Here is a 144,179-nt window from a genome sequence, read left to right on the forward strand (position 1 = left end):
TCTGTCGGACATTTTTTGAACTTTTGTATTTTTTTGGTTCTAATAAAATCCCATGTCATTCCAAGCATGTGTGTCAATTTGTACCTCTCTATCTACATTATTCTGTGATTTATGAAGTGTTCAAATTTTACTAACTTTTTGATCACCCGGTGTTTGACAGTATGTAGTATATCGCGTGGTATAATGACTGAATGTTTTGGAAAGGGACAGCTACAGCACATGTATGTCAATCAGATGTGCTGTTCACAACATTATTCCTCGACTACAGCTATTGTTGTGGAATGATGGTGGACATATTGAGCATTTCCTGTAAAGAACAGCAACTTTGCTTTGTCTTATTTTGTTATGCTAATTATTGCTATTCTAATCAGATGACTCGCCATCTGTCGGACATTTTTTGAACTTTTGTATTTTTTTGGTTCTAATAAAATCCCATGTCATTCCAAGCATGTGTGTCAATTTGTACCTCTCTATCTACATTATTCCGTGATTTATGAAGTGTTCAAATTTTACTAACTTTTTGATCACCCGGTGTTTGACAGTATGTAGTATATCGCGTGGTATAATGACTGAATGTTTTGGAAAGGGACAGCTACAGCACATGTATGTCAATCAGATGTGCTGTTCACAACATTATTCCTCGACTACAGCTATTGTTGTGGAATGATGGTGGACATATTGAGCATTTCCTGTAAAGAACAGCAACTTTGCTTTGTCTTATTTTGTTATGCTAATTATTGCTATTCTAATCAGATGACTCGCCATCTGTCGGACATTTTTTGAACTTTTGTATTTTTTTGGTTCTAATAAAATCCCATGTCATTCCAAGCATGTGTGTCAATTTGTACCTCTCTATCTACATTATTCCGTGATTTATAAGGTGTTCAAATTTTACTAACTTTTTGATCACCCGGTGTTTGACAGTATGTAGTATATCGCGTGGTATAATGACTGAATGTTTTGGAAAGGGACAGCTACAGCACATGTATGTCAATCAGATGTGCTGTTCACAACATTATTCCTCGACTACAGCTATTGTTGTGGAATGATGGTGGACATATTGAGCATTTCCTGTAAAGAACAGCAACTTTGCTTTGTCTTATTTTGTTATGCTAATTATTGCTATTCTAATCAGATGACTCGCCATCTGTCGGACATTTTTTGAACTTTTGTATTTTTTTGGTTCTAATAAAATCCCATGTCATTCCAAGAATGTGTGTCAATTTGTACCTCTCTATCTACATTATACCGTGATTTATGAAGTGTTCAAATTTTACTAACTTTTTGATCACCCGGTGTTTGACAGTATGTAGTATATCGCGTGGTATAATGACTGAATGTTTTGGAAAGGGACAGCTACAGCACATGTATGTCAATCAGATGTGCTGTTCACAACATTATTCCTCGACTACAGCTATTGTTGTGGAATGATGGTGGACATATTGAGCATTTCCTGTAAAGAACAGCAACTTTGCTTTGTCTTATTTTGTTATGCTAATTATTGCTATTCTAATCAGATGACTCGCCATCTGTCGGACATTTTTTGAACTTTTGTATTTTTTTGGTTCTAATAAAATCCCATGTCATGCCAAGCATGTGTGTCAATTTGTACCTCTCTATCTACATTATTCCGTGATTTATGAAGTGTTCAAATTTTACTAACTTTTTGATCACCCGGTGTTTGACAGTATGTAGTATATCGCGTGGTATAATGACTGAATGTTTTGGAAAAGGACAGCTACAGCACATGTATGTCAATCAGATGTGCTGTTCACAACATTATTCCTCGACTACAGCTATTGTTGTGGAATGATGGTGGACATATTGAGCATTTCCTGTAAATAACAGCAACTTTGCTTTGTCTTATTTTGTTATGCTAATTATTGCTATTCTAATCAGATGACTCGCCATCTGTCGGACATTTTTTGAACTTTTGTATTTTTTTGGTTCTAATAAAATCCCATGTCATTCCAAGAATGTGTGTCAATTTGTACCTCTCTATCTACATTATTCCGTGATTTATGAAGTGTTCAAATTTTACTATCTTTTTGATCACCCGGTGTTTGACAGTATGTAGTATATCGCGTGGTATAATGACTGAATGTTTTGGAAAGGGACAGCTACAGCACATATATGTCAATCAGATGTGCTGTTCACAACATTATTCCTCGACTACAGCTATTGTTGTGGAATGATGGTGGACATATTGAGCATTTCCTGTAAAGAACAGCAACTTTGCTTTGTCTTATTTTGTTATGCTAATTATTCCTATTCTAATCAGATGACTCGCCATCTGTCGGACATTTTTTGAACTTTTGTATTTTTTTGGTTCTAATAAAATCCCATGTCATTCCAAGCATGTGTGTCAATTTGTACCTCTCTATCTACATTATTCTGTGATTTATGAAGTGTTCAAATTTTACTAACTTTTTGATCACCCGGTGTTTGACAGTATGTAGTATATCGCGTGGTATAATGACTGAATGTTTTGGAAAGGGACAGCTACAGCACATGTATGTCAATCAGATGTGCTGTTCACAACATTATTCCTCGACTACAGCTATTGTTGTGGAATGATGGTGGACATATTGAGCATTTCCTGTAAAGAACAGCAACTTTGCTTTGTCTTATTTTGTTATGCTAATTATTGCTATTCTAATCAGATGACTCGCCATCTGTCGGACATTTTTTGAACTTTTGTATTTTTTTGGTTCTAATAAAATCCCATGTCATTCCAAGCATGTGTGTCAATTTGTACCTCTCTATCTACATTATTCCGTGATTTATGAAGTGTTCAAATTTTACTAACTTTTTGATCACCCGGTGTTTGACAGTATGTAGTATATCGCGTGGTATAATGACTGAATGTTTTGGAAAGGGACAGCTACAGCACATGTATGTCAATCAGATGTGCTGTTCACAACATTATTCCTCGACTACAGCTATTGTTGTGGAATGATGGTGGACATATTGAGCATTTCCTGTAAAGAACAGCAACTTTGCTTTGTCTTATTTTGTTATGCTAATTATTGCTATTCTAATCAGATGACTCGCCATCTGTCGGACATTTTTTGAACTTTTGTATTTTTTTGGTTCTAATAAAATCCCATGTCATTCCAAGCATGTGTGTCAATTTGTACCTCTCTATCTACATTATTCCGTGATTTATAAGGTGTTCAAATTTTACTAACTTTTTGATCACCCGGTGTTTGACAGTATGTAGTATATCGCGTGGTATAATGACTGAATGTTTTGGAAAGGGACAGCTACAGCACATGTATGTCAATCAGATGTGCTGTTCACAACATTATTCCTCGACTACAGCTATTGTTGCGGAATGATGGTGGACATATTGAGCATTTCCTGTAAAGAACAGCAAATTTGCTTTGTCTTATTTTGTTATGCTAATTATTGCTATTCTAATCAGATGACTCGCCATCTGTCGGACATTTTTTGAACTTTTGTATTTTTTTGGTTCTAATAAAATCCCATGTCATTCCAAGCATGTGTGTCAATTTGTACCTCTCTATCTACATTATTCTGTGATTTATGAAGTGTTCAAATTTTACTAACTTTTTGATCACCCGGTGTTTGACAGTATGTAGTATATCGCGTGGTATAATGACTGAATGTTTTGGAAAGGGACAGCTACAGCACATGTATGTCAATCAGATGTGCTGTTCACAACATTATTCCTCGACTACAGCTATTGTTGTGGAATGATGGTGGACATATTGAGCATTTCCTGTAAAGAACAGCAACTTTGCTTTGTCTTATTTTGTTATGCTAATTATTGCTATTCTAATCAGATGACTCGCCATCTGTCGGACATTTTTTGAACTTTTGTATTTTTTTGGTTCTAATAAAATCCCATGTCATTCCAAGCATGTGTGTCAATTTGTACCTCACTATCTACATTATTCCGTGATTTATGAAGTGTTCAAATTTTACTAACTTTTTGATCACCCGGTGTTTGACAGTATGTAGTATATCGCGTGGTATAATGACTGAATGTTTTGGAAAGGGACAGCTACAGCACATGTATGTCAATCAGATGTGCTGTTCACAACATTATTCCTCGACTACAGCTATTGTTGTGGAATGATGGTGGACATATTGAGCATTTCCTGTAAAGAACAGCAACTTTGCTTTGTCTTATTTTGTTATGCTAATTATTGCTATTCTAATCAGATGACTCGCCATCTGTCGGACATTTTTTGAACTTTTGTATTTTTTTGGTTCTAATAAAATCCCATGTCATTCCAAGCATGTGTGTCAATTTGTACCTCTCTATCTACATTATTCCGTGATTTATGAAGTGTTCAAATTTTACTAACTTTTTGATCACCCAGTGTTTGACAGTATGTAGTATATCGCGTGGTATAATGACTGAATGTTTTGGAAAGGGACAGCTACAGCACATGTATGTCAATCAGATGTGCTGTTCACAACATTATTCCTCGACTACAGCTATTGTTGCGGAATGATGGTGGACATATTGAGCATTTCCTGTAAAGAACAGCAACTTTGCTTTGTCTTATTTTGTTATGCTAATTATTGCTATTTTAATCAGATGACTCGCCATCTGTCGGACATTTTTCGAACTTTTGTATTTTTTTGGTTCTAATAAAATCCCATGTCATTCCAAGCATGTGTGTCAATTTGTACCTCTCTATCTACATTATTCTGTGATTTATGAAGTGTTCAAATTTTACTAACTTTTTGATCACCCGGTGTTTGACAGTATGTAGTATATCGCGTGGTATAATGACTGAATGTTTTGGAAAGGGACAGCTACAGCACATGTATGTCAATCAGATGTGCTGTTCACAACATTATTCCTCGACTACAGCTATTGTTGTGGAATGATGGTGGACATATTGAGCATTTCCTGTAAAGAACAGCAACTTTGCTTTGTCTTATTTTGTTATGCTAATTATTGCTATTCTAATCAGATGACTCGCCATCTGTCGGACATTTTTTGAACTTTTGTATTTTTTTGGTTCTAATAAAATCCCATGTCATTCCAAGAATGTGTGTCAATTTGTACCTCTCTATCTACATTATACCGTGATTTATGAAGTGTTCAAATTTTACTAACTTTTTGATCACCCGGTGTTTGACAGTATGTAGTATATCGCGTGGTATAATGACTGAATGTTTTGGAAAGGGACAGCTACAGCACATGTATGTCAATCAGATGTGCTGTTCACAACATTATTCCTCGACTACAGCTATTGTTGTGGAATGATGGTGGACATATTGAGCATTTCCTGTAAAGAACAGCAACTTTGCTTTGTCTTATTTTGTTATGCTAATTATTGCTATTCTAATCAGATGACTCGCCATCTGTCGGACATTTTTTGAACTTTTGTATTTTTTTGGTTCTAATAAAATCCCATGTCATTCCAAGCATGTGTGTCAATTTGTACCTCTCTATCTACATTATTCCGTGATTTATGAAGTGTTCAAATTTTACTAACTTTTTGATCACCCGGTGTTTGACAGTATGTAGTATATCGCGTGGTATAATGACTGAATGTTTTGGAAAAGGACAGCTACAGCACATGTATGTCAATCAGATGTGCTGTTCACAACATTATTCCTCGACTACAGCTATTGTTGTGGAATGATGGTGGACATATTGAGCATTTCCTGTAAAGAACAGCAACTTTGCTTTGTCTTATTTTGTTATGCTAATTATTGCTATTCTAATCAGATGACTCGCCATCTGTCGGACATTTTTTGAACTTTTGTATTTTTTTGGTTCTAATAAAATCCCATGTCATTCCAAGAATGTGTGTCAATTTGTACCTCTCTATCTACATTATACCGTGATTTATGAAGTGTTCAAATTTTACTAACTTTTTGATCACCCGGTGTTTGACAGTATGTAGTATATCGCGTGGTATAATGACTGAATGTTTTGGAAAGGGACAGCTACAACACATGTATGTCAATCAGATGTGCTGTTCACAACATTATTCCTCGACTACAGCTATTGTTGTGGAATGATGGTGGACATATTGAGCATTTCCTGTAAAGAACAGCAACTTTGCTTTGTCTTATTTTGTTATGCTAATTATTGCTATTCTAATCAGATGACTCGCCATCTGTCGGACATTTTTTGAACTTTTGTATTTTTTTGGTTCTAATAAAATCCCATGTCATGCCAAGCATGTGTGTCAATTTGTACCTCTCTATCTACATTATTCCGTGATTTATGAAGTGTTCAAATTTTACTAACTTTTTGATCACCCGGTGTTTGACAGTATGTAGTATATCGCGTGGTATAATGACTGAATGTTTTGGAAAAGGACAGCTACAGCACATGTATGTCAATCAGATGTGCTGTTCACAACATTATTCCTCGACTACAGCTATTGTTGTGGAATGATGGTGGACATATTGAGCATTTCCTGTAAATAACAGCAACTTTGCTTTGTCTTATTTTGTTATGCTAATTATTGCTATTCTAATCAGATGACTCGCCATCTGTCGGACATTTTTTGAACTTTTGTATTTTTTTGGTTCTAATAAAATCCCATGTCATTCCAAGAATGTGTGTCAATTTGTACCTCTCTATCTACATTATTCCGTGATTTATGAAGTGTTCAAATTTTACTATCTTTTTGATCACCCGGTGTTTGACAGTATGTAGTATATCGCGTGGTATAATGACTGAATGTTTTGGAAAGGGACAGCTACAGCACATATATGTCAATCAGATGTGCTGTTCACAACATTATTCCTCGACTACAGCTATTGTTGTGGAATGATGGTGGACATATTGAGCATTTCCTGTAAAGAACAGCAACTTTGCTTTGTCTTATTTTGTTATGCTAATTATTCCTATTCTAATCAGATGACTCGCCATCTGTCGGACATTTTTTGAACTTTTGTATTTTTTTGGTTCTAATAAAATCCCATGTCATTCCAAGCATGTGTGTCAATTTGTACCTCTCTATCTACATTATTCTGTGATTTATGAAGTGTTCAAATTTTACTAACTTTTTGATCACCCGGTGTTTGACAGTATGTAGTATATCGCGTGGTATAATGACTGAATGTTTTGGAAAGGGACAGCTACAGCACATGTATGTCAATCAGATGTGCTGTTCACAACATTATTCCTCGACTACAGCTATTGTTGTGGAATGATGGTGGACATATTGAGCATTTCCTGTAAAGAACAGCAACTTTGCTTTGTCTTATTTTGTTATGCTAATTATTGCTATTCTAATCAGATGACTCGCCATCTGTCGGACATTTTTTGAACTTTTGTATTTTTTTGGTTCTAATAAAATCCCATGTCATTCCAAGCATGTGTGTCAATTTGTACCTCTCTATCTACATTATTCCGTGATTTATGAAGTGTTCAAATTTTACTAACTTTTTGATCACCCGGTGTTTGACAGTATGTAGTATATCGCGTGGTATAATGACTGAATGTTTTGGAAAGGGACAGCTACAGCACATGTATGTCAATCAGATGTGCTGTTCACAACATTATTCCTCGACTACAGCTATTGTTGTGGAATGATGGTGGACATATTGAGCATTTCCTGTAAAGAACAGCAACTTTGCTTTGTCTTATTTTGTTATGCTAATTATTGCTATTCTAATCAGATGACTCGCCATCTGTCGGACATTTTTTGAACTTTTGTATTTTTTTGGTTCTAATAAAATCCCATGTCATTCCAAGCATGTGTGTCAATTTGTACCTCTCTATCTACATTATTCCGTGATTTATAAGGTGTTCAAATTTTACTAACTTTTTGATCACCCGGTGTTTGACAGTATGTAGTATATCGCGTGGTATAATGACTGAATGTTTTGGAAAGGGACAGCTACAGCACATGTATGTCAATCAGATGTGCTGTTCACAACATTATTCCTCGACTACAGCTATTGTTGCGGAATGATGGTGGACATATTGAGCATTTCCTGTAAAGAACAGCAAATTTGCTTTGTCTTATTTTGTTATGCTAATTATTGCTATTCTAATCAGATGACTCGCCATCTGTCGGACATTTTTTGAACTTTTGTATTTTTTTGGTTCTAATAAAATCCCATGTCATTCCAAGCATGTGTGTCAATTTGTACCTCTCTATCTACATTATTCTGTGATTTATGAAGTGTTCAAATTTTACTAACTTTTTGATCACCCGGTGTTTGACAGTATGTAGTATATCGCGTGGTATAATGACTGAATGTTTTGGAAAGGGACAGCTACAGCACATGTATGTCAATCAGATGTGCTGTTCACAACATTATTCCTCGACTACAGCTATTGTTGTGGAATGATGGTGGACATATTGAGCATTTCCTGTAAAGAACAGCAACTTTGCTTTGTCTTATTTTGTTATGCTAATTATTGCTATTCTAATCAGATGACTCGCCATCTGTCGGACATTTTTTGAACTTTTGTATTTTTTTGGTTCTAATAAAATCCCATGTCATTCCAAGCATGTGTGTCAATTTGTACCTCACTATCTACATTATTCCGTGATTTATGAAGTGTTCAAATTTTACTAACTTTTTGATCACCCGGTGTTTGACAGTATGTAGTATATCGCGTGGTATAATGACTGAATGTTTTGGAAAGGGACAGCTACAGCACATGTATGTCAATCAGATGTGCTGTTCACAACATTATTCCTCGACTACAGCTATTGTTGTGGAATGATGGTGGACATATTGAGCATTTCCTGTAAAGAACAGCAACTTTGCTTTGTCTTATTTTGTTATGCTAATTATTGCTATTCTAATCAGATGACTCGCCATCTGTCGGACATTTTTTGAACTTTTGTATTTTTTTGGTTCTAATAAAATCCCATGTCATTCCAAGCATGTGTGTCAATTTGTACCTCTCTATCTACATTATTCCGTGATTTATGAAGTGTTCAAATTTTACTAACTTTTTGATCACCCAGTGTTTGACAGTATGTAGTATATCGCGTGGTATAATGACTGAATGTTTTGGAAAGGGACAGCTACAGCACATGTATGTCAATCAGATGTGCTGTTCACAACATTATTCCTCGACTACAGCTATTGTTGCGGAATGATGGTGGACATATTGAGCATTTCCTGTAAAGAACAGCAACTTTGCTTTGTCTTATTTTGTTATGCTAATTATTGCTATTTTAATCAGATGACTCGCCATCTGTCGGACATTTTTCGAACTTTTGTATTTTTTTGGTTCTAATAAAATCCCATGTCATTCCAAGCATGTGTGTCAATTTGTACCTCTCTATCTACATTATTCTGTGATTTATGAAGTGTTCAAATTTTACTAACTTTTTGATCACCCGGTGTTTGACAGTATGTAGTATATCGCGTGGTATAATGACTGAATGTTTTGGAAAGGGACAGCTACAGCACATGTATGTCAATCAGATGTGCTGTTCACAACATTATTCCTCGACTACAGCTATTGTTGTGGAATGATGGTGGACATATTGAGCATTTCCTGTAAAGAACAGCAACTTTGCTTTGTCTTATTTTGTTATGCTAATTATTGCTATTCTAATCAGATGACTCGCCATCTGTCGGACATTTTTTGAACTTTTGTATTTTTTTGGTTCTAATAAAATCCCATGTCATTCCAAGAATGTGTGTCAATTTGTACCTCTCTATCTACATTATACCGTGATTTATGAAGTGTTCAAATTTTACTAACTTTTTGATCACCCGGTGTTTGACAGTATGTAGTATATCGCGTGGTATAATGACTGAATGTTTTGGAAAGGGACAGCTACAGCACATGTATGTCAATCAGATGTGCTGTTCACAACATTATTCCTCGACTACAGCTATTGTTGTGGAATGATGGTGGACATATTGAGCATTTCCTGTAAAGAACAGCAACTTTGCTTTGTCTTATTTTGTTATGCTAATTATTGCTATTCTAATCAGATGACTCGCCATCTGTCGGACATTTTTTGAACTTTTGTATTTTTTTGGTTCTAATAAAATCCCATGTCATTCCAAGCATGTGTGTCAATTTGTACCTCTCTATCTACATTATTCCGTGATTTATGAAGTGTTCAAATTTTACTAACTTTTTGATCACCCGGTGTTTGACAGTATGTAGTATATCGCGTGGTATAATGACTGAATGTTTTGGAAAAGGACAGCTACAGCACATGTATGTCAATCAGATGTGCTGTTCACAACATTATTCCTCGACTACAGCTATTGTTGTGGAATGATGGTGGACATATTGAGCATTTCCTGTAAATAACAGCAACTTTGCTTTGTCTTATTTTGTTATGCTAATTATTGCTATTCTAATCAGATGACTCGCCATCTGTCGGACATTTTTTGAACTTTTGTATTTTTTTGGTTCTAATAAAATCCCATGTCATTCCAAGAATGTGTGTCAATTTGTACCTCTCTATCTACATTATTCCGTGATTTATGAAGTGTTCAAATTTTACTATCTTTTTGATCACCCGGTGTTTGACAGTATGTAGTATATCGCGTGGTATAATGACTGAATGTTTTGGAAAGGGACAGCTACAGCACATATATGTCAATCAGATGTGCTGTTCACAACATTATTCCTCGACTACAGCTATTGTTGTGGAATGATGGTGGACATATTGAGCATTTCCTGTAAAGAACAGCAACTTTGCTTTGTCTTATTTTGTTATGCTAATTATTGCTATTCTAATCAGATGACTCGCCATCTGTCGGACATTTTTTGAACTTTTGTATTTTTTTGGTTCTAATAAAATCCCATGTCATTCCAAGCATGTGTGTCAATTTGTACCTCTCTATCTACATTATTCTGTGATTTATGAAGTGTTCAAATTTTACTAACTTTTTGATCACCCGGTGTTTGACAGTATGTAGTATATCGCGTGGTATAATGACTGAATGTTTTGGAAAGGGACAGCTACAGCACATGTATGTCAATCAGATGTGCTGTTCACAACATTATTCCTCGACTACAGCTATTGTTGTGGAATGATGGTGGACATATTGAGCATTTCCTGTAAAGAACAGCAACTTTGCTTTGTCTTATTTTGTTATGCTAATTATTGCTATTCTAATCAGATGACTCGCCATCTGTCGGACATTTTTTGAACTTTTGTATTTTTTTGGTTCTAATAAAATCCCATGTCATTCCAAGCATGTGTGTCAATTTGTACCTCTCTATCTACATTATTCCGTGATTTATGAAGTGTTCAAATTTTACTAACTTTTTGATCACCCGGTGTTTGACAGTATGTAGTATATCGCGTGGTATAATGACTGAATGTTTTGGAAAGGGACAGCTACAGCACATGTATGTCAATCAGATGTGCTGTTCACAACATTATTCCTCGACTACAGCTATTGTTGTGGAATGATGGTGGACATATTGAGCATTTCCTGTAAAGAACAGCAACTTTGCTTTGTCTTATTTTGTTATGCTAATTATTGCTATTCTAATCAGATGACTCGCCATCTGTCGGACATTTTTTGAACTTTTGTATTTTTTTGGTTCTAATAAAATCCCATGTCATTCCAAGCATGTGTGTCAATTTGTACCTCTCTATCTACATTATTCCGTGATTTATGAAGTGTTCAAATTTTACTAACTTTTTGATCACCCGGTGTTTGACAGTATGTAGTATATCGCGTGGTATAATGACTGAATGTTTTGGAAAAGGACAGCTACAGCACATGTATGTCAATCAGATGTGCTGTTCACAACATTATTCCTCGACTACAGCTATTGTTGTGGAATGATGGTGGACATATTGAGCATTTCCTGTAAATAACAGCAACTTTGCTTTGTCTTATTTTGTTATGCTAATTATTGCTATTCTAATCAGATGACTCGCCATCTGTCGGACATTTTTTGAACTTTTGTATTTTTTTGGTTCTAATAAAATCCCATGTCATTCCAAGAATGTGTGTCAATTTGTACCTCTCTATCTACATTATTCCGTGATTTATGAAGTGTTCAAATTTTACTATCTTTTTGATCACCCGGTGTTTGACAGTATGTAGTATATCGCGTGGTATAATGACTGAATGTTTTGGAAAGGGACAGCTACAGCACATATATGTCAATCAGATGTGCTGTTCACAACATTATTCCTCGACTACAGCTATTGTTGTGGAATGATGGTGGACATATTGAGCATTTCCTGTAAAGAACAGCAACTTTGCTTTGTCTTATTTTGTTATGCTAATTATTGCTATTCTAATCAGATGACTCGCCATCTGTCGGACATTTTTTGAACTTTTGTATTTTTTTGGTTCTAATAAAATCCCATGTCATTCCAAGCATGTGTGTCAATTTGTACCTCTCTATCTACATTATTCTGTGATTTATGAAGTGTTCAAATTTTACTAACTTTTTGATCACCCGGTGTTTGACAGTATGTAGTATATCGCGTGGTATAATGACTGAATGTCTTGGAAAGGGACAGCTACAGCACATGTATGTCAATCAGATGTGCTGTTCACAACATTATTCCTCGACTACAGCTATTGTTGTGGAATGATGGTGGACATATTGAGCATTTCCTGTAAAGAACAGCAACTTTGCTTTGTCTTATTTTGTTATGCTAATTATTGCTATTCTAATCAGATGACTCGCCATCTGTCGGACATTTTTTGAACTTTTGTATTTTTTTGGTTCTAATAAAATCCCATGTCATTCCAAGCATGTGTGTCAATTTGTACCTCTCTATCTACATTATTCCGTGATTTATGAAGTGTTCAAATTTTACTAACTTTTTGATCACCCGGTGTTTGACAGTATGTAGTATATCGCGTGGTATAATGACTGAATGTTTTGGAAAGGGACAGCTACAGCACATGTATGTCAATCAGATGTGCTGTTCACAACATTATTCCTCGACTACAGCTATTGTTGTGGAATGATGGTGGACATATTGAGCATTTCCTGTAAAGAACAGCAACTTTGCTTTGTCTTATTTTGTTATGCTAATTATTGCTATTCTAATCAGATGACTCGCCATCTGTCGGACATTTTTTGAACTTTTGTATTTTTTTGGTTCTAATAAAATCCCATGTCATTCCAAGCATGTGTGTCAATTTGTACCTCTCTATCTACATTATTCCGTGATTTATAAGGTGTTCAAATTTTACTAACTTTTTGATCACCCGGTGTTTGACAGTATGTAGTATATCGCGTGGTATAATGACTGAATGTTTTGGAAAGGGACAGCTACAGCACATGTATGTCAATCAGATGTGCTGTTCACAACATTATTCCTCGACTACAGCTATTGTTGCGGAATGATGGTGGACATATTGAGCATTTCCTGTAAAGAACAGCAACTTTGCTTTGTCTTATTTTGTTATGCTAATTATTGCTATTCTAATCAGATGACTCGCCATCTGTCGGACATTTTTTGAACTTTTGTATTTTTTTGGTTCTAATAAAATCCCATGTCATTCCAAGCATGTGTGTCAATTTGTACCTCTCTATCTACATTATTCTGTGATTTATGAAGTGTTCAAATTTTACTAACTTTTTGATCACCCGGTGTTTGACAGTATGTAGTATATCGCGTGGTATAATGACTGAATGTTTTGGAAAGGGACAGCTACAGCACATGTATGTCAATCAGATGTGCTGTTCACAACATTATTCCTCGACTACAGCTATTGTTGTGGAATGATGGTGGACATATTGAGCATTTCCTGTAAAGAACAGCAACTTTGCTTTGTCTTATTTTGTTATGCTAATTATTGCTATTCTAATCAGATGACTCGCCATCTGTCGGACATTTTTTGAACTTTTGTATTTTTTTGGTTCTAATAAAATCCCACGTCATTCCAAGAATGTGTGTCAATTTGTACCTCTCTATCTACATTATTCCGTGATTTATGAAGTGTTCAAATTTTACTAACTTTTTGATCACCCGGTGTTTGACAGTATGTAGTATATCGCGTGGTATAATGACTGAATGTTTTGGAAAGGGACAGCTACAGCACATGTATGTCAATCAGATGTGCTGTTCACAACATTATTCCTCGACTACAGCTATTGTTGTGGAATGATGGTGGACATATTGAGCATTTCCTGTAAAGAACAGCAACTTTGCTTTGTCTTATTTTGTTATGCTAATTATTGCTATTCTAATCAGATGACTCGCCATCTGTCGGACATTTTTTGAACTTTTGTATTTTTTTGGTTCTAATAAAATCCCATGTCATTCCAAGCATGTGTGTCAATTTGTACCTCTCTATCTACATTATTCCGTGATTTATGAAGTGTTCAAATTTTACTAACTTTTTGATCACCCAGTGTTTGACAGTATGTAGTATATCGCGAGGTATAATGACAGAATGTTTTGGAAAGGGACAGCTACAGCACATGTATGTCAATCAGATGTGCTGTTCACAACATTATTCCTCGACTACAGCTATTGTTGTGGAATGATGGTGGACATATTGAGCATTTCCTGTAAAGAACAGCAACTTTGCTTTGTCTTATTTTGTTATGCTAATTATTGCTATTCTAATCAGATGACTCGCCATCTGTCGGACATTTTTTGAACTTTTGTATTTTTTTGGTTCTAATAAAATCCCATGTCATTCCAAGAATGTGTGTCAATTTGTACCTCTCTATCTACATTATTCCGTGATTTATGAAGTGTTCAAATTTTACTAACTTTTTGATCACCCGGTGTTTGACAGTATGTAGTATATCGCGTGGTATAATGACTGAATGTTTTGGAAAGGGACAGCTACAGCACATGTATGTCAATCAGATGTGCTGTTCACAACATTATTCCTCGACTACAGCTATTGTTGTGGAATGATGGTGGACATATTGAGCATTTCCTGTAAAGAACAGCAACTTTGCTTTGTCTTATTTTGTTATGCTAATTATTGCTATTCTAATCAGATGACTCGCCATCTGTCGGACATTTTTTGAACTTTTGTATTTTTTTGGTTCTAATAAAATCCCATGTCATTCCAAGCATGTGTGTCAATTTGTACCTCTCTATCTACATTATTCCGTGATTTATGAAGTGTTCAAATTTTACTAACTTTTTGATCACCCGGTGTTTGACAGTATGTAGTATATCGCGTGGTATAATGACTGAATGTTTTGGAAAAGGACAGCTACAGCACATGTATGTCAATCAGATGTGCTGTTCACAACATTATTCCTCGACTACAGCTATTGTTGTGGAATGATGGTGGACATATTGAGCATTTCCTGTAAATAACAGCAACTTTGCTTTGTCTTATTTTGTTATGCTAATTATTGCTATTCTAATCAGATGACTCGCCATCTGTCGGACATTTTTTGAACTTTTGTATTTTTTTGGTTCTAATAAAATCCCATGTCATTCCAAGAATGTGTGTCAATTTGTACCTCTCTATCTACATTATTCCGTGATTTATGAAGTGTTCAAATTTTACTATCTTTTTGATCACCCGGTGTTTGACAGTATGTAGTATATCGCGTGGTATAATGACTGAATGTTTTGGAAAGGGACAGCTACAGCACATATATGTCAATCAGATGTGCTGTTCACAACATTATTCCTCGACTACAGCTATTGTTGTGGAATGATGGTGGACATATTGAGCATTTCCTGTAAAGAACAGCAACTTTGCTTTGTCTTATTTTGTTATGCTAATTATTGCTATTCTAATCAGATGACTCGCCATCTGTCGGACATTTTTTGAACTTTTGTATTTTTTTGGTTCTAATAAAATCCCATGTCATTCCAAGCATGTGTGTCAATTTGTACCTCTCTATCTACATTATTCTGTGATTTATGAAGTGTTCAAATTTTACTAACTTTTTGATCACCCGGTGTTTGACAGTATGTAGTATATCGCGTGGTATAATGACTGAATGTTTTGGAAAGGGACAGCTACAGCACATGTATGTCAATCAGATGTGCTGTTCACAACATTATTCCTCGACTACAGCTATTGTTGTGGAATGATGGTGGACATATTGAGCATTTCCTGTAAAGAACAGCAACTTTGCTTTGTCTTATTTTGTTATGCTAATTATTGCTATTCTAATCAGATGACTCGCCATCTGTCGGACATTTTTTGAACTTTTGTATTTTTTTGGTTCTAATAAAATCCCATGTCATTCCAAGCATGTGTGTCAATTTGTACCTCTCTATCTACATTATTCCGTGATTTATGAAGTGTTCAAATTTTACTAACTTTTTGATCACCCGGTGTTTGACAGTATGTAGTATATCGCGTGGTATAATGACTGAATGTTTTGGAAAGGGACAGCTACAGCACATGTATGTCAATCAGATGTGCTGTTCACAACATTATTCCTCGACTACAGCTATTGTTGTGGAATGATGGTGGACATATTGAGCATTTCCTGTAAAGAACAGCAACTTTGCTTTGTCTTATTTTGTTATGCTAATTATTGCTATTCTAATCAGATGACTCGCCATCTGTCGGACATTTTTTGAACTTTTGTATTTTTTTGGTTCTAATAAAATCCCATGTCATTCCAAGCATGTGTGTCAATTTGTACCTCTCTATCTACATTATTCCGTGATTTATAAGGTGTTCAAATTTTACTAACTTTTTGATCACCCGGTGTTTGACAGTATGTAGTATATCGCGTGGTATAATGACTGAATGTTTTGGAAAGGGACAGCTACAGCACATGTATGTCAATCAGATGTGCTGTTCACAACATTATTCCTCGACTACAGCTATTGTTGCGGAATGATGGTGGACATATTGAGCATTTCCTGTAAAGAACAGCAACTTTGCTTTGTCTTATTTTGTTATGCTAATTATTGCTATTCTAATCAGATGACTCGCCATCTGTCGGACATTTTTTGAACTTTTGTATTTTTTTGGTTCTAATAAAATCCCATGTCATTCCAAGCATGTGTGTCAATTTGTACCTCTCTATCTACATTATTCTGTGATTTATGAAGTGTTCAAATTTTACTAACTTTTTGATCACCCGGTGTTTGACAGTATGTAGTATATCGCGTGGTATAATGACTGAATGTTTTGGAAAGGGACAGCTACAGCACATGTATGTCAATCAGATGTGCTGTTCACAACATTATTCCTCGACTACAGCTATTGTTGTGGAATGATGGTGGACATATTGAGCATTTCCTGTAAAGAACAGCAACTTTGCTTTGTCTTATTTTGTTATGCTAATTATTGCTATTCTAATCAGATGACTCGCCATCTGTCGGACATTTTTTGAACTTTTGTATTTTTTTGGTTCTAATAAAATCCCATGTCATTCCAAGCATGTGTGTCAATTTGTACCTCTCTATCTACATTATTCCGTGATTTATGAAGTGTTCAAATTTTACTAACTTTTTGATCACCCGGTGTTTGACAGTATGTAGTATATCGCGTGGTATAATGACTGAATGTTTTGGAAAGGGACAGCTACAGCACATGTATGTCAATCAGATGTGCTGTTCACAACATTATTCCTCGACTACAGCTATTGTTGCGGAATGATGGTGGACATATTGAGCATTTCCTGTAAAGAACAGCAACTTTGCTTTGTCTTATTTTGTTATGCTAATTATTGCTATTCTAATCAGATGACTCGCCATCTGTCGGACATTTTTTGAACTTTTGTATTTTTTGGGTTCTAATAAAATCCCATGTCATTCCAAGCATGTGTGTCAATTTGTACCTCTCTATCTACATTATTCTGTGATTTATGAAGTGTTCAAATTTTACTAACTTTTTGATCACCCGGTGTTTGACAGTATGTAGTATATCGCGTGGTATAATGACTGAATGTTTTGGAAAGGGACAGCTACAGCACATGTATGTCAATCAGATGTGCTGTTCACAACATTATTCCTCGACTACAGCTATTGTTGTGGATTGATGGTGGACATATTGAGCATTTCCTGTAAAGAACAGCAACTTTGCTTTGTCTTATTTTGTTATGCTAATTATTGCTATTCTAATCAGATGACTCGCCATCTGTCGGACATTTTTTGAACTTTTGTATTTTTTTGGTTCTAATAAAATCCCATGTCATTCCAAGCATGTGTGTTAATTTGTACCTCACTATCTACATTATTCCGTGATTTATGAAGTGTTCAAATTTTACTAACTTTTTGATCACCCGGTGTTTGACAGTATGTAGTATATCGCGTGGTATAATGACTGAATGTTTTGGAAAGGGACAGCTACAGCACATGTATGTCAATCAGATGTGCTGTTCACAACATTATTCCTCGACTACAGCTATTGTTGTGGAATGATGGTGGACATATTGAGCATTTCCTGTAAAGAACAGCAACTTTGCTTTGTCTTATTTTGTTATGCTAATTATTGCTATTCTAATCAGATGACTCGCCATCTGTCGGACATTTTTTGAACTTTTGTATTTTTTTGGTTCTAATAAAATCCCATGTCATTCCAAGCATGTGTGTCAATTTGTACCTCTCTATCTACATTATTTCGTGATTTATGAAGTGTTCAAATTTTACTAACTTTTTGATCACCCGGTGTTTGACAGTATGTAGTATATCGCGTGGTATAATGACTGAATGTTTTGGAAAGGGACAGCTACAGCACATGTATGTCAATCAGATGTGCTGTTCACAACATTATTCCTCGACTACAGCTATTGTTGCGGAATGATGGTGGACATATTGAGCATTTCCTGTAAAGAACAGCAACTTTGCTTTGTCTTATTTTATTATTAATTAATTAAAAGTTTACCACTTTTCAGTATAACATACATTGCTTCTTTCAGCTCAATAATCCACTATGTATTTTTTCCAGGAGAAGCTTTTCATGACATAATAATGATTTCTGAAATATGTCGTTATGTTATATGCTACAAGCACTTAGTTATTAAACTTGTTCTAGTACTTCCATTTCTTTTACCCAATTGTCTCTATCATTCATGAAAGTGATCACATATACTCTACTTGTTTGATAACCTTGCTACAGCTGACTCATGACGAATGACGTTAATAATCCTTATTTCGAGCAATAAGTCAAAAGCAAATATTTTCATTCCCCAGCAACTGACTATTGATCCCAACGCAATGCATTGCTGTACCAGTATGCAACTAACTAATGCTACCACTTTAGGATACATTGTTAGCCTTAAATATAATGCAAATTTTTCTGATGTGTTGATTCCATTGTGTCTATGTATTATTCGACTAAACACCTTGAGTACTAGTTCCATTGTCTTACATTTTAAATATGTCTTATGTCACTTGCATGATATCAAATATACTCATGAGCAGCAATGGTGTCCTGGAGTTCGGATAATGCAGTCCAGTAGTGATGTTTTATAGCTCGAGAAGAGCAGTAGAGTAATGGAATTACCAAGGCCGGTCGTGGAGAACGATAGCGGTGCCTGAGCGATGTAGTATAAGGTAAAACAAAATATTATTGTTCTTTATTGCCGCGGGCATATGTTAATTGCTACAACTGATTTTTGCACTATTGTTGTATCAAAAGTCCTATGTAAATATTTCCAAAAAAATCTTTCAATAATAATGTTTCTTATAAAGATAACCTTTGACATTCATTCATCTGAATTTAATGTTTTTTACTAATTTCTCCCAACCATAGTCATGCCGATTACCGTAAGGAAAATCAGCTGTTTTTCATACATAACACAATGTAGTGGGCAACATTGCACTGGGCTGTGCCAGAAAAATTTCTTATAGGAACAGATATACACGCGTTATCCGGCGACATCATTGTGGTAAGAATTTTCAGTCTATTCAACATGATTTTTCAGGTCCATGACGCAGTACTGCTTACGTCCAGATTTACCAGTTTAGATTCACAGTCAGTTAATTATTTAAAGGTTACATTACGAGATTTCTGTTGAGAGGTTATATATGAGCCACGTTTTTATTGGGAGGTTAGTCACTTTCTTATTGCGAGGTTACGGAATTTAAAGTGTTGGGAGGTTACAAGATGTACATCATCTCTGAAGCTTGATTTTCTTCAGTGACATACGAGTTCACGTGATCTTGCAATTTTGTGCAATTATCAAGCACAACACATTCGCTTACCTGTCGGCAATTTTATTACCGTCATCTGTCGCGGCTATGTACGAGTTTCTCGCTTCGATGTCAGTCGTTAGGGAAGCCTGCGCCCTGCACAAGCCATACCGCATAAATCTTACAAATATCACCGATGCAGGGAGCAGTATCACAATGCTCACAGATAGTGTGGTTGTGCCCATCTTTGTTGGAGATTGTGTCACTAGATCTAATTACCATTTACTTGTTGTGAGGTCCTAATTAGAACCACAGAGCTGCCCACTTTTAATGCTTCTTCATAGGTCGCTGTTAATTTCTCTACAACGTTGCTGTCAGGGATGTCTGCTGTAATACAGAGTTGTTCCACCGGAGTCTGATCGCTTGCAGTGATGCACCTGAATGGGTAGTATCGTAACTATTACAACTAGCGTAAGACCGTTAGGGAATGTCGGAAATAGCGTTTCTCAGCCAGGAAAGCCGCATCCGACACCTTTATTACATAAACATTCGCCTCGCGGTGGAACTGCGCGGTCTGGGGCACCTTGCCGAGGATCGCGCGGCACCCCTCGTCGGAGGTTAGAGTCATACCTCGGGCATGGGTGTGTGTGTTGTCGTTAGCGTAACTTAAGTTAGATTAAGTAGCGTGCAAACCTAGGGACTGATGACCTCAGCAGTTTGGTCCCATAGGAACTTACCACCACCATATAAACATTTAGTAAGTCTAATCCATTACATTTCCAGGGCAGATGTGGACTCTGATCACAATCTGTTGGTTATGAACTGCAGATTAAAATTGAAGAAACTGCAAAAAGGTGGGAATTTAACGAGATGGAACGTGGATAAACTGACTAAACCAGTGGTTGTACAGAGTTTCAGGGAGAACATAAGGGAACAATTGACAAGAATGGGGGAAAGAAATACAGTAGAAGAAGAATGGGTAGCATTGAGGGATGAAGTAGTGAAGGCAGCAGAGGATCAAGTAGGTAAAAAGACGAGGGCTAGTAGAAATCCTTGGGTGACAGAAGAAATATTGAATTTAATTGATGAAAGGAAAAATACAAATATGCAGTAAATGAAGCAGGCAAAAAGGAATACAAACGTCTCAAAAATGAGATCGATAGGAAGTGCAAAATGGCTAAGCAGGGATGGCTAGAGGACAAATGTAAGGAGGTAGAGGCTTATCTCATGAGGGGTAAGACAGATACTGCATACAGGAGAGTTAAAGAGACCTTCGGAGAAAAGAGAACCACTTGTATGAATATCAAGTGCTCAGATGGAAACCCAGTTCTAATCAAAGAAGGGAAAGCAGAAAGGTGGAAGGAGTATATAGAGTGCGATGTACTTGAGGGCAATGTTATAGAAATGGAAGAGGATGTAGATGAGGATGAAATGGGAGATATCATACTGCGTGAAGAGTTTGATAGAGCACTGAAAGACCTAAGTCGAAACAAGGCCCCAGGAGTAGACAACATTCCATTAGAACTACTGACAGCGTCAAGAGAGCCAGTCCTGACAAACCTCTAGCACGTGGTGAGCAAGATGTATGAGACAGGCGAAATACCCTCAGACTTCAAGAAGAATATAATAATTCGAATCCCAAAGAAAGCAGGCGATGACAGATGTGAAACTTACCGAACTATCAATTTAATAAGTCACGGCTGCAAAATACTAACGAGAATTCTATACATACGAATGGAAAAACTGGTAGAAGCCGACCTCAGGGAAGATCAGTTTGGATTCCGTAGAAATATGGGAGCACGTGAGGCAGTACTGACCCTATGACTTATTTTAGAAGCTAGATTAAGAAAAGGCAAACCTACGTTTCTAGCATTTGTAGACTTAGAGAAAGCTTTTGACAATGTTGACTGGAATACTCTCTTTCAAATTCTGAAGGTGGCAGGGGTAAAATACAGGGAGGGAAAGGCTATTTACAATTTGTACAGAAACCAGATGGCAGTTATAAGAGTCGAGGGACATGAAAGGGAAGCAGTGGTAGGGAAGGGAGTGAGACAGGGTTGTGGCCTCTCCCCGATGTAAAAGAAACAAAAGAAAAATTCGGAGTAGGAATTAAAATCCATGGAGAAGAAAGAAAAATTTTGAGTATTGTCGATGACACTGTAATTCTGTCACAGACAGCAAAGGACCTGCTTGAGTAGTTGAACGGTATGGACAGTGTCTTGAAAGGAGGGTATAAGATGAAGATCAACAAAAGCAAAACGAAGATAATGGAATGTAGTCGAGTTAACTCGGGTGATGCTGAGGGAATTGGATTAGGAAATGAGACAAAGTAGTAAAGGTGTTTTGCTATTTGGGGAGCAAAATAACTGATGATGGTCGAAGTAGAGAGGATATAAAATGTAGACTGGCAATGGGAAGGAAAGCGTTTCTGAAGAAGAGAAATTTGTTAACATTAAGTATAGATTTAAGTGTCAGGAAGTCGTTTCTGAAAGTATATATATGGAGTGTAGCCATGTATGGAAGTGAAACATGGACGATAAATAGTTTGGACAAGAAGAGAGTAGAAGCTTTCGAAATGTGGTGCTACAGGAGAATGCTGAAGATTAAATGGATAGATCACATAACTAATGAAGAGGTACTGAATAGAATTGGGGAGAAGAGGAGTTTGTGGCACAACTTCACAACTTGACAAAAAGAAGGCACCGGTTAGTGGGACATCTTCTGAGGCATCAAGGGATCACCAATTTAGTATTGGAGGGCAGAGTGGAGGGTAAAAATTGTAGAGGGAGACCAAGAGATGAATTCACTAAGCAGATTCAGAAGGATGTAGGCTGCAGTACGTACTGGGAGATGAAGAAGCTTGCACAGGATAGAGTAGCATGGAGAGCTGCATCAAACCAGTCTCATGACTGAAGACCACAACAACAACAACAATCCATTACTTGCCATTGGAAAGCTTATTACTTCATACTGACACCACGGTGACGCAGAAAATATGGTGTGCTGTCAGGTTTGGAATGAGGTAATAAAAATAGCTAGGGAAAGTAGTTCAGTAGCAGGTTTCGAAAAAGAAAATGCAAGCGGAACATCATAACTACTGTGAAGTAAATACAGCATTCAAAATATTTTAACTCTTATTCTAATATGGTTCGTAACAGCACAAAAGCTGGAAAACTAATGAAAGGCAAAAACAGAAAATTCAGTCTTTTAATAAAAAAAATTAATTACGAAAATAGAAGTCTCCAAGAAAATAGTGGCAGATGTGGCAAGGTGAAAGTGTAATGAAACGATACACGTGTATCAGCAACTACCTGAAACCGTTAAAACCGAAATGAACAGATGACAGTTGGTTGGCGGAGGGGTCAAAGAGATCGGGAAATTGCTGTTCCATAACTGAAATACGCAATACCAGTGAGGCAATGGCGGTGGAGGCAGAAAAGGAGTGAGTAGATAATGACCGTTAGAGATTAACAGCGCTGTCTTCGGACCAGAGAATGGTGTGGGATGTAACTGACGTACTACAATGTAACCAACGCCATTCTCTTTTTCATGTTATTGATTATGTAAGAAATACTACGGAGGTCCATTTAAGAAAATCATAACTTAATGTTAAAACTAATATTTGCTTACATTATAGAATGTCTCACGGTATTTATTTTCATGAGTTTAAGTCTTAAATACATACAAGAGAAGGTCGTTATTCAATACATTTTTTTGTTCCAGAGTAGTTCATGCTGAAACGTGTAGGAAAGCCAACCTGTATGTATACACTACTGGCCATTAAAACTGCTACACCACGAAGATGATGTGCTACAGACACGAAATTTAACCGACAGGAAGAAGATGCTGTGATATGCAAATGATTAGCTTTTAAGAGCGTTCACACAAGGTTGGCGCCGGTGGCGACACCTACAACGTGCTGACATGAGGAAAGTTTCCAACCGATTTCTCATACACAAAAAGTAGTTGACCTGCGTTGCCTGGTGAAACGTTGTTGTGATGTCTCGTGTAAGGAGAAGAAATGGGTACCGTCACGTATCCGACTTTGGTAAAGGTCGGATTGTAGCCTATCGCGATTCGGTTTATCGTATCGCGACATTGCTGCTCGCGTTGGTCGAGATCCAATGACTGTGAGCAGAATATGGAATCGGTGGGCCCAGAAGGGTAATAGGGAACGCCGTGCTGGATCCCAACGGCCTCGAATCACTAACAGTCGAAATGACAGGCATCTTAACCGCACGGCTGCAACGGATCGTGCAGCCACGTCTCGATCCCTGAGTCAACAGATGTGGACCATCTGTACGAACAGTTCGACGACGTTTGCAGCAGCATGGACTATCAACTCGGAGACCGTGGCTGCGGTTACCCGTGACGCTGCACCACACACAGGAGGGCCTGCGATGGGGTACTCAACGACGAACCTGGGTGCACGAATGGCAAAACGTCATTTTTTCGGATGAATCCAGGTTCTGTTTACAGCATCATGATGATCGCATCCGTGTTTGCCGACATCGCGGTGAACGCACATTGGAAGCGTGTATTCGTCATCGCCATACTGGCGTATCATCGGTGATGGTATGGGGTGCCACTGGTTACACGTCTCGGTCACCTCTCGTTCGCATTGACGGCACTTTCAACAGTGGACGTTACATTTCAGATGTGTTACGACCCGTAGCTCTACCTTTTATTCAATCCCTTAGAAACCCTACATTTCAGCAGGATAATGCCCGACCGCATATTGCAGGTCCCCTACGGGCCTTTCTGCATACAGAAAATGTTCGACTGCTGCCCTGGCCAGCACATTATCCAGATATCTCGCCAATTGAAAACGTCTGGTCAATGGTGGCCGAGCAACTGGTTCATCACAATACGCCAGTCACTACTCTTGATGAACTGTGGTATCGTGTTGAAGCTGCATGGGCTGCTGTACCTGTACACGCCATCCAAGCTCTGTTTGACTCAATGCCCAGGGGTATCAAGACCGCTATTACGGCCAGAGGTGGTTGTTCTCGGTACTGATTTCTCAGGGTCTAGGCACCCTAATTGCGAGAAAATGTAATCCCATGTCAGTTCTAGTATAATATATTTGTCCAATGAATACCTGTTCATCATCTGCATTTACTCTTGGCGTAGCAATTTTAATGGCCAGTAGTGTAGATGGGAGGCCACTGTGAAAGCATGCTGGACGATGGTGAGGGCGAGAGCCACAATGTGGATCATAAAACCCAGGGCGTCAGCCTCCCCAGAGCTATTCATAGACCTGCTGATCACCACCTCGTGTGGAGGGAAACGTGAGGCACGTGAAATAAGCAACATTGGTGTTTTATTTAGTGAGAGTACTAATCTACAGCAATCAGGATACGACCTCCGAGAATATAGATGTTTTCTTCAGATAGGCGTTAACTGTGGAATATCATTCTAGAATCCGTACCCAATTTTGCCAAGGCATTAGCTCATCGACTTCAGTTATTGTTAAAATAGTTTCTTGTGAATTTTGATTACCTGTGTATAGGAAACTGAGTTCAGTGTGATCATGGATTTAATAGTCATATCCATTCCTTAATTATCGTTTTTGGTAAATGGTAATTTACTTGGCTCTAATATGGTGAGGCCAAATTAAAGAAACCCATCCACTTAAAAAAGGGCAGCCACAGAAGTTGGATAGGAAAACATCAGTACAAAGAAGGCAACTGTGAAGGAATCAGGGGTTAGAGAAGAAATACTTCAGTTGATCGATGAAAGCAGGTAGTATAGTAATGTTCAGGGAAATTCATGGATACAGAAATACAAGTAACTTAGGAATGGAATAAGTAGGCAATCCAGGAAAGTTAAGGCGATGTGGCTACACGAAAAATGTGAAGAAATGGAAAATGAATGAAGGGATAGATAACAAATATTTCATTAGAATTTCTCAAATGATGGGGGGGAAGTGACAGCAAATCGGCTATTCACGTTGGTGGATAGAATGTATGAGTGTGGCGATATACCATCTGACTTTCGGAAAAATATTATCTACACAATTCCGAAGATTACAATAGTAGACAAGTTGAGGATTATCGCCCAGTAAGCTCACGTGTCCAAGTTACTTACAAGAATAATGTACAGGAGAATGGAAAACAAAATTGGGTGTGATAGATGAGGACCAGGTTGGCTTTATAAAACGTAAAAGCACGACAGAGGTATTTCTGACGTTGAAGCTTATAATGGTTGCAAGACTAAAGAAAAATCAAGATGCGTTAGTCAAGCCGGAGAAATCGATTTTGATACAGAGTGAGAGAAAGCGTGAATTCTGCAACTAACGTAGAATGATGTGTCAGATTCTGAAAAAAATAAGGGTTAGGTAGGGGGAGAGACGGGTAATACATAACATGTACAAGAGCCAAGAAGGAATAATAAGAGTGGATGGCCAAGAACGAAGCGCTCGGATTAAAAAGGGCATAACACAGGGATGTAGTCTTTCGCCCATTCTGTTCAATCTGTATAACGAAGAAGCAATGATGGAAATAAAAGAAAGGTACAGGAGTGAAGTTAAAATTCAAGGTCAAAGAATATCAATGATACGATTCTCTGATGACATTGCTATCCTGAGTGAAAGTGAAAAAGAATTAAATAATTTGTTGAATGGAAATAACAATACAGAGAGGTCCAAAAAAAATCTATTCACTGTTTAAAAGTCCATAACTGGCAAATTAATTGACGGAGTTATCTCATTTTTGGTGAAAGTGTAGCTTAAAGTCCAACTTAAAGATATCACTGTAGGTCCCCATTAACATCCTCACACAAACGACGCCGCCGAACTGCAGCACGAGCTACCGACTGCAATATGTTCAATTGGATATTAGCACATGAATGTACGATGGATTCTCGAAGTTCATCCAATGTGCGTGGCTTTTTTTGATAAACGACGTCCTTTAGTGTACCCCACAGGTAAAAGTCCAGAGGAGTTAGGTCTGAGGAATATGGTGGATACTCCACAGCACCTCTACAGCCTATCCATCTTCATGGTAGATTTTCGTCGAGATACGCCCTAACACGATTTTGGTAGTGGGCTGGGGCACCATCTCGTTCAAAGTAAACTCTTCCGTCTCCATACAAGTCCCGGATGGCATGTAAAATGGATGTCTGAAGCTTCTGAAGGTACACCTCGCCGGTAACTGTGCCGTCAAAGAAGAATGGCGCAATAAAGCCCTGGTAAGACAACCCACACCATACATTTACTCCTGGAAAATTGACGGCTTTGTCTACATGGACGTTCGGAATCTCGGAGGCCCAGTAGATGCAATTGTGGTGATTTACTGTACCATTGAGTTTGAACTGTGTCTCATCAGACCACACGATCATCCCTGCAAACTCGTCATCGTTGCGCACCAGGTTAGTAAACCACTCGCACTACTCCATTCTACGATCCGGATCGTCCTCATTCATTGTGTGTAGCAATTGTGGGATGTAGCACTTCCACTTTTCTGTCTTCAAAATTCGCCGACCACTTGAGTGACTCACTCCGGTTTCACGGGCACACTGTTTCACAGACTTCTGTGGTGAGCGAGCGAATAATTGTAACACACGACGGGAGTTAACTGGACTTGGTACTGTTACAGGTAGTCCAGATCGTTGTTTGTGTACATCTTTAACACAACCTTCGGCTTCAAATTTGCGTCGAATGCGACGAATCGAAAAACGTGTCGGTGGCTCTGTTTGATACTCATTTCACCATTGCCGTTGAACCTCATTAATGTTCTCGTACTTAAAATACCACTTCAGAACTGACTTCCTTTCATCGAATGTAAGCCTTGCGCCAGCCATGTTCACTCGAGTAACTAGGTGCAAGTAAGAACAAAACACTGACTATCTGGCGACTGTCATCTGACAAAACAACGCAATGCAACGCTTGTGTGGCGATTGCTGGAACTACAAACTATTACACTACCAAACATGAGACAACTCCGTTCATTAGTTTGCCAGTTATGGACTATTAAACAGAGGATACATTTTTTGGACCCCTCTGTATAATGAGTACAGGATATGGACCGAGAGTAAATCTAAGTAAGACGGATGTAATGACAAGTAGCAGAAATGAGATCAGACTGAAACTTAACATCAGGATTACTAGACACAAAGTAGGTGACGTTATGGAATTCTGCTACCTAGGCAGCAAATTAACCAACGGCAGACGGACCAAGGAGGACATAAAAACAGACTAGCACTGGCAAAAAGGGCAATCCTGCCCAAGAGAAGTCTACTAGTATCAAACAAAGGCCTAAATTTGAGGAAGAAGTTTATGAGAATGTGTGTCTGGAGTACAGCATTGTATGGTTGTGAAACATGGACTGTGGGAAAACCGGAGAGAGGAGAATCGAAGCATTTGAGATGTGATGCTATAGAGAAATGTTGAAAACTGGATGGACTGATAAGGTAAGGAATGAGGAGGTTCTGCGCAGAAACGGAGAGGAAAGAAGCATGTGGAAAACACTGACAAGGAGAAATGGCTCTGAGCACTATGGGCCTTAACTTCTGAGGTCATCAGTCCCCTAGAACTTAGAACTACTTAAACATAACTAACCTAAGGACATCACACACATCCATGCCCGAGGCAGGATTCGAACCTGCGGCAGTAGCGGTCGCGCGGTTCCAGACTGTAGCGCCTAGAACCGCTCGGCCACTCCACTGACAAGGAGAAGACACAGGATGATAGGACATCTGTTAAGACATGAGGGAATGACTTTCATGGTACTAGAGGGAGCTGTAGAGGGCAAAAACTGGAATACATCCAGCAAATAATTGAGTATGCAGGTTGCAAGTGCTGCTCTGAGGTGAAGAGGTTGACACAGGACAGGAATTGGTGGCGGCCCGCATGAAACCAGTCAGAAGACTGATGACCAAAAAAAAAGATATTCTCTCTAGTCAACACCGCCTGTTGTAATGATTTGCTGCACTCATCGGCTGTGTAATATTTGGCCCATTTCAAAAGACAAATCCGAAAATTGAAGACTAAGCAGAACCACATAAACGTTGGAAATGACTAGTTGTTGTAATCATCTCCTTCACTGTTATCCCCCAATCACATTTTTTTAGCGAATTAAATTAGCTCAGTAGTTTGTATAACAGTAAAGAATAGGTACCAGGAAAAAATGAAATAATTAAATAAACAGTCACGAATCACACTGAGTTCCGACAAATGAATGGAAGCACACTGGCTTATACCTCATTAGGTACTCCCCAGGATTGTTACTGTCTTCTTCCACCTTGCAGTTCCCCATCTGCTCGCTGACGGATTGCGCATCGTGCGCCCAGAGGCTTAATTTCGCGTGGAGCATGTCTCTCAGACGTTTCATGTTCTTAATCCACTCGTGGAGTCGCTGACCAGTCGGGTGGACAGCCTGAAAAAACACAGAAAATGGTGCAAATTACTCACATAATATTCATATTCACAAGCAGAAGGCTATCTTAACTCACATATATAGGTTCCGCTATTATATAAGATTTGAATTACCGGCGGCGCATAACCACACACTTAGTTTTATACAGCCATTACATCATTAATGCAGAAAAAGTGTCTAGCGATGTCTTATCAAACACACACAGTTTGCAGCCTATAAAAACGGATAATAGAGCTGTAGATATTTAGAGGTCGTTAGAGCACAAACGCTGGAATGGATGAACGCACATTGTCGCGACCATATGTCCGAATACTCTATTCTTGCGCTGCTGGAGGCGGTGTGCCCTACATGTACAGCCGCCTGACATGGCTGAAAGAGTTTCGAAAAGAAAACTGTGAGATCATTGACTATTGCGTCCGAATCTTACTGTTTAGGAAAGCTGTGAGAAACACGTGCACGTGTTGCGACAGTTTACGTACGTAATGATGGGCAACAACTGCTCCAAATCAAAGTATGTGAAGTAGTTATGCACGTTGTAATATCCTGCCCAGTCGTCTAATTTAGGGTGCCTAGGAAGCTGTCTTCCCGGATCGCCAGACCACAATTTTTATTGTGATTTCATTCCCCTGCCCCATATGGACAGGGGAGGGCTGTTAGCGGCACAATCCGCCGCTCTTCAGCCGAGTGGCGTGACAACTAACACAAGAATAAAATGTTACATATAAGGCGATAAAAATTGGGACATAAAACAGTGTAAGGGGAGATAATGGGGATAAAATACACTGACATGGAGACGTTCATGGAGGGGCAATTAAAAAGTCGACATAAAGTTAAAAAACACGGCAATTCTTAAAACACAAAAAAACTGGAGGCACGCACACAGGTTAAAAGTTGGCCACAGTATTAAAAACACTCCAGAACAACACACTTAAAACCCACTTGGAGCACACACGATGAAGAATAAAATTGCCTGGTGGGACGTGCCAAGGGAGGGGCCGGAAACGATGGTAAAGGAGGGGAGAGCAAGGGGCAGCAGAGGAGGTGGTGGGATGAAAAGTGTAGGAGCATCAGTGAGTACACTAAGAGGCAGGAGAAACGTGGGACAGGAGAGGAAGAAGGAAGGCAGGGCAGGAGAGAGTGCAGAGACACTGAAAGGGAGCACAAGAGAGGGAGGGGAAGTAGAAGGGGAAGGCCAGAGAAGGGATGGGGAGGCAAGGGAGACCTGAGGAGGAGGCAGGAGGAAGGTTGGGATAGAGTTGGCAGGAAGGGTAGATGCCAGGGCGAAGCTCATCATCCGGGAGGGGTAGATGGTGGAAGTTACGTTGGGAAAGGAGGCGGAGGGTGTGGAGTTGGAGAGAGGGTGGGATACAACAGTAAAGGTGCGACAATTGGCTGGGGGTGGAGAGGAAGGGAGACACCAGGGGGTGAGGGCGATCAATGTGGCGGACAATATACGATACTGGCCATTAAATTGCTACACCACGAAGATGGCGTTCTACAGACGCGAAATTTAACCGACAGGAAGAAGATGCTGTGACTTGCAAATGATTAGCTTTTAAGAGCTTTCACATGAGATTAGTGCCCGTGGCGACACCTAAAACGTCCTGACATGATGAAAGTTTTCAACCGATTTCTGATACACAAACAGCAGTTTACCAGCGTTGCCAGGTGAGACGTTGCTGTGATGCCTCGTGTAAGGAGGAGAAACGCATACCATCACGTTTCCGACTTTGATAAAGGTTCGGATTGTAGCCTATCGCGAGTGCGGTTTATCGTATCGCGACATTGCTGCTCGCGTTGGTCGACATCCAATGACTGTTAGCAGAATATGGAATCGGTGGGTAATAAGGAACGCCGTGCTGGATCCCAATGGCCTCGTATCACTAGCAGTCGAGATGACAGCATCTTATCTGCACGGCTGTGACGGATCGTGCAGCCACGTCTCGATCCCTGAGTCAACAGATGGGGACGTTTGCAAGACAACAACCATCTGTACGAACATTTCGACGACGTTTGCAGCAGCATGGACTATCAGTTCGGATACCATGGCTGCGGTTACCCTTGACGCTGCATCACACACAGGAGCGCCTGCGATGGTGTACTCAACGGCAAACCTGGGTGCACGAATAGCAAAACTTCATTTTTTCGGATGAATCCATGTTGTGTTTACAGCATCATGATGGTCGCATCAGTGTTTGGCGACATCGTGGTGAATGCACATTGGAAGCATGTATTCGTCACCGCCATACTGGTGTATCACCCAGTGTGATGGTATGGGGTGCCACTGGTTACACTTCTCAGTCACCTGTTGTTCGCATTGATGGCACTTTGAGCAGTGGACGTTACATATCAGATGAGTTATGACCCGTGGCTCTACTCTTCATTCGATCCCTGCAAAACCCTACATTTCAGCAGGATAATGCGCGACCGCATGTTGCAAGTCCCCTATGGGCCTTTTTGGATACAGAAAATGTTCGACTGCTGCCCTGGGCAGCACATTCTCCAGATCTCTCACCAACTGAAAACGTCTGATCAATGGTGGCCGAGCAACTGGCTCATCACAATACACCAGTCACTACTCTTGATGAACTGTGGCATCGTGTTGAAGCTGCATAGGCAGCTGTACCTGTACAAGCCATCCAAGCTCTGTTTGACTCAATGCCCAGGCATATCAAGGCTGTTATTAAGGCTAGAGGTGGTTGTTCTGGGTACTGATTTCTCAGGATGTATGCACCCATATTTCGTGCAAATGTAATCACATGTCACTTCTGGTATAATATATTTGTCCAATGAATACCCGTTTATCATCTGCATTTCTTCTTGATGTAACAATTTTAATGGCCACTAGTGTATAGTGTGCAGATGTGTTCAAGGAAAAGGAGAAGGTGAGGGAAGGGGATGAGGTACATGAGGTTGTGCGTGGGGGACCAAAGACGGATGCGGAAGGCGAAACAGAGCACACGGCGTTCGAGGATTTGGAGGAATTTATAGAACCTGCGAGGGGCGGAAATCCATGCCACACTGGCATAACAGAGGATGGGACGGATCAAGGATTTGTAGGTGTGAAGGATGGTGGAAGGATGCAGACGCCTTGTCCAGCCAGACAGGAGTTTCAGGAGGCTGAATCTGTTGTGAGCTTTGTGTTTGATGGTAAGGAGATGGGGAGTCCAAGTGTGGTGGCGGTCGAGGTTAAGGCCAAGGTATTTGAGGGTAGGTGGATAGGATGGCCATAAATGGTGAGGTAAAAATCATGGAGACGGAAGGAGCCGGTGGTGCGGCCTATGATGATCGCCTGGGTCTTGGAGGGGTTGATACGGAGGAACCACTGGTTCCACCAAGCGGTAAATTGGTCAAGGTGGGTTTGGAGGGTACGTTGGGACCGTTGAAGGGTAGGATAAAGGGATAGGAAGGCAGTGTCATCAGCTAACTGGAGGAGATGAACAGGCAGGGGAGTTTTGGGCATATCAGCAGTGTACAGGAGATAGAGGAGAGGGGAAAGAACGGAGCCTTGGGGTAAGCCAGCAGAGGGATGGAAAGTACGGGAGTTGGAATTGTGGATAGTCACATAGGGGGGGGGGGGCGATGGGACTAGAAGGAAGCAACGAGACGGCCGAAGTTGATGGGGAGAGCAGCATAGGTCTGGGGTTTGAAGAGGAGCCAGACCACAATTGAAACAAATCATATTAATGGAGTTTACCACAGTAAGTTAAACTGACAATACTTAACTTTGTGTGTTCACAAAGGTGAGTTGCAAGCAAATGGCGACATGCAAATAATCGATGTCCTTCGGGATATACAATTTCAATGCAGACAAAACAGTTCCATCCATAAGCCACTGCTGTAGCGTTTGTATGACGGCTCGTCTTCTACGCCCGCGGCTAGGCGACGTGGCACTTACATTCTCTTCATGTACTAGAGATGTCGGTCGATCACGATACACTTTCGAGTTCAGGTAACCCCAAAGCCAATAATCACACGGACTGAGGTCTGGGGAGCTGGGAGGTCAAGCATGACGAAAGTGGCGGCTGAGCGCATGATCATCACCAAACGACGCGCGCAGGAGGTCTTTCACGCGTCTAGCAATATGGGGTGGAGTGCCATCCTGCATAAACATCGTACGTTCCAGCAGGTGTTTATCAGCCAGGCTGGAGATGATGCGATTCTGTAACATATCGCGTACCTCTCATCCGTCACGGTAGCAGTTACAAAACAAGAATCATGCATTTTCTCGAAGAAAAAAGGCCCGATAACGGTAGATGTGGTAAATCCAACCCATACCGTGACTTTCTCGTCGTGCAATGGAGTTTCCACGACAGTTCTAGGATTTTCGGTAGCCCAAATTCTGCAGTTGTGGGCGTTGACAGACCCTAGGAGCGTGAAATGAGCTTCGTCGGTCCACAATACGTTGCTAAACCAATCGTCATCTTCCGCCATCTTTTGAGACGCCCACACCGCAAATGCCCTCCGCTTCACTAAATCGCCAGGTAACAGTTCATGATGCCGATGGATTTTGTACGGATAGCATCGGAGGGTACGCCTCAGTGCCAACCAAACTGTAGTGTAAGGAATGTCAGTCCGACGTGCGACTGCACGAGCGCTGACTTCCCCGTGCACAGTCGAACCCGCTACAGTCTCCATTTCTTCCTGAACTGTCTCGGCAGCATTACTCCTTGTGCTCGGTTCACCACTACGGGGTCTATCGTTTAAACAACCCGTGACTTCGAAATCATTCTCCCCACAGCTGCATTTGTCACCGGACCTTTACCCATTCGAGTCCCCTTCCTACGGCGATAGGATCCTAACGCTGAACTAGCACATTTTCCATTCTGATAATACAGCTTCACTGAAAGCGCCTTTTCAGGTAACGTCAACATGCTACGACTGCTGGCGCATCTGATTCTCTCTCTCATTACAGCTCCTTTTATACACGATTGTCATGCGCAGTCACTGACGTTTTGCTGTCCAGCGCCATCTGTCGGACATTTTGTGAACTTTGTTTTTTTTTTTTTGTTCTAATAAAACCCCATGTCATTCCAAGCACGTGTGTCAATTTTTATCTCTCTATCTACATTATTCCGTGGTTTATTAAGTTTTCAAATTTATACTGGCTTTTTGATCACCTGGTACATTGTCCTGGATGGTGAGTGTTCACAAGAGACAAGGGAAACGTCAGGACTGCCCCAGGAAAGTGTGCCAGGAACGCTCTTCTCCTCAATCTGCACTAACGAATGTGACGGATTGTGTTTGATAATGAAGCTGTGGTGTAGGGCAGGTCTTAGGTCAGGGGCCTGTAGGAGGATACAGTACGATTTAAACTTGGTGCGGTGTAAATGCTCTAAATGTGGATATTGATCAGTAGAGAAAAAATTCTGCTTTGATGGAATACAGCATCAGTAGTATGCTGCTTCGCTCAACTACGGCTGCCAAATACAGGGGCGTAACGTGGCAAAGTGGTATGAAATTGAACCAGAACATAACGACGATAACAGGCAGGTAGAATGGCCGACTTTACTTATTGGGAGAATTCTAGGAAAGTATAGTTCCTCTGTGCCAACGGCCTTGCCGCAGTGGTAACACGGGTTCCCGTCAGATCACCGAAGTTAATGAAGTCGGGCTGGGCTAGCACTTGGATGGGTAACCGTCCGGTCTGCCGAGCGCTGTTGGCAAGCGGGGTGCACTTAGCCCTTGTGAGGCAAACTGAAGAGCTTCTTGATTGAGAAGTAGCGGCTCCGATCTCGGAAACTGACATACAGCCGGAAGAATGGTGTGCTGACCACATGCCCCGCCGGATCCGCATCCAGTGATGACTGTGGGCTGAGGATTACATGGCGGCCGGTTGATACCGCTGGTCCCTCGTGGCCTGTTCGGGAAGAATTTAGTTTTAGTTCCTCTGTAGAGGTGAGACACATTCTTGTGTAGTGATGGAGTGTTTGCGATTATCGAATTATATGAGGAACCATGGACCTTGCCGTTGGTGGGGAGGCTTGCGTGCCTCAGCGATACAGATAGCCGTACCGTAGGTGCAACCACAACGGAGGGGTATCTGTTGAGAGGCCAGACAAACGTGTGGTTCCTGAAGAGGGGCAGCAGCCTTTTCAGTAGTTGCAAGGGCAACAGTCTTGATGATTGACTGATCTGGCCTTGTAACAATAACCAAAACGGCCTTGCTGTGCTGGTACTGCGAACGGCTGAAAGCAAGGGGAAACTACAGCCGTAATTTTTCCCGAGGGCATGCAGCTTTACTGTATGATTACATGATGATGGCGTCCTCTTGGGTAAAATATTCCGGAGGTAAAATAGTCCCCCCTTCGGATCTCTGGGCGGGGACTACTCAAGAGGATGTCGTTATCAGGAGAAAGAAAACTGGCGTTCTACGGATCGGAGCGTGGAATGTCGGATCCCTTAATCGGGCAGGTAGGTTAGAAAATTTAAAGAGGGAAATGGATAGGTTGAAGTTAGATATAGTGGGAATTAGTGAAGTTCGGTGGCAGGAGGAACAAGACTTCTGGTCAGGTGACTACAGGGTTATAAACACAAAATCAAATAGGGGTAATGCAGGAGTAGGTTTAATAATGAATAGGAAAATAGGAATGCGGGTAAGCTACTACAAACAGCATAGTGAACGCATTATTGTGGCCAAGATAGATACGAAGCCCACACCTACTACAGTAGTACAAGTTTATATGCCAACTAGCTCTGCAGATGACGAAGAAATTGAAGAAATGTATGATGAAATAAAAGAAATTATTCAGATTGTGAAGGGAGACGAAAATTTAATAGTCATGGGTGACTGGAATTCGAGTGTAGGAAAAGGGAGAGAAGGAAACATAGTAGGTGAATATGGATTGGGGGACAGAAATGAAAGAGGAAGCCGCCTGGTAGAATTTTGCACAGAGCACAACATAATCATAACTAACACTTGGTTTAAGAATCATGAAAGAAGGTTGTATACATGGAAGAACCCTGGAGATACTAAAAGGTATCAGATAGATTATATAATGGTAAGACAGAGATTTAGGAACCAGGTTTTAAATTGTAAGACATTTCCAGGGGCAGATGTGGACTCTGACCACAATGTATTGGTTATGACCCGTAGATTAAAACTGAAGAAACTGCAAAAAGGTGGGAATTTAAGGAGATTGGACCTGGATAAACTAAAAGAACCAGAGGTTGTACAGAGATTCAGGGAGAGCATAAGGGAGCAATTGACAGGAAAGAGGGAAATAAATACAGTAGAAGAAGAATGGGTAGCTTTGAGGGATGAAGTAGTGAAGGCAGCAGAGGATCAAGTAGGTAAAAAGACGAGGGCTAGTAGAAATCCTTGGGTAACAGAAGAAATATTGAATTTAATTGATGAAAGGAGAAAATATAAAAATGCAGTAAGTGAAACAGGCAAAAAGGAATACAAACGTCTCAAAAATGAGATCGACAGGAAGTGCAAAATGGCTAAGCAGGGATGGCTAGAGGACAAATGTAAGGATGTAGAGGCCTATCTCACTAGGGGTAAGATAGATACCGCCTACAGGAAAATTAAAGAGACCTTTGGAGATAAGAGAACGACTTGTATGAATATCAAGAGCTCAGATGGAAACCCAGTTCTAAGCAAAGAAGTGAAAGCAGAAAGGTGGAAGGAGTATATAGAGGGTCTATACGAGGGAAATATTATGGAAATGGAAGACGATGTAGATGAAGATGAAATGGGAGATAAGATACTACATGAAGCGTTTGACAGAGCACTGAGAGACCTGAGTCGAAACAAGGCCCCCGGAGTAGACAATATTCCATTGGAACTACTTACGGCCGTGGGAGAGCCAGTCCTGACAAAACTCTACCATCTGGTGAGCAAGATGTATGAAACAGGCGAAATACCCTCAGACTTCAAGAAGAATATAATAATTCCAATCCCAAAGAAAGCAGGTGTTGACAGATGTGAAAATTACCGAACTATCAGCTTAATAAGTCACAGCTGCAAAATACTAACACGAATTCTTTACAGACGAATGGAAAAACTAGTAGAAGCCAACCTCGGGGAAGATCAGTTTGGATTCCGTAGAAACACTGGAACACGTGAGGCAATACTGACCTTACGACTTATCTTAGAAGAAAGATTACGGAAAGGCAAACCTACGTTTCTAGCATTTGTAGATTTAGAGAAAGCTTTTGACAATGTTGACGGGAATACTCTCTTTCAAATTCTAAAGGTGGCAGGGGTAAAATACAGGGAGCGAAAGGCTATTTACAATTTGTACAGAAACCAGATGGCAGTTATAAGAGTCGAGGGACATGTAAGGGAAGCAGTGGTTGGGAAGGGAGTAAGACAGGGTTGTAGCCTCTCCCCGATGTTGTTCAATCTGTATATTGAGCAAGCAGTAAAGGAAACAAAAGAAAAATTCGGAGTAGGTATTAAAATTCATGGAGAAGAAATAAAAACTTTGAGGTTCGCCGATGACATTGTAATTCTGTCAGAGACAGTTAAGGGCTTGGAAGAGCAGTTGAATGGAATGGACAGTGTCTTGAAAGGAGGATATAACATGAACATCAACAAAAGCAAAACGAGGATAATGGAATGTAGTCGAATTAAGTCCGGTGATGCTGAGGGAATTAGATTAGGAAATGAGACACTTAAAGTAGTAAAGGAGAATTGCTATTTGGGGAGCATAATAAATGATGGTCGAAGTAGAGAGGATATAAAATGTAGACTGGCAATGGCAAGGAAAGCGTTTCTGAAGAAGAGAAATTTGTTAGCATCGAGTATAGATTTAAATGTCAGGAAGTCGTTTCTGCAAGTATTTGTATGGAGTGTAGCCATGTATGGAAGTGAAACGTGGACGATAAATAGTTTAGACAAGAAGAGAATAGAAGCTCTCGAAATGTGGTGCTACAGAAGAATGCTGAAGATTAGGTGGGTAGATCACATAAGTAATGAGGAAGTATTGAATAGGATTGGGGAGAAGAGAAGTTTGTGGCACAACTTGACCAGAAGAAGGGATCGGTTGGTAGGACATGTTCTGAGGCATCAAGGGATCACCAATTTAGTATTGGAGGGCAGCGTGGAGGGTAAAAATCGTAGAGGGAGACCAAGAGATGAATACACTAAGCAGATTCAGAAGGATGTAGGTTGCAGTAGGTACTGGGAGATGAAAAAGCTTGCACAGGATAGAGTAGCATGGAGAGCTGCATCAAACCAGTCTCAGGACTGAAGACCACAACAACAACATGAGGATATCGAAGGAATTCAGAGATATGCTGCTGGATTTGTTATTGGTATGGTGTGTTAATCGAATTTAGTAGACACAGTTCTTGCGTTTTCGCCAATGTCTACAGTAGAGTTCCTTACCGCGAGTCGACAGTCGTTTGCTCGTTTTGTTTGAAAGGTAGTGACCGTTCATTGGCATTAGTCAGGCAGGAACAACAGGTAAGTAGCCAATTTTGTGACATCTTATGAGTTCCTAACCAGGGACTAATTATGTAGTTTCATCTGTGTGCTTTGATAGTTTAGCTTCTTGAAATTCTACATGTTAATTTAATATTTAATAGACACAGTTTTCGCGTTTTCGTTTGTGCCGGAAACTAAACCGATTTTGTGACATACTACAAGATCTTATTTAGGAGTGAACTATTTAGTCTCACCTGAGTAGCTTGGTAGTTCAGTTTCTCAATCTCTGGGCGTCAACCTAATTTAGTACACACAGTTCTTATGTTTTCGTCAGTGTCTGCAGTTGAGTTACTACTTCTCTACATAGTCGCCACTCCGATTTAAATATTTGTCATAGCATTCTACCAACTTTTCAGTACTCTCGTAATAGAAGACAGCCACCTGTGTTTCCTACCAATTCTCTACGCTGGTCTACAGCTCGCTGCCTGTGCCAAAACATTGTCTTCATAGCCAGCGGTTCATGGGAGCAGAGATGAAACTCAAGGAGAGTCAATTAGGGGCTCTATTGTGAGTGATCAAACACTTCCCATCGAAAAACTTGCAGGAGTATCTTCATTGCCCCTTCAGAGTGCAGCCGAGAATTCTCATGCAGAAGGAAACGTATGACAGTTATGTTATGTGAGCTGCCTTACATCAGGCACAATCTCAGACCAGGCCCTCATACTTGGTGTGAGACACTATGTTCTAAGCATCTTTATGTGCTCACTGTGAGCTGAAAAGAGCAACATGACGCGATCAAGGGGAATACTAGAGACACCACCCAACATATCTGTGCAAAGCTTCATCGGATTTTCACTGTGGTTTCCATTTCTCACCCCATCAGACTTTGATTTCCCTCTTAAGTGTAGACTATTTTTCCACAGTCTTTGATACGGATAGGGACTGTGATTGCCATGTGTGGATGTGAGCTGTTAGTGACACTTTGCTCTCAGCTCCAGGCTGTGATGGCTTTGGTTAAACAGTTTGAGGCTGCAATGGATGCGTGGGACGAGCTGGCCGTCCCCAAAAAACCCCTGTCCGGACCCCCACAGTGATGCCCATTGGCAACAGCCTCAAGCTGTGTGACCGAAGGCAACACTGCCTGAAGCTGGGAGCGAAGGGACGCCAACTCAGCCCATATCCGAACACAGCAGTCGCAGTCCCTATCCATGCTAAATACTGTTGTGCAAAGAACGTCTGAGCTAATCTACAGAGAGCACAAACAATTGGACACAAAATTTAAATGGTTATTAAAATACAAGATTGCCCATTAAGTGCAGTAATGCTGCTACTTGCGCCCTGCTGATACACTGCTCGGCGGCAGAAGGAGACTACGCGATTTTACACTACTCAGGTACTAAAACGCGATGCTACAACTCTCAAATACTATAATACGCCCGAAATTTGTGAATTAAACATTGCAAGTACCCAAAAACACGCAAACAAATTAAGAATTAAACTATTAACAAACAAGCGAGCTAAGAGTATACGACTTGCTGCTGGCAGCTGCTTATCCAACGGTGGCAGGGAGCATACTCTTGTGCTACTTTGGATAACAAGTCCAACTGACTACTAACTGGAATTTGGGATGTGACTTCTGAGGTTCTTTCCTTTTGCTTATTTGTCGCTACCTTTTCCCAGTACTTATTCTCGCTTTCCTCTTCAGCATATCTAAATCAGAATATGCCATTTCTAATTCTGCCTGAAAGGTACAGACGATTCTTCCCTGCCCCATTATTCTTTTGTCTCGACAGTATAATCTACAAGTGCATAGAAGGACCTCTTCTGATGCTCTACTGGCTTCCTTGCCCATTCAAACAATAAACCAACCCACAATACTGACACATTTCTCCCATACTAATTAATATACGGCAACATCCACATTTATCTCACATATCGCTACTTTCATAGTTGACTAAGAAGCACCAACACACACTCAAGCTCGAATAAAGTAAGAGTTAGTGTAAACTTATCTTCGAATGATTTGAGTAGCTAACACCTAGACTGCTGGTAGACGTAAACACGAGTATAGAAACATCACATCAGTGATCGCTAAACAGGATTTCTAGATCACATAAGATACTAAACGTATGAAAACTAAAATAGCACCGTATCTGTAGCAGCATTTTTAAACAGACGCTATGCAGAAATAACGAAAACGCTTAGTACTGTATTCAAGACAACACGCAGCGTTTAACACTGCTGGTGCTGATGTCAGGGCGCTTAGACCATACAACCAGCTGCCACGACTGCTAACAACCAAGAAAAATGATAGACATGTCTAGGCATTTCAGCTTCGTGTCTATACTTTATGCAGCAAATCGTCTGCAACACATGCAAAACTTATATCGGAAATTTTAGACTTAGATTATAACTTCAAAAAATTATGTGTTCAAGTGAGAAAGGCTGCTATGTAAATTTTGATGCTTAAATATACTGTAGTGGACGATTCTTGGGTTGCGATAGATGAGAATTAGCTGTCTGCAAGTTATTATTACTGACTGCTGGTGTTTTTATGCTATTAGAGTGGTGATTCTAAGAGGTGGTTTGCAAATTTGATGTATGTGTTTCCACTTTTCAGAGCATTAGGCGTTCACAGTATCTTATTCAAAAAAGTTATGTTTGTCTTTAACACACTTTCTGAATGACACTCGTGGAAGATTAATTGAGACATGTCTATTTTGATGAAGTACATGAGGTTGTGTTGAGTGTCTGTAATCTTATTTTCAATGTCAGCCCGAGTCATCTGGTGTATCTACTAAAAAGCTTTTCTATTCATGTCATATTATCGTAAAAGTTGGCTAGTTATTATATTAATTAAGGGAAGATGTATAACATTCGCCTCTATTTTTTTTTTTTTTTTGAGACAGATATTGCTAATACTTTTTATGATGATCTTCCTAAATTGTGAATGGATCTGTCCTTGCACGACAGTGCATGGTACCTTTATGTTACAGAAAACCTCGCGTGAAAATGCGATTGTCGGATTCCTTTGGTCACAGGGACAAGGGGTCAAGTGTTTCCTGTAACCCTACAATTTGTATACCAAACGATAGAACGGGCACGCTGTAGCTATCAGACAGTAAAGGGCGTAAATTGGTGCATTACACAACTCCTCCAGCCCAGAAAAGGGGAGCAAATCGGTTGGTTCTTTTGCATTAGGTGGGGTCCAGACTGAACGTCTGCCGGATTGTAAGGGCAAAGGGCATAGTTTGTTCATGGGTGGTTCCTGAGAAAACCCCGAAAACCACAATTTTTGGATAAGAAAACTACCAACTGGGAGGAACACCAGTTTTACAATTACTATTCACGGCAAATAATCGAAAATCATTCCGTACATTCTTAAGATGATATTGTCCTGGAATTTGTACACTGTTTTTGATATCACTTTGCGTTACTGTGATCCACAGGTTCAAATTTCCCCACCTTGTGCAGAAGACAGCAAAAACTGGTTATTAGACTTTTTTGCACAGTGGACTGCAATAATACAAATACCTAATCATAGCAACTCGCTCAAATTTTAACTATATTATTTTTAGAAATCTGTTTACAAACTCCATCCATGTTCCTGGTTTCGAAAATCAACATTCGTTATCAAGATAAACCATTATTTTTAGGGAATAAAAGTAAAAGTACCACGTGTGTCGATGGACACTTCTGTGATGTCAGTTTATGGAAAACCATGGAAATTTAACGTGAAGTTCTCGCGGAACCTTTTCACTATCGTTATCTCTTATAGAGATTCAGGGGTTCAAATTTACAATACTTATGCGCATAAAATATGCATGTAATATCCGGTTTGAGGCGTAAATGTACCTTCAACTGACATAGTGATCACATGGCAAGGGCCATCAGGCTTCTGATGGTCATCAAATATCTCCAATGAAGCTTGATGGGTATCTCTCACCTATACCCCCACAGTGATACTGCAGTGACTAAAACAGGGTGAAATGGTGTCAAAGTGCCTGAAAAGAACTTAAAATGGCTGCCAAAATCTATAAGAAACTAGAAAGACTGCAAATTGACTACAATAGTCATAACAGCATTTTTACTCTTTTAAAACACAGACCATGTCGAGCGTCTTCAATGAATAGCGATCGATGAACAAGTACGCAGGAAAAATGTAAAGCAAACGATGTTATGTTAACAGTATATTATGCTCATTTATTTGTTGTTTATATGTGACGAAGTTTATAAATTTGTGAAAGTATACAAATGAACTGTCATAACTTTACTGACACAGAATTCGTTTTTATGTAATCAGAACACCCTGCTGTAACAGGGAGAAGAAGGGAACCAGTGAAAATATGCTCCCGTCAGCGCACAAAAAGAGCGAACATATTTCTTTTTAAAACACGGTGAGTGAAAGGTGGGAACACTCGTTCCCCCATCCTTACCAAAAATGTTGTCCGCCCCTGATAGCTGAGTGGTCAGCGCGACGGCATGTCATACCTAACGGCCCGGGTTCGATTCCCGGCTGCCTCGGAGATTTCCTCTGCTCAGGGACTGGGTGTTGTGTTGTCCTTATCATCAACATTTCATCCCCATCGACACGCAAATCATCGAAGTGGCGTCAACTCGAAAGACTTGAACCAGGCGAACGGTCTACCCAACGGGAGGCCCTAGCCACACAGCATTTCCATTTACCAAAAATATTGGCATGTCAACACATTCGCGCTTTTTGACCTGAAATACCGTAGAAGAGAGAGGCTACAGTGCCAGCGGAAAGGTAAGAGAGAGGAGGCAGTGATGGTGGGAGAGGAAAAGCGGCAGTGAAAGAAAGGTGGGTTAAGACAGTAGCAATGGAAATCAAGGAGAGAGTAATTATTGACAATCAGTGAGAGTGGCAGTAGAAGAGAAAGAGAGATGGATAGAGATAGATGCAGTGGAAACAAAAGAGACATGATACAGTGGAAATGAAAAATAAAGATGACAGGAGACGACATATAAACTTTGGGGTGGGGGGGTGGGGAGGGGTTCTGTATCCTTCCAGACCATCAAACTTTAACACGTATGTATTAGGAGGGTGAATTTCGGATCACAGTTTTAGACCCATGGGTACAGGGGAAATAATAATTTGGATCCTTCGGAATTTCTAAGCTGCCGAAATATGGCAGAGGCAGCAGCAGTGGGAAAGAAAGACAAAAGAAGACGGTGTAAATGTGAGAGAAGGCAGTGGCAATGGAACATACTGGTAATCAATGGGAATAAAAGAAGATTGTGGGACAGAGACGTATATAGACAGTGCAAGTGAGAGGGAGATTTTGAGGTTGAATGCTTAACCACAGATAGGCACTGGGTAAAAGGTCTTAGAATATTGTATGTTAAAAGAGCGAGAATACGTTCCCATACCAAAATTGTTGGTGACGTAGTAGGAATGGTTCCCCTTTTCACTGTCAGTGTGTCACAGATGAACGTATTGGTCTTATATATATATATATATATATGTGTGTGTGTGTGTGTGTGTGTGTGTGTGTGTGTGATCTGACAGGAGCACTTTTCCTCTGGATGTTTCTATCGTGTCCCATAGTAGGTATCAAATAGCAGAACTCTTTAAACAATACTTACAAATCATTTCTGTCAAATTCTTCCATTGTGTTACAGTGACGAGGGAGATTCAGGGTTTAGATCGGTAGGCGCGAACTAGGAATCTTGGGCCTTTGTTCTGAAAGTACTTTCTGAAAACTATCTCAGAAGGCACGAAAGACAACCAACTGCAGAGGATAATATGTTGCATCTAATGTCAACAAGTAGCCGATTTAGTGATCATACAGATAGAAGTTGAAAGAAAGTAAACGTAGAGAAATATTTATGTCTAACAAGAACGACTAGAAAACGATTACAAAACACCCCAGCAGTCAGCAAGAAACATTCAGCATTCCGGAGGAGAATGGGGATGCTAGAGAGGCACAGCACTGTGCATTGCAGATGCACAGAAAAAATGACCGATGCTGAGAACCAAAACCGATACCAAGCCAAGCCAACCATGACAGCTATGTTGGGCGCGTTATTTGAATTTCAGACCGAGAACGTACGTACGGAATTGTGAAAAAACTCAATAAGTTTTGGTCGTAGCCTGCTTGTAATTAGTAAGCGTTACGAAGTCGTTTGTCCAGTTGAACATGATGTAACGTAAACGTAAGATGCTGAGTCGAAGGATCAAATACTAATTTCCATCGTTAGAAATTACTTCACTGAACAAATACTCACTTTCTGCCAACGCAGTCATAAACAACATGCCTACTAACAAACGGGCTCTGATATGAAAATCAGCTCAAGTCGTCCAGTTGAGGAGAGACTATTCGATGTGACAGAGTGCGCGCTAAATTCTGTACGTCGCACGTCGAAGAACTGGACGCTGTTGTCGCAACAAACTATCGTAGGCCGGTGCAACAACGATGTGTGCCATGGAACTAGGAGAAGGATCAGGCGATCCCAGTCTATAAGTAGGACAGGGCTGACATGCGGATACGCACATCTGAAGTCTACCACGGCTATCTCAAACAGTAAGCTGCATTTTAAAAAGCAGTATGTGTTCTCAAATCGAAATCAATACTTTTCCTTCTAAGCACAGCACTCCGTCTTCAGGCCACAAGTGGCCCATCGGGACTATCCAACCGCCATGTCATCCTCAGTTGAGGATGCGGATAGGAGGGGCGTGTGGTCAGCACACCGCTATCCCGGTCGTTAGGACGATTTTCTTTGACTGGAGCCGCTACTATTCGGTCGAGTAGCTCCTCAATTGGCATCACGAGGCTGAGTGCACCCCGAAAAATGGCAACAGCGCATGGGGGCTGGATGGTAACCCATCCAAGTGCCGGCCACGCACGACAGCGCTTAACTTCGGTGATCTGACGGGAACCGGTGTATTCACTGCGGCAAGGCCGTTACCTCTTTCCTGCTAAGGATGACTCTTTATAACGCCATTTTTCTAAAATAGTCCCAGCGTGCAAGCAATAAAGCGTGACCTGCAACTTAAAGGTATTGAATACGTCATCTTCTAAAATATTATCACTAGCTGCGTGGTTCACTGTCTACAAGACGTAGGTCACATAACAGGAAATTCCATTTTCTGAAAAGGAATCAGTGGATGATGGTAGCCAAATCGATGAAGCTGCAATGACATTACATGATATCAGAAGAAAAAAACGTTTGAACTGATGAATCTACAAGGTAATGAATATATACGATAGGAGGTGTTCATTGCTGTCGAAAGAATTACCGTGTCTATTGAGATCGAAATTGAGTCTGACTGTGAAGTTATTTAGAACGAGAATCAGACCTAGGTGAACTGAGGTTAATTATAGGACGTGTTTATCGCCTATCTGATTTCACCATAACAGTTGTAGAATCACTCGAAAAAGTTCTACGTTCACAAGTGCGGGAAGAGCCAAATTATGCAGTACCAGTCAATAAAATTCTTCTGGGTTTCGGACCGCATTGCCAACAATAAAATTCCCACATTTCGGCGACTATAGCAAGGGGCTTCCTCTGGGTGTATTGCTAACTGCTGGATGGGCTCTAGTTTGGTTACTTACTTACTATGGGGGAGTGCTGTCATTGGATATGGGGGTGAGGAGGAAGGGCATTAGGTATTCTTTTATTGGTCTTTGCATTGCCTGTTGTCATTGGCGGAAATAGGCGTTTTCCATTGGAGTTTCCTTTATTGCTTGCCATTGGTGTAAATCGGCGAATACGAAACTGACCGGCAACTGCTGCGTAGCGCTGTCTACTAGCTGCCTGGTATCGGCTAGCACTCTGCGTACCCTCCGCTACTGTGGTCGACGGCACGCCTGTTGCTCTGCGACAGCTGTCCTCCTGCAAAGCTGTCACTGCTGGCAGCCAAGACGCAGGGAGTAGGTACCCGTCTTCCGTATTCGTGTCAGAGAACCAGCAACCATCATTCTTTCATATCACCCAATAAATACTCGTTGCGCCCTGCTGCGGCTCGCGTTGGTGCTGACTGTAGGTTTCCGCCTTCTGTTGTAGGTCAGACGGTATCCTTTAGTTGGCATGGTTGCGGTTGTTTGTCTTCTTCTCGTGTTGACTGTGGCCATTCGGTTTCGCAAGTGTTGCCTGTCCGCTAGTGAGCCGGCCGATGTGGCCGAGCGGTTCTAGGCGCTTCAGTCTGGAACCGCGCGACCACTACGGTCGCAGGTTCGAATCTTGCCTCGGGCATGGATGTGTGCGATGTCCTTCGGTTAGTTAGGTTTAAGTAGTTCTAAGTTCTAGGGAACTGATGACCTCAGATGTTAAGTCCCATAGTGCTCAGAGCCATTCGAACCATTTGTCCGCTAGTGGCAGCAGCGGCGGTTATCGATATGTAGTAACTGTTGCCCTATCTTTGGGGCGACATGGTTGTTTTTCCGGGTCGCGTGAGTGGGCCAGTTCAGTTGGGGACTCAGGAGGAGCGAGGTCCACACAGTGCCTGAACACGCTGGGACCGCTGGCTGCCGGATGGAAGGGCTGTGGTCACGATTGTGCACAACCTCGTCGTAAACCACATCCGGCAAGCTTTAAGATCAGTGCATTTCCGTCCCAGTAGAGAAACCTCCACCACTGTGATATCTCGCGATTCTCCAGTGACCTGGGTCCGTGCCGCTGTTCGAAGTGTCGCCGAGGCGAAGAGCGGCGAGTGGAGTGCTTGGGGAAGGTGGATCTGATTAGCCTTCCTCGACTTCTTATTACTATTTACTACGTACAACTTGTTACAATTTTTTAAGTTCAAGCAGCGATAATTTTTCTTGCCTGGTGGCCGCTAACGCCCTAATTACCTGCCCTGGGGGTCATTCTTCTACTCTGGTGATAGTGATTCCTTTCTCGTTCTGGGCACTCTAAGCACAGTATTCGGGGGACGCAGTGCAGACCGCCGATTCCGGCTTTGGCGTGTTGTTCCTATCGTATATATTAATTACTTTGCAGGTTCATCATTTCGAAAGTTTTTTTCTTCTGATATCATGTAATGTCACTGCAGCTTCACCGATTTGGCTACCGTCATCCTCTGATTCCTTTTCAGGAAATGGAATTTCCTGTTATGTGACCTACGCCTTGTAGACAGTGCACCTCGCAGCTAGCGACAATATTTTAGAAGATGACGTATTCAATACCTTTAAGCTGCACATTACACTTTATTGCTTCCGCGCTGGGACAGTTTTAGAAAAATGGCGTTATAAAGAGTCATCCTTAACAGGAAAGAGGCAACAGCCTTGCCGCAGTGGATACACCGGTTCCCGTCAGATCACCGAAGTGGCCGGCACTTGGATGGGTGTCCATCCAGCCCCATGCGCTGTTGCTATTTTTCGGGGTGCACTTTGCATTTTATTTATCGGACGTCAGGTAGCTTCAGCAAGATTATCATTGGTCATTCGTTGGACTGCCACGAGTCTGAGTTACCATCTTGCGGAGTGAATGCAACTGTTGGGTGCCCATCTCGTCGCTCGCGAAAGTGTTTGTTGCCGGACCTTCTCAGAGGTCGATTCCTGGAGCACCGTCTGTGGCCGCTTGGTTCTTGTCAGACGTGTGTTCTAAAAGAAGGTCTGACGGTCAGTAGTTCAGTGTAACGCTCCTTCAGCCCACGCCTTCCGCGAGTATAATCTGCCTCAGTACCCTTTAAGGAACTTATGCACTGGTCCTTGTGTTTTATTATTGTATTATTTAACACAATACCTTGTAATGCCTACATTAATGGTTGTATATGTCTAGTTAATGGTTCTGATCGCCTTCTGGAGTAAATCTAGCAGTGTAGTGTTGTGTGGATGTTAAGGGTTGTGTTACAAAGTTTACCATCATCTTATTTCACCTGTTTGGTGATCAGTTGCTTGTTTTTTTTTAATTAACCTTGCTATTGTATTTTGTGTTTTACAGCAGGTTTCTAAATTTTTTATATTATTGCCGTTCCTGGTGTGTAAGGCCTTCAGCCATGATTGTGGTCACTTGGCTTAAAATTCTAATTTGGTATTTGTATTTGCGCAGTGAGCCTTTAAAACCTTATTTACTGTCATTCCTGGCGTTGATGCTTTCTGCTAAATTTGTGGCGACTTGCGTTTAACATTTCAAACCTGTAATTCGTAACTTGCAGCGAGTCTTAAACAATTCTTATCTTATTGCCATTACTGGCGTGTAAGGCCTTCTGCCCAGATCACAGTGGCTGGCTTTTACAACATTGTCTGCTGCACCTGTATTTAATGGTGATTTTTTTTAAATTGTATCTCACTGAAAATAGTATTATCTACACAGTTGTTTATTCCTTCGTTAATAACGTGTGATATTTTTATTTTTTGTTTCTGGACGGCTGTGCTGTTTTTCTTTGTCGCTGGTTTAAAATAGTGTGTAACTGTAAGAGGCAACAAACAGTAACTTATTACGGCCCCGTCCACAATCCTAACCGTATCCTGCCTTCATTTTACTGCCAGGTTTCAATTATAATTATGCAACAAGAATTCTTCTCCCCACATTCTTAGCAATTCATTGCATCAGGAACCTAGTAAATGTCTTCACAAAAGAGACGAGACGACATTCACACGACACTTTAAGGACTACACACTTTTACAGACGACAGAAGACGTTACAGTACACAGATCATACTGCATCTGTTTCTTTTCATGTGTATTACCGTCAGAGGTGAGATGGACATTGCACCAGGTGGAGCTACTACTGCGTTAAGATCACATAGCCTTCGTTCGGCGTTTGCGCGAAAACCTCTAGCGGTGGTGTTCGTAAATCATACCTGTAGGCCAGACCATGAAGGTTTGCATTAGCAGTGCAGGCCTCCACATAACGCCCAGTGGTTAACTTCAGTTCTCGCGGAAAGCAGGAACTCCGGGTTCAAGTGCGTCTCGCCCAGAGTATAGATTGCTTGGTGTCTGTAAGAGAACAGTGTCTGTAACACGGGTACTTTTTGACGTAGCGTACGTGGGTCTTACCTTCAACTTTTCCTTACAGTTACGAGTCTTTTGCGGTGGACGGGGCATTGTTGTGTCACTTACGGTAGTGAGAACACTCACACAGCACTGGTAGTCGGTACGAGTCTCAAGCTGAAGTCGGCGGCGTCAACACCTTGTCATGGAGAGGCGAGAAATGGGCAATTGAAAATTGAGACGGGCAGTGGTCAAGCAGTTGCAGTGACATGACCAAAAGTCATGGCAAAAGGATATGCACATGTACAGATGGCGATGATATCGTGTGCAGGAGGTATAAAAGGGGTGTGCGTTTGCGGTTCTGTCACTTAGCTGATTGATATGCAAATATTTTCGACGTGGCTAATGGCCGCACGACTTGAATTAACAGACTCTGAACATGGTATGGTTGTTAGAGCTAGATACAGGGTGTTTCAAAAATGACCGGTATATTTGAAACGGCAATAAAAACTAAACGAGCACCGATAGAAATACACCGTTTGTTGCAATATGCTTGGGACAACAGTACATTTTCAGGCAGACAAACTTTCGAAATTACAGTAGTTACAATTTTCAACAACAGATGGCGCTGCGGTCTGGGAAACTCTATAGTACGATATTTTCCACATATCCACCATGCGTAGCAATAATATGGCGTAGTCTCTGAATGAAATTACCCGAAACCTTTGACAACGTGTCTGGCGGAATGGCTTCACATGAAGATGAGATGTACTGGTTCAGCTGTTCAATTGTTTCTGGATTCTGGCGGTACACCTGGTCTTTCAAGTGTCCCCACAGAAAGAAGTCACAGGGGTTCATGTCTGGCGAATAGGGAGGCCAATCCACGCCGCATCCTGTATGTTTCGGATAGCCCAAAGCAATCACACGATCATCGAAATATTCATTCAGGAAATTAAAAACGTCGGCCGTGCGATGTGGCCGGGCACCATCTTGCATAAACCACGAGGTGTTCGCAGTGTCGTCTAAGGCAGTTTCTACCGCCACAAATTCACGAAGAATGTCCAGATAGCGTGATGCAGTAATCGTTTCGGATCTGAAAAATGGGCCAATGATTCCTTTGGAAGAAATGGCGGCCCAGACCAGTACCTTTTGAGGATGCAGGGACGATGGGACTGCAACATGGGGCTTTTCGGTTCCCCATATGCGCCAGTTCTGTTTATTGACGAAGCCGTCCAGGTAAAAATAAGCTTCGTCAGTAAACCAAATGCTGCCCACATGCATATCGCCGTCATCAATCCCGTGCACTATATCGTTAGCGAATGTCTCTCGTGCAGCAATGGTAGCGGCGCTGAGGGGTTGCCGCGTTTGAATTTTGTATGGATAGAGGTGTAAACTTTGGCGCATGAGACGATACGTGGACGTTGGCGTCATTTGGACCGCAGCTGCAACATGGCGAACGGAAACCCGAGGCCGCTGTCGGATCACCTGCTGCAGTAGCTGCGCGTTGCCCTCTGTGGTTGCCGTATGCGGTCGCCCTACCTTTCCAGCACGTTCATCCGTCACGTTCCCAGTCTGTTGAAATTTTTCAAACAGATCCTTTATTGTATCGATTTTCGGTCCTTAGGTTACATTAAACCTCCGTTGAGAACTTCGTCTTGTTGCAACAACACTGTGTTCTAGGCGGTGGAATTCCAACACCAGAAAAATCCTCTGTTTTAAGGAATAAACCATGTTGTCTACAGCACACTTGCACGTTGTGAACAGCACACGCTTACAGCAGAAAGACGACGTACAGAATGGCGCACCCACAGACTGCGTTGTCTTCTATATCTTTCACATCACTTGCAGCGCCATCTGTTGTTGAAAATTGTATCTACTGTAATTTCGAAAGTTTGTCCGCCTGAAAATGTACTGTTGTCCCAAGCATATTGCAACAAACGGTGTATTTCTATCGCTGCTCGTTTAGTTTAGTTTTTATTGCCGTTTCAAATATACCGGTCATTTTTGAAACACCCTGTATATGGGACATTCCATTTCGGAAATCATCATGGAAGTCACTACTCCGAGATCCATAGTGTCAAGAGTGTGCGAAGAATACTAAAGCTGAGGCATTACCTCTCGCCACAGACAACACAGTGCCAAACCAGCCTTCACTTGACGACCGATACCAGCGGAATCTGCGTAGACTTGCCAGTGCTAACAGCTGTGGCAGCAGACGAACGAATCGAGTGGCTTTGCTAACAGCAAGAAATCACCTGCAGCGACTCTCCTGGGCTCGTGAACATGCCTGTTGGACCCTAGACGACTGTAGAAACGTTACCTGGTCAGATGATCCCAGATTGCGGTTGGTAGGAGCTGGTGGTACGGTTCGGGTGTGGCACAGACACCAGACACCAAGTGGTCAACAAGGTGTTCTGTAAGCTGACGGTTGGTCCATAATGGTGTGGGGTGTGTTGATGTAGAATGGATGGGGCCCTCTGGTCAAACTGAACCGACCACTGACAGCAAATGTTTACGTTCGGCTACTTGGAGGTCATTTTACAGCCATTCATGGACTTCATGTTTCCAAACAACGATGGAATATTTATGAATGACAAAAAAATGGTTCAAATGACTCTGAGCACTATGGGACTTAGCTTCTGAGGTCATCAGTCCCCTAGAACTTAGAACTACTTAAACCAAACTAACCTAAGGACATCACACACATCCATGCCCGAGGCAGGATTCGAACCTGAAATCGTAGCGGTCTCGCGGTTCCAGACTGTAGCGCCTAGAACCGCTCGGTCACCCCGACGGGCTCTGAATGACACTGCGCAATATTATTAGGCCAGAGTTGTTCGTGACTGGTTTGAAGAACATTCCGGACAGGTCGAGCGAATGATTTGGCCACCCAAATCGCCCAGCACAAGTCCCATCGAATACTTATGGGACGTAATCCAGAGGTCAGTTCGTACACAACATCCTGCTCTGACAGCACTTTCCCAATTATGGACGACTATGGAGGCAGCGTGGCTCAATATTTCTGCATTAGACTTCAACAATTTGTTGACTCCATGCAATGGCTAATTGCTACACTACGCAGGGCAAAAAAAAAAAAAAAAGAAAAAAAATGCTCTGAGCACTATGGGACTTAACTTCTGAGGTCATCAGTCCCCTAGAACTTAGAACTACTTAAACCTAACTAACCTAAGGACATCACACACATCCATGCCCAAGGCAGGATTCGAACCTACGACCGTAGCGGTAGCTCGGTTCCAGACTGTAGGGCCTAGAACTGCTCGGCCACTTCGGCCTGCACTACGCAGGGCAAAATGAGGTCCCACAATATTAGACGTTATAGAATGACTTTTGTCAGAAATTTATCTCTGGCACGCCTCCCGCGAAAGAACAGATACCATCTTAGTGTATATATAGTTAAGGCTCACCAGCCACTTGACCATCTTCTTCTTCCGTGCGAATGCACAAACAGTGGCCGAACTCTTCCGGGAATCGGCAACGCGCGGCGAGTAATTGAGTATGATGGGCGGGGGCACAACGAATGTAGTGCGGGACAATACGCTGAGAATGTGGGTTTGGCGGGATGCGTGCCAGAGATAAATCCCTGCAGTCATGCTATTCTCTGTGTCCTCGGTGGCTCAGATGGATAGAGCGTCTGCCATGTAAGCAGGAGATCCCGGGTTCGAGTCCCGGTCGGGGCACACATTTTCATCTGTCTCCGTTGACGTATGTCAACGCCTGTAAGCAGCTAAGCGTTTTCATTTCTTTGTAATTTCATTCTAACGAGCTGCATGGTCACCGATATATATAGATTGCATAAGTCTTATGAATCTCAGTTGTTAGTGTGGATAAAGGTACGGAGAATAACTTTCAGCCGTTACTACGGCACCTATAACTATATTTTTACTGAACCAACGTAAAGCACTGAGGCTCCTCTGGAATAAAAGATCTCTGATTTGTGAATTAAATCAATCTGAATGAAGGAGACATAGTTAGGAGCGTGCTATTGTTTGAAAATTAATACATTGTGACTTCATAACAAGGGAATTACAATGGAAGCAACTACATTCGTGTGGTTAAGGTCTCTGGATTTCGTTCGCAGTAGTGTGCTTTGGAAGTGAAGCTGCTGCAGTCCGTTACACGTTCAGAATTTTAAAGAAAGTTAATAACGTGCTCTGAAAACAAGTGCTATTTATTCTCAAGAAATACGTAGAAAATGCGTTACACAGAGCTGTTTAGAAACTTTTGTACTTATTCCGATCGGGTATTCAACCATCATCCAGCGATAAAGAAAAACAGTACAGCCCTCACGTGTCGTACATAATCGAATGTAGGATATGTTTGATTTTGTCTTTTGCTACTGAGTGGACCACGTTATCCTCTACTGAAGCTTTGGTATTACGCTTCACACAATAATTGTGACTGTAAAATGGATGATACTTTTATGTAAGATCCTGTATGACATGTTAGAGTTTTCTTTTTTCTGTTTCCCTGTATGATAATTTAAAACAAGAACCAGTCAGAATAAATTAGGAAGTTAGGAAACTGCACTGTCTGATATATTTTCTACGATTTATTTCCGCTCTTCGCTACCGCCTAAAAATATACAAAAATCCTTTATCAATTATTTACTCAGCAGTTTGTTAAATACACAAATAATGTTGGCTATCTAATCTCTGACGCCTTCACAGCCACCCTTGGGAGTAAGAGATCCCGGATAACCAAATTCGCAGGACATGAGAGGAAACACGAGACAGTGGGATCTAGACCGCTGCCTAACAAATATGCAGTCCAAGAAGCTTAGGCTTGTAAAGGCGAATCTGATACGAAGTTTCCTAAATCTATTGCCAGCCGCTGTGGCCGAGCGGATCTAGGCGCTTCTGTTCGGAATCGCGCTGCTGCTACTGTCGCAGGTTCGAATCCTGCATTGGGCACGCATGTGTGTGATGTCCTAAGGTTAGTTAGGTTTAAGTAGTTCTAAGTTCTAGGGGACTGATGACCTCAGATGTCAAGTCCCATAGCGCTTAGAACCATTTGAACCTAAATCTATTTATGAAATTCTTTGAAAGTAGCAAAAAAAAATATACGGACTAGTCTGTTCCCTGTTCTTATCCCTTGGGGCTTTCGCTTTTTGTCCAATAACCCCACAAGCATCACAGCCGTAGGCGTGGGTCAGAACTCTTGAAGACAGTGACATTACAGTGGGAGAGGCAATGATAGTGACAGTGTGTGCCATATAAATCAGGAAAAGGACTCCGAGAACCGATCACTTACGCCAGACAATGGGTGTGTGTGTGTGTGTGTGTGTGTGTGTGTGTGAGAGCGCGCCCGCGCGTGCCGTTTTCCTATTCCTCTACATATAAGACAGCTCAAAAGACGAAGGAAAGAAAACCACTTACCATGTGTTGGTATGCGAGCGGCACGAACAGCTGTGAGATACGCCCTACGCCAAGTGTGAGCAGCTGCGCGACGTCACGCCAGTAGCTGGAGCGTTGTTCCAGGTACACCTCGGGCTGGAACCCTGGACAAGAAACCAGGCGACATACTAGTGAGCAACCCATGAATCAGATTTCCGTAGAAACACAATTTTCACTTTCTGTCTACATTATTGTCCTTACATACCTACATTTATTAATGTAATTTTTCGTTATTATTAGCCCGCATCTCGTGGTCGTGCGGTAGCGTTCTCGCTTCCCACGCCCGGGTTCCCGGGTTCGATTCCCGGCGGGGTCAGGGATATTCTCTGCCTCGTGATGGCTGGGTGTTGTCTGCTGTCCTTAGGTTAGTTAGGTTTAAGTAGTTCTAAGTTCTAGGGGACTGATGACCATAGATGTTAAGTCCCATAGTGCTCAGAGCCATTTGAACCATTTCGTTATTATTATTATGTGAAAATTGAAAATTCAAGTTTAATGATCATCTCACAGAATCCCAAGTCAGATATAAGAGGTGGCCACAAAATCATCATCTTTGTAGACAAATGTAAGTCGACACTTGACAAAAAATAGCCACTCTTAGGAGCTATCGTGCAAGCACCGTGCAACAACGCCTCTAGCATTTATTAATATAATTTTTGTTATTATTATTATTATTATTATTATATGGAAATTGAAAGTTCAAGATTAATGATCATCTCTCAGAATTACAAGTTAGATTTCAGAGGTGGCCAGGAAACCCTCATCTTTGGAGACAAATGCAACTGTACTCGGCAAAAAGTTAGCCACTTAGGAGCCGTCTTGCAAACATCGTGTAACACCGTCTCTAACCTGTACTCGTAATGACCTCACCATGGAGAGGAGGAGGCTCCGTAACATTCTTCTGGTATGCCATATTCCACATAATCCACTCATTCATGATGCCCACAGAACCAAAATAATCATGAGGGATGGCGACCGAAGATTTCCTGATAAAAACAGTCACATTCGTTCTGGCAATGGCCTTGTTAAATGGGATGCAGCAGTGCACATAATTTGGGAGCCCACTCTATGCCTTGACATAACTATCTGTGCGTAAAAGGCAATTACCGTTGCCATGAGTACGCGGAAGGAAATGAAAATCACAGCATTAGAGATTGTGCTCTGTAATGGAAAAACTGGGGTTAGTTCGTCGGTCATATCCTCAGTAGGGAATTGCCGTGGGAAAAAAATGGCTCTGCGCACTATGGGACTTAACATCTGAGGTCATCAGTCCCCTCGAACGTAGAACTACTTAAACCTAACTAACCTAAGGACATCACACACATCGGTCGCGCGGTTCCAGACTGAAGCACCTAGAACCGCTCAGCCACACCGGCCGGCCGCCGTGGGAAAGACGGCCACAAGAAAATGATTCATTAACCATCGAAACGAGTCAGAGAGAACGTGGTAGGGAAGTTTTAAAATCTAAAAACGGGAATGCAAAGGCTAAGCCTAGATATAGTGTGGGACAGTAAGAAAATAATGGGGTCTCAGCACAAGAATTTAGGGTAATCCCAATACCAGTAGAAAATAGTTTCGCAGATTTAAGATTCATGATGAATAGCGAGGTGAGACAGAGAGTGAGTTCCTATGAACGTTTCAGTTTCAGTTACAGAGTTATTCTCATCATATTCGACAACAAATCAGGTACAACAAAAATAATGTATATATGAAAACTGAAGTGGCAAATGAAAATTTTTATCAAAGCCAGGATATGAACGTGGCTCTCCAGCTCACTACAGAAATGCAATAACAACCGTGTCATCCTGACGCAGTGGCTTTGTATGACTGCATGGACCACCCTAGTACGTCTCTCTCCTCAGTACAAGTTTTCATTCACTCCGTATCCCACTTGCTACAATAACAACAGTAATTCAGTTATACACACTGACATCACAAACGGAGGACGGAGAGTGAGAGAAAGTATTTCAGGATATTGAACGTGGAAGTCAGTATGTATATAGAGATGATATTTTCATCATAATGAAGCACTGCAAAACGCTACAAGAGAAAAGGAGACGGAGTTAAAGGAGAATATGGGCTTAGTACTATGAATCGCAAAGGTGTAAGTCTGAGTAGTGCTATGAATTTCAGCTATTAATAATAAATACATGATACATGAGCCGTAACAGGAAGAGCTGCACATGGAAAAAATTTGGAATCATGGGAGTATTCCAGCAGGATCTCATCATGGTCAGAGTGATAAATCAGATACTGGATTGTAAGGCACACCCAGAAGCAGATATTGACGCAAATAACAATTTAATAATGATGAAGAGTAGGCTGATGTTCAACAGAATTGTAGGGAGGAATCTATGTGGAAACAAGTGCGATACTGAAGTACGGAGGAATGAGGAGCTGCATTTGAAGTTCTCTGATGCTAAACATGCTGCGATAATGAGTTTCACAATTGGCAGTCAAGTTGAAAAGACGTAGATATACATAAGCCAATTATAAAAACTGGTGTTGCAGGAGCGGATACAAAGAAGGCAACAGAAAAGAAACTTTGTGTAACAGAAGAAATACTTTAAGTGATCGACGAAAGAAGAAAATATTTAAACCTTCAGGAACAGAGATGAATGCTGCAATATATGTCTCTTAGGAACAAAATTAAAAGAAAGTAAATGGAAGTAGATGTGAAAAGTTTACAGTAAAAAGTGAACAAACCGGAAAAAAATCGTCGTCAGAAGGGGTGATTAGCATATAAACAAGGGAAAACACAATCGATGAAACTAAAGACAATGGTGCCAACACTGAGACTGATATGGGAATTCCACTGTTGAACACACAGATGAGAGTAGATAGATGACAAGAGAGGAAGGAAGCCCTAGGGAATACAGCAGTAAAGTCAAAAAGAACTCTGAAAAACTTGCGACCAATTTTAGGCGGAAGACATAGAGAGCATTTCTTCGCAATTTCGGAAATCGTCGGAGGAAGTGAAAATGAAACTACTGTTCAAGATGATTTGTAAAGCCAGTGATTCTGGAGATACACTATCAGATTTTCTCGATAATATCATCCACATTTTCCCCAAAGACAGCTAGGGCATATAGGTGAGGGTCCTTTCCCACAATCAGCTTAACAGTTCATGGATACAAGTTTCTGACAAGACTAATATACACAAGAAGGAAAATAAAATGGAGGAGGTGCTGAATGACGATGTTTGCCTTTGGTCCCTCATTGTTCTTATAAATCTTGTATACTACCCGTGTTTCCCTGTTCTTACTCCTAATTTTCTTAGATATTTTTAACAACCTGCTCCAGTTTTTCCCCCATGAACCATGGACCTTGCCGTTGGTGGAGAGGCTTGCGTGCCTCAACGATACAGATAGCCGTACCGTAGGTGCAACGACAATGGAGGGGTGTCTGTTGAGAGGCCAGACCAACCTGTGGTTCCTGAAGAGGGGCAGCAGCCTTTTCAGTAGTTGCAGGGGTAACAGTCTAGATGATTGACTGACCTGGCCTTGTAACACTAACCAAAACGGCCTTGCTGTGCTGGTACTGCAAACGGCTTAAAGCAAAGGGAAACTACAGCCGTAATTTTTCCCGACGGCATGCAGCTTTACTCATGGAGAGCTGCATCAAACCAGTCTCAGGACTGAAGACCACAACAACAACAGCTCCAGTTTTGATTATTATTATTGTTGTTGTTGTGGTCTTCAGTCCTGAGACTGGTTTGATGCAGCTCTCCATGCTACTCTATCCTGTGCAAGCTTCTTCATCTCCCAGTACCTACTGCAACCTATATCCTTCTAAATCTGCTTAGTGTATTCATCTCTTGGTCTCCCTCTACGATTTTAACCCTCCACACTGCCCTCCAATGATAAATTGGTGATCCCTTGATGCCTCAGAACATGTCCTACCAACCGGTCCCTTCTTCTGGTCAAGTTGTGCCACAAACTCCTCTTCTCCCCAATTCTATTCAATACCTCCTCATTAGTTATGTGACCTACCCATCTAATCTTCAGGAGTCTTCTGTACCACCACATTTCGAAAGCTTCTATTCTCTTCTTGTCTAAACTATTTTTCGTCCATGTTTCACTTCCATACATGGCTACACTCCATACAAATACTTTCAGAAACGACTTCCTGACACTTAAATCTATACTCGATGTTAACAAACTTCTCTTCTTTAGAACCGCTTTCCTTGCCATTGCCAGTCTACATTTTATATCCTCTCTACTTCGACCATCATCAGTTATTTTTGCTTCCCAAATAGCAAAACTCCTTTACTACTTTAAGTGTCTCATTTCCTAATCTCAGTTTTCATTATCGATCGCTTTCTCTAGACTCATAAAGCCTTTGAAAGTGTGTTTATTTTCTTACATCTTGTTTCCATTATCACGCGTAACCTCAGAACTGCACTTCTAATGCCTTTACCTTTTTTAAAGCGAAAGTGATCATCACCTAACAGATACTTAATTTTCTTTTCCATTCTTCTGTATATTAATCTTGTCAGTAACTTGTACACTTGAGGAGTTAAGCTGATTGTGTCATAGTTGTCACACTTATTTGCCCTTTGTATCTTCGCAAATATGTGAATAATATTTCCCCAAAAGTGTGATAGTATTTCTCTAGTCTCATTGATCCTTGAATAGTCAGTCGATTTCCAACTTCCCCAATAATTTTAGACGTTCCACTGGAATATTATTTAGCCCTTCACCTTTATTTGAGCACAGATCTTCTAACGCTCTGTTAAACTCTCTCGTACCATATCCCATTTGACTTCCGTTGCGACTCCCATTTCTCCTGTCACCTCATTAGAGAAGCCCCAGCTCTTGTACAGGCCTTCAATCCATTTACCCATCTATCACCACTCTGTTCTTTATTTAACAGTCAAATTCTCATGGTACTCTGAATACTGACGCTATGCTTTTAATTTAACCAAATGTCTGGTTGACTTTTCCTATACCGAATGAGTCTTAGAAACGACTATTTCTTATTCTACTTCTTCACATTTTTTCAGCAGCTGTTTGATCTCGGTCTCCCTACACTTCCTATTTATTTCATTCCTTCATTGTTTACATTAATGGAATACTAACCTCCCACCTGTTACTTCACCCGCAGGCGTACATGACACATATATTGCACTCACATATATCTGACTATCTGCTGTTTTTCCTTAGGAGAGTTCGTTATATTTATCTGAGGTATTCAAGTGTGGACCATGACTTTTGGTCCCTAAATAGGTTATCAAATATATTTGTTCGCCTTAATGCTCTTTCTCGCGACCTCACTGGCACACTGAACGCCTCAAATAAGACACATAATGCACTGCATAGATTTAACGAGTTCCAAGCCAAATGCATACACAAAAGGAACACATAAAGAGAGTTTAACGACATTTTTACACATCACCAATTTCACATTCCCATCACCATCCCTAAAAGTAGTAGGGGTATTTTACTCTCATAGTAGTTTTATAGAAAAGAACGAGTCACGTATACTGTAATGGGTCAAAAGATTTGGTAACATTTGGCTTCAGCGAAAGTTTATCACCTTAACTTGTTGGCTCAGCACCTGGGTGTATGTTATCATTGAAAATGGTTTTTTCCATGTCTAATTATAAATGTTTGCCTGTATGTTGTTGTTCAAAGATATGTTGTAGATCGAACTGAACGCTCGTTGATGCTAAATCACATATCGATTGCCTACAGCGCAACAGCATCTTGAGCGGCAGAAATGTTACCGCATGTTAAGTGCCATAGTGCTCAGAGCCATTTGAACCATTTTTTTTGTTACCGCATGCAGTAGCTGGTTACTTGAAGATGAACCGACGACTATCCTTAGTAATACAATAACTGCCAAAAGTGGTGCTAGCACTGTGCATCTGTTTGATTTAACAGTTCCGAAAATGATTGACGTGGGTTTTATGCACATTTGCTGATGAGCTTTGGGTGCTCACAGGTTCAGAGGAGATACTGACCGCACATGGGAGTCCAGAAACACAGAGGCGATCCTGAAGATATAGTACGTCACCTACAGAGGGGGTGATTACCTGAAAATGTTGTAGCTCCTCGCGTTTTATACCGGTAAAGTAGGTTGCGATTGTCATTAGCAGAATTGGTTTTAAATGTATTGTAGCACTGCTGGTACAGAGAGATCTGGTAAAATATCAGTACAAAGATCAAGCATATTTGCAACCGGCACACTAACGGACACAAGGCAGAAAATTCCGCTGGTGCATTTGAATCGTAGTCGACCAGTATAGTTAATTCCACCGCATGGCGGCTAAATTTCAGCAATACAAACCCTCTGTGTTGCTAACAGGAAAACCTCCCCAACAGCGAACCACAGAAACGAACCGCACAACATGAATGGACGTTTCTTGGGTACTTTAGACACCACTCAATCTTGACGTCCTGGGTCGGTGAGCCACGAAGCTCGTAGCGATCGGACAGCTCCACACACCCTCCGACACTGCACAGGGACCGCCATAGGACCCAGCCTACCACGCTGCACGGAGATGTCCTCCCTGGTCCGCACCAACCGATAGAATCCTCTCAGAATGCCGACCATCTAAAATAGTGCAAATAACGCCAACTACACATACAACCTTACAAACACTTGCACAAAGACTTGAACGATACCCAACAGTAACTAAACACTCACGAAGACAAATCGGGAGTCGACGCACACACACACACACACACACACACACACACAGCCGACTCATGAACGATCGGCGAGCCTAAACGCGTCGTCCGGTAGGACGACCGACGGACGATCGACCCAGACCGTGGCCCGGCTCAAGTGATGCGTGGCGGCAGTGATCGGGCGAGCCATGTCGATTCAGACCTCACTGCTGCTCCAACCCGACTGTACTAGTGCCGCATTGCAACTCCCGACTGGCAGGTCCGGACTGCGCTCCAGACGCGTTCCAACTGACTGGCAGCCCGAACTCGCGACCCAAACTGCCTACGACAGACAACGCCTGGGAAGTAATAGCGGTCGAGCAAAGATAGTATGAGACGGAATATATTGATATGCGCTGCTAGCGCCGCTCACGGTCAGTCAAAGCAGCAACTCAATGACACCAGTAATTTAAATTAATGTAGTGAGGTGGAAGTACGTTAAAAAACAGGGTGTAAAATACATGATGGCGGGAACATGAGCCACGTGCGGCTCAGTTCGTGTAACGAGGAAGCCGCCTACTTTACACTTCTGCATTGTCGCTACTATTAAAACAACAGTAGACGAGAGTCTTAAAACTCCAAGTGTCAGAGCTTTGTGTAGTATTGTGTACGTGCAGCCTAGACTATGTCACACTCCGTAGTAATTTTTTATCTCTGGATTTGTTCCATATCTTCATGCTGAGTATGCAGTGGAGACTGCCGTCCTCCAAGACAACAGTCGTGTTGAGAGAGCTGCGTGGACACGAGCCTGACTTCATAACCGCTGCCGGCCGCTGTGACCGAGCGGCTCTAGGCTCTGGGCTCCGGAACCGTGTTGCTGCCACGGTCGCAGGTTCTAATCCTGCCTCAGGTATGGCTGTGTGTGACGTCCTTAGGTTAGTTAGGTTTAAGTAGTTCTTAAGTCTAGGGGACTGATGAGTACAGATGTTAAGTCCCATAGTGCTCAGAGCCATTTGAACCATTTTTTCATAAACGCTAAGACATCGTATCGCACCTCGGCTGACCCACTAAATCACGCAATCTAATCTCATAGAAAACGTCTGGGACCAGCGTGTGGAACGTAGCAGTCAACATCCCCACCTTTTGGTAACTGCGTTGGATCTCATGAGTGTCTCAAGTGGATGTGACAGACCTGGAGAAACCTGCGGACTCTCTTCCTCGCCAATCTCAGACCGTTATCAAGAGTGGAGAAGGTGTGCTGTACTGCAGTATCTCCCCATGGTCTCTGCTGGGGGAGGGAGGAGTGGTTACCTTCTGTCTGATGTCGTTGCTTGACATCAACTGAAACATAAGCTACATGGTGTTTCAAAAATGACCGGAATATTTGAAACGGCAATAAAAACTAAACGAGCAGCGATAGAAATACACCGTTTGTTGCAATATGCTTGGGACAACAGTACATTTTCAGGCAGACAAACTTTCGAAATTACAGTAGTTACAATTTTCAACAACAGATGGCGCTGCGGTCTGGGAAAGTCTACAGTACGATATTTTCCACATATCCACCATGCGTAGCAATAATATGGCGTAGTCTCTGAATGAAATTACCCGAAACCTTTGACAACGTGTCTGGCGGAATGGCTTCACATGCAGATGAGATGTACTGCTTCAGCTGTTCAATTGTTTCTGGATTCTGGTGGTACACCTGGTCTTTCAAGTGTCCCCACAGAAAGAAGTCAAAGGGGGTTCATGTCTGGCGAATAGGGAGGCCAATCCACGCCGCCTCCTGTATGTTTCGGATAGCCCAAAGCAATCACACGATCATCGAAATATTCATTCAGGAAATTAAAGACGTCGGCCGTGCGATGTGGCCGGGCACCATCGTGCATAAACCACGAGGTGTTCGCAGTGTCGTCTAAGGCAGTTTGTACCGCCACAAATTCAAGAAGAATGTCCAGATAGCGTGATGCAGTAATCGTTTCGGATCTGAAAAATGGGCCAATGATTCCTCTGGAAGAAATGGCGGCCCAGACCAGTACCTTTTGAGGATGCAGGGACGATGGGACTGCAACATGGGGCTTTTCGGTTCCCCATATGCGCCAGTTCTGTTTATTGACGAAGCCGTCCAGGTAAAAATAAGCTTCGTCAGTAAACCAAATGCTGCCCACATGCATATCGCCGTCATCAATCCTGTGCACTATATCGTTAGCGAATGTCTCTCGTGCAGCAATGGTAACGGCGCTGAGGGGTTGCAGCGTTTGAATTTTGTATGGATAGAGGTGTAAACTCTGGCGCATGAGACGATATATGGACGTTGGCGTCATTTGGACTGCAGCTGCAACACGGCGAACGGAAACCCGAGGCCGCTGTTGGATCACCTGCTGCACGAGCTGCGCGTTGCCCTCTGTGGTTGCCATACGCGGTCGCCTTACCTTTCCAGCACGTTCATCCGTCATGTTCCCAGTACGTTGAAATTTTTCAAACAGATCCTTTATTGTATCGCTTTTCGGTCCTTTGGTTACATTAAACCTCCGTTGAAAACTTCGTCTTGTTGCAACAACACTGTGTTCTAGGCGGTGGAATTCCAACACCAGAAAAATCCTCTGCTCTAAGGAATAAACCATGTTGTCTACAGCACACTTGCACGTCGTGAACAGCACACGCTTACAGCAGAAAGACGACGTACAGAATGGCGCACCCACAGACTGCGTTGTCTTCTATATCTTTCACATCACTTGCAGCGCCATCTGTTGTTGAAAATTGTAACTACTGTAATTTCGAAAGTTTGTCCGCCTGAAAATGTACTGTTGTCCCAAGCATATTGCAACAAACGGTGTATTTCTATCGCTGCTCGTTTAGTTTTTATTGCCGTTTCAAATATACCGGTCATTTTTGAAACACCCAGTAAATGTTCATGTTGAATACCAAGCCTAGTAGATATGGTAGCTGCTATCTGATTATCAGCATATTGTTTCTCTCTTTCAGTGTGCTTATTATTTATTTCTAAATTCGTTGTTTTCTGTGTACTTTGATTAGGACAGTTGTCTCCTCCGATGCAACGCCATTATACAAGTGCTCACTATCTTACAAGAGATTTTCTCGATAGCATATCTAAACGAGCACATTACACTTTAATTAATACCCAAGGTACTCACCAGTTTCGTTCAACCTCCACGACCGAAGGACATCGTCTTCTTCTTTCTGGGAACAGTCAAACCGGTAGAGTATGGCTCTTGAGATGCGTCGAATAGCATCCAGCAACTGGGACACGGCAGACTGCCTCAGATGGTCGTTCTCCAGCGTTTCCACATCCCATTCCGTGTCGTTCAACCTTCCAAAATGAAACAGAGTCAGTTGATGTAAACAATTATATTCTGAAACATGACTGTACTTCCCATAACACAACGGTGAAGTCTCAATTCAATTTGTCCCTCGTCCAGTATTTAAGTTTGTTTTGATAGAGGTGGACGGACCATTTGGGACGAAACGAGACTGGACTGAGTTATTCTGGCGTAAATTATGTGTCATCTGCGAGACTACTGACAAATTTGGTGAAGTGAGCCTTCTCCAATGAAATACATTTAGCTAGAACAATGGCAAAACGAGCACTTGCTTCTGTACAGGAGGGTCACTATAACTGTATGGCTTTTCAGAACATACACATACACATGGACATGCACAATGTATCTATACAATACTGTGTAAATTAGATAACCAGACTGTGGGACCGAGCGAGGTGGCATAGTGGTTACCACAGTGGACTCGCATTCGGGAGGACGGCAGTTCAATCCGACGTCCGGCCATCCTAATTTAGGTTTTCCGTAATTTCGCTAAATCGCTCAAGGCAAATGCTGGGATGGTTTCTTTGAAAGGGCACGACTGACTTCCTTCCCTAATCCGATGAGACCGATGACCTCGCTGATTGGTCTCTTCCCCCAAACAACCCAACCCAGACTGTGGAGCTCCATGTCACTTCACAAGTGTTTCAGACCACCTTTAAAAACACAGAGACGACAGTTCTGCACACGATGTGTCATTGTCTGTTCCACTGCACTGGTATCACACGGAGCGCTTTCATTACATCTTCACCTCTTTGAAGTGTGACCACATGTCCAGTGTGCCATTCTGATGTGGTCGAGTCTTGAGCATTCGTGATGAGGAAAATCAAACCTAGCAGCCAGTTGGGGCATTCTGGAATGTGGTATTTATAAGTGAGTCCTTATGAGACTGTCTGAAGAATTCGACAATTGGGAGTTTTTATTGTAAGGTTAGCATGAGAAAAGTTGGAAAGACAGGCAACCCTCGATTAGGAGTTGTGCTGACATTAGCAGTAACAGATCTTGGGCTCGTTCTGCCTTAGTTGCAAGTGCGTTGCTTCGCCATACAGAAGCAGAATATTGAGCATCTGGGTACACAAGTGAAATTGCAGCTATGTGTAACCGTATCTGAGTTTGCTCCCCGCCAATATGGTGCTGTAGACTTACTACTGAGCGAAGCTTCTCTGACACATTCGTGCAATGCCAAATAAATGACAGTGAGAGATAGATAGAGCGAGACATCCAGATGTTCTGTTACCCAGCTAGTACAGGACTTGTATGGCGGCTGGTAATCCTCGCAGAGTCCGCCTGCTTAGCTGGTGTTAACGTCCCGTGCAACAGGGGTTGGGTTAGATTCCTGGCCAGGTCAGAGATTTTCTCTGCTTAGGGACTGGGTGTTGTGTTCTCCTCATCATCATCATTTCATCCACATCACTGGAGCCCAAGTCGTCCTGTGTTGCGTCGACTGACGTACTTGGTGGCCGAACTTCCCCAGATGGGACCTTCCGGCCAACGATGCCATACGCTCATTTCATTTCATTTCCATCCTCGCAAAAGAGTGATGGTCACGTCAACCAGGTACCAGTGCAGGTCTCAGCCGTGCAGTCACATGGGGTCAGTCAGATCTAAGCTGGTATGATGTACGGATATCTGGTGTGCTTCATCGGTATAGATGGCAAATTCAATGCTGTGCAGTATCCTTAAAACTCTTATCGAGCCATACAGGCCGCATCTCTAAGAAGGATTCGTCGTTCGAGGCGACATTGCATAAGAAAATTGTAGCAAACGTTTTAAATATATTTCTGCAGGAGGAAGGAATCAAACAAATGGAATAGCTATAATTTGTATTAATATGGAAAACATTGTGTGTCTTGGAACTTGCTGATACTTTGAGAGGAACCAGCATTACACACTGGATGACCACACAGAGGCGACCGTCGCAGACTGAATGAGAGAAGCTTGAGCAGCAACGACGACTCCACCATCTTGTGGCCAGCGTGAAGCGGAGGAGAGTCCTAGCACGCTACAGAGCAGGAGTGGAGAAATGCGGCAATGAATGTTTTTTGGTCACTGTTTCGCTTTTATTTCACAGTAAGACTGAACGTCTAGTTTCATATTGCTGAATCTATAATTCCCTGCTCACCATGACTCTCAGCCCACTCATGCTCACAGATGCGATGGGGGGTGCAAAACCTTCAAATGAGCAGGTTAGGTGCTAGCAGAAATTTCTTACCCCAAGCAACACACATACTACCTATGAGATGGTTCAAAAGTTATACGTGTCGAAGAACCTCTGTTGGCTGCTGAGGGACATCACAATGTATTTTAGACTTTTAGACAACAATCAGTGGCATTCAAATCCTCAGCCATCACTACCCAGTTTATGGATTTACTGTCTTTACCTGACAGCAATTCAGAAAGCTCTGTTGCCATACAGAGGCAGCACGAACAGCTGGAGGAGTCGGTACCTCACCTCCTTGCCTCTAGCAGTTTACTTGATCGATTATCTTCGAAGAGGTGCAACTTCCTGTACCCAGTCAATACGGGGCTCCCACAGGCTGATGACCAGTTACCATCAAAATGGCTTATTTTCACGTGTCTTGGTTTTTTGTGGGCAGCCAGACTATAGTTCCAAGATTTACCATTAACTTTTACCTACAATAATTAAGTAGTATAAGAAGTAGTATAATAAACTATGTCGAAGCAAGGACCTGGGAGTAGACAACATTCCATTAGAACTACTGACAGCCTTTGGAGACCCAGTCCTGACAATACTCTACCGTCTGGTGAGCAAGATGTATGAGACAGACGAAATACTCTCAAACTTCAAGAGGAATATAATAATTCCAATCCCAAAGAAAGCAGGTGCTGACAGATGTGAAAATTGCCGGACAATCAGTTTAATAAGTCACGGATCCAAAATACTAATGCGAATTCTTTACAGACGAATGGAAAAACTGGTAGAAGCCGCCCTCGGGGAAGATCAGTTTGGATTCCGTAGAAATGTTGGAACACGTGAGGAAATACTGACCCTACGACTTACCTTAGAAGATAGATTAAGGAAAGACAAACCTACGTTTCTAGCATTTGTAGTATTAGAGAAGGCTTTTGACAATGTTGACTGGAATACTCTCTTTCAAATTCTGAAGGTGGCAGGGGAAAAATACAGGGAACGAAATGCTATTTACAATTTGTACAGAAACCAGATGGCAGTTACAAGAGTCGAGGGGCATGAAAGGGAAGCAGTGGTAGGGAAGGGAGTGAGACAGGGTTGTAGCCTCTCCTCAATGTCATTCAATCCATATATTGAGCAAGCAGTAAAGGAAACAAAAGAAAAAATCGAAGTAGGAATTAAAATCCATGGAGAAGAAATAAAAACTTTGAGCTTCACCGATGACATTGTAATTCTGTCAGAGACAGCAAAGGACTTGGAACAGCAGTTGAACGGAATGGACAGTGTCTTGAAATGAGGATATAAGATGAACATCAACAAAAGCAAAACGAGGACAATGGAATGTAGGCGAATTAAGTCGGGTGATGCTGAGGGAATTAGATTAGGAAATGAGACACTTGAAGTAGTAGATGAGTTATGCTATTTGGAGAGCAAAATAACTGATGATAGTTGAAGTAGAAAGGATGTAAAATGTAGACTGTCAATGGCAAGGAAAGCATTTCTGAAGAAGAGAAATTTGTTAACATCGAGTATAGATTTAAGTGTCAGGATGTCGTTTCTGAAAGTATTTGTATGGAGTGTAGCCAAGTATGGAAGTGAAACATGGATAAATAAATAGTTTGGACAAGAAGAGAATAGAAGCTTTCGAAATGTGGTGCTACAGAAGAATGCTGAAGATTAGATGGGTAGATCACATAACTAATGAGGAGGTACTTCATAGAATTGGGGAGAAGAGCAGTTTGTGGCACAATTTGACTAGAAGAAGGGATCGGTTGGTAGGACATGTTCCGAGGCATCAAGAGATCACCAATTTAGTATTGGAGGGGAGCGTGGAGGGTAAAAACCGTAGAGGGAGACCAAGAGATGAATACAATAAGCAGATTCAGAAGGATGTAGGTTGCAGTAGGTACTGGGAGATGAAGAAGCTTGCACAGGATAGAGTAGCATGGAGAGCTGCATCAAACCAGTCTCAGGACTGAAAACCACAACAGCAACAACAATAAACTAGTATAATAATTAGGAGATAGTACACATAGAAACAAGAAGTACATCTTCATTATTGCGACTTCAGTGGTGTCGACGGATAGCTCATTGGAGGGCAGGGTGGAGGTCTGTCGCTTTCTCTGATGAAAGCTGGTTCTGACTCGGTCCTAGTGATGGCCAGGTATTTGTTATAAGGGGCCAGCAGAGGGCCTGGTGCCAATCTGTCTGCGTGGTAGACACACTGAACTTACAGCTGGAGCTATGATCTGAGGTACAGTTTCGTATGATAGCAGCTACACTCTCGTGGTTATCCGATGAAGACTGACTGCGAATTTGTACGTCAGTTTGGCGACTCGACCGGTTGTGCTGCCATTCATAAACAGCATTCCATTATGTCTTTCCGAACAGGATAACGCTTGCACACACACCAATTTTGTAACCCCTCATGTTCCACTAAGTGTCGACATTTTGTCTTGCCCTGCTCGATCACCATATTTCTCTAAAATCGAGCGCATGTGGGACATAATCAGACGACAGCTCCAGCGTCATCTACAAATACCATTAACCGTCCCTGTACTGGCAGACCAGGTGGCACAGGCATGGAATTCCCTCCCCCGAACTGACATCTGACACCTGTAAAACACAATTGAAGCACATCTGCATGCTTACAAAAATTTAAATGGCTCCTAGCAGTATCGGATTTAACATCTGAGGTCATCAGTGCCCTATACTTAGAACTACTTAAACCTAACTAACCTGATGACATCACACACATCCATGCCCGAGGCAGGATTCGAACCTGATACCGTAGCAGTCGCGCGGTTCCGGACTGAAGCGCCTAGACCCGCTCGGCCACAGCGGCTGGTTAACTCGAGTTCGAGCTTGTTTCTGTTTATTTATGGCTGAAATAATGTAAGCTGCCGCCGAGAATACAAGACAGTGCAGAAATCTTTAGTACTGTACAGAGTGAAACAGTAACTTCTCGTTAGAATGTTAACACTAGAACAGTGTAATTGGTCAAAATGAGCCCTGCTGAGCTTTTTTCCTTCATTGTCATATCAAATTTAATTACTCCATTGACGAAGTCATACGAGATTTCCTAACTTTTGCTGCTCTTTATGATGATGTATTACGACTTACAAAATGTTTATATTTCGTTCGAAGTTTCACTCGATGTACCTAGAACTGCAGAAGCGGTCAATTTGACCTCACTGTAATTTCTCTTCTCAGTATATGTAAATTATCCAACAATGAAATGGCAACGGTCATGCAGATCAGTTGCTGTTCATTGTTGCAACTGGGCACGTGTAAATTCTAAACTACCACACTTTATATCGCGTCATTCCCGTAATAGTCTTTGTCTGTGAAACGAGTTTTCGAACAGGTGTCGTCAGTGTGGACTTTGGGATAAAGACGTGTTACATGTCTTAGAGACTTCCCAAGTTGTCGGTAGTGAACGTTCTTAGAGAAAGAGAAAGGAGTTCCCACTGCTTACGCTTGCCAGTAACTAGACGACTCTGTCACCAGTGCCTTCCATCATATTTTGTCTTGTGAAGAAATACACAGAAGCAAATGGTCGAAAAGTACAAAAAAACAATGACTGGTGTATGTCACTTGAGGAACTGAAGGAACTCATAGCCATCATGTATAGTCGAGGTGACTTTTGTCACAATATATGTCCTTGGATTATCTTTGGTCGCAATCTTGGGGGCCTATTTTATTAACAACATTACGCCTAATGACAGATTTCAGGAGATTCTCAGATTTCTCTGTTATGATGAAAAACCAACCCGAATTGAAAGCCATCAAATTCGCTCTTGTATCTGAAATTTGGGAAAGTTAATTGAAAACAGTATTCGTTCTTACCACTGGGGAGGAAATGTAACCATTGACGAACAAAGTCAAAGAAAAGAAAACTTCATTAGTGGTACAAAGAACAAGATCCGTCATAAAATTCCCGATCAAGAAAGGAAGCCCAGTGCTGAAATAGATTCCATCACCATCCAGCACCATAGTATCAACACACACTACACCGTGACTGTATCCCAAGGAAAGAAAAATAAAAATGTCATTCTTTTGAGTACACTGCATGCCGAAGTAGCAATAAGCGAGACAGGGAAAAACAAACCTACAAACATAACATTGTAGAATGCTACGAAGTATGGCATGGACATGGTTGATCAAACGACCCATAAATATACTACGAAAGTTGCATTTGTGACATGGCCAATGCATGTCTTATACAACATCTTGGACGTGGCGGTAATAAACACATGGATCACCTACGACATAGTAAGGAACAAGAAAATGGAAAGCCAGGAGTTCATACTTCAACTGGCAAACGAACTGAACAAAAGAGCAACAACATCAGACAGAGGAAGAGTATACAGGACTGAAATCACCTAGAAGGCGGAGAAAGTGTGAAATTAGCCTCCGCAAAGGTCAAAACAGCAGTGAACACTGTAAAGTGCCGCAAAGCCATTTTAGGCTACTGTCTGTGTAAAACAGAAATCATCTGTGCTATTTATGTCTGGCAGATTCGAATGATTTGAGTTAAAAGTATTGCAAAGCTGTATGTAGAACACATGGGAGATAATACAGATCAAAAATAGAAAATGTATCTAGAATGTTATACATATAGTTAATAAATTAAAACCTACTGATTACGAAACTTGTTAGTGTTAGCAACAATAAATTTGTAAGATATTCTTTTATTGAAATAAATTAGCAATTATTAATTACTGTGTTAAATAATTACTGTGACTATCGGAAAAAAGGCATGGATTAACAAACACTGAAACAAAGTACTTGTTTAAGTCAGATATGAAAATATTTTATGTGGGATGAAAATGAACTGTTTCCGCCATTTTAGGAATGTCAGAAACTCCGTCGTTCTGGTGTTAAACGAAGCCAGACAGGAGGGCAGAAAGTACTGCATGCCGCGACACATCACATTAAGACGACATACTGACAACCTGTCTCCCAGCGGCTGTGGAGATTAGCAACCGATCATTTCTCGGAAGCGAAAGGAAAACTTGAAGATATGTTACATGCAGTCAGATTAGATTAGATTAGATTAGTATTTGTTCCATTGATCATGAATACGACACTTCGTAATGATGTGGAACGTGTCAGGTTAGTAAAAGATGTCTATTCAAGATATTGCATTACAATAAATAATATATGACACAATATTTTTAATTTTTTTTGTGGGGTTTTGGGAAATTACCTACTTACTATATACATAAATTCATCTAATGAGTAGAAGGAGTCGCCATTAAGAAATTCTTTTAATTTCCTTTTAAATGCTATATGGCTATCTGTCAAAGTTTTGATGCTGTTAGGTAAGTGACCAAAGACTTTTGTGGCAGCATAATTTACCCCCTTCTGAGCCAAAGTTAGATTTAACCTTGAGTAGTGAAGATCATCCTTTCTCCTAGTGTTGTAGCCATGTATTCTGCTATTACTTTTGAATTGTTAATAACAAATTTCGTAAGTGAATATATATATATATATATATATATATATATATATATATATATATTTTAATTATGAATTTGGCCAACTATGGACCGCATACAAATTAAGACTTATGGTGTTTCTTTTTCTTCCTTTCTTCCCAGTACTTCTTCATTTTCTCGCCAACTGCTCGTCTCTGCTCATCTGTCCACACTCTCTTGGGTCGAGGTTTTGGTGTATCTTCTTCATAGTTTGTGTTTTCTATAAGTAGCCTAAAGTTATTCCTGTCACGTATTATTTCTTCTGTAGCACCTATTTTCTTGGCGTCTTTCTTTACTGCTTCTATCCATCCTACGGTGTTTTTCAGCTTACTAACGTAATTAAAAATTTTCTTTGTAATTCGTGTTTCTTCCATTCTTTTTAAATGTCCATAAAATTTTAGCCGTCTCTTCCTCATTGTATCTGTGATCTTTTCTGTATTTTTGTATAGGTCTTCATTTCTCCTTTTAATCCACCTGTTTTCCTTGTTTTTCTCAGGACCTAGAATTTTTCTTAATATTTTTCTCTCACTTTTTTCTAGTTCTCTTAATTCGCCTTTCTTATTCAATGTTAGGCACTCTGATCCATATGTTGCTTGTGTCCTAATAACTGAATTATAATGTTTAATCTTTGCTTGTATGGATATTGATTTCTTATTGTAGTAGTTTTGTGTTAATTTATATGCAAATTCCAATTTTTTATTCTTTCTTTATTTGTTGTGTTATCCAGTCCATTGGCTTGGATCCACTCCCCCAGGTATTTGAATCTATCAACTCTTTTAATTTTTCCATACTTTGTTCTCATAAACTTTTCTGTATTATGTTTGTGTTCTATATACTCAGTTTTTTCGTAGGATATTTCGTAGGATATATATATATATATATATATATATATATATATATATATATTGTGAGGCTACTACAGTGAAGATCTCTAGCTCTTTAAATAAGTATCTGCAGGATGATCTTGGATGAGCTCCAGCAATTATTCTGATTTCACGTTTTTGTGCAATGAACACTATTTTACTCAATCATGAGTTACCCCAGAATATGATGCCGTAGGAAAGCAGAGAATGAAAATAAGCGTGGTAAGCTAATTTACTGAGATGTATATCGCCAAAATTTGCAGTGACCCTAATAGCATAAGTAGCTGAACTCGAACGTTTCAGAAGATCCTCAGTGTGTTTTTTCCAGTTCAACGCCTCATCAATGCATACACCTAGAAATTTTTAATATTCTACCTTAGCTACTGATTTCTGATCGAAGTCTATATTTATCAATGGTGTCATTCCATTTACTGTGTGGAACTGTATATACTGTGTTTTGTCAAAGTTTAATGAGAGCCCGTTTGCAGAGAACCACTTAATGATTTTCTGAAAAACATCATTCACAATTTCACCAGTTAATTCTTGTCTGTTGGGTGTGATAGCTATACTTGTATCATCGGCAAAAAGTACCAGCTTTGCATCTTCGTGAATATAGAATGGCAAGTCATTAATATATATTAAGAACAGCAGAGGACCCAAGACCAAACCTTGCAGCACCCCATTTTGAGAAATCATCAGTTTTTTGCATATTATGTGAACAGCTTATTTCAACTTTCTGCACTGTTTCAGTAAGGTATGATTTATACCATTTGAGCACTGTCCCATTCATACCACAGTACTTGAGATTATCTAGAAGTATTCCATGATTTACACAATCAAAAGCCTTTGATAGATCACAAAAAATCCCAACGGGTAGCTTCTGGTTACTCAGAGCATTTAATATTTCGTTAGTGGAAATATATATAGCATCTTCCGTTGAAAAACCCTTCTGGAAACCAAACTGACATTTTTAAAACTTTATTTTTACAAAGATGTGAAGCTACTCTAAAGTACATTACTTTTTCAAGAAATTTGGATAAGGCAGTCAGAAGAGAGATTGGGCAGTGGTTGTTGACATCAGACGTATCCCCTTTTTTATGCAGTGGTTCAACAGTGGCATAGTTCAGTCTATCTGGGAAAATACCCTGCTTCAGAGAGCTGTTACATATGTGGCTAAGAATCCCACTTATTTCTTGGGAACAAGCTTTTATTATCCTGCTGCAAATGCCATCAATTCAATGTGAGCTTTTATTCTTGAGAGAGTTTATTATCTTCCTAATTTCAGAAGGAGAGGTGGGTGGAATTTCAGTTGTATCTAATGGTGTGGGTAAGGCCTCTTCCATTAACTGCCTTGCTTCTTCTAATGAACATTTAGATCCTATTTTCTCTACAACATTTAAAAAATGATATAAAGGTCCGGCAGCTCATTGGCACCATGTTGCACATAGAATAAAATATATTGCATGAAGGCCCTTCAGAATTACCAAACTCTAAACGCAGGTACTTAACCTACAATCTTCAGCGTGGTGAACTGCACGAAGACTTACAATCAGTTTATGGTTGCAGAGGAAGCCAACCCTAAGATTGCTGTGACATTGCCATTTGGTCTCATAAATACCTATGTATGCCATTCGTTTTAAGGCACGCAGCTCAGTCATGGCTGAAGTTTGTGGTTGATGATATTTTGGAATTTTCAGAACTAACTGAAGTACCTGAGGAAGCGTCCAACAGGATGCATAAATATGGTCTGGTGATAAATGAGACAAAATGTGTCCTGTGTCAAAAGTGGGTGATATTTCTTTGTAATACAGTCCAAGCGGCGCATATTTATCGTCTCAAAGAAAACAGAAGCAATTAGGAACATTTATTGGCCAACGGATTTCCATCAATTACGAAGAATCCTCGAGATCGTCAACTTTTACTGACGTCACTTTTACAGGCACTGTTGATAGATGCACCGGCATGTAACAACGCATCCCATGCCAAAGGCTCCTACAATTCAGCACGCGTTTGAAAATGCAATGGTTAGTTTCCAAAATACAATCCTCTTATCCCACCCTGTCCATAACACACCATTAGCGACAGTGTTGAATGGCAGCTAACAGGCTATCAGGACAGCCCCTAGTAGTGTGTAGAGGGTAATTGGACATCTTTGGCGTTTCTACCCCACATGCTGCTGGAGGCCCAGAATAATTGGAGTGAATACGACTGATAGCTGCTGCTCATTTATGAAGGTGTATGATGTGTCCACCCTTGTATTGAAGCCAGACCATCTACACGATGCCTGACTAGACGGTGCTCCGGAGGTGCTCCCGTCTAGCCCTCCAAGCGCAGCTGCGAGAGGGTCTGCAAGCTGAAGCTGGACACTCGGCTTGTCAGACGCAACCAGTTGCCGACACTATTGCCTGCGTTACACTGGATTTACGCTCCGCATTAGGAGTACTATAGCGTCTATGCACTTGTCAAAAAAAGAAAGAATGGAGAAGCCACTCCTTCAGTGCCAAATGGGAATTGCCTTAATATTCATATCGCTCAAAGGTCAAGCAAAGAACTTAACATGATTTCGCACTACAATGCGCTGGACATTCATTTACTGGATCGTCATTACAACAAAAGCAAAAAAGACAGTGCGATACACTCGTTTTGTGATGAACTACAGAGAATGTTTACTGAACTGAAAGTGGTCATTAGGGACTAAAGCTCAGTTAAGTAGAAACAGCGTGGCGACAAAATCTTTTATTGGTAACATCATAAATTATTTGAATTCTTTAAGTCTCTTAATGCATGGGAAGAATCATTTGCTAACAGGTGTGCGGACAAGACATGCTATCAAACCTAAAGTAATGGTTCAAGTGGCTCTGAGCACGATGGGATTTAACATATGAGGTCATAAGTCCCCTAGAACTTAGAACTACATAACCTAACTAACCTAAGGGCATCACACACATCCATGAACGAGGCAAGATTCGAACCTGCGACCGTAGCAGTGACGCGGTTCCGGTCAGAAGCGCCTAGAACAGCTCGTCCACAGCGGCCAGCCATAAATTGATCCTTGTGGAAAAATGACCTTCAGCTTCACGACATGAAACAGTTCCCACAATTCAAGGCAATCATTTGTGGACGAGACATGACTTCAGCACGATTTTTCGAAGAAATTGTAAGACACTAGACAACTAAAGATGGATTTCGATTTATTTCATCAAATTACTATCCGTTACTGAAGTAGAATGCGCTCCACGACTGTGATATAACTTTCAAAATGGTAAAGAGTAGCAGTCAGTCGTCGTTTCCGTTCTACCTTTCTTAGATAAAATCCAGACTCCGGCTAGTAAGTAGCCAATATCAATGCTAAAATACAAGAAGTACATAGTCAGAGCATAATATACAAAACTTACAACCCATAACATAACCTAAATCGGTTGTACAGAAAATAACATACCACTATTTCGGAGTTGTTATACATGCTCTAGTACGTTTACAACTATTTGCTGGTAACTCATCGACTGGATGTGTGGCGCGGTCTATACGGACTACATGATATATAACCATCATGGTAGCTAATAAAATTTGGAAGTGGCATAGGAATAAAATAAAACAAAATGCAAGTAAGGTTATTGCCGTTGCTGAACTTACTTACTGCCACATTTAACAGTTAACGTTAGAAGACATAAAAATTCCATGTTACCGCATTGTGAGCGAATTATTTTGTTAACCTTTGAAAGTATAGATAAAATCAGTTGAATAAAATATACAGAGAGCTAGGAGGTACACGATATGTGCTATGTGATCATAATATTTTTTTCCTTTATATTTTAATCGTCATGACGACGTATGCGACTCATATTACTGATTCAAGAGGTCGTAGACGGCGTCAAATATCAGCAATATAGATCACTGGTGTGATTTGCCAATCCATAATGGATGTAGAGAATATTGTCACTTCGTAGAGATACGTAATTATAAGTACAACAAAAATAAGATACTGAATTGCTGTTATTAAGAATGTACATGCACCTAAACCAATGTAACATGGGGAAAGTTACGTATGTTCAGTATTATAAACATAGTACTCATACAGTAGTGCTCAATGGCTGGCAAGGACTGAGGACCTATTTCGTACCCTGTGAGTCGTATTTTACACTGTTTCCAAGCAAGCAGTTTTCAAATAATTTCCAAAAATGGGCATTTCACATAACGGTCTGATCATTAATCAGATTGCAGCTAACATTTTTCTAATGGCAAAAGATCTCCAGCTCTTCTAAGAGGTCGATGAAGTGGCCTTTCTCCCCTTATGCAGCCACCTCACATGAGATGTCAAAGTCGGCAACTTACGTTTTGTTGTGAGTAAATGAGCAGCCACACTCATCTCTCTGTGGCACCCTTTCTTTCCAATGCAATGTGTTCCCCAAACCTATCTACCAATTTCCTTCCCAATTGACCGACGTAACAGGCCCCAGTTTGGGCAATGAATTTTATCAGCTCCAGACTGATGAAATAAATTCTTTGTGTCTACAGTATGTTGCAACATACATCATATATTATTTGTGGTTCCAAAAGATACTCTCGTACTATGCTCCTAAAGACGGATGGAATCCTTTTACTCATTTTTCCATAGTAAGGTATACTAACAAACTTAGTATTTTCTGTTCAAACAATACTGCTGTCGGAAACCAACTTATTTTTGTAGTTATTCGCTCTCTTCTTATACAAGGAGTTCATTTTAACAGAAGACATTGAAATATCACGAAAACTACACATCGGATCAAAGAAAGTCATAGTTCCAAAATGTTTGTCTCGTAAGGGAACATCCAATGATACCACTCTCGATCCCTCCACCCCCACCACGTGCGTTGGTGGCAGTAGCAATTTCGAAATCATCAGTGGGAATTTCCATTTTTATTGCACATAACGTTTCGCCTAAAGCATTTTATTCGTTTCGCCACAGATGGTGCTGTTATCGAAGGAATAGAAATGAGTACACATTCGTAATTTACGAGAAGCTACTCCATGGCCCTTGGATGTCCAATGACACGTGGGACCCCAACTCCACGCTGCGAGGGTAGAACAGACCAGTATTCCATATCTTCTAATTGGAAACCATAGTCGCAAAGTTCTATCTCTCTGATATATCGAACTGGAAACAATTAGACGAGCCCCTGTGGCCATAGATCGAAGCGAATGCTGCTCTACTTTTCCAGTTAGAAGAGGTGTTCAAATGTACAGTACAGTTAGTAATCCGCTTTTCAAATGACTTTACATGGGACAAATGTATCTGAGGGGACTGTCAGCACAGGCGTTTCTGCTGCGAACGACCGTGTCTTCATGGCCTGTTGGCACTTGGTAGTACACCTTTTCTCTTAAATATCGCCACAAAAAGAAATCCGGCGATGTCCAATCCGGTAACCCAGTTGTTAATTACTAGTGTCACCTCTGCCGATCCACAAAGCAGTGTAAACACAGTAATACACCCCATGCTCAACTTCCATAATGCGCTGGGCAACTGTCATGCTGTAACCACATACCAGATCTGTCTAAAAAGTGTCAGACCTTTGCAGAATGAGATTTTTACTCTGCAGCGGAGTGTGCGGTGATATGAAACTTCCTGGTAGATTAAAACTGTGAGCCGGAGCGAGAGTCGAACTCGGGACCAGAAGGGCTTCTGTAAATGTTGGAAGGTAGGAGACGAGGTACTGGTAGAAGTAAGGCTGTGAGGACGTGGCGTGAGTCATGCTTGGGTAGCTCAGATGGTAGAGCACGTGGCCGCGAAAGGCAAAGGTCCCGAGTTCGAGTCTCAGTCCAACACACAGTTTTAATCTGCCAAGAAGTTTCATATCAGCGCACACTCCGCTGCAGAGTGGAAATCTCATTCTGGAAACATCCCCCGGCTGTGGCTAAGCCATGTCTCCGCAATATCCTTTCTTCCAGGAGTGGTGGTTCTGGAAGGTTCGCAAAAGAGCTTCTGTGAATTTTTGGAAGGTAGGAGACGAGGTACTGGCAGAAGTATGGCTGTGAGGACGTGGCGTGAGTCATGCTTGGGTAGCTCAGATGGTAGAGCACATGGCCGCAAAAGGCAAAGGTCCCGAGTTCGAGTCTCGGTCCAACACACAGTTTTAATCTGCCAAGAAGTTTCACATCAGCGCACACTCCGCTGCAGAGTGAAAATCTCATTCTGGAAACATCCCCCAGGCTGTGGCTAAGCCATGTCTCCGCAATATCCTGTGTTTCAGGAGTGCTAGTTCTGCAAGGTTCGCAGGAGAGCTTCTGTAAAGTTTGAAGGTAGGAGGCGAGGTACTGGCGGAAGTAAAGCAGTGAGGACGGGGCGTGAGTCGTGCTTGGGTAGCTCAGTTGGTAGAGCACTTGCCCGCGAGAGGCAAAGGTCCCGAGCTCGAGTCTCGGTCCGGCACACAGTTTTAATCTGCCAGGAAGTTTCATATCCGATCTTTGGTTTTCCAGCACAAAACAACGACGATAGCGCAGTGCCACTGTACATAGTAAAGGAAGAGACCTTTGTGCGCATGCGTGAATTTTGTCCCCGCCTTCCAGAGCGCCAGTCACTGCCTGTAGGTCGCTGAGTCAGGTGCTACACAACGTGTTCGTCGGATTACCGATTCTCTCAAGGTGACTGGACGTGTTGAGCAAAGACACTGCATCAAATACTGTCAAAAGCTTGGTGATTCTCAAAGCGAAAAATTCAGCAGGTGTTTGGAGAACATGTGATTGGAGAAACACAAATTAAGGAGTGGTTCAACCGATTCAAAAATGGCCGCACATTGCTGAGAGTGACCAGCGTTCTGGCAGGTCCGAGAATGCAGCTGTTGTTGAGAGCGTGCAAATATGGTGATGGCAGATCGTCGTTTGACCATGTGGGAGATTGCCGAAGAGACTGGAGTGAGTGAAGATTCTGCACATGCAATTTTGTGTGATGATTTGAACATACACCGAGTGACTGTGAAATTCGTTTCCAAGTTGTTGTCGCCAGAAGAAAAAGACCTCCGTTTTGACGTTGCACAGGACACTGTGGACACCACCAACAGTGATCCTGGGCTTTTCAACACCGTGATAAATGGAGATGAGTCACGGGTGTACAGGTGCGGCCCAGAAACAAAAAGACAGTCGTCACAATGGAAGCATCCCGAGTCTCCAAGACCAAAGAAAGTGTGGCAGGTGCGAAGCAAAATCAAGATGATGCTGACTGTCTTCTTTGATGTCCGTGGAATTGTGCATCACGAATATGCACCAGAAGGACTCACAAAGGAGTACTATCAAGATGTTCTCCAGCGACTCCGTGAGACAGTTTGGCGCAAAAGATAAGATATGTGGACGGCGAAAAACTGGAAACTGCAGCACGACAACGCCCTCGAACATTCATCCCAATTGATCCAATGTTTATTGGCCAAACATGAAATTACTTTCCAAACATTGCTTCTAACGATTTCTGGTTGTTTCCAAAATTGAAGACGCCGCTGAAAGGATCCCGTTTTGAAAGTATAGAAGAGATAATGCGGAATACGATGACGGAGCTGAACGCCGTCCAAAAGAACACCTCCAGAGGTGTTTCCAGCAGTGGAAGAAGGATCGGCGGACTAAGTGTGTGCAAGCGCAAGAGAATTACTTTGAAGGTATTCGAAATATTTTTTCTGGCCAAACGTCGGATGCTTTTCAGACTGGCCTCGTACATTGTCGAATATCCAGGGCAATATCTTCCAGTAGCATCAATAGTTTGTTTTCCAAAAACGTTCAGTACTGGCGTTCCTTCTACGTGGCGTCGATAAAACATGGCCCAATGAGTTTGTTCCCCACGCCACATCATGCATTCACCGACCAAGAACGTTGGTCAGCTTGCCATAACCAGTGGGAACTGTTTACACTCCAGTAATCGGTGTTATGCCGGTTAACGTAACCGTCGTTTCTCAATGTAGACTCATAAGAAAATAGTACCTCAGCAAAGGACGTGGCGGTCGTTTGCATTTGTTGACGTGCCCATACACAAAACACCATCCAGTTATGACGCCATGAAGTTCTTGATACAGTGACACGTGATGTGGACGATACTTACGATGGTGTAGTATTCTGCCATACTTCTTATGGACATATGGGAATCACTGTGTTAATTGCTGGGTGCTTATCCGTGGGTTGTGGTGCACTGCCATTAGTACAGCTGCTTCATTATCTTCTCCTGTAAAACGTTTGCTTCGTTTCGTTACGGCGAGCTGTAAGCTGCCGTCAGACACTTAAAGTCGTTCATAACCTTGTAAAAGAACTAACGAGAGCGAACTTTCTCTGAAAAACGCTCGGCATACAAGGCAATAGTAGCCTTAACATTTATCCTATATTCTCCATAAATCAGGATAGCGGCTCTAAACAGTACACTACTTGTAGTGTTTATTGCCTGCACACCTATCTATGATTTGGAGAACAGACAAGCATGTGGACGATGAATGTTGGAACCAGAGAAGAAAAAATTAATTTTCTTCTCTGGTTCCAACCTTCATCGTCCACTTGCTTGTCTGTTCTCCAAATCATAGATAGGTGTGCAGGTAATAAACACTACAAGTAGCGTACTGTTTAGAGCCGCTATCTGTTCCACGTATGCACGGTACATGAGCTGCTGTTTCAGTGTACCACCTGTTATGGTAAGTCGTAGTCTGCAACGTGGCCACGATGGCACGTTGAGTGGTCCCCTGTTCGATGTGTTGGAGGGATAGAACGTTTGGAATGGGGTACCCAATTACAAGTTATGAAATACTGGCCTGCCCTGCCATCTCAGCATGGAGGTGGGGTCCCATGTGCCATTGGACATTCATTCGCTATTGAGCAGTATGTCGTAAATTACTGTTGTATACCTATTTTTATTCCTCCTATTACAGTTCTATCTATGTTGAGGCAAAGAAAATACTTCAGAATGAGCGTATGTGGACGTTGTCGTAGCATCTTAGGCCTAATCTGCAATTACAAATGTAGATTCTCCTTCAAGGTTTCAGAGTTGCCCCACGCCACCCACGCTCAGCGTGGGATTGTGGGTCGTGTGTGGTATCGTTGGATGTCCCCATCTGAGACAAAAAAGAATTGGAATCATAACTTTTTTTTAATCCCATGTGTAGTTTTCGAGATATTTCTTTGTCTGCAGTTATTATGAACACCTTCATTACGTGGATAGTTATTCACTTGTTGCAATTTGTCTTATTATTGCCATTTAGTTATCATTTTTGTCTTTTGATAAAGGAATTTTGAGCTAAAAAATGCCTTCCTATGTTGACTTGGATGGTTTGATGTAAAATCTACAATACTGTCGATACAAATTTTTTGCTAAAGATACTGAATTAGTGCTATTTCTGTTCCAAATTCATATATCTTAAAACTTTAATGGATATACTTGTTTCATTTTACATGTAAATTTAATTGTTTGATCCATGTTATTAAAATTGGATACTATAGTGTTAATGAAATATTTATTACCATTTATTGATAGCAACATATCATCTATGTATTTAAAAAATATACCATTCTAACTGCCCATAATGGTTTCTCAGAAAGGAATGTGTCTTCTAGACATTTGATAAATACACCAGCAAACAATACACTTCAAGGATAATGCATCAAGAAAAATATAATCAACATTATTGACTGCCTAATGTAACATTTGCTATTGAACTATGTGTGGTCGCATGTTTAGTTCTCAGCAACACGTTTTTCAACACCTAATCACAACAATCCATAGTAAAAATGGAGCATTTTGAAGAGATCTTGAAAGTGTTTCATTACTTAAATATTGTACTTCCATAACACATTAGTGCAACTCCAAACTGTCCCAATTCTAATAACTAATACAACACAATAAAATATAATTACAGTAAAATTCCAACAAAATAAAACTGACTATATTATTTATCAAGACACATAAACATATTGGGTGCAAAACTCCTGTGGATCACTTTTTATAATACACAAGTGTAACTACTGGTCTCTAATCCTGAATTAAAATTCGATCTTTCCGTATTATTCACAAAAATGTAAATTTATCGACTACCAGACACACGTGGCACTACTTTTGTAATTGGCTCTTGTTGTTCTACTAGAAATTCACACTAAAAAAATTTATACATGTATCTTACATAATGGCACTATTGATTTATTTATTTATTTTATTTTGCATGTCTAGTTCCGTAGAACCAAATTGAGGATCAAATCTCCAAGGTCATGGAACGTGTCAGTACTTGAAATTACAAAATAAAAGTATTACTAGATAAAATAAAATGTTTATGAGCCTAAAAAACAAAGACAAGCTATGAATTTATGAAAAAGCAGTGAGCAATATAACACAGGAATCAGCTAGATTTTTCAAGGAACCCATCGACAAAATAGGAGTGACCCATGAGGAAACTCTTCAGTTTCGATCTGAAAGCGCATGGGTTACTGCTAAGATTTTTGAATTCTTGTGGTAGCTTATTGAAAATGGATGCAGTAGTATACTGCACACCTTTCTGCACAGGAATCAAGGAAGTGTCATACAAATGCACATTGGATTTCTACCTAATATTAACTGAGTGAAAGCTGTGAATTCTTGGGAATGAGCTGATATTGTTCACAGTAAAGAATATATATATTGAGAGACCAATGACAGAATACCCAAACTAATGATTGGGGGTCGTCAAAAGCTTCACGAACTTACGTCACTCATTGTCCGAACGTTTACGAGCCAAAAATGTCCTTTAAAAAATATAATATATCATAAGGTAATGAGTACAAGAAAAGTATACCACTTTTCGTGTCGAACTATCACCTACTTCAGATAATGTTCGAATAGTAAAAACAGCATCATTAAGTCCTTGAACAGTATCCAAAATGTGGGCTTTCCATAACAGTTAACTATCCATCTGCACACCTAGAAATTTGAACTATTCAGTTGCGCTAATCATATGCCCATTATGTGAAATTAAAACGTCGGTGTTTGTTAAATTAGAAACAGTAAAAACTGAGTCTTACTGTGATTTAGTCTTATTTTATTCTCAACAAGTCATGAACTGATGTCATGAAATGCAGTATTTAAAACTGAACCAATGTTGCACACAAAATCCTTTGCTACCAAGCTAGTGTCGTTAGTAAACAGAAATATTTTAGAATTACCTGTAATACTATATAAATAAGGGACATGAGTGGTCCGGGAATCCCTGGGGCATCCACGTTTGACTGTGCCCCATTCAGATCCCACGTCTTAACCATTCTCAACATTGTGAATAACGACTTTTTGTTGTCTGTTGTTAAAGTTTCATAGGTCTCTATAACTGTTATTACCAATTAACAAAGGACTTTGCTGAAGTTGCTGGACCATTTAACCGTTTGTCACGGAAAGGAGCAAAATTTAAATGGTATGCCAAATATCATACGAAATTTGATAGCTTAAAGTGAGCTCTGACATTGGATTTAGCTTTGATATTCCTCGCTTTTCAATAACAATTTATTCTATTTTGTTAGGTGGTCCTAGGACGGAATACACGTGGTAAATAGCATACCGTAGCACATGCATCCCAACAGTTGAGCAAAGCTGAGCAAATGTATTCCACGACTGACAAGGAGGTGCTATCAGTAATCTATGGAATTATATGTCACTGCCTTTATTTGTATGGCCAGACGTTTAAGCTAGTGACAGGTCATGCTGCTCCCAAATGGTTGTTGGGACTGTGGGTCCCATGCAGCATGGTAACAAGGAGGGTACTTCATTTGAGTGAATCTGATTACAAGTTAGTACACAAGCCAGAGAAAAGGCATGCTAACATTGAGAGTTTCAGTGCGAAACATGCAGTTCTACAGACACTGGACAAGAATGTTGCAGAATGGCGAAAGTCTCAAGCTACTGACGCTGACTGTCAACAATTCAAGCCGCAACCTCAGTTCATGCACAGTGGCTTGCTGTGCAGAACAACAGATTGCAAATTACGAGTGGTAGCACCTTCAGTTTTTGGGAACGAAGTCTTGCCATAAGCACATGACCGTATGTTGTCAGGTTGTGGTGGGCAAAGAGTGACTCATAAACGAAATGCCTAAAAATTTTGGTAGAGGACTATGAAACGAGATATCGAGCAAAATGTCAGTATATATATATATATATATATATATATATGTCGAGCAAAATGTCAGTAACTGCATGCATTGTAGTTACTGACATATATATATATATATATATGGTCAATTTGAGTCAAACTATATATATATATATAGTTTGACTCAAATTGACCACTTCTCACGTTATATTGTAATGGTTTGCAGTTCCTGACCAAACAGCGAGTACAGCTGCTCGAGCGTTAGAAAATAATTGGTTGCTCACGTTTGGCATTCCAGAAACATTATTTACAGATCAAGATACCAATTTCAAGTCTGGTTTTATGGGGTAATTCTGCCGATTGCTCCGCATGCACAGACTGTGAACAAGCCCCTCCCACCCTCAGGTCAATGGCAGAAAGAGAGTTCGTTGCATGATTTCGAAGGAGCTGAGCTATTAAGTTAGCACTAATCATGGAAACTGGAATGTGTATTTAAATTTTGCAACTGATATATATTGGATTCTAACGTCTATACGGCTACGAGTCTTTCGCTATACGAGATAATATGTGGGAAAAAGTGTCTTCACTTTTTGAAGTGATGTAGCCAAAGCTTAGATCCGACGTCGAATCTGTAGAAAAGTTTGCGAAGAAATTACGAGATATTTGACAACAAGTAAATCTCGAAAATGCCAAAGCTGTAGAACAACAATAACAACATGTAGGGAATTACAACAACACAAGGTTGTATTAGTAACGAATCCATATACACCAAAAGGCAAAACAAAGAAATTCCTGACCAGTACCAATGACGTCACCTGCAGTGTTAAAATATATATTGCAACAAAGACTTTGATCATTCATGTGAGATGTAAGAAAGACATTTAAGGGAGCTGTTGATGCATTGCTATAGACACCAGCAGCATCTGCAGTAAAGAATGTGAAGCCTCATGGAACAAAGAAGAATCAAACGACTTCTGACCAGAGTATGTCTAAAGTGCCTTACGCCTTTAGGCCTGTTTTACACTTCGTTTCTTCTAGCGTAAATTATAAGAATGTTATCCAGTTTTATTTCTATTTATAGTATGTTTTAAAGTGACGTTTTTTCATTATACGGGATCGATCGATGTTGTTTATGTACATGGGGTACGGATTTCTCTGGATAATCTCGCCTTCTGAAGGGAGGGAGAGATAGTGAATTCTCGTTTCTCTCACGTCACACACCGAAATGGGTACAGGTACAGATCAAAGATGTATTAACAGCTACAGAGCCAAGAGATTACTACGCTCTAAAGTCGTTGGAAGCCCTACAGAGATGCCAAAGGGAAAGTCTTACGATCTGGCCAAGTAGGACGATACAGAATGGTGTATGGGCACACGAGGTGCAGTTCTTCCTAGAAAAATCCAAAGCAAGTGAATGCCAAAGGAAAGTGTTAATGCAGTGTCCACATTTCCAGAGAGTAGGCACCTACTGGGTCTACTAACCACAAATAGTCAAAGTAAACAGTTAAGAACAAAGGCAAGCAGCAGGTAAGAACGGAGTGGAATTACAGGACAGCTGAATGATAATAAACGGTACGACTTGCGATCTATCAGACGCGACATTTCGTTTACCAGCTACAATCACTGGTACGGCCATACTTAAGTAGGAACAACCTATGTTGTACTGGCCCGAGAAGCTGATAGAGGTGCTGCCTAACCAAAACTTAACCTTCCTAAAAAAGATGCCCTGGACCTATGCTCACTCAGTGAACTGGTAGCAATACAAAAAGTGAGAATTACAGCCGAACAAATGTTCCAGCACATACAGGTATACTGCAGTGGACAATATCATAGCATCACGACCATTAGCGTGACAGCTACCATGGGTGTTGAGGTTCTAATTGCGATTTGTGTAATCTACTTCTGTTTTAGACGAAAGTCGGTGCACCGCTCATATTTAGCAGTACATCAAATACCCATTGTTTGGTTTGTAAATAAAGCTTAGACGTAATAAAAGAATTAAGTGTAAATCAACAGATGAACCTATAGGTATATGAATAATTGTGTTAGTATGTAACAAGAGTTAAGTGTAAACCAACATATGAGCCTATAACTATACGAATAATTGTGTTAGTATGTAACAAATGACTTCTGAAAAGACCTTCACTATGGGCTCAATGTGTCAGGCGTAGAAAATCAACTAAATTGGCTGTTTCTAAAGTTGTACAGCGTGTGATTACACGTGCAAAACGTCTAGAATGAGATTAGTATGGGTACTCCAAACTCAAAAAGTCCAGACGAATTTTCTGAAGGAAGGGGGAGACAATGCGCTCCAGGCTAGTATTCCCAGCGGGCACTAAAAATTCGTCCAAGTTCCGCCTTGGCAGCTTCCAGAAGCTGAACAACCTTTGTGAATTGGCACTAGACACCAAGCTAGGGCGAAATGCCGAGAGAGTTGCGGCAAACTTGGATGCTATTGCAAGACGGGGTAACCACTGAGTGCCCATGCCTGCAAGTGAAGCATAACGACATCATGGAAACCGAGAGACAACGTCTTACTAGTGACAAAGCAGAGTGTTTTAAGGACGGCTAGGTACAATGCAACAGTAATTACTAGGTGCTAAACCAACGGAAAAAAGCCTCTGAAAGGCGAAGCTGCAAAAGTCTTAAGTCACTAGGAGAGCTGGCAACGAGGGAGAACCAAAACTCTTAATGTTATAACAAACCGCACCACCACAGAGCACATTGGAGGTTCCAACATAAATGTTCCACGCTTCTTGAGACGTGACTAATTGCTGAGCGCTGATTGCCTGTTGCTCAGTGCACAGTCTCAGCCCTTGTGTCAGTTGCAGCTATCCAGTCAGAGGGGAGGCTATAGAGATCAGCCCTTGGCATGCCTAGCTGTCTTCAGTCATCTATGGAACCATGAGCCTGGCTAAGGATGCTGCTGCTGACAGCTACACTGCCGACTTCTGAGGCAACGCTGATGGGGCGCAGAGTCCGCTACCACGCTGCAGGTGTGCTAGAGGCTTGACATGCGTGACCAGGGCGTTATTAGTCACTCGCCATCGAAATGGAAGGCCACTGCCGCTGTTCATCCTGTTCCCCTTGTGGACACCGATTCTGCCAGCTCCTATATCCTAAATGGGTGCTGGGAGCTGACCCCACGAGGCAACGAGTACCTCACGTGGACCTTGGGGCATGATTCCTGAGTGCAAATCTTCAAAGCCAGCCAGAGAACTTTGGAGATCAATACATGCAGCTGGAGGCTCCTGGCATCCACAGTTCAACGACCGCTCCATGAAGTAAAGCTGCCACTCGACACACTGCTGATCTGGCAAAGCTACAAGACACAGCTGCCGATGAGGCCACGACTCTGCTGCTCCGGCTGTGCCTTCGTGCTTTGGAGACTATCGTGTATTACTCCCTACTAAGTGCAGTCAATGATGTTTTCTTGGTGATTCAGAGCATAGCTAGGTCCTCATCACTACATCCCAACTTGTTTCTCCTGACATCTGTAGGAGTCTGGGACCAGACATATACTTCCAGAATGAGATTTTCACTCTGCAGCGGAGTGTGCGCTGATATGAAACTTCCTGGCAGATTAAAACTGTGTGCCCGACCGAGACTCGAACTCGGGACCTTTGCCTTTCGCGGGCAAGTGCTCTACCAACTGAGCTACCGAAGCGCGACTCACGGCCGGTACTCACAGCTTTACTTCTGCCAGTACCTCATCTCCTACCTTCCAAACTTTACAGAAGCTCCGCTGCAGATTGAAAATCTCATTCTGGAAACATCCCCCAGGCTGTGGCTAAGCCATGTCTCCGCAATATCCTTTCTTTCAGGAGTGCTAGTTCTGCAAGGTTCGCAGGAGAGCTTCTGTAAAGTTTGGAAGGTAGGAGACGAGGTACTGGCAGAAGTAAAGCTGTGAGTACCGGCCGTGAGTCGTGCTTCGGTAGCTCAGTTGGTAGAGCACTTGCCCGCGAAAGGCAAAGGTCCCGAGTTCGAGTCTCGGTCGGGCACACAGTTTTAATCTGCCAGGAAGTTTCAGACATATACTATTCAGACTTTGTAAATATTAAATGAACAAATACAAAGCTTAACATGTAGTTAAGGAAGTCCGATCTCAACCAAGTCCCAACGTGTACTCTTTTACACAATGGTCCGCCACCCTACTTATAACTTTTAGGACTTTTTCTTCTGTCGAACAAGCCACAATTTCTCTATTAAAACTAAAATTGTGGTGTCCTACATTGGTTCCTCTATTGAAAACTCTTCCAGTACACTAGCAGAAATAATTCTCCATTCATTGTTACTCTTGTATAATGTTGTTTTGGAGTGGTCCGTTTTACTTTCGCTAGCTGTACAGGTCCTGGACACATCCACCTGCTTGGCGGCAAAGAGTGTATGCCACGAAAATTGGGTCTAACGCTCAGTTTCTTCCCTTTGTATTCTTACAATAGCTTCCCAAAAAGTTTCTGTGGCCACCATCTGATCACACCATGATGACTCATTGTACATGGGTGCTCGGTCGCCTTACCTCACCACAATGATTGTCATTTGCTCCTGCACACTGCCACGAATTCTGATGTCTGTCTTTGATTGAAACTTACTCTTGTGTATCTTGTGATCCCTAAGTCTCATCAACACAGGATACATCGAATGATCTTAAATAAATGACCACATTCATTATAACAAGACGAGTTATATTGACCTATTAGTTGAGTTGGTTGAGCACCATGTTTGAATATCACATGCATGGGTAGTATGGGATGGGTTCTCATGTGTCCCCACTCAACAGTTGTGTGGGGGCTGCCCATCGTTCTGCAGCTGACTTCCGTTGAGTGCACTGCATGTGTGGGACTTTTCATGGGTCTGTGACGTCAGCAGCCAGTGGGCATTGAAAAGTTTCAATTGATTTGTAATTACCTGTGCACGTGTACTGCAAATCATACTAGGTAAAGAGGTACAAGACGTGACATATGAGAGACGGTTTAATTACACATATAACGATGGATATCATCTGAATGTTTTCTACAAAAGAGGTTCCAGAGACAAATAAATTCATTTATAACATACGCACTTTACAATTTATAGCTTTTAGTATAATCATGTCACCAAAGGCATGGGGCATTCAGATTGTTGATTTTGAAGAGACATGTTGACTGAGATAATTATATGATCCCTGACTCATAATTAAGATAAGAGAATCAATTTAATTGGAAATTAATTAAACTAAACTTGCATAGGAAGACAGATCCACTGACAACATTGCAATATGAGCTGGCTGCGGATAATAAGAAATAGACACATTATTCAGATTGTAAGATTATTATTTTTCTTGTTGAAAGTTAAGGTTACCTAGTTTTATACTTGTGTCCCTTGGGGTCTGGATGTTGTCTACGTGGTGTCCTCAGAATATCGAGTGCTGGGTTCGGAGCCGAACTCAGCTGTAAAGTCGTGTCCCGGTTAATGAGATTCTCCGCAACCTCAATCTCAATAGATTCTTTGCTGACGCTGTCCCAGTATCTCGATATTTGTGTTAAAATATTGGCACCATTATACTTCATAGAATGATTGAGTACCAAACTATGCTCGGCAATCGCTGACTTGGTTGCCTGTCTCAGTCTGGTATGCCTTTGGTGCTCCTTGCACCTGATGCCAACGGTCCTGGACCTCTGGCCGATGTATGCCATACCTCATTTACAGGGTACGCGGTAAACGCCCGGTTTCTGTAGACGCAGGTCATCATCCTTCATCACTCAAATGACGACAATCGGAAGATAAAACGTCTAGCGCAGCTGGGGCGCCATTCATAACTTAGTTCAGCTATACTGACAACGGGTAATAATCACAAAGTGCGCGCTCAGCGTTCGGAACAGCCGCGGCTAGAATGAAACGCCACAGCCGTTGCTATTGGTCGGCGCACGCCACGGACAGAGTGCCAGACGCGTAGCGGACCCCAGAGGGAACGCCTAGCACAACGTAGGCATAAATACCAGCCTCGTTCCACACTGGAATCAGTATCAGACTGAAGAAGACTGAGAGTCACGCAGTAGGAATATTGTGCAGGAAAGCCGCGAAGAACCGGCAGAAACCCGATTTATCAACATGACAACTTACGGGAATTCAGCCAGGTAATATTTTCAGCGACCGTCCATATTTCGGAGGGAGATCACCCCGCAAATTTCAAGGCATAAACTGGGCAGCATGTGCCTTGAAAATGGCGGGGGTGTACTCCCGCCGAAATACCGGCGGTCGCTGAAAATATTACCTGGCTGAATTCCCGTAAGTTTTTTGATAATTGTATACGCCAGGAGAAACTCAGGTCTCAAGGGATGAAAATAGCCGCAGTCAAAGCGCTGCATCCATGTGATCCTTGTTCGACAGTGAGGCACCTCGCATTGCCCAGTAGATCAGCCACAGTGCGTGATAAAATCGGCTTAGTCTGTATGTGATACAGCAGAGGAAAATGTGAATTTTGTTCCAGGAGAAATGGAGGCCACTGCTGAGGCTCGATGCGGTGTCGTAAGGAGTTAGCATCTTGTCTCTTAGGCTACGACAAATGTGTTGCCCAGTCTTCTTACTAATGGACATTAGTCTCGGAAGATAGAAAAAATAAGTGACAGCACGCAGAACAGTTTTAAGAAGAGGCGAACATGTTTAGATGTACACTACTGGCAAGTAAAACTGCTACAACACGAAGATGGCGTGCTACAGACGCGAAATTTAAGATATGCAAATGATAAGCTTTACAGAGCATTCACACAAGGTTGGCGCCGGTGGCGACACCTACAACGTGATGACATGAGGAAAGTTTCCCACCGATTTCTCATACACGAACAGCAGTTGACCGGCGTTGCCTGGTGGAACGTTGTTGTGATGAATCGTGTAAGGAGAAGAAATGCGTACCATCACGTTTCCGACTTTGACAAAGGTCGGATTGTAGCCTATCGCGATTGCGGTTTATCGTATCGTGACATTGCTGCTCGTGTCGGTCGAGATCCAATCACTGTTAGCAGAATATGGATTCGGTGGGTTGAGGAAGGTAATACGGAACGCCGTGTTGAATCCCAACGGCCTCGTGTGACTAGCAGTCGGATGACAGGCGTCTTATGCGCATGGGTGTAACGGATCGTGCAGCCACGTCTCGATCCCTGAGTCAACAGATGGGGACGTTTGCAAGACAACAACCATCTGCATGAACAGTTCGGCGACGTTTCCAGCAGCACGGACTATCAGCTCGGAGACCGTGGCTGCGGTTACCCTTGACGCTGCATCACAGACAGGAGCGCCTATGATGGTGTACTCGATGACGAACCTGGATGCACGAATGGTAAAACGTCATTTTTTCAGATGAATCCAGGTTCTGTTTACAGCATCATGACGGTCGCATCCGTGTTTGGCGACATCGCACATTAGAAGCGTGTATTCGTCATCGGCATACTGGGGTGTATCACCCGGCGTGATGGTATGGGGTGCCACTGGTTACACGTCTCGGTCACCTCTTGCTCTCATTAACGGCACTTTGAAGAGTGGACGTGACATTTCAGATGTGTTACGAGCCGTGGCTCTACCCGTCATTCGATCCCTCCGAAACCCTACATTTCAGCAGCATAATGCACGACCGCATGTTGCAAGTCCTGTACGGGCCTTTCTGGATACAGAAAATGTTCGACTGCTGCCCTGGCCAGCACATTCTCACGAATTGGAAACGCCTGGTCAATGATGGCCGAGCAACTGGCTCGTCACAATACGCCAGTCACTACTCATGATGAACTGTGGTATCGTGTTGAAGCCGCATGGGCAGCTGTACCTGTACACGCCATCCAAGCTCTGTTTGACTCAATGTCCAGGCGTATCAAGGCCGTTATTACGGCCAGAGGCGGTTGCTGTGGGTACTGATTTCCCAGGATCTATGCACCCTGAAACGTCCCCTTTGAAAAATTGTACAAGACTGTGCTTAAACCTGACACACAATATTTTTAGCGCAACGCAATCTGACTTTCAGAAATCCCTACAAAAGAATGGCCCTGACTAACATTAACCTATACGTTTCACAAATCACTTACCTCACAAAAATCTTCGTTACTCTAGCTACAGCAATAAAGCGAGCGCCACTACTGCCAGGTAAATAAAAGATTCAAACTACTGAAGGCACTAACTACTGATAGGCATAGTTAGCAAATGAAAGATTTTAATAGAGAACAAACAATGTATTTACCTTAATAGTCATAATATATATAGCAGTTCATGACAAATTTCAAAACTCCGCCATCTCTCTCCCCACGTCCACCACTGCTGGCGGCTCACATCCAACTGCACAACGCTACGCGCTATTCACATCCAGCTGCCGCTGCCCAACACTACAATGGCAGACAACAATGCAAACTAGACACAGACTGCATACAGCACAGCCAGTGATTTTTATACAGAGGTGGCGTTACCAATAAAAAAACCTAAACAGCCTAATTACAACCCAAATTGCGTGAAAATGTAACCACGTGTCAGTTCTAGTATACTGTATTTGTGCAATGAATACCCGTTTATCATCTGCATTTCTTCTTGGTGTAGCAATTTTACTGGCCAGTAGTGTAGGTTCAGCGGTGCTGGCCGCAACTGGTGTACGTACCCCTGTGCAGAGCAGGAGTCGATGCAGTCTGCTGCGATGTGGCACGGGAGGTCCCCGAGGAGTCGCCACAGCTCGTCCTCCGTCATGCCGCGGATCCCCTCCAGGGCGGCGCCGCACTCCACCCCTCCCTCTGCATCCTGCGGGGGTTCGCCTCTCGGGCTGGTCTCTACCAGGTGTGCGATAGCTGGCAGCGCGATGGACGGGGGCTCGAACATCTCGCACGTTTCGAAAAGCGTGTAATTACCTGCAGAACGAATTTCAGTCATACTGAGAACTTGCGCTGATCATTATACTAGAACTGACATGTGATTACATTTTCACGAAATATGGGTGCATAGATCCTAAGAAATCAGTACCCAGAGCAACCGCCTCTGGCCGTAATAATGGCCTTGATACGCCTGGGCATTGAGTCTGTCAGAGCTCGGATGGCGTGTACAGGTACAGCTGCCGATACAGCTTCAACAAGATAGCACAGTTCATCAAGAGTAGTGACTGGCGTATTGTGACGAGCCAGTTGCTCGGCCACCATTGACCAGACGTTTTCAGTTCGTGAGAGATCTGGAGAATGTGCTGGCCAAGGAAGCCGTCGCACGTTTTCTGTATCCAGAAAGGCCCATAGGGGACTTGCAACATGCTGTCGTGCATTATCCTGCTGAAATGTAGGGTTTCGCAGAGATCGAATGAGGGGTAGAGCCATGGGTCGTAACACATCTGAAATGTAACGTCCACTGTTTAAAGTGGCGTCAGTGCGAACAAGAGGTGACCGAGACGTATAAACAATGGCACCCCATACCATCATGCTAGGTAATACGCCAGTATGACGATGACGAATACACGCTTCGAATGTGCGTTCACCGCGATGTCGCCAAACACGGATGCGACCATCATCCGAAAAAATGACGTTTTGCCATTCGTGCGCCCAGGTTCGTCGTTGAGTACACCACCGCAGGTGCTCCTATCTGTGATGCAGCGTCAAGGGTAACCGCAGCCACGGTCTCCGACTGATACTCCGTGCTGCTGCAAATGTCGTCGAACTGTTCGTGCAGATGGTTGTTGTCTTGCAAACGTCCCCATCTGTTGACTCAGGAATCGAGTCGTGGCTGCACGATCCGTTACAGACATGCGGATAAGATGCCTGTCACCTCGACTGCTAGTGATACGAGGCCGTCGGGATCCAGCACGGCGTTCCGTATTACCCTCCTGAACCCACCGATTCCATATTCTGCTAACACTCATTGGATCTCGACCAACGCGAGCAGCAACGTCGCAATACGATGAACTGCAATTGCGATAGGCTACAATGCGACCTTTATCAAAGTCGAAAACGTGATGGTACGCATTTCTCCTCCTTATACGAGCCATCACAACAACGTTTCACCAGGGAACGCCGGTCAAATGCTGTTTGTGTATGAGAATCGGTTGGAAACTTTCCTCATGTCAGCACGTTGTAGGTGTCGCCACCGGCGCCAACCTTGTGTGAATGCTCTGAAAAGCTAATCATTTGCATATCACAGCATCTTCTTCCTGTCGGTTAAATTTCGCGTCTGTAGCACGTCATCTTCGTGGTGTAGCAATTTTAATGGCCTGTAGTGTACTTCCATCTACACCAACACTCGTTACCTCTGTAACTGAGACGCCATGAAAGCGCAAAACGACAAACATCAACATGGCACTAAGGTATACTGCATTCTTTCACAGGCAGAAGGCCACCACTTCACCTGAATGTCGGCATAGGGACCACTGCCGCTGCTTCTCTTGATGAGGGAGCAAAAAGAGGCAGGCTCGCAGTGGTGTGTCCTACTACGGCTCGGGATACAGGAGTGCCACCACATCATCTTTTCAGTAACTCAGTATTCTTGCTATGGCACCACGATTGCTGTTCAAATGGTTCAAATGGCTCTAAGTACTATGGCACTTGACATCTGAGGTCATCAGTCCCCTAGGCATAGAACTACTTCAACCTAACTAACGGGAGGACACCACACACATCCATGTCCGAGGCAGGATTCGAACCTGCGACTTAGCAGCAGCGCGGTTCCAGACTGAGCGTCTAGAACCGCTCGACCACAGCGGCCGGTGCGATGGCTGTATCCCCCTGTGGAGGGTCGAAGGAGAGCGGAGGTTGCCATGCTGCATTCGTCTTTCTTATACGTGTCCAGCACCCGCTAGATTTCCGACTTGTCTAGAACGGCTCCTATTCACAGTCGTCGACATATGTCAGAAGTTATCTTTCGACAAAATTAGTCAATGGCGAATATTGCCACAGCTGTACTGACGGAAACACGCAGAATTTGCAATATGTACAAGAAACAAGAGGAAACAATGGCAAAGGCAGACCTAGACCAAAGTGCTGGGGTCAACCATAGCAGTACCAATGCATATTCCGTTATGCGCTTTACCAAGTTGGGGAGGGAATACTTTGTCACCACCCTAAAAAAGATAAAAAAGAAAATTCTTTAAATGTTGTGGAGGTATTAAGAACATATTTTTTAAATGGGTATTTATGTGTAAGTATGGCCCAGAATTTCAAATTATTAGCAGTATCAGTGTGTTCTCAAATATGTGTACGAATGTGTGCTGGGGTATTTTATGGCGGCTACAAATAATTTAAAAATGCAAATTTCGGTTCTATTTGTTGACTTTTAGTCACGACGTACCCTTTCAACAGATAGTGATGTGTAAATAGGGTCCTGAACCTGAAAATATAGAATTTGTCATTCATTGTGGAATGTGTGATCTGGCATTAAGACTTTATTCCTTTGGATTAAGTTTAACTGAAAAATTTACAACATTTGTAGAATATGCTAGAAGAGTTAGTTAAAAAATAAATAACTTTTTCAGAATTTTAAAATCTTAAGTAACAAACTACTTTGCAGTATTTTCAAAAGGTGGGGATAAAGCACCCCACCAACCTCTCTGGCATTGTGTTATTTAAAAAAAGTGTAAGACAGGGATGTAGTCTTTCGCCCCTAATTTACAATCTATGCATCGATGAAACAGCGGCGGAAATAAAAGAAAGGTTCAACAGTGGGATTAAAATTCAAAGTGAAAAGATATCAGTGACAAGATTCGCTCATCGCATGCTACAGTAAAGTACAAAGAATTACAGAAGCTGATGGATGGAATGAAGAGTCTAATGAGTGCAGAGTATGAATTCAGAGCAAACAGCAGAAAGTCGAATATAACGAGAAGACGCAGAAATAAGAACAGCGCGAAAGTTGACAACAAAACATCAGAATTCCGCTACCTAGGCAGCAAAATAAGCCTTAACGGAGGCCATGAAAAGCAGAGTAGCACTGGGAAAAACGTGTACTACCAACCAAATATACCAGCATCAAACATAGACCTTATTTTGAGGAATAAATTTATGATAATGTACATTTGGAGCGCAGCGCAATATGGTAGTGAAACAAGGACTGTGGGAAAACCAGAGCAGAAGAGAATCGGAGTATTTGAGATGTGGTGCCACGGAAGACTGTCGAAAATTAGGTGGACTGGTAACGTAAAAAATGGGGAGGTTCTCTGCAGAATCGGCGACGTTCAACTGTACTTCCACAGCGAAGGGAGCTCTGTTAGCTGCAAGGTGTTGGCACACCTGCATGTCGCAATTTATAGACTAAAGCCTCTTATCGTGAACCCAAAATCCAGCCATAGTAAACATGACGTGATGGCATGTGTCATGGCAGGCGAAATGACATCATTTTACTTGACACTAAGCTATAAAGGTAGTTCCTTTCTTTTACATCCCTACTCTGCTTAGGATATATTCGCTCTGTTGTGCTATGATACGTTCATTTTTCATCCTGGTAGGTCATGGATCAAATTATTGAGGAACGGAAAGACTGGTAGAAGCTGACTCCAGGGAAAATTAGTAAGGCTTCCAGAGAGAAGAAGGTAAACGTGAAAGAGTGTTAACATCACTATTTATATCCATCTTTTTGATTTGTAGCTCCTTGTATTGGCAGTGTTCACAGTAAAAATTTTTGGATGTGAAGTCCACCAGTTATGCAAAACACCATTTTCCTCAGTACCTAAACATGTTTCACCACCACTGTGCCATCAACAGGGGTTTTCGTTTTTATTTATTCTTAACATTTGGTGAGCATGAATTTTCTGGATCACTTTTGTATTAATTATAACAGGAAGCTTGTCATGTTTTCGTGTGGCAACCACTTCCATTCTCGCAATCATGCTGAGATGTTGTGATGCATACGTAACTATAACAAGTATTTTCCACAAATAACGCAGTATAACGCTTTTCACTACACCAGAACACAGTGTGATTGTGGTTTGTTATGTGGGACACATACGTAACTATAACAAGTATTTTCCACAAATAACGCAGTATAACGCTTTTCACTACACCAGAACACAGTGCGATTGTGGAAAATACTTGTTATAGTTACGTATGTGTCCCACATAACAAACCACAACCACACTGTGTTCTGGTGTAGTGAAAAGCGTTATACTACGTTATTTGTGGAAAATACGTGTTATAGTTACGTATGCATCACAACATCTCAGCATGATGCGGAGAATGGAAGTGCTTGTCACACGAAAACAGGACAAGCTACCTGTAATAATTAACACAAAAGTGATCCACAAAATTCATGCTCATCGAATGTAAAGAATAAATAAAAACGAAAACCCACTGATGATGGCACAGTGGTGCCGAAACGTGTTTAGGTACTGAGAAAAACGATGTTTTGCATAACTGGTGGACCTCACATCCAAAAATTGTTACTATTTATCTTAGTAGACTGTTTCAAGGAAGCATTTATAAATTTACCAAAAACTTTCGGGAATATTTTTCCTGGAACACACTCTTTGAAACTGTAAGAGTATCAGCGATTAATATACAGAGCGAAAAGTTATCTACACACAGGATGTCCTTCGTATAGGGTCCGCCATCTTCGCTTATAAATTGGAACATCCAACCTACGCATCACTGTGTATGCAGATGCTTCAGCTTCATTGCGCTTGCCCAACGATCAATGTTTTGAACTTGCTTTTACACTCGCTCAAACTTTACTAACGTGTCATTATGCATGAAAATAGCTGCGGCCGTTTGTAATTGCTGTATTCTACGTCTACATCTACATGTACGTGATTACTGTGCTATTCAAAATAAAGTGCCTGGCAGAGCGTTCAATGAACCACCTTCATGCTGTCACTCTACCGTTCCACTCTCGAACGGTACGCATGAAAACGAGCACTTAAATTTTTCTGTGCGAGCCCTGATTTCTCTTATTTTATCGTGATGATCATTTCTCCCTATGTAGGTGGGTGCCAACAGAATGTTTCCGCAATCGGAGGAGAAAACTGGTGATTGAAATTTCATGAGAAGAATCCATCGCAACGGGAAACGCCTTTGTTTTAATGATTGCCACTCCAATTCACGTATCCTGTCAATGACGCTGGCTCCCCTATTTCGAGATAATACAAAACGAGCTGCCCTTTTTTGTACTTTTTCGATGTCATCCATCAACCCCAACTGATGCGGATCCCACACTGCACAGCAATACCCTAGAATAGGGCGGACAACCGTAGTGTAAGCAGTCTCTTTGGTACACCTGTTGCACATTCTAAGAGTTCTGCCAATGAATAGCAGTCTTTGGTTTGCTCTACCCACAATATTATCTATGTGATCGTTCCAATTTAGGTTATTTGTAATTGTAATCCCTAAGTATTTAGTTGAATTTACAGCCCTCAGATTTGTGTGACTTATCGCGTAATGGAAATTTAGCTGATTTCTTTTAGTACTCATGTGAATAGCTTCGCACTTTTCTTTACTCAGGGTCAATAGCCACTTTTCGCACCATACAGAGATCTTATATAAATCATATTGCAAGTCGTTTTGATCATCTGATGAGTTTACAGGACGGTAAATGACAGCATCATCTGCAGACAATCTAAAACGGCTACTCAGATTGTCTACTATGTCGTTTATGTAGATCAGGAACAATAGAGGGCCTAAACACTTCCGTGGGCAACGCTGGATATTACTTCTGTTTCACTCATTGACTTTCCGTCTGTTACTACCAACTGTGACCTTTCTGACAGGAAATCACGAATTCAGTCGCACAACTGAGGCGATACTTCGTAGGCATGCAGTTTGGTTAGAAGACGCTTGTGAGGAACGGTGTCGAAAGCCTTCCGGAAATCTAAAAACGAGGAATCAATTTGACATCCTCTGTCGATAGCACTTATTACTTCATGAGTATAAAGAGCTAGTTGTGTTTCACAAGAACGATATTTTTTGAATCCGTGCTGACTATGTGTCAATAAATCGCTTTCTACGAGGTACTTCATAACGTTCAAATACAGTGTATGTTCCAAAACCCTACTGCAAATCGACGTCAGTGATACAGGCCTGTAATTCAGCGGATTACTCCTACTTCCCTTTTTGGGTATTGGTGTGACTTTAGCAATTTTCCAGTCTTTAGGTGCGGATCTTTCTGTGAGCGAGTGGTTGTACATAACTGCTAAATATGGAGCTATTTTATCAGCATACTCTGAGAGGAACCTGACTGGTGTACCGTCTGGACCGGAGGGCTTGCATTTATTAAGTGATTTAAGCTGCTTTGTTACAGCGAGGATATTTACTTCTATGTCTCTCATCTTGGCAGTTGTTCTTGATTGGAATTCAGGAATATTTACTTCGTCTTCTTTGGTGAAGGAGTTTCGGAAAACCGTGTTTAAGAACTCTGCTTTCGTTGTTATCGCGCAGTGAAGGTATTGATTGCGTCTTGCCATTGGTGTGCTTTACGTATGACCAGAGTCTCTTTGGGTTTTCTGCCAGATTTCGAGACAGGATTTCGTTGTGGAAATTATTAAAAGCATCTCGCACTGAGGTATTCTTTTTCGATTGGCCTGTATTACAATTTCTGTGTCTCTATAACGATGTGCCAGATGTATAATTACAGAAAATACAAAAAGGGTGTAATTGCTACGTCAGGGTACGTGAGAATCTCTGCTGTTGGTAGTGTAGGCGCTGCTGAGAGGTTGGTGCCGCATCCTATCCGTGACAGTCCGCAACCGCTGACATCCACCTATTCTCACACATCTGCGAAGAGCTTAGTGTTCATTGAGGAGATGTAGAGTGTTCGTTGAGGAGATGTAGATGGATCACTTACATGCTCTCCATATCGTGCGTCATGATATCTTCTTACTCGTAAAAAGCTTGACGTAGTTCCTTGACTTAAACCATGTGCAGTTTCGTGAAGTAAAGACACTCACTGCCTGGCTGAGAATGTTTTACCTTGCTTCAAACCAGGGTGTGCAAGCCAAGTCACCTCTCAGTAGAAGATAAAAAAAGCACTCCGTCTTCAGGTCACGAGTGGCCTACCGAGACCACCCGACCGCCGTGCCATCCTCAGTGGAGGATACAGATAGAAGGGGCGTGTGGTCAGCACACCGCTCTCTCGGTCATTAGTTGATGGTATTCTTGACCGGAGCCGCTACTATTCGGTCGAGTAGCTCCTCAATTGGCATCATGAGGCTGAGTGCACCCCGAAAATTGGCAACAGCGCATGGCGGCCCGGATGGTCACCCATCCAAGTGCCGACCATGCCCGACAGCGCTTACATCTACATCTACATCTACATCAATACTCTGCAAGCCACGTGACGGTGTGTGGCGGAGGGTACCTTGAGTACCTACATCGGTTCTCCCTTCTATTCCAGTCTCGTATTGTTCGTGGAAAGAAGGATTCTCGGTATGCCTCAGTGTGGGCTCTAATCTCTCTGATTTTATCCTCATGGTCTCTTCGTGAGATATACGTAGGAGGGAGCAATATACAGCTTGACTCCTCGGTGAAGGTATGTTCTCGAAACTTCGACAAAAGCCCGTACCGAGCTACTGAGCGTCTCTCCTGCAGAGTCTTCCACTGTAGTTTATCTATCATCTCCGTAACGCTTTCGCGATTACTAAATGATCCTGTAATGAAGCGCGCTGCTCTCCGTTGGATCTTCTCAATCTCTTCTATCAACCTATCTGGTACGGATCCCACACTGCTGAGCAGTATTCAAGCAGTGGGCGAACAAGTGTACTGTAACCTACTTCCTTTGTTTTCGCATTGATTTCCTTAGGATTCTTCCAATGAATCTCAGTCTGGCATCTGCTTTACCGACGATCAACTTTATATGATCATTCCATTTTAAATCACCCCTAATGCCTACTCCCAGATAATTTATGGAATTAACTGCTTCCAGTTGCTGACCTGCTATATTGTAGCTAAATGATAAAGGATCTTTTTTTATATGTTTTCGCGGCACATTACACTTGTCTACATTGAGATTCAATTGCCATTCCCTGCACCACGCGTCAATTTGCTGCAGATCCTCCTGCATTTCAGTATAATTTTCCATTGTTACAACCTCTCGATATATCACAGCATCATCCGCAAAAAGCCTCAGCGAACTTCCGATGTCATCCACAAGGTCATTTATGTATATTGTGAATAGCAATGGTCCTACGACACTCCCCTCCGGCACATCTGAAATCACTCTTACTTCGGAAGACATCTCTCCATTGAGAATGACATGCTGCGTTCTGTTATATAGGAACTCTTCAATGGAATCACACAATTGGTCTGATAGTGCATATGCTCTTACTTTGTTCATTAACCGACTGTGGGCAACTGTATCGAACGCCTTGCGGAAGTCAAGAAACACGGCATCTACCTGGGAACTCGTGTCTATGGCCCTCTGAGTCTCGTGGACGAATAGCGCGAGCTGGGTTTCACACGGACGTCTTTTTAGAAACCCGTGCTGATTCCTACAGAGTAGATTTGTAGTCTCCAGAAAAGTCATTATACTCTAACACAATACGTGTTCCAAAATCCTACAACTGATAGACGTTAGAGATATAGGTCTATAGTTCTGCACATCTGTTCGACGTCCCTTCTTGAAAACGGGGATGACCTGTGCCCTTTTCCAATCCTTTGGAACGCTACGCTCTTCTAGAGACCCACGGTACACCGCTGCAGGAAGGGGGCAAGTTCCTTCGCATACTCTGTGTAAGCTCGAACTGGTATCCCATCAGGTCCAGTGGCCTTTCCTCTTTTTGAACGATTTTAATTGTTTATCACTCTGTCGTCTATTTCGATATCTACCACTTTGTCATCTGTGCGACAATCTAGAGAAGGAACTACAGTGCAGTTTTCCTCTGTGAAACAGCTTTGGAAAAAGACATTTAGTGTTTCGGCCTTTAGTCTGTTATCCTCTGTTTCAGTACCATTTTGGTCACAGAGTGTCTGGACATTTTGTTTTGATCCACCTACCGCTTTGACATAAGACCAAAATTTCTTAGGATTTTCTGCCAGGTCAGTACATAGAACTTTACTTTCGAATTCACTGAAAGCCTCTCGCATAGCCCTCCTCACACTACGCTTCGCGTAATTTTTGCTTGTCTGCAAGACTTTGGCTATGTTTGCTGTGAAGTTCCCTTTGCTTCCGCAGCAGTTTTCTAACTCGGTTGTTGTACCACGGTGGCTCTTTTCCATCTCTTACGATATTGCTTGGTACGTACTCATCTAACGCATATTGTACAATGGTTTGGCCCTCAGTAGAACATAAGCGTATTTTTTTACAATACTGAGTGAATCGATACAACACGGAAAGGTACTCACCGACACCTTCGCAGAAGTTGTTCCACACCACTAGTTCACCGTCGCTGCCGAAGCTGGTGCCGTCGTCGGTGAGGTTGGCGATTCGGCTGCAGACACAGTGGAGCACCGAGGTGCCGTTTGCTGCCAGCAAAGCCAGCAGCGACGCTGCCACGCCCGCTGCGTGCATTGTCAGCCGCTGACACTGAGGTGGGGACGAACACTCGCAGTGCGCGCTGCACGCGGAACAGACTGCCAAGGTGACGCCGAGCGTGGGGGGGGGGGGGGGGGGTCCTTCCGCAGGATGGCCAAACCGCAGCAAGTCCGGCGTCCCTCGCACGCATCACAGCCGTATCTCCTTTCTGCTGCGGGAGGGATCTGCTGACTACACAGAGCCGCGACAAAAACGTATTCGTTCGTTCGATTTGTATGCAGGTCTGTCACATGTTTCTAGGACGACAGTGAGTTCCACTAAGAGACTTACAGATGTTCAGAACATGGATGAGCAACAGGACTTTTTTGTTTTTGTTTGAGGGCGATCTTATCACAACTGCTCTCTCAGTTGAGTGAACAAGATCTTTTTCATATTTTGGTACGAAAGAAAGCAGATGGAACCTTGGGACACGGTGTATACCGCAAGGCAACGCATACAGATCTACATTTGCAGGCCACAAGCTGCCATCATCCAGCACAATGCGGCAGTGCATTACGTACACTAGTTCATAGAGCGCGTGTGGTATTTGAAAGCCTGCCGAGTGAGATGCAACATTTGAAGAGAGTCTTCCGTCAAAACGGTTATTCTGAGAGACAGATACGTAATGCATTCAAGCCCATGCGAGTTCAATCTATGGAGCAGAATGAAGATACAAAGACACCCACCACCTTGCCGTACTTTGGTGCCATGTCGTCAAGAATCGAAAGAGTCCTCGAAAGATATGGCATCTAGTGTGTTTTCCGACCATCTGCAAAACTGAGGAACCTGCTACGTTCGGTTAAGGATGATTTCGGTCTGAGGAAACGTGATGTGTACAAGATTCCTTGTCAGTGTGGGGCGGCATATACAGGTCAGACATGTCGCACAGTACAAGAACGTTGCGATGAACGCCAGCGTCATACACGCCTACGCCAACCGGAGAAGTCGGCAATTGCAGAACACTGTCTGAACACAGGACATCACATGATTTATGAAAAGACGGAAGTTTTATACCCAGGAACCTCTTTCTGGGATTCCGTCATTAAGGAAGCATTACATATCCGTACATTTGATAACCTTATCAACAGGGATGCGGGATTTCAATTGAGTGCAGCCTGGAACCCTGCATTGGCTGCTGTTAAATCACGACGAGAAAGCAAAGAGCTTTCGATAATAGACCCGTCATAACTTTGGCAGCATGTTAGTAAACACAGCGTCAGCGCACGCGCAGAACGGCCGCTCTGCGTTTGCCGGCAGAGGGCGTGGTACCAGCGCCTGCGCAATCTTCACGCGCGTGCTCTATATACAGCGTCGTCGACATGCGGATCTTGTCAGTCGTACCTAGCCACCAGCGAGGTTCAACCACCTGATGATGTCGGACAGTTGCTCCGAGGAAGTATTATGGGATTTGCTCAACGTCATCCACACCCGTGAAGACTATTTACATCTTTTTCATCACTCACCACTCACCGTTCAGTCACAAAAATAAACAGAAGACAGAGTACCTTTTTTATTCCGTTTACCATACCTATATTTTTACGAGGCGTGTTTTTTTAAGTAAGTACCATTTTGAAATAAAAAAAACACGTGCTAATATTTCTCAATAATTTTATTTTTACATGAAAGCCTGTACCTTAATCTATTTTTCTACATAATTTCCGTCAATATTGAGGCATCTGTCATAGCGTTGTACCAGTTTTCTAATACCCTCCTCATAGAAGTCTGCCGCCTGACTTGCTAACCACTGCTTCACCACTGTTTTCACTTCGTCATCGTCTTGAAGACGCTGACCACCCAGGTGTTTCTTCAACAGCAGGAACAGGTGCTAGTTTTTTGGACAACATGTTTGTGGAGAGAAGCAGCGATTAGTATGATTAATCAATAATTCAAGAACAGTCTTAATCTCATTTTGTATTGTTATAATACCGCCAACCGGTTTCAACCCGACGTAGGGGTCATCTTCTATTGGTCGACTGCTGGTGGTGTCACTCCTGTCTACATAACGGCAGGAAACTTCCAACAGGATAACTGTCCATGTATCAAAGCATTTATTATTGTTATAATACCGCCAACAGGTTTCAACCCGACATAGGGGTCATCTTCTATTGGTCGACTGCTGGTAGTGTCACTCCTGTCTACATAACGGCAGGAAACTTTCAACAGAATAACTGTCCATGTCTCAAAGCCAGAACCGTGTTACAGTCGTTTGAGGAGCGTGATAGTTTCCTGCCGTTATGTAGACAGGAGTGACACCACCAGCAGCCGACCAATAGAAGATGACCCCTATGTCGGGTTGAAACCGGTTGGCGGTATTATAACAATAATAAATTCGATTAAGACTGTTCTTGAATTATTGACAGATGGTAGTCACTGAGCTGTACGGAGGATGATCTAGAGTTTCCCATCGAAAAGACGTGATGAGATCTTCGGTCTGATGCGGACGGGCATTATCTTGCAGCAAAACGATGCCTTTTCTCAACTTCCATGGACTGTTGCTTTGATTCTGGTGTGACGTAGGCCACTCATGTTTCATCGCCCGTAACACTTTGGCTTGAGAAATCGCCACCGTCGTTGTGGTACCGCTCAAGGAAAGTCAATGCACTGTCTAAACGTTTGGTTTTGTGCACATGCTTCTACATTTTCGGTACCCAAGGTGCGCATAATTTTCGGTAATTCAAGTGCTCGGTCACAATGCATACAAAACACTACGAGAAACATTAGGAAAGTCATCCCGCAAGGAGGAAATCGTAAAGCGTCTGTTTTCTCTCACCTTATTGTCCACTTCCCGCACCAAACTTTCATTAACTACCGAAGGACGTCCACTCCGTTGTTCTTTATGCACATTTGTGCGGCCGTCTTTAAATGCTCTCACCCGCTTTCTTACCATTCCATCACTCATAATGTTTTCTCCGTAAACTGCACAGATCTCACGATCAATATCGATCGCTTTTAGCCCTTTATCACTAAGAAATCTTATAACAGCCCATACTTCACAGTCGCCGGGACTCACGATTATCGGAGGCATCTTAAACACTCAGTACACAACGTAAACAAGGAACAATCAGACTGTAATGGCGTCAGTGCTAGATTAAGGTACAGGCTTTCATGTAAAAATAAAATTATTAAGATATCTTAGCATGTCTCTTTTTAGTTTCAAAACGGTACTTACTTAAAAAAACACAACTCATATTTGATTTGTTCCCATTTTGAAAAAAAAAACATACAAAGCGGCGTAATAATTTTAGGTTATGTCCCTAGAATCTTTGAGATTTAAAAGTTTTCAATTTCTTACGCCATACAAATCAAACATATGACAATAAAAATCGAAATAATTTTTATCAAGTGGTACATTTAACAAAATGAAGATTCATCCTTCTTATATTTTCGTACATTTACTGGAAAAGGAAGCAGAATGGGAATTACAGAAAATTGTAATTAAAGTACCTGCAGTCGTTATTTACAATCAGAATGACTATATGTACAGAATAACGAAAAATTAATCAGTATTATTATTAATAAATAAAATTTGACCTACGTTATTCAAAGTAAGTCGGTATCTTTCCTCGGTGCCTATTTGTCCTGCTTTAGAAAAGATTCGCTCATGGGGCAGTGACGTGACTGGGATAGATAACATTTTCAAAACCAGCTGGTATAGCCTTGGGTATAGCAACCATCTTGTTTTCAACCAGTTTAAGGGATCGTTCATGCTAGGCAAATAAGCATGGGATAAAAGTTTGTCCAATTCGACAATTTCCGCACTTACTGGATCACGAATTCCTTGGAGATGACTGGTACGTCCTTCGAACTTCTCCCAGACTGAACAAGTCTCACGCGTTACGGTGGTAACTGGCTGAGAAAGTCGTTGTGATCCATCTTCTTGAACAACCAACGCTTTCAGTTCTGCAGTAACATTCTTGCAGCAGTCCTGGAATGTTTTTCCGTCTACAAATCGCTGCCTTTTGAAGCTTGGGTCCAGTAAAATTGCCTTACTAATCAGTTCGTAGCTGGAGACAACTCCAAACCACTCTGATAACCCTTTAAAAAGTAGTAACCAATTAATTCATTTCATGAGAACATGCTGTATCTTTGTCTTTCAAGATTTTTGTTGCCATTCCATTAATCTTGGCAACATTTTCATTTTTGACTGCGAAAAAAATGTTTACTTTGAGGACACCTCTTTAGTTACCTTATAGAAAAATTTCACAATTTCTGTAGCCTGTTGCAGTATCTCCAGGTCTGTGCCAATTAACTCACCGACTTTCTATATGAAATATCGTGGCAACAAATTATGGGATATTGTAAGTAGGCTGTTTAGGTTTTTATGTTGGTAACGCCACGTAGCGCTCTGTATGAAAATCACTGGCTGTGCTGTGTGCAGTCTGTGGCTAGTTTGCATTGTTGTCTGCCATTGTAGTGTTGGGCAGCTAGATGTTAACAGCGCGTAGCGTTGCGCAGTTGGGGGTGAGCCGCCAGCAGTGGTGGATGTGGGGAGAGAGATGACGGAATTTTGAGAGCGGATGATCTGGACAGAGACAGTAAATTTGTAAGACTGCATGTCATGAACGGATATATATGACTTTTGAACACTATTAATGTAAATACATTGTTTGTTCTTTATCAAAATCTTTCATTTGCTAACTATGCCTATCAGTAGTTAGTGCCTTCAGTAGTTTGAATCTTTTATTTAGCTGGCAGTAGTAGCGCTCGCTGTATTGCAGTAGTTCGAGTAACGAAGATTTTTGTGAGGTAAGTGATTTGTGAAAGGTATAGTTTAATGTTAGTCAGGGCCATTCTTTTGTAGGGATTATTGAAAGTCAGATTGCGTTGCGCTAAAAATATTGTGTGTCATTTACGTAGAGGCTTACCAGCACAGTAATTCACTAATTTTACTAAGGGGACATTTCAATATTTATTTAAAATAAACCTTTGCAATATCTTATAAGTAAGTTTCCATCTGGTTGGAACATCTCGTTTGAGTTTCCGGAGACCTTTTATCACAAATTTTCTTACATTTCAGAAAGTCTGCTTCAAGGAAAGAGACTCTTTGTCAAAAATACAAGTGCTCCTTGTTCCTCGACAAAAGTTTTCTGTGTGGACGTTTAAAATGTGTGTAGTACAGTAAGGTTTAAAGAATGCGCAAAGCGTGTGATACGCGGAAGTTTCATAAGAAGGCAGGTAATTTCATATCTGATGCATTGCCTTTTATAAAGGCAGTGATTTTAACATTGCAGTGATTATGTTTGGCGATAAAAGACTTTACCCAGTTTGAGATGTTTTATGCAATGTCTCTATCATCGAATCTAAAGCGCTCAAAAAAGTGCAATTTAATTGATCCTTTACATCTATGAAATGTGCAGCACGCGCATAGAAAGTAATGTTACTTACACTCGCCCACCCATCAGGCGTAAGGCAAACTGCCTTTCCGATAGACCATTCTTAACCTTACAGAATAACTGCTGATACAACCTGGACATCAGAGAGGTTGATCTTTTCTACTCGTCAAATTATAATCTGGGCAAGGCACAGAAACGGTGCATGTTCAACTGTAGAGAAAGGATGGTATTCATCTACATACGTACTCCGCAATCCACCATACAGTGCTTGACGGAGGGTACCTCGCACGACAACCAGCATCTTCTCTCCCTGTTGCACTCCCAAACAGAACGAAGGAAAAATGACTGGCTGTATGCCTCTGTACGAGCCCTAATCTCTCTTATCTTATCTTTGTGGTCTTTCCGCGAAATGTAAGTTGGCGGCAGTAAAATTGTACTGCAGTCAGCCTCAAATGCTGGTTCTCTAAATTTCCTCAGTAGCGATTCACGAAAAGAACGCCTCCTTCCCTCTAGAGACTCCCACTCGAGTTCCTGAAGCATTTCCGTAACACTCGCGTGATGATCAAACCTACCACTAACAAATCTAGCAACCCGCCTTTGAATTGCTTCTATGTCCTCCCTCAATCGGACCTGATTGGGATCCCAAACGCTCGAGCAGTACTCAAGAATAGGTCGTATTACTGTTTTATAAGCGGTCTCCTTTACAGATGAACCACATCTTCCCAAAATTCTACCAATGAACCGAAGACGTCTATCCGCCTTCCCCACAACTGCCATTACATGGTTGTCCCACTTCATATCGCTCTGCAATGTTACGCCCAAATATTTAATCGACTAATGGAATATTCAAACATTACGGGATTCTTTTTCCTATTCATCTGCATTAATTTACATTTATCTATATTTAGAGTTATCTGCCATTCTTTACACCAATCACAAATCCTGTCCAAGTCATCTTGTATCCTCCTACAGTCACTCAACGATAACACCTTCCCGTACACCACGGCATCATCAGCAAACAGCCGCACATTGCTATCCACCCTATCCAAAAGATCATTTATGTAGATAGAAAACAACACCGGACCTATCACACTTCCCTGGGGCACTCCAGGTGATACCCTCACCTCCGATGAACACTTACCATCGAGGACAATGTACTGGGTTCTATTACTTAAGAAGTCTTCTAGCCACTGACATACTTCCCTAGGAATCTAATCTTTTTGTTGAATGTGGTCACCGTTTGGGAGTGAGGGTGTCACAAAGGAAAATAAATCGGGTCGTGGTCCGGAACCAGACAGTATTGACGGACCTGATACAGCTTGACACTAAGTTGGCTTTCCAGGGTGGGTATCTTCTGCTGAGGTGGAAGCAGAAATCAGTGCGAATGGTTTACGAGAAACCGTTTCTCGAATTTGTGCCTCGGTTCGTAGCGGTCTCGGTCGGCTCCCTGACCCACAGCATTCCAGAGGTGTTGTATGATGGTTCGATTTCAGATATCTCTTCAGGCTCGACGAAGAGCAAAAAGTCAAGGAATTTAGTTGCCGACAGTAACGCCATTTCCCTGTTTCTCGATTTTGGAAAAACGGTACCATACATTGCTTGCAGTTCATCTAGGCGAAGGCGCTGTGGCTGACATATTATTATGCTGTAGTGAAAGAACATTGGAAAAAAAATGAAATATTTACTGTTAAGTTAGACTTTCTAACAGTAAAATCTCAAAGGGAGAACAAACGTACACGCAGTCCATAAGAAACTGTAGAGTGGAATGTAGAGCTTTGTGATCCATGAAGCCTGTATGAGGCTTGGATCATATAAGTAAAGGTCTGAAACGTTCATAGTCATGAAGAAACTCGAGAAGACAGATCTGAGAATATGCGAGGATTTCACTCCTGAAACATTAAAAATTTAGAACAGTATGATATTCGCATTTAGGTTACAATACGTGACGGCAGGATAAAGGTGCAGGGAAAGACCGAAAAAGATGAGTTAGCAATACAGACGAATTCGAAAGCCTGTGCTTTAGAAGTTAAGAACTTGCCAATTCATGCAGCCACCAGTTCCAACAGTGTGTCTGTATTCTTCCTCTACAAAAATGGCTCTGAGCACTATGGGACTTAACATCTGAGGTCATCAGTCCCCTATAACTTAGAAGTACTTAAACGTAACTAACGTAAGGACATCACACACATCCATGTCCGAGGTAGGATTCGAACCTGCGACCGTAGCAGTCGCGCGGTTCCGGACTGAAATGCCTATAACCGCTCGGCCACCGCGGCCGTCGTTCTTCTACAAATAGTTAGATGTAATTTACTCATCTACTTAATGACTTACTATCTCTTATTACTATTTTGATTTAGGTTAACGATTACTGTGTTAATTTAGTCTTACTTCCGTTTATTGTTTATCAGTCCTTCATTATACCACTGATGTTACTAGTCTTTAGCATTACAAATATTAACGGTGTTCCTGTAACCATTCTTTTTCATCTGCTTATACTACTGTTACATGCAGATTATTATTGCTCTTGGGGAGACTCCTTTTCCTGCCTTCACTTTGTCTCACGACTGCTGCAAAACCAGCTGACCTCGTTCGCACTACCTACGGCCCGTGCCTTCTGCCTGCTCCAGTTCGTGCTACTCGCACCCTCCTCACCCTACCAGCGCATTCCTCGTGCTTTGTTTACCAAGTGGGTGGACCACCCGCACCCAGATGTCATATCTGCCAGTTACAAGCAGAATACTCAGTGTCCTTCACTGTAAATGCTCAATCACTTTCAGTTCATCCTGATGAACACCGTACATTCAAAAATATCGACATCCATGTAATAATTCTATCGAACGTGGACACCTGGATCAAGCCAGAAATGCTCTGTAGCTCCGTAACAGGATACTCCACTGTCCTAGGACATCACAAAAGTAGCAGACAAACTAGAGGACGAGGTGCATACGTCTGCTTTGGTTTATAATTGACCATGCTACCCAGATAGATTATATAATGGTAAGACAGAGGTTTAGGAACCAGGTTTTAAATTGTAAGGCATTTCCAGGGGCAGATGTGGACTCTGACCACAATCTATTGGTTATTAACTGTAGATTAAAACTGAAGAAACTGCATAAAGGTGGGAATTTGAGGAGATGGGACCTGGATAAACTGAAAGAACCAGAGGTTGTAGAGAGTTTCAGGAAGAGCATAAAGGAACAATTGACAAGAATGGGGGAAAGAAATACAGTAGAAGAAGAATGGACAACTTTGAGGGATGAAGTGGTGAAGGCAGCAGAGGATCAAGTAGGTAAAAACACGAGGACTAGTAGAAATCCTTGGGTGACAGAAGAAATACTGAATTTAATTGATGAAAGGAGAAAATATAAAAATGTGGTAAATGAAGCAGGCAAAAACCAATACAAACGTCTCAAAAATGAGATCGACAGGAAGTGCAAAATGGCCAAGCAGGCATGGCTAGAGGACAACTGTAAGGATGTAGAGGCTTACCTCACTAGGGGTAAGATAGATATTGCCTACAGGAAAATTAAAGAGACCTTTGGAGAAAAGAGAACCACTTGTATGAATATCAAGGGCTCAGATGGAAACCCAGTTCTAAACAAAGAAGGGAAAGCAGAAAGGTGGAAGGAGTATATAGAGGGACTATACAAGGGCGATGTTCTTGAGGATAATATTATGGAAATGGAAGAGGATGTAGATGAAGATGAAATGGAAGATATGATACTGCGTGAAGAATTTGATAGAGCACTGAAAGACCTAAGTAGAAACAAGGCCCCGGGAGTAGACAACATTCCTTTAGAACTACTGGCAGCCTTGGGAGAGCCAGTCCTGACAAAACTCTACCATCTGGTGAGCAAAATGTATGAGACAGGCGAAATATCCTCAGTCTTCAAGAAGAATATAATAATTCCAATCCCAAAGAAAGCAGGCGTTGACAGATGTGAAAATTACCGAACTATCAGTTTAACAAGTCACGGATGCAAAATACTAAAGCGAATTCTGTACAGACGAATGGAAAAACTGGTAGAAGCCGACCTCGGGGAAGATCAGTTTGCATTCTGTAGAAATATGGGAACACGTGAGACAATAGTGACCCTACGACTTGTCTTAGAAACTAGATTAAGGAAAGGCAAACCTACGTTTCTAGCATTTGTAGACTTGGAGAATGCTTTTGACAATGTTGACTGGAATAATCTCTTTCAAATTCTGAAGGTGGCAGGGGTAAAATACAGGGAGAGAAAGGCTATTTACAATTTATACAGAAACCAGATGGCAGTTATAAGAGTCGCGGGACATGAAAGGGAAGCAGTGGTTGGGAAGGGAGTGAGACAGGGTTGTAGCCTCTGCCCGATGTTATTCAATCTGTATATTGAGCAAGCAGTAAAGGAAACAAAAGAAAAATTTGGGGTAGGTATTAAAATCCATGGAGAAGAAATAAAAAATTTGAGGTTTGCCGATGACATTGTAATTCTGTCAGAGACAGCAAAGGACTTGGAAGAGCAGTTCAAAGGAATGGACAGTGTCTTGAAGGGAGGATATAAGATGAACATCAACAAAAGCAAAACGAGGATAATGGAATGTAGTCGAATTAAGTCGGGTGATGCTGAGGGAATTAGATTAGGAAATGAGACACTTAAAGTAGTAAAGGAGTTTTGCTGTTTGGGGAGCAAAGTAACTGATGATGGTCGAAGTAGAGAGGATATAAAATGTAGACTGGCAATAGCAAGGAAAGCGTTTCTAAAGAAGAAAAATTTGTTAACATCGAGTATAGATTGAAAAGTCAGGATGTAGTTTCTGAAAGTATTTGTATGGAGTGTAGCCCTGTATGGAAGTGAAAAATGGATGTTTAATAGTTTGGACAAGAAGAGAATAGAAGCCTTTGAAATGTGGTGCTACAGAAGAATGCTGAAGATTAGATGGGTAGATCAGGTAACTAATGAGGTAGTATTGAACAGGATTGGGGAGAAGAGGAGTTTGTGGCACAACTTGACTAGAAGAAGGAATCGGTTGGTAGGACATGTTCTGAGGCATCAAGGGATCACCAATTTAGTATTGGAGGGCAGCGTGGAGGGTAAAAATCGTAGAGGGAGACCAAGAGATGAATACACTAAGCAGATTCAGAAGGATGTAGGTTGCAGTAGGTATTGGGAGATGAAAAAGCTTGCACAGGATAGAGTAGCATGGAGAGCTGCATCAAACCAGTCTCAGGACTGAAGACCACAACAACAACAACCCAGATCCTATACTGATGAAGACAAACAAGTCGAATATATGTTCGTAAATATCAGATCCTGCCACGAAAAGAGCCCAATCTGTGTCCTTTTCGGACCTCCGATGAAAGGTGCAATACCCTGTTTCGAAACTGTCCCGTCAAGATTGTAATCGACAAAGGATCATACAAATAATTCCAATAACACTGTCCCTCCATTGTGAAATTCAAGGTCATGGTCAGTTATTCAAACGTGACCCAACTTCGGATCGCATCTACCCATAATGCAGCCAACAGTCGCGCTCCCATAGATATACTTGCAACGAATTCCTCAAACAGTGTAATTCGTACCTAGAATATCTGCTCACATCGTATTCATGATGTATTGTCTATAAAATTCAAAAAATAGACCCCAACTGAATTCATGCAGAGATTTTAAGTACATCAGTGAACCTGAAATGGCAGACACGAGAGATAATTTGCGAGGAGTACTCCATTCCATTGAAATGAAAGACAAACTCAGCGGATGCACAAACTAAATGGCTTGACAATAAGTATTTTCCCCCGAAGACCAAAAACCTACACCTTGGCTTATAAAGGAGCTGAAATAGCTCACACACATAATACTGCAAGATGTCTTCGCTAGGGGCCGCGGTTTTGTAGGTTTTCAATGTTTTCTCCTGATGTAATAGACTGCACAAAGAGTGTGGGACAAGTGTGGGACAATAATTAAAATATCGTTCAACACACATGTGCCTAGAGTGGAGACAGGCGAGTCACTTTGCGATCAGGTCCAATGTGAGCCGCATGACAGGTAGTGACTCACGTTCTGCTTTGCAGTCTGAACCATGATAGTGGCGTGGAGTGGAGGGATGGTGAGCCGGCCTGCGATCTGATCTGTTAAGGTGCTGGGGAGTGGTGGGTGAGCTGTTGCAACGATTCAGTCTGTGTGCGCCATAGGTAGGAGAGTGATTCCTGGCTTGCTTTGCAATTCGCTCTGCGCATGCAGTGACGTGTGACTCACAGTGTTGATGAAAAGACATTCTGAGGGTGATGCTATATCAGAGGACAAGAAGTAAAATCTCTCTCAAAAGTACGAAAATGTTTGTCACACTTCTAAAATTTGGGATTTTCTTCTCAGATCAAGAGCAGAAATACAATGCTGTGAAATGTTTTCTGTGTTAATGCAGTGTTCTAAAGCACTGATCTCTTTGCATTTCCTATTTCTTTTTGGCAGCAGAGAAAAACTGCACAAATTAGTAAGGTATGTAAATCCGTGTGCATGTGGCCTATAGCGTATTTTTTGTAGCTATGGAAATGTTTTCTTAAGCATGTGGTGTGGGTTGCTGTTGCAGCAGAATGCTGCCAAATCTTGATCGCATTTTATACCTTCCCCAGAGAGACATTTCAGATCAGATGAACTACTACTCCTTTTCTCCTGACTCACCCATTTCTCACTCCTTAGAAGGATCTGGCTCTTTCAATTAGTTCAAGAGTGGACCGACCATCCATACTACTGAAGTTCTGGTTTACCAGTCAGGCACAAAAATAGTTGATTCTAGTCTTCGTTAGTATTGAACTGTGAAGTGAGGGTGGAGGTACTTGCAGTAGCAGTATAAATAAATCAGAGAAAAAATTCGAATATGTTCCTGTTTATTCAGAAGACTCTGACTGGCAAGTGGGCTACCAAATGCTTCGTTCTGTCTTCCTCAGCTCCTTCAAAATTCCTTCGAAAAATATTTGCATGCAAACATATTCGCACTTTTTTAACATGTAGCTCATGTCAAATTCACAGAGTTTCTCTGACTGTAATTTTGTCAAATAAAGTCATGTTTGTAGAGTGTGGTTGTCACAAGAAATAAAGTGTTCTGGGTCTACAGCGATAGTCGCAAATTATTTCTAGATTTCTTTATTCAAAAAATACCGTTACTGGGTTAGAATTTTCCACAATTTATCGTCGGAAGCTTTTATACTTCCACGTTCTTTATAAACTCTGTATATGTTTTCGTATGTTGATAATCAAAATATGTAATGCACGTTGAAAATTCGTTTTTCGACCATATGAAAGTTTTTTTCACAATACAAACCAAAGTATAGTGTTGTAAAAATACGAGAATGTTTGAGAATGTATTTCATTGGAACAAAAGTGCAAAAACAAATGCTGCAGATTGACATTTCATGGCAACTCACAGGAAACCAATGTGCTCACTCCAAAAGAAATGCACACTATTTTTATAAAAATCCATCTTTTATTCGACATGTTTGAAAATTGTACAGTGTGTAGGTACATCCTGTAGGAACAATATTCTCATTTCTCCACATAATTTCCATCCGTCTCAACTGCCTTACGCCATCTTGGCAAATGGTTCAAATGGCTCTGAGCACTATGGGACTTAACATCTGTGGTCATCAGTCCCCTAGAACTTAGAACTACTTAAACCTAACTAACCTAAGGACATCACACACATCCATGCCCGAGGCAGGATTCGAACCTGCGACCGTAGCAGTCGCGCGGTTCCGGACTGAGCGCCTAGAACCGCTAGACCACCGTGGCCGGCACGCCATCTTGGAACCAGCGCCTGTATACATGCACGGTAAAATTCTGGACCAACCTGTTGGAACCACTGTTTGTCAGAGTGCACAAGGGAGTCATCATCTTCAAATCTTGTTCCACGAAGAGAGTCTTTCAGTTCCCCAAAGAGATGATAGTCACATGGAGCCAGGTCAGGACTGCAAGGCGGGTGTTTCAGTGTTGTCTATCCCAGTTTTGTGATCGCTTCCATGTGTACAGGATGGGCGTATGGGCAGGCGGTGGGCATTATGGAATGAATAGGGTAATTTTTAGATAAAGGCCATTTATTGGCGAAAGCATGTTGAAAGGGGCTACATAAGCCTAGGGAGGTGAGGGTGAGCCAGAGCGTAGAGTTCAGAGAGACATAGTTCGCGACGCTAACGAAAGTTGTTGTGTGCCGAAACTAAGTCCACAGCGCCGCAGCACCGGCAGAAGCGGGGGATGTTCAACGCTACAGGGCGCGCATCCGACTCGCGAGCGAGCGAGAATACAAGAGAGCGAGCCCGGCGACGGGCGGCCGGGTATGTTCGACGCACCACGCGGCTTCCTCCACCCTGACTGGTCAGGACCGAGCAAGCCGCGAGGGCGGCATGGAACTCTCCAGAGCGTCGCCTGCTAAGCGACGGCTGGGGCGGCGTTACCTCGTCAGCACACGAGAGAGGCGCGTGGCCGAGGTGCCCTTCCTCAGTGCTCACTTCCTGTTACTAGACCGTGGGAGGAAAAATTTTGCAGGCAGCTAACACTGCCGGTCGTGGCTTGGCCACAATAGAAAAATGAAGTTACCGTTTGGAGGCTCATATAATAAAGTAAAATCCCCTATTGTCTGGCTCATCCTTTACAGGTGGGCGGCTGGCACGACGGCGTCCTGTCCCCGTGGCTGGCTGCCTTAAGGTACGTTGTCCAAGACGCGACGCACACTAGCGACTGCGACGGGTCGCTTCGTGACGTCAGAAGTTGCCTGCTGGCGCATGCGCAGATCGAGTTTGGGATGCGACGCGCGACTGTTGCGGCAGCTGCCGCAGCACTGCACCAGTGAGCAGTGTTGCGACGGAAGTCGCACGGCACGAAGACGTACGGCTGCCAGAAAGATGTCGAGCCAGTCAAGGAAAACTGAAATGAGCCACTCACAGGATGTGATGCTCTGTGAGCTGGTCTCGCAACATCCTTGCTTTACGATTTGAAGAACCCTAAATATAGAGACACTTGAAACGTCCCCTTTGAACAATTGTACATGACTGTGCTTAACCTGACACACAATATTTTGTTAGCGCAACGCAATCTGACTTTCAAAATTCCCTACAAAAGAATGGCCCTGACTAACATTAAACTATACCTTTCACAAATCACTTACCTCACAAAAATCTTCGCTGCTCAAGCTACTGCAATACAGCGAGCGCCACTACTGCCAGCTAAATAAAAGACTCAAACTATGGAAGGCACTAACTACTGATAGGGATAGTTAGCAAATGAAAGATATTAGTAGAGAACAAACAATGTATTTACCTTGATATCATCATATATAAATATAGCAGTTCATGACAAATTACAAATCTCAGCCATCTCTCTCCCCACATCCACCACTGCTGGCGGCTCACCTCCAACTGCGCAACGCTACGCGCTGTTCACAGCCAGCTGCCTAACACTACAATGGCGAGTATTACAACAATGCAAAGCAGCCACAGACTGCACACAGCACAGCCAGTGATTTTCATACAGAGGTGGCGTTACCAATAAGAAGTCCTAAACAGCCTACTTGCATAAGAACCTAAACAGCCTACTTACATAAAGAAAACATAAACAGCCTACTTACATAGCCCCCATGCTCCCCACAAAAAATTTTTACAAATTTTTTCGGCATTGGCCAATACATATTTGTTAAAATTTTTTATAATTACAATAACAAAGAAATCAAATGCACACACTTATTGATACAATGTTGGTCAAAAGCTAAAATTGTCTCAAAGTCCATAAAGACAGTCCTAATCGTACATAACAGGAGAATAGCAGTGTTTTTCTCAAAGTCTGAGCTGTAAAAGAAAATGCACACGGAAGTAGTGGATTTCCATGCAGTCTTGAAGAAGTAGTGTTGACCTTCCAATGGAAAGACAGTGCTGACTCTCGACATGCACACAGGTAATGGGCCACAACAGAGCAAACCTACAGCAGAGTCAGTCGAAATTTTGAAGAGTATTGGTAGTTAGGTCATCACAGAGCAGACCCACTGTAGTCCTGGTAGAGATTGTGGTATTGGTGGGCCACCAGAGGTGCAGACCCACTGCAGTCCTTGTAGAAATAATGGCATGGTGGGTCATCAAAGATGCAGACCCACTGTAGTCCTTGTAGAGATAATGGTACTGGTGAGTCATCAAAGATGCAGACCCACTGTAGTCCTTGTAGAGATAGCCAGCAGCCATCTGTTGCGATTGTGCAGGTGCACATTCACCATCGAGGAGTCTTGCGGAGAATATAGCAAGTCCATAAACCACCACTTGTGCACTCACAAAGTTTTTGAAATTGTCCTTAGAACCAGCAATGCTGTTATCCAGTCCCTTGCTGAATTATTAACACACGTGCAAACACTAACAGTCCCTACTTCTCACATATTGTCCATATACTATGACCAACAGAAACGTGTGCAGTGAAATGTAACTTAATTTGAAGAACTGGTGTCTATTACAATATTATAACATGAGAATACAATTACAAAGGTACAAAATACATCATTAAAGAACATAACAATACAGATAACATTTGTACTAAAGCAGGCGTTACAAAAGAATAGAAATAGACATATACGTCAGTGTTACAGGAATTATGACATAAGTAAATACATAAAGATCACAAGAACTTTTGAAACATCACCTTCACATGTGAGCAACAAACCAGAATAAATAATGTCTAAGCATATTTACAAGGTAAATAACATATTATTAATGCAAATTATATTTGAGGATAACAGTATTCCTCATCATAGTGAATGTAGCTTAATATTAAAACAAGAAAAAATTCTATGAAACTACACAGAGACAGGAAGAAAACAAATACACAAGGGTACACAAACATATAGTGGGATAACACCAATAGGAAAGGACAGGGTTCATTGTCAGTGTAACATTTGGTACTGCAGTCCAACCCAAAACTTCATATATCTTTCCTCTTATTTCATCCTTTGTTTCCACCAAAAAAAATTCTAACTAAGCATGCTTTCTGTGTTTATATGTTCACACATTTCTTACCTCATTTTTATTTTCCATTATCTTACCTCATCATTTATTTCCAAGAAAATCCTACCTAAAACACTTTATCTTTTTTTTTTTTTTTTTTTTTTGCCAAACCATTTTCTTATAGCGTCTAAATGCATTTCTTCCAATTCATCATAGTTAGTTTCTTATATAGTCTACCCCTCTTAAGCTTACTTAAATCTACTGAGCTCAGATACTAAACTAAGGGACGAGGCAATGCAGCAGCACAAAATAAGTAACACAAACAGCAATGATAAAAAATACAAAAGGCAAAGCAAGCAGCATAAATTACAACTGATATAATGCAATGAGCAGCAAAAATAAAAATAAATCAATAGTAAAACTAGCTTAACAGAGTAATACAAAGTGAAATTTAGTAGCATTATGCCTGGCAAATAGCAGCAGAAATAACTTATATCTAAACATGACATAGCTCAAGCAGAAAAGATATTACAGTAAAAACAACAATGCAGATAAGGGAAGTGTATATTCACATCTTAATGTCTATGTAATTAAAGTGGTGCACCACAAGAAGTTATTCTACCAAAAAGTTACCAATTACTTGAAAAGAAAATTATGAATGCAGTTCCTGTGAAGGTAAATGTCATTTTGTGCTCCCTCATTTTTTTTTAAAACAATTATTATTTACTCGATCTGTAGACAGAAAATATTTATATTAGTACATCTATAAAATTTTATTTTAACCAATGCTGCAGTGCAGCTAGAAACTAGATATCAAATGAAATAAGCAACTACGAAAAGCAAAGTATAAAAATATCATTCAGTAGTCATGTGACATTTCATAAGTTAGTAGAAACTCTCTCAACTCTCGTAGAAAGACGCTTGTCATAATCGGGTGTGCAGATGTAAAAATATTTCTCGTCATTTCATTAGGCATTTCAGTAAATATCGTAAATTAAGAGCTAGTGTAATCATATGTTTTCAATTTCGACCGTGTCGTTTTTGCGATGCTTTCTACAAAGGAATGTCAGAAGCGAGGTTAATGGCGTCCCCTTTTTTTTTCTACCTGTGCCGCTGAAAAGCGCTCGCAATAATGGCTTTTCCTCCAGGCAACTGGCACACCTGGCCGCTCGCAACGCATTACGTCACGGTCACTTACCTTTCTTACCGACATATTTACAACAGCAGTTTCCACTACAGTGACAGTCTCATATAAACATTTCACAGGTCGAAAATTTGCGTAACAAATGTGTAGAAACAAAATCTTGTAAATATAACAGCGTCGAAAAAAAAAAATTCGTCAGCATTGTGATACAGTCACACATTTACACACACATTTCATAACTCTTAAAGTACGTTTCTTGGTTTCCAACATCCTTTTCATAAATCAGAGTCCCTAAACACTACTCATTATTCCTTACCTCATTATACATATACATATTCGTCGACACTTCTTCAATATTTCATCATGAGAAATACGTAGCATAATAAACATTCCTCAACAACATGATACACATCGTCGTCATAATAATAACATCATAACACTTCAGTCAAATCTCAAAATCGTCGTAACTTCCTCCAATAATTTCTAAGCCTAAAAAAATTCTCTGCTCATGTCAAAAGTGTCAGCTGCCTCAAACGTACTTTAAAAATCATGATCTCATACCAAATACATCATTCAAAGCTCTCATAGTATCACAATGATTCCGAAAAAATATGAACAGTTTACAAAGTACAGACAAAATACAGTTTCATAAGTGTGAAGTTATCCAACTGTGTAATTGCGTAAACATGTGTCACTGATGTAGTAAAATAAATGTTTGTCTCTCAGTTAAATGATCAGATAGCTGTGTAATTTGTGTGTTAGAGAAATAAGGTACCGATGTGTAAAGTTGTATAAGCAAATACCATATTAGCTAGGGTTCCTTGTGCTTGCCAAACACATGGTACACAAAGTAGGTGTGTACCCCCCTGAGGATTAATGTAATTATACCCTCAGGTGTTACAGATTACAGCAATGGAATGAAATGTATCACGGAAAATTTTCTTTGTAATTCAAAAATCTTTAAAAATAAATGTTTTAAGTACAAAATTAATCACTCAAATACGTGTACTGTAGCGCTAAATGTGCATCTTGTTGTAAGATAATCTCTGTGGAAGTGTCGTAGTTATTTTCCTCCGAAAGCTAAGTTCTGCAGAAGCCAATGTACTTACCTCATGATAAACAAAAGTGAAATGCTTTGCATACAGATATCATAGTTATAATGCTTATTGGCGTGATGAAGAAAGTACTGTACAGTAACGTAATGTTGTGCCACGAAAAAGGCTGTCTCATTGTTGCTATACCACAAAAGTTACTACTAAAACATGTTTTTCTTTCCAGAAGAATTCAGAAAACTGTGCAGATATAAAACAGATACACCGCAAAAGCAACAATGTAAATTGTCAATCATTAGTAGTGTCGTGATAAAAATCGTGTAGCTGTCACATAAACTAACATCTGTGTCATCTGGTATCTCTCAGAAAGCACTTTAAATTCAGAATGTATTTTCAAATAAACCAAAATATTGCATTAAAATCTCATTAGCAGTACTGGTAAATGTTCTAAGTATGTGAGCCTTATAGTCGTTACGTAATCGTGCAACAAACAAGCAAGAATGTACATACACAATAACACTGTGACGTCTGTTCACTATAACAATGCATTCGTCATTTCTGTTTAAATAAGTTCTCTTGGTTCTTGATTGGATATTTCACTTCAAACATTGTTGAATGTTAACAGTTTCTTAAGTCTGACACAGCATACTAGTAATGTAAAGTGAAAAGTTATATGGCAAAGACAAAGTTAAAAAGCAGATTATCTTTCAATAAACGGTTTTACATGTGAAATGTGGTGTAAACCTTTACTCTTCCTAGTGCACAGAGTTTCAACTTCAAAGAATTATCATGTTGTATACATCGGTAAAGAATGCTAAAATTTTTCTCAAGGCTAGCGTCTTATGTTATTTTTCTCGGAGCCAGCGGGCGCACGCGGCTGCCTGCTGTGTGAGTCATTGTCTGTCTCTGTGTTGGCGCGCGCCGTTATTGGGATTTGGAGACCTAACTTCTACAAATTCACCGTGACGAGAGGGCCCAGCTCTGTTTGAATCCCGCCAGTTCTGATGCAATTCAGGTCTGTCGTTACGATCACATCGTCTGTCGTCATGTCGGTAGTTCCTGTAGTTTCTTTCTTGTCGGTTAAGTGGTGGAGAATTTCTCCCTGAATCGTAACTGCGCGCTGGACCGTTGCGTCTGGAGTTATTCTGTCTCCCTTGATAATAATTGTTTTGGTTCCCATATTGTCTGTTTCTCTGATTGTCTCTGTGATAGTCATTACCACGGAGAGGTGATCTTTCCCTGTAATTATTACTACTCTGCCAATGGTTGTCATACGGGTGGTGTCTGTTTTGGTCACGATTTGTGTTGTGAGAATAGCCTTGTCGTGTCCAGTTATTATTTCTTTCATCGCGGAATTGCGACGGATGTGACCTGTAGTTGTTGTGTTCCTGTTTTCGCATTACGCAATTGTCAGTGTCAATTTCCAATTCTTGTAACAGACCCTGAAATGCTTCAATGTCGTCTTTGCAACGTCCTGCCAAAATAATATGTCGTAAATGTTCAGGCAGTTTGATTAAGCAAATGCGGATGAGTTCTGAGGGGCTGTATGGGTTTGAAAGATACTGATTCTTATGCAACATGTCTTCAAAATATTTCATAAGACTGGAAAATTCAGATCGTTCGAAACGTTTCATCATTATGATGCTATGTTTTACTCGTTCTTGTGTAGTTTGAGACCAATATGCAGAGAGGAAGGCATGGTAAAACTCTCCTTCACTGTGGCAATCGTGAATTACCGATCGCATTCTTACAGCTGGTTCATTCTCCAAGTAGCCACACATAAATTCTAATATGTGTTCTAACGACCAGTTGGGAGGAAAACAATGAGAGAATTGATGGAGCCATGCTTGTGGATGAATGTCGTTGCCAGAATTTTTAAATGTTTTGAATTTACGTGTAGTCATGAACAGCTTATAGTCAAAATCATCATGTCGGCGAGTCGCATGTCGGTCATTGTTACATCGTGTCGATTGTTCAATCTCAAAATTCGGTGCACATTGCCAATTTCTTTCATAATTTCCGAAATGCGCTGTGTTATTATTTTGTGGCTGTTCCGTATTTCTATGTCCCTCTTCCCGTGTTGGAGCGCGAGTGTCCTCTGAAATACGTAATTCTTGTATTACCTGTGTCAGCTGATCTTGTACTTCCCGGATTTCTCTTTGGTGTTGTGTATTAATTTGATTCAGATTTTGTTTCAGTTTCCTAATTTGTTCGCTCTCTTCTGTGTTATTAAAGACTACCGGTTTTGTGTCATTCAGATTATCATCTACATTCGTAGATAAATTAGTAACCTGATCCGAAAGTTCGGCTACTTTCTCCGATAGTGAACACATTTCCTCAGTGTGTTTTTCTGAACCAAGTTTCAGAGTGTCCATTTGTGTTGAAATCGAATCTACTGTGTCCTTTAAGTTTTCCTGAGTTTTTGCAAGTTGCTTAACCGAATCGGTAGATGCAACTGAGTCAATTTTAGCCCACAAGGTCTCATGATTTTTATGAACAATGGTTTGCAGTTCTTTTATGGCTGCTTCGTGATTCTGTAATGCATTCTCATGCCGCGAAAAAATAGTTTGAAAATGCTCACAAATTTGTGTTTTTACGTCATTACAGACTTTTTGACATTTCGATTCAATGTTATGTAACTCATTAGTTAAATCTTCACGTGTTTTTTAAAGTGTGGTGTCTAACTTTTGACGATTTTGTTCCATTGTGTCTAACTGTTGCTGTGTTTGTCTCTGGTGTTGTTCCATTGTGTCTAACTTTTTAAGATTTTGTTCCACTGTGTCTAACTTTTGAAGCTTTTGCTGTGTTTGTCCCATTTGTTGTATTAATTGTAATAACAATGCATTGGTGTCTGAAACATGTTCCTCAGTGCTTTTCGGCAGTGAATTTACACCGGAAACATTCACATTTTGACAAGCAGAAAATGTGTCTTGACTTATTTGAGAAAACGGTGAGGATCCAAAACCTGAATCTACAGTATTTGCGAGATCGTGTCGTGTCATTTCGGCTTCCTGAGGAGAGCTATTGCCGACCGATCGATCGATAATGCTTCCCTCTTCACTAATTGTTTCACTGTCCATGCCATTGTTTGACGCCCGCTCCATTTCCCTATGCACAATTACCAAATTACTACTTTGAACATCAGTTAATTCATTACTCGGTGGTGCTAACACACTGCTTTCATTTTCACTGTCATTTCTCAGTTTACTTTGGAGCCTAGTATTACGTTTTTCACACTCCATTATTGCCACAGTATTTCACACGACAACACAGAAAAACACAATTTGAAGATCAAAAATAAGAGAACACATTAACATAGCACTGAAAATAATATCTAGTTAATTGCAAGCGCAGCTGCGAAATACTTGGTGCAAATCTACATGCATGCCACAACTGTTTTACTGCACAACAATGAAAGGCTACAACTACAAAGGAGATTCTCTCTACAATTACGCGCTAGCAATAAACAACATCTACACTAATTACACAAACTACAAGAAAAATCAGAAGATTCCAGTGAGGTATCCTGGCAGGGTCGCCATATGAAATGTCCCCTTTGAACAATTGTACATGACTGTGCTTAACCTGACACACAATATTTTGTTAGCGCAACGCAATCTGACTTTCAAAATTCCCTACAAAAGAATGGCCCTGACTAACATTAAACTATACCTTTCACAAATCACTTACCTCACAAAAATCTTCGCTGCTCAAGCTACTGCAATACAGCGAGCGCCACTACTGCCAGCTAAATAAAAGATTCAAGCTATGGAAGGCACTAACTACTGATAGGGATAGTTAGCAAATGAAAGATATTAGTAGAGAACAAACAATGTATTTACCTTGATATCATCATATATAAATATAGCAGTTCATGACAAATTACAAATCTCAGCCATCTCTCTCCCCACATCCACCACTGCTGGCGGCTCACCTCCAACTGCGCAACGCTACGCGCTGTTCACAGCCAGCTGCCTAACACTACAATGGCGAGTATTACAACAATGCAAAGCAGCCACAGACTGCACACAGCACAGCCAGTGATTTTCATACAGAGGTGGCGTTACCAATAAGAAGTCCTAAACAGCCTACTTACATAAGAACCTAAACAGCCTACTTACATAAAGAAAACATAAACAGCCTACTTACACACTATGTTCAGAGACAGAAATTGGTGCACAGTTGAAACTGGCAGGTGAGTGAAATATATAATATTTTCCCATTAATGCAAATTTTTCAGGCCTGTTATGAAAATCAGTATAATCCATGCAGATGTAGAATTAGAATTTTCGCATTACCCTTTTTTGTGACGATAAAAATTGAAAACGGCAAGTACATTATAAAATGAACAATCTAAAGTACAATCGCAGAATATCTGAGTGACCACCATCAAACGTTCATTTCTGAGGAAGAGGATGTGGAACAAAAATGGAAAAAATTCAGAAACATCGTCCAGTACGCCTTAGATAAGTTCGTACCGACTAAGGTCCAAAGCGAGGGGAAAGATCCACCGTGGTATAACAATCATGTACGAAAGGTACTACGGAAACAAAGAAAGCTTCATCATAGGTTTAAGAGTAGTCGAATCATAGCTGATAAGGAAAAGCTGAACGAAGCGAAAAAGAGCATAAAGAGAGCAATGAGAGAAGCATTCAACGAATTCGAACATAAAACATTGGCAAACAATCTAAACAAGAACCCTAAAAAGTTTTGGTCATATGTAAAATCGGTAAGCGGAGGGGGCAGCGTCGCAGTCGCAGCCAACTGCGACTGCGACGCTGCCCCCTCCCCTCCTCTTTCCCCACCCTGGCAGACGGCGACACGGCCGCAACGCGACAGGAGTCGTCGCTGTTTCCCAAGCTCTGGTCGGCGGCGGCGGATTCAGATACATAAGAAAAATAACAATTCCGATTTTCTTGCTGTAAAAAATACTGTATGTTAATGGAACAAAGTTACATCGGTTCCCAGAGTTAGTTTCTCGATACAGATTCTCCTTTTACTTTAAAAAATTGAAAAGTATATCTTCCGGTTTTGCGTGTTTTTTTCGCTGTATATTACTTCTCTATCGATTGTGAGGAAAGTAAAAGGCACAAAAAAATTTATGTTTGCGTATCTTACAGTTTCACATCACAGCTTGATAATGAGATGTCTATTTTTCCGATATTCGTCACAGTTATTCCGATACTTAATTTACAAGTAACCTACTGCATAAAATTTGAATTGTGTACAGCGAAAAATGTGGTCGCTGGCTGTTTTGCTTATGGTTCACGTTAGGTCATACATCGTTGCCGATGAAAAGAAGCTAACATATCGAAATTATTTTTAAAGTTGAGATCAGAATAATATCGACCTCCGTTTCCGAGATTTGGGCTCATATATCTCTGGGAGCGTCGCGACTAGCCGCCAGTTCTGTCGACGCGCAACGAGAATCGTGTGGTCATCACACGATAGAGAATGCATTTCTTTTGTTTCGCTGACACATTTGCACCTAATGAAACCATTTTATGTCATATATTTCTCCGGTATGAGTTACTAATATCTCTCCATATGCTCTTGACAATTTCATTTAAAATGCCACGAAATGTAGGTTTCTTAAAAGTAAAGACATGCTGCCTTCAATATATTTTCTTCTCGTTCTTGGGAAGAGAATAAATTATTCACCTGTAGTATTTTCTTCTGAACCTGGACGAGGATACCCAAGTAGAAGTAGACGTCCTAACAAAACCAACAAATGTCAAAAATTTACGATTTTCAACAGAGCGAAAAAACGTTCAAATTAGTTTAATATCAAGACACCAATGTACCGTTTACTTTCAAAGTACAGGGCCACTGACTCTGACTCTGAATTAAGCGGTGTTTCCGAATTGTCTGATTAGTGTGTAGTGTGCTTACTGCCATTAAATATTGTGTTTGTGAATTTATTTCGATTAATTCCTATTCTTGTTGTGAGACTAAGAAATACTGTTTGACCAGCTCTCGTCATCTCCTTACGGTAAGTTACACTGAATTTTAATTCTGTTTCATTTTGTATATACACCAAGATGTTATTCAATGTGTGTAATAGTTTTCGAGATTTGAAATCTAAAGAAGAAAACTTTTCTAGACGCCAAAAATTTCTCACACTTCAATAGTTAATGTAACAACGGCCCTAATTAAAATTAAGAAAAGATATTTGATATGCTTATAGATACCACTGAGACCGATACTTTATGTAAATTTCAAAATATTTGCATAATATTTATAGGAGATAGAGATTTTAAACGACATATTTGTTTCGAGTTCAGTACTGATAGGGTTGCTTAAAAACGCTGTTTTCAGAAATTTATATATAGGAAACGTAATGCACTACGAATACTTTTAAGGATTCTTTGCCGAATGCATTATTTTGGTAAAGAATGGAAAAAAATATTTTGCTGTCGCACCAATAGTTTTTCAGTAATGACGTGATAAGTTAGAAGGTGTTTGCGAAATCGAGAATTTAAATGTTTTCAAACAAATTAACGTAACTCTCGTCCTAATTAAAATTATGAGTAGATATTTGACAGATTGGTTGGTTTTTAGGGAAGGAGACCAGACAGCGTGGTCATCGGTCTCATCGGATTAGGGAAGGATGGGGAAGGAAGTCGGCCGTGCCCTTTCAGAGGAACCATCCCGGCATTTGCCTGGAGTGATTTAGGGAAATCACGGAAAACCTAAATCAGGATGGCCGGACGCGGGATTGAACCGTCGTCCTTCCGAATGCGAGTCCAGTGTATTTGACAGATTGAGAGACATTGTAGAGATATACGTCATATGTGGGTTTGAAATTTTTTACTTACTTTTTGTAGAAGATACAGGCTTTCAAACGATTTTCTATCGCCGGGGGTAGCGATGCGCTGAGGCGGCTGCCTCCAGCCAGTGCTTGACGTGACAACGCCGCAACTTCGCAGCCCAAACGTCAAGTGACAACTGCTTTAAATCAGACTATAGGCTTCAGCTATTCACTGTTTAACGGACGCAAAATATTAATGGAAAGGACAGATGTAGTTGCATGGCGGTGCAGAGTTCTGCGCAGGATCATGGGTGTGGAATTCGAAAGTATAGTGTGGTTAGATGAAACTTGGGTCAATGCCAGCCATTCTTTACGTAGAGGCTGGAATGATGGAACGCCCGAGGGGACAATAGCAGTGCCTGTTGGCAAAGGAGGGCGTATTATTGTCTTACATGCAGGAACATCGAAAGGTTTTGTGCCAAACTGCTTGAAAATATTTCGGTCAAAAAAGACGGGAGATTACCATGAAGAAATGAACAGTGTAGTATTTCAAGAATGGTTCGAGACATCGCTTATGACGAATCTGACAAGTCCATCAGTGATTGTTATGGACAATGCGCCTTATCATTCCGTTGTTCACGATAAGGCACCAACCTTGGCAACAACAAAAAAACTATCATTCAGTGGTTGAAACGGCGAAAGGTAGATTTCAGAGAAGATTTAAGGAAGGCGGAACTGCTCGAAATTGTGGCACAAAAGAAACCCCAATTTCCAACGTACGTAATTGACGAGACTGCTAAAAGGCACGGGCATGAAATCGTTCGGCTTCCTCCATACCACTGTCACTTCAATGCAATTGAAGGAGTGTGGGCGCAGATAAAAAATTACATTGCTGCAAACAATAAAAAATTCACGATCTCTGAAGTGGAAACTCTCCTTCCAGCAGCTATCAATAAAGTGACAAGCGAGACGTGGGCTAAAATTGTAAACAGCACTGCAAGTGCCATCAGAGAGGCGGCCAAAACCGAAGGGGTTGCGGAAGAATGCATCGAAAATTTAATTACACATCTGTGAGAGAGCAGTGATAGTTCGAGTAGTGCTGAGGAAGACAATGTCAAATCAGATTCTGACAGTGATGTGAGTGGTGTTTTTCCATTACAGTAACTACAACGTATTCAGGAATGTAAGAAGGGAGTTTGCTATCGATATACAACCAGATCATCATATTGTGAGTACTTTCTTCAGATTATAACTCTTGATACACTGACCAATTATTCTGTAGCTTGTAGTAGAACAAATTAATAATGCTAATACTTAACAATGGAAACCGAAACTGATAATGTTCAACTACTTGCGAAAATAGCTTTCATTTCAGTTGTGAAGTTTAACTAATAACTTTATTATGTTTCAGCATCTTAGATACTTGTACTAAATAGCTCTTATCAGTTTTCGAGTTAATATATTTCTAGCATCAACTTTAAATAAATTCACACGTACCAATACGACTTGTATTTTGTCTCGCTTTTATTTCTGCTGGTAGAGAATGCGTGTAGCAGACAGGGCGCCGCGTGCTGTGAGCCACGTTCGGCAACAGCGCCGTCTGCCCGCCGGAACTGTCACTACCAATCACTCGTCTCACCGACTATAGTAATCAGTTTTTTTCTGTCCTGCATCATATGACTACACTAAACCAAGGTGTAACCGCGCGAACTCCGTGGCTTGCGGACGCGGCACCGACGCCACTGAATAGCTCGCATTACTTGTGACCAGAGACAGATATCAGTATCATTACCATTTCAAAAACTTTTTGGTACTTTTAGCTACATTTCATTCGCAACAATGTATGGTCTAAAACGGATCTAGCAGTAAGCTACCCGCTACATAACTTTTTCACTACAAGATTTGTAAATCAAGTGCACAACGTTGACAAATAGCATCATTTCACAATGACTGTTAAGAAATATGGAAAGATAAGTGATTCAATACGAAGCTAAGACGTAACACTACCACGTGTACAAAAATCAGATTTTTTTAGCCGCACACTTTCTTCAAAATCGGTTGGGAAGCGTTACGAAACTAAGAAATCACGCGAAACGAAAAGTAGACTTTTTCTGTTTTCACGACATAAGTAACGCTATTAAGGAAAAACTAAGTTCATAAAACGATGTGGCGAAGTCTTATATACTGCTAAGAAAATCGGAGAAGTGGATTTTCCCCCACTTCGCCGTCCCGGCCCGGCGCGGCGAGCAATGTGAATGCACCACACGTCGGCCTGAGCTGGCTAGCCTAGGCACGAGCCGAGCCAGTACGAGTCATCGCGGCCCGGCCCGGCCGGCAGTGTGAACGCAGCGGGGCCAGGCGCAAATCGAGACACGTACAGCGCGTGTGGCGCGGAGCAGCGCAGCGCGCGTTTTTGTAACTCCACAGGTTCAAATGGGGCCGCGCAAACTGCGACGCGACGCGACTGGGACGCGACACGCGCCTGCGCCAGGTCGCGCGGCGTTGTGGTTGCGGCGCAGTTTCTCGCGCCACGCGTCGCGCGTGCCAAGCTATCACCGTGGGAAATTTGAGGCGGGGAGCGGAAAAGTAGCCCGACCATATGCTCACATCGGAACGGTGAATATGAGCAGTGGTAGTACTCCCCGTACGATAAATTTTGCCTTACTGTGTACTAAATTTCACTGCCTTTGGGTAGCGTTTCGTTTTTCACCATTTAAACGCTCCAGCTTTCTTCGTTGGTACATTATACTCTTCTGTTATTTATATCTGTATAGTTCTGTTTTGTTTTGTTTTTCTTCTGTCAAGAAAAATGCATACTTTAGTAACTGATGAGCCATTGGCCAGTGGAATTGTATCATATGCCTCCACGATGTTTTCAGATCGCAAGAAGGGACAGAGGGTAGTGAATAAGGAAGCAACGAATATTATAAAATCATGTGATTAAGAATCAAGGCAGGAAAGTAAAGCAAGGTTATATTCTCGCTGCCTAGCATGCTGGCGTATCTGTACGATCTGTTACAAAAATTTAGAAAGGGATCATCTCTACAGGTATGATCCCTTTTTGCTCCCAGTAAAAAGCGTCCAAGATATGAAGTATAGAAGTCTCACTGTTATTACTTGGATATGTATGTAATAATGTAATACGAAACACTGTACTACATGCATGTGAACATAACATTTCCACTGCAAGCTATAAACAGTCGAAAAGCAGCCACAAATAACAATGTTTTAATTGGTTCGCCGTGATGAGAAAAAGATTTCAATTGTTGCATGGACATGATCAGCATTAATAAACAAATTATACAACACGCTACAAAAATGAAGAAAATGGTCGGTATTATTACGAAAGTAAGAATATCCAACAGGAGTGTTAAGATTAGATATATTTAATTTGTTGAAATGTACTGCTGACAAAGGCAGATCTACTTTCATGACAATGTTTTTCGAATTCCAACTCACAAGGCACACATGGCTGGCTTGTGCATTCCTGTCGCGCGCATTATCCTGCGCTGCTGACAATACCCTGACAGATCAGTTGCTTATTTTTCTCAATAACAACTATTTTATTTGCGATCGCACATTGTCAGTTTGGCAAGCCCTAGGTGAGTAAACAGCATCTGGCATGTGCCTATCATTCCGCCTGAAGGAACGCTCGTCATTATTTTAATACTGCTCAGATCAAGAGAAGGAATAAAATCGTTTGGTAAATTTCCATTCCAGTCGCTCAGTGCTAAAAATAGGATTCCACCAAAATTCCAACACAATTGGCAACTTATTTTTGTGTGAGTTGTTAACCTTTTCTCATTCGAAGAAGGATCATCGTTTGTGAGAAACGGATACATTTCTCGTGGTGAATGGTTTAATTGTAATTCCTTTGTCACAGTGTAATTTGCCAAACTCATCTCACAGCAGCTATTGAGACAGAATTCCGAAACGGAGTGCCTCATTAAACAAGTAACTGACAATCACAGAGCTCAATAGCTTACGAAAAACCTTATAGTGTCGGTTAGCAGTAACATAAAAGATGAAATTTCATGTTTATTTTCATACTAGGAAGCTCCTGTTTTTTAAAAAAAATGGCTCTGAGCACTATGCAACTTAACTTCTGAGGTCATCAGTCGCCTAGAACTTAGAACTAATTAAACCTAACTAACCTAAGGACATCACACACATCCATGCCCGAGGCAGGATTCGAACCTGCGACCGTAGCGGTCGCTCGGTTCCAGACTGTAGCGTCTAGAACCGCACGGCCACTGCGGCCGGCGCTCTTGTTTCGCTAGCTATCGATAACTCTTAAAAAGTAGTCGCTGGAATGAAATAAATAAAAAGGGAAGTATAAGTACTGATACATCGCCATAGATAAGAGATTTCGATGTGTTTAAGAATTGACAAAACACTCTCCTCATTGTGTGCTATTATCATTCGCCAAACTTTCGTTTCGATGTCTCGAGCGGTTTAGAAGATATGAGAGATGTTTCGAGTATTTAATTCTCGCGGGCGTGAGATCGGAAGTGAGCGGGCTACACGGGATCCATTTTCTCGAGATAGAAGGCAGATAGAGATCTCCTCCCAAATCAAAATAAAGCTCAGCATGTTAGGTAAATTTCATACACAGCATCATATGGTGTAATACACACCAAACGCAAAATCATAGCGACCCCAATTTTCGTTGCAAACTTTTTGAGTTTTGCGTAGTGTGTTACTTAAAATGTGTACATCACAATAAGAATGGTCATTAGCGAGTTGACGGGCACTTCGTCACGAAGCTGACATATAACGCTACAAGTAAGGCAAAAATCGAATATTTTCAGTGAACAGTTTCTGTAAAATCGTTTGAGAAAGATAAGAGGCTGCGCGCGCTTGCGCTCTCTCAGCGCAGAGCGTCGCCAGTCGCGCGTGCGAAGTATGGTGCACGCGTCGCAATATGCGCTGGACCCGCGCGACCCGTGCGTGTCGGGCCGTAGTGTCGTGTCACGTCACGCGTGCTATACGCGTCTCAGTTTGCGCCTAGCGGTCTGCGCCCTGTGCGTTCCTACTGGCTCTGTCACTGCCCATGCGGAGCAAACGTGACGGCCGATTGGCGCATTGTATGCGAGAAATACTTGGCGTTTCGCCGGGAGAATGGCAAATAGCGACAAAGTCGCTACGGCGATGGATCCGCACTTCTGACACCAGTTGTACGAGATGGGCGGACGGGACTGCGGTGGGCGTAAACAATTCATCAGGGTAATATTTAGACAGAGACCATTTATTGGCGAAAACATGATAAAAAGGGGTCACAAAGCCAGACCTGAGGAGGCGAGTGTGACCCAGAGGGTAGAGTTTGGCTAATCATAGTTCGTGATGCTAATGAAAGTTGGTGTCTGCCAATCGGGTAAGTCCGAGCGGCATGCCAGCTGCGATAACTAAGACCACGGGGACTAAGCACTGGGAGAAGCGGGAGATGTTCAATGCTACAGGGTGCGCGTCCAAGAGAGCGGGACCCGGTGGCGGGTGGCTGAGTACTTCCAGAATGGCCACAGAGCTTCATCCGCCCTGAATGGTCAGGACCGAGAAACCTGCGGGGGCGGCAATGGAATTTTGCAGAGCGTAGCTTGGTCAGCGACGCCTGGCACAACGTTACTTAGTCAGCTCACGAGGGAGGCGGCGCACGGTCGAGATTGCCTGCCTTCGCGACCGCTACGGTCGCGGGGTCGAATCCTGCCTCGGGCATGGATGTGTGTGTCGTCCTTACGTTAGTTAGGTTTAAGGGGGGTTGGACGTCAAACTGGCCGACCTGGAACAGGAGAGGCACCACAGGACATTTTAATTTCCACTGTCTATAAATTCATAAAACTTTGTCAGCATGACCAGTAAGGCTTCAGGATTCACGTTAATAGCAGTGGAATTTCAAAAATATAACAAAATATATTTTTTTACATGTGAAATACCAATTTTTCACTTATATTGGCTCCATTCGTTGCTACAGGTACACTTTTCTTCATGAGTAAGGGAGATTCTTCGATGAATTTTGCGCAGCATACATACCATACTTACAGGTGTATGAAACCCTAGAATTTTCCAAATCTATTAAAAACTGTGCTACAGATTGAGATAATTGACCATAAAATTTGAGTTTTTTCTGAACATGAAGTTTAAAATGTAACAGCTCATTCATTTTTTTCATTAACTAAATAAACTCTAGAGTTTCATACAAATGTGTCATCAACATAGCGGTACCATTTAGCTGGCTTTTTACTGGCAGTCTGCAACGCTCGCTGATCGAAGATCTCCGTAAATAAATAGGCAACAGCTGGGCTGTTATTTCCAGTACAACAACGTATTTTACGAACAGATCGATAGTGTGGCGATGGGTAGCCCTCTCAGCCCAGCTGTTGCCAATTTATTTACGGAGATCTTCGAACAGCGAGGGTTGCAGTCTGCCAGTAAAAAGCCAGCTAAATGGTATCGCTATGTTGATGACACATTAATGGTCTGGATTTATGGTGAAGAAGAGTTGGATGTCTTCTTGGTGCACCTGAACAGTATTAACCCGAAGATACAGTTTACGATGGAGAAAGAGAGCAACGGTCAACTCAATTTCCTGGATGTGTCGGTAATTAAATGGGTGGATGGGACGCTGGACCACGAAGTATATAGAAAGAACACTCTCACGGATCCATACCTCCTCAAGGAATCAAACCATCATCCTAGACAAAAAAGAGGTGTCATGAAAATCTTGGTGGACAGACCCAACAAAATTTGCGAGCCGGCTTACTTGCAAGATGAACTGAATCACTTACGGTCAGCCTCCATGGAAAACGGATATACCAGCAAGGAAATTGATCGAGCCCTCCATCAAAAAAGGAAAGAGGCCAGAAGTCAAGAGCAACAACGGTCACCTACTGGAAAAGGTTTCCTACCGTTCATTAATAAAGGCACGGGCCGTATGGGGAAAGTTCTGGCCAGGTATGGGATCGAAACAATCTTCAGACCCAGCAAAAAGATTAAGGAATATTTAAGAACTGCAAAAGACGCCAGACACCCCCATGTAACACTTGGGGTATACAAAATTCCATGCAGTTGTGAACAAGTATATACTGGAACAACGAAAATAAGTGTAAACACCCGCTTAGCCGAACATAAAAGAAACTGTATCTTAGGACACATCGAAAAATCGAGCGTAGCTGAGGCATGTTTTTCGAGATGGGAACCACGAAATTAAATTTAATGAGACAAACGTTCAAGAATAAACATCCCATTACCATGCGCGTATGTATAGAGAAGCAATAGAAATTCATATAATAATTTTAATAGACAAAGGAAGTTTTAAAGTTGGACAAAATATGGATGTCGACGTTGCGCCAGCAGAATGACAATCAATTACTCTTAATCGAGAATGATGACGTCTTCCAAAGACAGGTATACCGTCGGCATCACGTGACGAATGGTGGTGCCCTCTATGCGCTCTGTAAATGCGAGAGCAACTGGAGCGCCAGTGGCAGTAGCCGGACGACCTCAGATGATGTCTCCCGCAGATGGAGACGAAACGTTAGGTGAAAATTTTATACATCGACCACGGCCTCTCAGCCCGGAAGTTTCAACTGAAGATATCCTGTATGGTCACGGTGGTTATAGTTCCTGATAACCACGAAAGAGAGCTTCAAAACTAACGAGCACATTCAGTTATATACGTATTATGGGCTGAAAAACAGTTGGTTTAGAAAAATGATGGGAACTTTTTTAACAATAGTAATTCCTGTAACTTGAGACTTACTACGTCGATGTATGGGTCTATATCATACTAAAATTTCATTGACATCGAACGAATGTGTTTCAAGATATATAGTTTTGAAGTGAGTAGTGCGTAGCGAAAACGCCCAAATCTCGGACAATTCTTGCTACTACCTTAAATAAAAACTCACAACAGAAATTTAAAACCAAATTCTGTCATGTATCTGGACTCATAGTTAAACAAAGAATATATCTGTATCGTTTGTAATTAAAGCCTAAAGTCAGAATGAGATTTTCACTCTGCAGCGGAGTGTGCGCTGATATGAAACTTCCTGGCAGATTAAAACTGTGTGGCCGACCGAGACTCGAACTCGGGACCGTTGCTATTCGCGGGCAAGTGCTCTACCATATTTTTCTGTTTTTTTGTTCTTTTAATTTTTTTTAATATACGAAGAAGGTTTTTTTTTAATTGCTTGTTTCCACTATTCTTTGCGTGAGATATCTCGGCTTACTGACGGCACTCAACGCTCGTGTTCTCGAGGGTTGCCTGTTATGGTATACCCCAAGCATATAGCTTGGTCTCGTTTCTTTTTCCCCGTTTGTATGTGATCTCCTATGTCGGCAGTTGTCTTCTCATAGCACTAAGTGCCCAATTGCCAGAAGCCACACACTGGTTGTGATGTGGAGTATATGGAAGTGAAAAAAAAGCAACAACAAAAAACACACTGCCATCAACGTTATTAACAGTCGGACGCAGTGCATACATCTACTTCGTCTTTCCTTGTTCGTTTTTGTTTCATGGTATTTGTCGTTCATAGTGTCGTTATTCTCAATGCTGGTATATAGTTCGCGAACTTTTGTCTGTATTTGTCATCCTTCGTCAGCAGTTGTGCTTGTGTGGCTAGATATGCTCTGTAGCCCCGGTAAGGTGGAGCATCTTCGGCTTGAATTACGTAATGCAGAGTATGTCCTGCCAGCCATGTCCATATATTTTTCTTCGTGATGGGGTAGTAAGTGCCATCAGGTTGCAACACCGATGTGATGGAGATTGTCTGTCTAGCTGTCCTGCAGATAGAGGCAAGGTTCATTCTGCACCATTCCCAGACCAATTTATTTTCTCCGCAGAAACATCTGTGTTGTAAGTTGTCTATGAGGGCACACTCCCCACATCTGTCAGTTGCCGACAATCGTATTCTGCGTAATTTTTCTTTCGTAGGTATGGTCTCATTAACTACTTTATACCACGTTGATCTGATATTTGTTCCGAGCACGTTGTTGTGGATGTTCTTCCAGATTTGAGCCCAATCCCGTAGGGGATATTTCGTTTCCATGCGGTTCACTCTTCCATCAGTATTCATTATTCGGTATAGTTGGGCTGTTGTAAGGTCCTGTAGTGATGCGCTCAGTTTCGCTCGGAGGTAACTAACTTCGAGCAGAAACATCCTGATGTCGTTCGCTTTGTAGTGGGTTTCCCCCAGGTTTATTGGTATTGCGATATTAGTAGGTGTATACGTCCGTAGGGCCATATGGAGCGCGCTGTCTGGGTAGTCTTGAAACAGCTGAATAGTTCTCCGTATAAGAAGAGCCTTGCATTTAAGTTCAACATCTATTAGCCCTAGGCCCCCTTTCTCTGGTGGGAGAGTAATAACATTAATTCCCACTTTGAATATATCACCCCTCCAAATATACCAACCAATTGCCGCCATTATTTGCTTGGAAATGCTGTTGACCACAGGGATCGTCTGCCCTACATACCAGATTTTCGAAAGTATCATTTTATTGATAAACTGTACTCTTTGTATGAGGTCCTGTTCCCTGCCTTTATTTTGCTGGAGACAACCTCTCGTCATAGCCAGAAGCTCAACCTGTTGTCCGTAGTAGTTTTCAGAGGGCAGCGACTCATTCGTATTCCCAACAGCAGTTGTCATCGATTCTAAACCCTCTGCCGATCGGCATTAGTTTAGTCTCTCTATAGTTGAGCTCTGAGCATGAGGCTCGTTCATACTCCCGTGCACTATTAGTGACTTCTTGTAGGTCTCGCTCCGAACGTACGATGGCACTTACATCATCCGCGTATGCCACACATTTTACAGTCGTCGAATACAAGGTTAAGCCCTCAAGTGTACAGTTCAACAAACGGACAAGTGGCTCAATGGCAATGACAAAGAGAGGCATTGACATGGGGCACTCTTGTCGTACAGATCGCTCAATAGTTATTTGCCGGGAGAGTTACCCATTGATGATGATCCTAGAGCAAGCAGAGGTGTACATATTTTTGACCATCGTAATAAAACCGTCACCAAAACCTAAATGGTTCATAATCTGAAAAAGGTAGCTGTGCCAGATCCTGTCAAAGGCTTTGCATTGATCTAGAGCTAAAATTGCAGCCTCCGGTTGGGTAATAGCACTAAAGCAAAAGATCTCCCTATAATCTGCGAGGCTTTTAAAGATCGTTCGACCAGGGCCGGCTGCTGTCTGGCTGTCATGTATGATTTTCTGTAAAACATGTTTAATTCTCGCTGCTAGAACGCGGGCCACAATTTTGTAATCGGAGTTGAGGAGGGAAATGGGACGAAATTTATTGACATCATCCGGTGGGTATTCTTTGGGGACGAGTGCAGTTATACTATCACTGAATCCTGCTGGTAGTTGCCGACCTGCTTTAATTTCATTACATATGTTCAGAAAGCAATGTTCGAGTAAGTACCAGAATTGTTTGTAGAATGCAATGGGTAGTCCATCTTCCCCGGGCGATTTATTACCCTGAGCCTTCTTCAAAGCCTCCCGAAGTTCCTCCTCAGTGAAATCACTCAGTAATACGAGGGCAGTTCAATAAGTAATGCAACACATTTTTTTTCTCGGCCAATTTTGGTTGAAAAAACCGGAAATTTCTTGTGGAATATTTTCAAACATTCCCGCTTCGTCTCGTATAGTTTCATTGACTTCCGACAGGTGGCAGTGCTGTACGGAGCTGTTAAAATGGCGTCTGTAACGGATGTGCGTTGCAAACAACGGGCAGTGATCGAGTTTCTTTTGGCGGAAAACCAGGGCATCTCAGATATTCATAGGCGCTTGCAGAATGTCTACGGTGATCTGGCAGTGGACAAAAGCACGGTGAGTCGTTGGGCAAAGCGTGTGTCATCATCGCCGCAAGGTCAAGCAAGACTGTCTGATCTCCCGCGTGCGGGCTGGCCGTGCACAGCTGTGACTCCTGCAATGGCGGAGCGTGCGAACACACTCTTTCGAAATGATCAACGGATCACCATCAAACAACTCAGTGCTCAACTTGACATCTCTGTTGGTAGTGCTGTCACAATTGTTCACCAGTTGGAATATTCAAAGGTTTGTTCCCGCTGGGTCCCTCGTTGTCTAACCAAACACCATAAAGAGCAAAGGAGAACCATCTGTGCGGAATTGCTTGCTCGTCATGTGGCTGAGGGTGACAATTTCTTGGCAAAGATTGTTACAGGCGATGAAACCTGAAACAAAACTGCAATCAATGGAGTGGCGCCACACCCACTCCCCTACCAAGAAAAAGTTTAAAGCCATACCCTCAGCCGGTAAAGTCATGGGTACAGTCTTCTGGGACGCTGAAGGGGTTATTCTGTTCGATGTCCTTCCCCATGGTCAAACGATCAACTCTGAAGTGTATTGTGCTACTCTTCAGAAATTGAAGAAACGACTTCAGCGTGTTTGTAGGCACAAAAATCTGAACGAACTTCTCCTTCTTCATGACAACGCAAGACCTCACACAAGTCTTCGCACCCGAGAGGAGCTCACAAAACTTCAGTGGACTGTTCTTCCTCATGCACCCTACAGCCCCGATCTCGCACCGTCGGATTTCCATATGTTTGGCCCAATGAAGGACGCAATCCGTGGGAGGCACTACGCGGATGATGAAGAAGTTATTGATGCAGTACGACGTTGGCTCCGACATCGACCAGTGGAATGGTACCGTGCAGGCATACAGGCCCTCATTTCAAGGTGGCGTAAGGCCGTGGCATTGAATGGAGATTACGTTGAAAAATAGTGCTGTGTAGCTAAAAGATTGGGGTATAACCTGGTGTATTTCAATGCTGAATAAAACAACCCCTGCTTCAGAAAAAAAATGTGTTGCATTACTTATTGAACTGCCAACGTAGTTGTCTGTCCGTCTCGTCGAGGATAGGCAGTTTTGCATGGTGGTAATTGCCTCGTCATTCGTGGGCTCTGACATGTACAGCCATCGGTAATAGTCGGTTATATATTCCTTTATCTCATTCTGGGTTGTGGTGACACTGCCATCTTCTGTTTTTGATCTGTGAATCAATTTCTGTCTTGCGCGGCGTTTCTCTTTCACAAGATGGAAGGAGGATGGGCTTTCGTCATAGGCGCTGTTACCATCGCGAGAACGTATTTTAATTCCTTCCAGTTGTCTTCTTTTCAATAGTGTTAGCTTCGCCTTAATCCTTTTGATCTGTACAAAGTTCTCCTGTGTGACAGGAGTAGCAAAATACAGCTCACGGAGACATCGAAAATAAAATTCGAAAAGCTCTTTCTGCTGCCGGCTCCTTTCATAGCTGTAACCTTTCAGGCAATTAATAAGTTTGGGCTTTGCGCAGCGGCACCACCACAGCGTGACCGACGCGAAAGTTTGTTGGCGCCGTGAGTAGAGATCCCATACTTCCTGCACCAGTTCTCTTAGACCTTGATAACTGAGTATTGAAACATTCAGCTTCCAACCTGCTCTGCCACGGTACGTTCCTTGTCGTACCATTCGGATTGTACAGTGATATGCCTCGTGGTCGGAGAAGTACAACGGCCACGTCCCCGTTGCAGAGATCTTGTCCCTCAGGCGTTTTCCTACATAAATTCTGTCTATTCGGCTGGCAGTTTGAGCGGGAAAATACGTAAAACACTGTCGGTCCCGGTTCAGGATTTCCCAGGTGTCTTCTAGGTCCGTCAGTCGTACAGTTTCGGCAAGTGCCGCAGAACCGTTAAAATTCGGCCATTGGTCTTTACGGTTTTAAACACAATTAAAATCCCCGCCGACGACCATGTCCTCTTCATTCCTCCGTAAAAGATACAATAAGTCAGTAGCGTAAAAATGTGCTCTGGCAGCTCTATTTTGATTTCCCGAGGGAGCATGTTTATCAATCGAACTCCATTAATAAGGCACGAGATTCCTCTGCCAGACTCCAGTCTTTCCACGTCCGAGACAAAATAATACCCTCTTTGAATAACAGAGCTGTGCCTGAGGAGCTGTCTGGAATGGTATTTGTCAGTACGTCATACCCAAGAAAGTCAGGTAGAAAATGGTTAGCCACCTCTTGCAGCATCGCGATGTCTGCATCACAGCTATACAAATAATCGCGGAGACTGTGTATCTTCTGCTCTCAAGTTATTTTGTTTATGTTTACAGTGACTATCTTGTAGTCCAGAAAAGGAGGCATGAAGTTCTCTATGTTAAAAGTCGCTGAGCAGTCAGCACAAGCATGATGCCGGTGAGGAGATTATTACGTATCCGAGTCATCATCTTTTCTCAGGTTCGTTGAAAGCTGTCGTGTCACAAGTAATTCTGCTCTCTCGGCTGGCATAGCCTCCTTTGGTGGTTCAGACGTGGTCAGTCCTCGATCCACCGACATGTCCTCGATATCATCAGCCCAGCTGCCCGCATTGGACATGTCCATCTTCTGATCTGAGCCCTTTCCCGTTGCGCACTGTTCTTTCCGCCCCTCTCTCAGAAGCTGCTGAGAGACCCGATCCTCGTCTGCTGCAGCGTGGTTTCCAACCCCAGAGGTCGGCGTGGTCTCTGTTATCGCCTGGTCGCGGCCACTCGATTGCCTCGCACCTGTCCTGCCAAGAGTTGCGTCCGTTAATTCGCGGGCAATTTGCGCACCTTTCTCGCGCAGCAGTGGAGGTGTTTTCTCAGCATCCTTGTAAGCGATCCGTCGCTTTTGTGTTTTTTAGGAGAAACGTCCGCCCTTTCATTTGCCACAGTCACTGAGGAAGAAAATGGCTCTGAGCACTGTGCGACTTAACTTCTGAGGTCATCAGTCGCATAGAACTTAGAACTAATTAAACCTAACTAACCTAAGGACATCACACACAGCCATGCCCGAGGCAGGATTTGAACCTGCGACCGTAGCGGTCGCTCGGCTCCAGACTGTAGAGCCCAGAACTGCACGGCCGGAGGAAGAGCTGCAGATTGGTAATCCGGTATTGTCGTCGCTTCCCATTGATTTGGAATCCGCTCCTTTCTCGGTGCGTGAATCATTCTAAACATCTTGGGTTTTCTCGCCAACCTGGGCGCTAACCAAACACGTAGCCTCCGGATCGTTCAGCTTCATCGTCACGTCGGGGGTGGTGTCAGCGTTGCCCTCTGGGGTGGCAGTCTCCATTGGTGTCTGGTCAACTTCGGTGGTGTTGACAGTTGTGTCCATGTGAGTGACCTCCGTCGCTGCCATGGCCGAACGGACTGCCGCCACATAAGTTAGAGGCATTGATGACATCTTGTTACTAGGAACACTTTCACCTGGTGGTAACTGCGTCACTCGTCTCTGTACGCATTGCGCGCGAACATTATCAGTTGTACCACACCCAGAGCAAGTGCGAGGCTGTCCATCGTATATAACAATGGCCCTGTATCCACAGAACGTGATATATGGTGGAATGTGTTTCTCCAGTTCTATTTTCACCTGTCGTACACCGTTCAAGACAGCAACTTTGAAGGACATCCACTTTTCCGCAATATTGCTGATAATCGTGCCATAATTTTTGAAAACTGCATTTATTTTGTCGGCAGGAACTTCAAAAGGTAGTTCGAAAATTCTAACTGTGCGGACACTAAATCCTGCACGAGATACCTAAACTTCGCCAATATTACCATCGCTGTGAGTAAATTTAAGGCTACCACCGCATGATTGAACAATTTGATCGCATATTTCAGCAGTTTTAAACTTTATGTGTGCAGTACTGCTAAAGATCGAAAGATGTATACCAATTATTTCATCAAAAGATCGTTTCAAAACATTCTCAATCCATGCATCGAGTTCGTAAGCTTTAGGTCGTGCATATTTCGGATCGAAACGTAATTTCAAAGTATCTTTTCGTGCTAGTTCATTCATAGTCAATTCGTGACATTTTTCACACAATAACCCTTCACTGTGTACGCTACAAGAGCGTCAACTACAATAGCGTCGCTGGCCGGAGTGGCCCAGATGTTCTAGGCGCTGCAGTCTGGAACCGCGAGACCGCTACGGTCGCAGGTTCGAATCCTGCCTCGGACATGGATGTGTGTGATGTCCTTAGGTTAGTTAGGTTTAACTAGTTCTAAGTTCTAGGGGACTAAT

The 144,179-nt window shown here is 41.9% G+C and overlaps 1 protein-coding gene and 1 non-coding gene across 2 annotated transcripts; one reads left to right on the forward strand and one right to left on the reverse strand.

Annotated features, from left to right (window-relative positions):
* Positions 1 to 19,219: 19,219 nt before the first annotated feature.
* On the reverse strand, positions 19,220 to 103,907 carry LOC126442686 (uncharacterized). Its single transcript, XM_050090739.1, has 6 exons — positions 103,742 to 103,907; positions 94,111 to 94,354; positions 64,781 to 64,956; positions 54,997 to 55,118; positions 29,154 to 29,329; positions 19,220 to 19,354 (listed from the first exon to the last, which is right to left on the reverse strand). The coding sequence occupies exons 1-6, from the start codon at positions 103,905 to 103,907 to the stop codon at positions 19,222 to 19,224; spliced, it is 1,017 nt and encodes a 338-aa protein (XP_049946696.1). The 3' UTR covers positions 19,220 to 19,221.
* Positions 53,225 to 53,298, forward strand: Trnat-ugu (transfer RNA threonine (anticodon UGU)). Its single transcript has one exon. It is a non-coding gene; the product is annotated as a tRNA-Thr (tRNA).
* Positions 103,908 to 144,179: the final 40,272 nt, after the last annotated feature.

This window comes from Schistocerca serialis, unplaced genomic scaffold (genome assembly GCF_023864345.2).
Source record: "Schistocerca serialis cubense isolate TAMUIC-IGC-003099 unplaced genomic scaffold, iqSchSeri2.2 HiC_scaffold_1400, whole genome shotgun sequence".
Taxonomy (NCBI): domain Eukaryota; kingdom Metazoa; phylum Arthropoda; class Insecta; order Orthoptera; family Acrididae; genus Schistocerca; species Schistocerca serialis.

Excerpts from the sequence above, each read along its gene's own strand:
- LOC126442686 (XM_050090739.1), bottom strand. The coding sequence starts at position 103,907 with ATGCACGCAGCGGGCGTGGCAGCGTCGCTGCTGGCTTTGCTGGCAGCA. Across the intron at positions 94,355-103,741 it reads CAACTTCTGCGAAGGTGTCG|GTAATTACACGCTTTTCGAA; the intron begins GTGAGTACCTTT and ends TTCGTTCTGCAG. Across the intron at positions 29,330-54,996 it reads CGCTCGCATACCAACACATG|GCTGTCCACCCGACTGGTCA; the intron begins GTAAGTGGTTTT and ends GTGTTTTTTCAG.